The sequence below is a fragment of the Hemicordylus capensis genome, chromosome 1 (assembly GCF_027244095.1).
Source record: "Hemicordylus capensis ecotype Gifberg chromosome 1, rHemCap1.1.pri, whole genome shotgun sequence".
Lineage (NCBI taxonomy): Eukaryota > Metazoa > Chordata > Lepidosauria > Squamata > Cordylidae > Hemicordylus > Hemicordylus capensis.
In genome coordinates, this window is record NC_069657.1 from 232,700,849 (window position 1) to 232,844,458 (window position 143,610).

The 143,610-nt window shown below is 46.8% G+C and overlaps 2 protein-coding genes and 3 long non-coding RNA genes across 5 annotated transcripts; 2 read left to right on the plus strand and 3 right to left on the minus strand.

Moving 5' to 3' along the window:
- Positions 1 to 11,853: 11,853 nt before the first annotated feature.
- On the minus strand, positions 11,854 to 26,962 carry LOC128341303 (maestro heat-like repeat-containing protein family member 1). Its single transcript, XM_053287669.1, has 14 exons — positions 26,832 to 26,962; positions 26,438 to 26,599; positions 26,042 to 26,206; positions 25,699 to 25,826; positions 24,725 to 24,856; positions 24,204 to 24,283; positions 23,467 to 23,566; positions 22,778 to 22,873; positions 21,311 to 21,415; positions 17,959 to 18,094; positions 17,380 to 17,474; positions 16,729 to 16,881; positions 16,547 to 16,625; positions 11,854 to 14,795 (listed from the first exon to the last, which is right to left on the minus strand). The coding sequence occupies exons 2-14, from the start codon at positions 26,589 to 26,591 to the stop codon at positions 14,743 to 14,745; spliced, it is 1,476 nt and encodes a 491-aa protein (XP_053143644.1). The 5' UTR covers positions 26,592 to 26,599; positions 26,832 to 26,962; the 3' UTR covers positions 11,854 to 14,742.
- LOC128341304 (uncharacterized) lies at positions 18,348 to 20,542 on the plus strand. The gene is made up of 2 exons (XR_008314335.1): positions 18,348 to 18,705; positions 20,305 to 20,542. It is a non-coding gene; the product is annotated as an uncharacterized LOC128341304 (long non-coding RNA).
- A 23,049-nt stretch (positions 26,963 to 50,011) lies between the features above and the next one.
- Positions 50,012 to 69,394, plus strand: LOC128341248 (maestro heat-like repeat-containing protein family member 1). The gene is made up of 14 exons (XM_053287529.1): positions 50,012 to 50,142; positions 50,375 to 50,536; positions 50,768 to 50,932; positions 51,148 to 51,275; positions 52,118 to 52,249; positions 52,691 to 52,770; positions 53,408 to 53,507; positions 54,101 to 54,196; positions 55,559 to 55,663; positions 58,881 to 59,016; positions 59,501 to 59,595; positions 60,094 to 60,246; positions 60,350 to 60,428; positions 62,180 to 69,394. Exons 2-14 carry the CDS (start codon positions 50,383 to 50,385, stop codon positions 62,230 to 62,232), a joined length of 1,476 nt encoding a protein of 491 aa, XP_053143504.1. The 5' UTR covers positions 50,012 to 50,142; positions 50,375 to 50,382; the 3' UTR covers positions 62,233 to 69,394.
- LOC128341249 (uncharacterized) lies at positions 56,432 to 58,627 on the minus strand. The gene is made up of 2 exons (XR_008314286.1): positions 58,270 to 58,627; positions 56,432 to 56,669 (listed from the first exon to the last, which is right to left on the minus strand). It is a non-coding gene; the product is annotated as an uncharacterized LOC128341249 (long non-coding RNA).
- Positions 69,395 to 92,447: 23,053 nt separating the features above from the next.
- LOC128341226 (uncharacterized) lies at positions 92,448 to 95,808 on the minus strand. Its single transcript, XR_008314270.1, has 4 exons — positions 95,692 to 95,808; positions 94,961 to 95,071; positions 93,753 to 93,802; positions 92,448 to 93,213 (listed from the first exon to the last, which is right to left on the minus strand). It is a non-coding gene; the product is annotated as an uncharacterized LOC128341226 (long non-coding RNA).
- Between the last annotated feature and the right edge of the window lie 47,802 nt (positions 95,809 to 143,610).

The window sequence follows — 143,610 nt, forward strand, 5'->3', positions numbered from 1 at the left end:
CTTTTTGCCACTCGTAGGCAACCAAGGATTTGCCACCCCTCTCTGTCCGACTCTCAACACGAAAAAACTACTTTGTATATAGTATTCCGTGCATCACACGCAGAAATGAAATTCAGCAGAGCCAGCCCAGCGCTTCCTCAACCTCCTCCTCCTCCTCCTCCTCCTGAGTCTCCTTTGCATTGGTCCTCCAGCATGGCTGTTGGCTGGGACTGCCGAAGCAGCAGCAATAGGGAGCAAAACTCCACCCCCAGATAGATCTGCTTTCATTCCCAGGCTAAAAGTGAAGTCATAGGAGGCATATGCACTTCCTACCTCATGCCCAGGCCGTGGGGTGCTTTGGCTGCCACAGCCACCATTTCCATAGAACTGGGGGGAGGGGGGGAGTGGCCCCACAGTGGGAATTTCCCAAATGCACCATGCTACTCACACAGTGCATTGTGGGACTCTAGGAGGTCCAGCTCCCTTCCCCCTGCTCATGATGCCCGTATCATTGGCCACTTGCCACTTTGCCATCATCTGGGCATGCAAGTGGCAGAGCCTTGAGGAGCCACCATTCATGTGGGGAAGGCCAGGTGGGCTCCTGCCTTCTCCCCAGCCCCAGCTGACTTGGTCGTGTGAACGATCTTTTAGTGTAGAGGACAGGGGCGTAACAAGGCTGGAGTGGGCCCAGAGACAAAATTGTAAAATAGGCCCCTCGCTGATACACACACTTCACAATATATAGTCATGTGACTTGCCTCTGGGGGTCCCTCAAGGCATGGGGGGCCCCAGGCGGCCGCCTCCTCTTGCCTAATAGTAGTTAAGCTCCTTAGAGGATTTTTTGCTTCCTAGAACATTGGTCCATTCAACTGGAAGGATCTGGGTTTCCAACTCCTCATGTTGCTCAGCACATAGGAGCGATAAGTCAGACTTATCATGTGACGTATCCGCAGTATATGGATATGTTTGGTTTCGGCAGGTCAGCAGTGCAAATGATATCTTCTAAAACTTTAGGGACCTCAGAAGCACTTAGAGCAGAGTGCCCAAATCTGGAAGTTATAGTGTCATGTGTTTCAGCTGCAGGTATTGCTACTGAGCTGTCGGGCAGATCATCCTGTATGCACAAAAGGTAGGAAATTGTGATTGGTGTCTAATATCTGGTCAAGAGTTAGAAGATGATTTCTGGCCCCATTATTCTCCATAAACATAATACCAGATATTTTGACTGCAGGATTATATCAGAGAGTCATTTTGTCATGTAAGGATCAGAGTCATTATGTCAGCACAGAGCATAAACATGCTTCTCTCAAAGTCTTGATGGTAGGAGAACAGGTAGCTCCAGTCTGCTAAAATCTGGAGCCTGATTGATAGAGGCTATACAAGCGAACCTCAAGATTGGACCATGCTGAAGGGTTGGGAAGATCATATTTTAATTTAAAGATCCAACTAAGCCAATTTGTTCTATGATGTTGTAAGATAGCTGAGAAATTAACATCCCCTTCTAGGACTGGTAACTGTAAGCTATGAAGGGAAAATCTGAGATTGTATGTATGTATGTATGTATGCATTTAGTAAATTTGTATTCTACCCACTACCAAAGTCTCTAGGCGGTTTACTGCATAAAACATACCAAGAATAAAACAAACCAAGAATTTAACTGTTAAAACATAAAACCAGATTAAAATATCCATAAAATCATTATGCCATATAAAGTGGCAGAAAAGCTTGAGAAAGTGTCTGAAGGGTTTTCGGGGAATGAATAAGAGGAGACCCCTTAATACATAAATCAAATGGGGAAGAAGATTCATTTTAATTATGTTTATTGTACTCCAAATGCTGTTAGCTAAAGAGATCCATGTATCCACATCAAGTTTCATTTGAGTGAAAATTTATTTTGTTTACAAAAACATAAAGCAAAATAAAACAGACATTTTAAAAACGATTTAAAACCACAAGTCAAGTTAAAAGGCTTTGGTGAAAAAATGTTTCTTGAAAGGTTTCTTTAACGTTGTCAGAGATGGGGAGGCTCTTATTTCAGCAGAGAGCACATTCCAGAGTCTCGAGGCGACCACAGAGAAGGCCCGTCCCTGTGTAGCCACCACTTGGGCTAGTGGCAACCGCAGATGAACCTCTTCAGATGATTTCAATGGGTGATAGGGCTCATGATGAAGACGCCTAAAATGAGATGAAGATTCCTATTAATTAAGAAGCAACTACTGCAGGTGACAATAATTCTGAAGTATTTAATATCTGTTTGGCAAATTATTAAATTCCAATTTTGAAATAAGGAGAGAGGAGAACACGTTCTCAGATGCTTCAGTTCAGACTTGGGCCATTTAATGCAGTAGCCAGAGAGCTGACCACATTTCTGAATTAGGAGGGAAAGCAGGCATAGAAGAAACAGGACCCTTTAAAAGGGGGAGTATCATCAGCATAGAGGGCTATGTTATGCTCTAATTATTATGAATCATTATACCTTAAATGGTGAGATGTTGTCTGACTGTACAAGCCAGAAGACCTAATGCTAAATTAAAAAGGAGATAAAAAGGCAGCCTTGTCTGGTGGCTCAAGAAAGCCTGAAGGGCAATAACAAAACTCCGCTGGAAAACTTTTGAGACTGAGGCACAGAGTATCAAATGCCTATCCAGTGAATGAATTCAGGAGGAAAGCCAAATTTGAATAGAACATAATTCAAAAAAGACCAAGAAACTTTATCAAAGGCTTTCTTTGCAATGGTGCTTTCCAGATTAAACCCTACAACAGTGTCACTACCGATCTGCTAAGTGTGCTTTCATACTTCCTGTGTTGTGATACCACAGTCTCCGCACTGACATCAGGGTGCCGTTCACATTTCTGATGCCTTCCTTCAGATTTGATCTTTGTGTTATAGTGCTACAACATCACAAGTCCATTGCAGAAAAAGAGCTGCATTTTCCCATTGTAGGAGTTTGAGATTCTGGGGATCATTTCCAATACGGTCCTGACAAGCTCAAGCATTTTACCCCTGTTGTAGCATGTAATCTGGAAAGCGCCAAGAAGAGAGAGACAGCAGCAGGAATAGATTTGTCCTGGGATAGTGAGATCATTCAGTAAACTGACTGCGCCTTGTTGGCCATGAGTGTGCTGGGATATTGTTTGCACCTTGTTAACCATGAATGAAATCCACTTGATTGGGATGTACTATTGAAGATAAAATGGACTGCAGTCTATTGGCCAGAACGGAAGCCAGGATTTGCATGTCAACATTGATGAAAGACATAGGTCTGTAGTTACAATATTTCCTAACAGGGCAAGGGGGGAGCAGTAGGCTAGTAATAATACGTGAACAGTTAGTAGCCCCTTTCACATGTATTACATTAAAAACCATGTATTTTATGAAACGGAGGGTGTTATAATGAAGAACATATAAACACACACGTGCACACAGTATAAACCCAACTCGTAATCACAGATTACTGAGTCTGTTATAGGCTGGTAATTAGGCACTAATTTACCTGTAGCTGAAGCAGGATGGGTTCTTAGGTGGAGGCAGAGGCAGGCCTTCCATCTGTCCGGTCACCTCATCCTCTAGATGTAGGTAAGGAAGCAGGATGTGGGCTACAGGGATGGAGGTCAAATTTGGAGACTGCTCAGCTCCTTTAATAGTTCTGTCTCAACCCCCAGTTTCCCCCCTTCCTCTCAGACTTCTGTGGCTCCTCCTCTGGGACAAAAAGCATTATCCTGCTTCCTTTTAAAGGTACAATGTTTGGTAAGCTTGTGAAATGATGGGGGGGAGGGGGGTTGGTGAGATTCTGCCATATCCTTGCACTTCATCCGTAGACCTCTTTGCATGTTTGAAGTTCCTCAATTTCTGAAGTTCATTTGGAAATTTCACACAGTGGTAGAAGCTTCTTTGGGTTGAGAAAGTCGTCTTTGTCTGTAATCTTTAAAGTTTGTATGGCAACTGAAATATCCATATACTTCTCCCCAGATGGAGCTGCCATTTCACCTTTCTCTGTATCAACTGCACTGAAATACAGGTGAAACTCGGAAAATTAGAATATCGTGCAAAAGTCCATTAATTTCAGTAATGCAAATTAAAAGGTGAAACTCATATATGAGACAGAAGCATTACATGCAAAGCGAGATAAGTCAAGACTTAATTTGTTATAATTGTGATGATCATGGCGTACAGCTCATGAAAACCCCAAATCCACAATCCCAGAAAATTAGAATATTACATGGAACCAAGAAGACAAGGATTGCAGAATAGAACAATATCGGACCTCTGAAAAGTATAAGCATGCATATGTATTCAGTACTTGGTTTGGGCCCCTTTTGCAGCAATTACTGCCTCAATGCGGCGTGGCATGGATGCTATCAGCCTGTGGCACTGATGAGGTGTTATGGAAGACCAGGATGCTTCATTAGCGGCCTTCAGCTCTTCTGCATTGTTTGGTCTCATGTCTCTCATCCTTCTCTTGGCAATGCCCCATAGATTCTCTATGGGGTCAGGTCAGGCGGGTTTGCTGGCCAATCAAGCACAGTACACTGTTTACTTTTCGGAGGTCCGATATTGTTCTATTCTACAATCCTTGTCTTCTTGGTTCCATGTAATATTCTAATTTTCTGGGATTGTGGATTTGGGGTTTTCATGAGCTGTATGCCATGATCATCACAATTATAACAAATTAAGGCTTGACTTATCTCGCTTTGCATGTAATGCGTCTGTCTCATATATCAGTTTCACCTTTTAATTTGCATTACTGAAATTAATGGACTTTTGCACGATATTCTAATTTTCCGAGTTTCACCTGTATATTCTCCTAAAAGTTTGATAATCTGTAGGACAGTTCTCGATCACAGCACGGTCAGCATTGCTTTCATACATGTTTTGTAGGTGGAAGAGAGACTTACATAACCTCTTTGGCATTGGTCATTTCATTTGAATGATTTGGTTGGTGTTCTATAGTGTTCAGTTGAAAATCATTATTTTGAGTGTCATCATTTTGCAGTGTTGCAATTTCTTGTGAAACTGCCAGGATGACATCAAGGGCATGGGAAATAGAAATATCTATTGCAAACAACTCCAGAATAGCATTAGCTGGATGTATCAATTTTGACATTTGTGTGTGGGGTGGGCGGGCGGGCGGGGTGTTTGTGTGTGTCAAGAAGTGTGCCAGAAAATGGGTGGGTAATTTTTTAGAAGTTGTCCTTTGGCTTCAGTGCTGATGGTTGCATCACATTCAGGGTCACTATCAATGAATTTGAAAAGTTGTACTAGTAGCTATTCACTCCTAGGTCTCCATCACAGTTTTTAGAAAGCATGTTAAATCGTGGCTTTTTACCCAGGCTTTTATTTGATTCTCTCTGCTGCTGCTCCGTTTGCTCTGTATTGCTTTTATGCTTTCATTTTAAATTTTTAATCAGATTTGTTTTATATTTTTAGCTTAATATTTTAATAGTGTCCTTTTTATAATCTTGTTTTTAAATTTTGCTGTAAACTGCCTTGGGATTGCCTTTTTATAATCTTGTTTTTAAATTTTGCTGTAAACTGCCTTGGGATTGTTAATGAAAGGCTGTATATAAATTTAACAATAAATAAAATAGTTCCTTGTAACTTCAGACAATAGCTTCTATAGATGCCAAATGCCCTATCCAACATTCTTCCAAGAGATATTTCAGTTTAATGTCATTGTATTTCACTGAAATGGCTGGCTTATGAATGAAATTGTCAGAGGGAGGGTGGCGCAAGCCACAGACAGGATGGTGTGTTAGCTCAATCGCTCTCTCCATCTCAGCCCTTCTACCAGACCTAGCCTTGAGAGTTTGGCAGCTACATTTGTTAATTTGAAGTGATATTGGAGGGAAAATGTCCAAGAAAGTGTTGAAGTGGAAAGGGAAAGGAATTAGAGCCTTCCTGGATGATTTGAAGCCAGCTGGTATGTCCCCCCGCCCCCCCACACCCATAATGGATGTGTGGATGACGAAGAGATCCAGGAAGAAGCTCAACTGAGTTACAAAAACAAGAAAAGCCTTTGGATACCTCCGGACAAACCTTGGAATTACAATTAATTGAACATTTGATAATGTAGGTTAATAAAGAACTACAAGTGGAATGGAGTCACACGTTTACAACGGTCCGTCAAGATTTGGCAAGTATAACTGATCAAATTAATAAGCAATTTAAGGACTGCAAATCTCTGATATTGGACAAACAGCTAGTAATGTCTTTGATCTGGCGATTAAGAATACCCTAGAATTATCTGCTACTCAGAAAAAAGTGGAGGAAGTAAGAGAGACTATGGCGACTATCCAAGATCGCGATAGAAGAAATACTTTCAAAATTGGGGGCATTAGTGCGATGTTGCCAAATGTGGATTTAATGAGCTTATTGATGTTATCACTAAAATGAACGAGTTGTCTTCAGACTTGGAAACTGTAGAAAGAGATCTGGAACGAGTTCATAGGATATCATATAAGATTTCAACACAGAAACCGAGAGACGTCCTGGTGAGATTAGCTAATTTTGGCTTGAAGGACAGAGTGCTTTATAAAGACCATCAAAAAGGGGTAATCTGGAATAATGAGAAAGTAGTATTTTTTCAAGATATCAATACAGCAACATTGCAGTGGCGTGAAGAATTCGAGCCTTTAACTGAGATTCTCTTTTCAAAAGGGATTTGATACCAATGGGGGTTTCCCTTTAAAATAATTATCTTCAAACCTGAAGGGAAGCAAGTTATTACATCTCTGGAAGAAATGCAAAAAGAAGTAGCTGGGCTAAAACGTCTCACAGAGAACTATACAACTTAGCCTTGAGTTAACTGGGAAACAGAAGAATTTGTTTAAGATATGCATCTCTGCCAAGATTTTTTTTTTAAAAAACTCTCTCCTTTGAAACTAGGCCATTTGAACTTAGAACTGTGAAATATGGAACCTACGAGAAGCAGCTGGAAGATTTGATAAATTACTATAGTACGTGAATTTTAAAAGAGAAATGAGGAAGAAGGGAGGAGAATGCTAAGGTGGTTAGCTGGGCCGGGTGAATATAAGTAATTAGTTAAATAATCATTTGGTTATAAGGAATATTGGGCTGGAATGGAGAGAGGGTGAGCTGATGCTCCTCCCCCCCCCCCACAAAAAGTTAGAGAATTTAACTTCTCTGCAACAATGTTTGCTTTTGGTCTGAGTGCACCAGGGAGGGAAGGGAGGGGGGAAAGGGGTGACAGGGAGAGGAGGCAGTTGGAGGGGAGGGTTTTCAGGGAAGGGTTCCCCCTTAAATACATTATGTTGCATTCTATAGATGGATATACTAAGATAGAAATGGGTGATTTGAGAGGATTGGAACTATCTGGAATTTGGAAATTAAATCATTTCTAGCTGACACCACACAGAGCATCTGTGCGCTAGTTGGGCCCAGCCGTTCCCCCCCCCCGATGCTGTCACGGCTAGCTTTCTGGCTGGCCAGCCAGCCGACTGGCTGTTCCCCTCTCTGCCTGCTTCTGGTCCCCCTCCACTTTCTTCCCCCTCCTCCTGGCAGCCAGGCTAGGGCCCGCCGCTACCTCCTCCTGACCTCAGCAGCCGGGCCAGGCAAGGCGGGGCTAGCTGTTCGGCTGCTGCCTCCTCCTCAGGGCGGCCTTGGGCCGCCAGCCACCCTCCTCTTCAGGCTGGCAGGGCTTTGCCCACTGGTGGTCCTCCTCCCCACAGGCCACCCTCCTCTTCAGGCTGACGGGGCTTTGCCCACCGGTGGTCCTCCTCCCCACAGGCCACCCTCCTCTTCAGGCTGGCGGAGCTTTGCCCACCGGTGGTCCTCCTCCCCACAGGCCACCCTCCTCTTCAGGCTGGAACATTCCACCAGTTATCCCCATGCATCCCTACGCATCCCCATGCATTCTGGCTTAGAGAAATAATTCTATAGATTGTCAGCAAGAACTAAGAATTAAAAATGAGTGATTACTGTATGGTTTTTTTCCTTGAACGTGAGAGGTTTGGGGGATGCAATTAAAAGGGCCAGGATATCTATATTAAATCCTTTAACCCAGTTGTGGTCTTTTTACAAGAGACTTATAAGATAGATGATACTGCAGATAAATATTTTGGAAAACAGTTTTCCAAACAAAGCAAGAGGGGTTGGTATTTGATTTAAAGCTGACATTGATCTTGTTGTTGAAATTTTTTTGAAAGATAAGGATGGAAGATTTATTTTTATTAAGGAGAAGTTGCACAATAAGGATATTACTTGGGCCTCTATCTATGCTACAAATCAGAGACATCTTGACTTCCTTCAGAAAACAATGAGGAAAATGAAAAGGTTTGCTGGTACTAATATCGTGTTGCGGCCTGGGGGGACTTTAATATTGATGCCACTAAGTCATCTAACGAGAATAAATCAAGCTCTTTACACTATAAGAAACAAGCCTCACTATCGTTGAACTTTCAAAGATTGATGCATAAATATGAGCTTATAGATTCTTGGCAAATGCTTAATCCCTCTGCAAAAGTTTGACCTTTTTTCCAGGAAGACACCAATCTTATTCTAGGTTGGGTTATATATGGGCATCTAATACTTTGTTAACTCAATTTCATTTCATAAAATTTCATAAGGGAGAAATTGGACCCATTCTTGTTTCGGATCATGCCCCAGTGATCTTTAAATTCCATTTATTTGTTTATTTGATACATGTCTATACCTCCCAAAACGCAAGTTCTCTGGGCGGTTTACAAACAATAAAAGCAGCCAATAAAAGATTACAATATTTCAAAAATTAAAACAAAAAAGTTAAAATTATTAAAACATAATTAAAACACAATTAAAGCAGTATCTAATTAGAGGAGAAAATTTTATTCTCTCCAGTTTGGCGTTTTAAAGCTAGATTACTTGTGGACAAATGGCAAAGCAACAATTGGCCCAAACATTAAGAATTTTTTTTTTTTAAATGAAAATGATAAGGAGCAAACATCATTAGTAATGAAATGGGATGTGATGAAAGCTGTTATTAGAGGGGAGTGAATTAATCAGATGAGCAGGATTAAAAAAGAATCAACACAAATGAGTGATAAACTAGAGTTGGAGTTTAAACACTTATTGGCAATATTTCATAGAACAGGGTCTGTTAATACCTTTCAGCAAATATGGAAGAAAAGGAAGGAGCTAGTGGTTTTGGAAACAACAAAAATTTCTATTCAACCTGTTATGTAAAACAAAGTTATTATGAATATGGTGATAGAAATACAAGATCGTTAGCCAAGATCGTTATTAACAAGATCGTTATTAAAGAAAGTTAAGGAGAAGAGGCTTATAAAAGTAATAAAGGATGATAAAGGTCGAACCATCACTAACACTAAAGATATCAGTGATCAGTGTGTTACATTCTTTGAACAATTATATAATTCTCATAACCCAACACAGGGGAAAATTCTTAACTACTTAGATAAGATTAGTACCCCACAACTAACTCCAGAGGATATTAAGATTTTGGATGCACCATTTACTGAGGCAGAAATGTTTTTAAAACCATTCAGAATCACAAATCTCCAGGACCGGATGGTTTGACAGGGGAATTTTTTAGCCAATGTAAAGAAATTATTATACCAAAGTTTGTAATTTTAATGAATGCTCTGAGTCAGGGAGCATGTTTCCCACCCTCGTGGTATGACTCAAAAAATAACATTAATTCCTCAAATAGGTAGAGATTTACAGGAAGTCAGCTCTTATAGACCAATTTTGCTACTTAATGTTGATTATAAATTATACAGTATACTAAATTATTGGCAAATTGACTTAAATTAATTAGTTATAAAATTGTTCATATCGACCAATCTGGATTCATTCCTAGGAGAAATCTACTTAATTCTATAAGAAAGATATTTCTCCACTAACACCTTTATTAACATATCTGGATAGTGGGGAAGATCAATATGGATTGGCTTATTTGAAGATGTTGAAGGGAAAGAATTTTTATAGAATAAAAGACGTCCATAGAAATAAGAGGTTATTCAAGAAGGTTGAGATTGAACAAGAAACAGGATCTCAAATACCATGGCTAGTATGGTTTCAAATTAGATCTATATTGATGGATAGTAGCATCGATAGTTCAGCTACCCGATTTTAATACAAATAGAGACTGGAGATCCCCCAATAGGTTTGAGGAATGGACAGAGAAGCAAGATGGCATTCTTCTGGGAAGTACCTGACAATTTGGCTGCCAGGGCTTTCCGCTCCCGTTTGGTCTAATTATCTTTCATCGGCTACATAAAGATCAGAATGCGTGCAGGGCGCATCCCCTCCCCCCCCGGGGGGGGATCCGTGGAGATTCCAGGCTTGAAAAAGCCTGGAGGACCCTGGATGAACCCTCAGCAGAGACCTTTCTGCATTAAGCATCAGGCTGAACGGAGACAGGCTTAACAACATGCCTTCTGAAGAACGGCTTTTTTCTTTCCTATCAAATCTCTGAGATGACCATGGCTTTTGAGCTTGCAAGATCTTTGGCATTTCTTTTTACTTCTTCTTGCCTCCCCTTTTTTTGTCTTTATTACTTTTGAGCCTCCTACTGACTTTTCCAGAGGGAATTATGTAAACGGCCTTAAGAAGAGGGTTGGCTGGGTGAGGAATGAAGTCTTACATGACCAATGTGTGATTCTACTGCTTACTGTTCTGCACAGTAACCAGCATCTTATTTGAATCTGTTTTTAGTTTTACCTTGAAGAATTCCTGCGAGTGGTTTTGCAAAGCGTTTGATGCTCTAGTTACTCATTATCTCCCTGCTAACTTGGCAAAGAGGCACTTTTTACCATGGTGATTCTCTTTATTTAGCAGGGGGAGAGTAACTGGCCCTATCCAAACCCCAGCACGGTACTTGCAGTGACTATTGCTGGTGTGTGTCTTATGTTTCTTTTTGGAATGTGAGCCCTTTGGGGACAGGGAGCTATCTTATTTGTTTGTTGTTTCTCTTTGTAAAACGCCCTGAGCCATTTTTGGAAGTGCGGTGTAGAAATCGAATTAAGAATCATCGTCGTCGTCGTCGTCATCATCACAGCACTGGAATTCTGGCACTGATAAAAGTGTTTTATGGCTGGTAATTAAGTCCTTTGCTCTTTGTGTGGCACTCTCTGTTTCGAACGTTTAGAAGCGTTATTGAAGTTAGGATGGAACAGATACATGAATGAGGGTTTTTTACTTTTTAATGGTTTGAATACAGTATGTATATGGAAGTTTGAATACAGAAGCTCTCTTGTGGTACAATTATGTTTATGTCTCTTGCTTGCTGCCTGGAACTTTTAGCAACATTATTGAAGTTGGGACTGTAGAGACAAATGGAAAGGGGATTCTTATTTTCTGAGCTTTTGATGCCTCCTTTTCATTATAGTATGGATTATGGTGATGGAAAAACAGGGGAAAAGAAAAAACTTTGAACGTTTCGGCATCCTTAGGGACTTTGGGACTCTCTTTATTTTCTGCTGTTGACTAATTGGATGAATACCTTCTACCACCACTGATGGAGTAGAAATATTACCCAGCATTGTAAATCCTATTCAGAAGTCTGGCCTGAAAGTCAACATTTGAAATAGGAATGATCACAAATAGAAGACCTAAGGCTTTTTATATTTACTACACGTAACCTGATAACACATTTCCCCATGCACAAGCTTTCTTTCGTAAGGAGCTAGTTCCGGCAGTGTTTAGTCTCCCAGCAGAGTTTCCTCTTATCTTTCTACCTGGAATGTTTTTAAGACTTTCAAGTTAACCCCTTGAAGGACTAGGAAAGACTCTTAATAGTATCTACTTATTCGATCTGAATTCCTCTGGGACTCTTTACTATATTGCTTTGATGTGGGAAGTAAATGATACCTGAGAATTAAATAATATGTTTTTCTTTCCTCCCCCCCCCTTTAAATCCATTACTTTTATTATCCTTTTTTAATATTAATAAGATTTTAAATTCCTATTGCTTTATTTCAAGATAAAAATGTATACATTTAGGTTATCACAATTTATACTAATATGTTTAGTTTGTTATTTTAGCTATTATTATATGCTTATTTAATATGAACATATTCAGTTTATTCCCTCTGAAGAAATAGCAAATGTATGGTATTGGTGAATAGGGAAATCTGTGTTTAAAGGCATATAGGTGAATTTATCTGTTGAAGCTATTAGGTTGAACTTACTTATAAGAGATAGATTTTACTGAAAGCTGATTAATTTTTCCCCATTGGATTCCCTGTTATTGTAGTTTCCAAAAGTATTATAGAGACTAGGGGAAATTAGTTTATACATTTATACATTTCATCTATAATTATAATTACTGTTATATTTTTGTCCTGTACATGTAATTAGTCTTTTCCAATATGAAGAATTGGTTTTATGGATTCCCTGTTAATTTAACAGCTGTTATCAAAAATTCTTGTGAAGAGGAAAATCTTTATACTAAAGGGTATTGTTTTTTCTCTATTTTTTCAAATCATGGGTTAAAACTGAAGTTTGATTTGATGGTATTGCATGAGATTATGGCACTGAAGATGTATTTGGTTTTCAGAAGATTGAGAGTTCCAGATGCAGTTATTTTTTTGTTTGATTTTTCATTGAGGAATTTCATTTTAGTATTTCATAAGATCTCCTCTTCTCTTTAAATTAACTTTTCCCCCTTCTCTCAAATTCCTCCCTGTTGTTCATCTCGTTTTTATATAATAGGTTCTAGATGCCAGTCATGAACATTTGCCAAAACGTCTCGTATTTGGTGTGCATGGGTTGGGAATTTTGTCTTGGCTCTGGGTTTAAAATATCCATACTTCATGTCTTCGCATGGTCAGTTTCTTCCTCTCTAATAATTAACTTTCTTCTTTCCTAAGCCCTTGGATTATCTGGACAGTCGAATGGGAAGTTCAAAATCGTTTTTTAAAATCTTTTTCATTAGACTTTAGATCTATTTTTGTCGCTATCCCTTTTGTTTTTAATGACACTCCCACAATTGAGAATACCTTTTGAGCTTGTAAGTACTAACAGGATTCCTTGCATTTTTGTTCCTCAGTCTCTGTGTTTCCATCATTTTTGAACCTCCCATGGACTTTTTAGGAGGCTGTATTGTGTATTGAGAAGAGAGCCAGTAGGAAGTGATTAATGTGATCTGCTTAAGCTCTTGCTTCATAGTTTTGGCACAGAGTTCTGCATTTATGTTAATCAGCTTAAGTTCTGCTTGAGGGATCCTCCTGCTTTATTTGGTTTGCATTATGAAGGGTTTTATGACCAGATAACTACATTCTCACTTTAGAGCTTTCACTACCAGCATTGAACCTATGGAGACGAAATTTACAGCTTTCATTGGGGAAGTCTGCAGGCAGGAGCTTTTCTTTTTCTTGATCTTTTCTTATTAGAATTATGGTTCTGAAAAGACTTTGAATTTTTCTAACATTTTCTCAGATGTTTAGTCCCCCCACCCCCGTTTATTAGTTTAGCTCCACTAATGGAGAATTGATAATTTTTTTTAAAAAAAATCATCTCTTTCTGTTAGACTCAGGATTCTGAAAGCTTCTGAATAAATAAATCGGAGTGGGGAAATTTACATGTATTGATTTTATTGATCTTTTTTTATATGCGGATCATTAAGTGTTGGATTTCTTATGTGGATACTCTATGAAGGTTTTATTTCAGTGGGTTTGCGTATTTCTTTATTATGCAACATTTTAAAATGTATTTCTAATCAATTATTCTCTTCTTTCTTTCTGGGTGCTTGAATTACTTATATTGCCTATACCTGCAGTACTTCCTGGCAAAAAGACTCCTGTGTGGCTAGAACAAAGGCGAAATGATGCAGCAAGAGAAGCTGTAGGTGTGGATGTCCCATGGTGGCTTCCATTAGCGTTCGTCATGATGTGTGTGAGCACATACAGTTCATAAGATGGCAGTGAAGAATGCCATGTTAGCAGAGTCCAAGGGCAAGTGACAAGAAAAGAATGATGGCCAGATGTTGCAGTTGGATGAAAGGCGCTCTTAGATCTCCATATCATTGAGATGATGGTTGGCTGAGTTGAAGTATCTGCCCATAGGTTGTTCTTTGTTAAGATGGCAGATTTGTGCTTCCTGAAAGATGGCTTCAAGTCTGAGGATGTTTTGCCTACATAGCGCATATGGCAATATGGACATCTGCGCTCTTTAATATATATGACAGGTGGAAGTACAGATGAGTTTCCCCCAGATGTAATAGGTTTTCTTGGTAGTGGTACTGCTAAAAGTGATGGTATTCTTTAGAAAAGTGAAAGTAATGCAGCGGCTGGATTGACAGTGGTGTGATCCAGGATTGCTGATCAGTGATTTTAGGACAGCTCTCAGTAATCGTCTGTATAGATTAGGTGGTTGATGGAAAGCAACACATGGATGTTCTGACAGCTATTGCTGTAAGCAAATTCTGAACTTCTGGGAAAAGCTCTCAGGGTGGTGGCTGTCTTTTTATTGCCTGGTGATAGTTTGGTGAGGCAGGATGAAAGTCTACCAAAATGGGACCCTCTCTTCTTTTTGCATATTTGTTTTGCCTCTGTAGAGAATCTCTTGATATGGCTGATGTCCTATTGATGTTGTAATCGTTGAGGGTATCCACATTTTAAAAGGTGTTATTTCAGTTTCCTGATCCCTTTGAGGAATTTTGATCATGATTAATACATTTATGATAAGATACATATGATACATACATTTATGATAATACATAATACATTTAATTAAGATGTTATATGATTTTTCTCTTGATATGTTTATACTTGAGTGTTTTATATGGAAAGGAAGGAAAGGTGTCATGGGAGGGTAGTCGGCTTAGCGGCACTGCCAAGGTCCATCAGTAAGTCACCTGAATGGGAGAGAAGAGAAGGAAAAATATAATGATGCCAGCACCATTTGACTAAGGAAAGTGTTAGGGATGGGAATCACTGTAGAACTCGTAATGTACTAAGTGGAGGAGTTGTATGTGGAGCTGGTGTTAGCATTCAGGCTCTCAAAGCAAATAGTACCGTCTGCTTCCAAAGCAGTGGGTTCTTTCACAGAAAGAACCCTGTTGGACCTATGTCATGGCTGGTATTTTTTCGAGAATAATACTGTGGTAGTAATCATTTGAGGCCACGGCATATAAAAGATGCAGCTAGAAAGCAAGTCATAGCCGTAGCTTGTATTAAGTGCCATGGAAGTTAGGTGGGCCGCTCAAAACTGGCTCTGAAAAAAATCCCACGTTAGTGGATTCATTTTCTAGATAAGCATCCACATTCAGAAATTTCACCTGAATTAGGTCCACATTGAATTTCTGGGTCCTAGCAGGAGGAGCAGAGGGTGGCTGGGAGGGTGACATTCATAATAGGATTACTAGATTTAGATCTGAGGTCCCTGGATGTGGCCTTGAGCCTGTAGTCCTTGAAAAAGCGAGGAACTATAGGAATTTCTCTCCCAAAGGTTCCATCTTCCCAGGATGCACTGCACATGTGCATGTGGCCTGAAAAGGATTGACTTAATGCAAGGACTTCAATAAGTCCTTGTCAGAACCAGGGGCGTAACTATAATAGGGCAAGGGGAGACAGTTGTCTGGGAGCCCACTGCCATGGAGGCCCCCCCCCAGAGGCTAGTCACATGACTGACTCCCCCAGCCACACACCCACCCGGGCTTCCTTCAGTTGTATTCATCCTCCGAAATTGATGTGAGTGTTAAGACCTGGAGCTACCAGAACAGCATGTCTTTCTCTAGTACCATTAAAAGACTTGCATCATCCACAATTTACAAACCCTTTAAAAATAATTTAGAATGATGTTCTATTGTGACACATAGGATATATATTATATATATTCTACTTCAGTGAGGGAGGGCCCATTTTAAAATCTTGTCTCTGGGCCCACTCCAACCTTGCTATGCCCCTGGAAAGAACCCTGTTGGACCTATGTCATTGCTGGTATTTTTTCTAGAATAATACTGTGGTAGTAATCATTTGAGGCCACAGCATATAAAAGATGCAGCTAGAAAGCAAGTCATAGCCGTAGCTTGTATTAAGTGCCATGGAAGTTAGGTGGGCCGCTCAAAACTGGCTCTGGAAAAAATCCCACGTTAGTGGATTCATTTTCTAGATAAGCATCCACATTCATAAATTTCGCCCGAATTCTGCATTAGGTCCACATTGAATTTCTGGGTCCTGGCAGCAGGAGGAGAGGGTGGCTGGGAGGGTTACATTCATAATAGGACTACTAGATTTAGATTTGAGGTCCTTGGATGTTGCCTTGAGCCTGTAGCACCTGAAAAAGCAAGGAACTATAGGAATTTCTCTCCCAAAAGTTCCATCTTCCCAGGATGCACTGCACATGTGCATGTGGCCTGAAAAGGATTGACTTAATGCAAGAACTTGCATAAGGTTTCCTGACTAATCAAGACATGATCCCTTGGGAAGTCCGGGTCACACACATTACAGCAATATGTTTGGGACCTTTAACACCTGAGACCAGCTATGGTACAGGGGATGGCTTTGGGTGGGGGAAAGGACTTCTACCTGCACTGTGACTCCAGGGATGTGGTTTTACCTTCCCCAATTCCTTGGAAATAGAGATTACCTTGGTTTTTTAAGATACCTTCGATTTCTTCAGGCAGCCCTTTGCTTTCTTTGATTTGGCGGAGACGACGCCAGATTTTCCTCCGGATTTCCTCCTCCTGGGGAGATGGGGAAAATGCCCAACCCACCAGAATCAGAGGCCCTTTTTGATTACATGCCACCCCCCACCCCCACTGCCATGCAGCTTAACCAGTGGCTCACCTCATACCCCATCAGTGCATCGGCCTTGCCCAGGAGGGAGTACAGCAGGATCAGTCCAGCCTCCTTAACCCTGTGGAGGGGATGATTAATGGCCCAAATCGTGGTCCTCAGGAAGGATCTTTGCTGATCTTTATTAAAGATCTCCCTGAAAACCTAAAATCAAGAATCAGCCTCAATTAATTCCCCTGAAGCCCAAAGATGTGCAACTTGATTCACATGCATTCAGCTCATAAGCACTGCTTCTCCTATTTTCCCTCTTCATTCCTTCCTTCTATGATCTCCTCCACAGTCAGAACTGAGATGGCAAGGTGCTTGGGGAAGGACCTGCTCTTCTGCTCAGGCTACTCAGTAAAGGACCATGTGCATTGATAGATGTAGATATTCCAAACCAAAGCAATCATCATTATCTTATCAAGGTGTCATGCCACTACAGCAGGTTGAAAGTCGCATTTCCATGAACTAACATGCACTGCAGTTATTTAGCCCACTGTGTCTCTGGAGAGGTCTGTGTCAAGATGTCCTAATGCTGATTCTGGCGCTTCTTGAATGCAGAAAGTGATAAGGATGCCTCTGCCCATTCTCACACTCCCAAAGAGGGGGACAATGGGCCATTCTGGCCCCCAAGGGAGCCACACAGAGGGATCTTCTTACCTCCCCAACTCTGGCGGTGTTCAGATAGGCCAGAATTCTTTCCTCCTCCTGCCATCTCCGGCTCCACAGCTCCCCAGCTTCTCTGCTGCTCTGGCCTGAGAAGGAAACATCAGGGGATAAATATTTATACATCCTGATGACATAGGGGGTTTCTGACAGAATGGCTGGGAGTCTTTCCGGATTCCCCCCCAAGAGGAATTGCCTGAACCCCGCCATGGCTCACTGCAGCAGTGGTCCGAAGCCAGACTTCAGAAATAAGAGGTTCGAGTCTGTTTTATGAGAGGGCCTGTATACTCATTGTCTCCATGTTTGCTTATAGGATGGGGTCTAGTGGAGAAGGGGAGATGAGGAAATCCAGCTGAATCAGCTGCTGGTCACTCACTAGCAGAGTCATCTTTGTGGAGGACACACCCTTATTGAAGCACCTTTTGAGGGACTCGGCTGAAATCAGTGGATATAAATGGACCAAGACAAAAGACCAGGGACTATAATCTTATTTACTGGTATTTGAAACTAAGGCATTTGTTATAGAACACATAATAATCTAGAAAGCAGTGTTGGTCTCACCAGCTTCCTTACCTTTGTGGTGGAGAAGCACCTCCAGGAGCCGGTAGATTCCCTCCCTGGCGTTTCGGCTGACATCCTTCCTGCAATCCATTATGCAGATTCCAAGTTTCGCCACATGGTGGCCCAAACTGGGGAGTTCTGCAGAGTTCTAGCAGGAAGGAAAATGAGAGGGATCTCTGTCATCCACATTGCTTTGTCAGCCCTTCCCCTTCTTTCATGGGCAATGGATATTCCTGGGTTGGGTAGACCAGTCATCTCTTCCCTTCCTAACGTGAATAGACAAGCAGGCCCCTCCAAGAGGGTGCATTTTCCTCTCTGTCTTGGCAAGGGGTTCGTGACAGGATGAACTGGATACCTACAGCAGGGGCGTATCTACCATTAGGCAAGGGGAGGCGGTTGCCTGGGGGCCCAACCAGGGATACCTCACATGACTCCCCACTGCCCCCTGTCCCGCCCCAAGGCCCCTCAGCCAGTTGCCCTGTTTGCCTCTCTCCTGCTCGTCCTCCTGGCGGGCCATCTAAGCAGCAGGCCAGCTGCAAAGAGCTCCTTTTCTCCCTGGCGCCTCCCAGCTGATGGGCGGGTGGGCAGGACTTCCAGGGAGGCCTCCGTGTAGGCCTCAGTGAAGCCTGAACTGGAGTTGGCTTGCAGGGAGGCCCCAAGCAAGGAAGGAAGGAGGCAGGCAGGCAGGCAGGCAGGCAGGCAGAGTGGCCCCCACAGCTCTCTGCAGCAGACCCCTCTGCCCAGCCCAGCATTTGCCAGGTAGAATGTGAACTCCTTTTTGTGGTCACCCCCCCCCCGCCCATATATAGGGATCTGCTTGCCATGGGGCTTTGATGTGGACGGGGAGAGACTGAGACGTCTCTGAATATTTAATTTAGAACAGCTTGGAATATTTGCTGGCTTGTTTTGCAACCCAGAAGGTCTGAGTGAGAACTGTGAAGCATGTGTGGTGCTTTTATTTTATTTTTCTTATGTGTGAACTGCTCCCCAGTAACTCGCAGGGACTTCAGGGTCAATCTGGCCAACATGTGAATGCAGCACCTCCATTCCAGAGGAGAAGTGTGTAAAAGGGCTTTAAAAGCCTCCTGTGAAAAACCTCCTGCAATCAAACTTGACTGAATTTATTCAAAATTCTGAGAAAACATACATAGGCTCACACTGCATGGTTGAAAGTCTCCTTTGCTAATTTGCAGCGAGGGTCCCATTTTAATAATTAGTGTTTCTAGTGTGTTCTGGGCATTAAAAGTAGCACAAATATATAGTACTCAAAGTATATCACTATATATTGTGAAGTGTGTGTGTGTGTGTCTTCAGTGAAATATATTTCTAGGCAGCATACTTATTTTGAAATATCAGACTTAAATCCTTGGGGGCCTGGGGTGTGTGGAGGCCCTGGACTTTGAGGGGGGGGGGGCTTTTTAAAATCTCGTCTCTGGGCCCACTCCAACCTTGCTACGCCCTTGACCTACAGGTATGTTGCCAGAAGAGCAAACTCTGCCACACGACAGGCTGAAAGAAGCCCATTTAGCTCTGAGATGAAAGGATAAGAGGCCTGTGAGTAACGTTGCTGCCAAGAGTAACTTTGCTACCACCACTCAGACCTAATTAGAAAGGATCTGAGACCAACTCTCACTTTCCCCCCATCTTGTTTGTGTGATAGCATAGTCCTTCTGCTGGTGTTGAGGGAGAGGAAATAAAACATACCTAAGTAACAAGTTGTATTGGGGTTTTTTTTGGGGGGGGGGGAATCTAAGCGTGATGGTTACAACAAGGTTTCAGATATACATAAGCATAGTGGTTTCAGAATGATGTTAAAATTCTTATAACTTACAGCTTACAGAAATGTTCTGAGTTAAGTTTCTTTCTTACTTTTCCTCCTCTCCACATAGGGGTTAGGTGCCTAACCTGATCGCTTTCTTCCTGATGTGCCTCCCCTCTCAGGACGTTCAGATCTACCCTCCGCCTCTCTGGATTTATCCTCTGCCTCTCCTTAAGCCTCACTTCTCTCTTCTCCAGAAAAGTCCCTCCTGTTCACTACTCCTCCCTTGACCCAAGCCTCCAGCTTAGCTTCTCCCTCTTCATTGTCTGACCAATTGTCATCCAACTGATTTTTAACTATCACCTCTCTCTTACTCTGCCTGCCCCCTCCTGGAGCTTTTCCACATGGGGCTTGGGGTGCATTCCTATGAGGGTGGGCTTTAGACCAAATTCATTACTATGTCAGCAAGGTACTGTTCACCTAGCAAGCGGAATTATACAGGTTTTATCTTTACAAATGGAGCTTAATTCAGAGTATCTGCATCCAAAAAGAGTTGCACTTCCTAAAATGTTTTCCTGGGATACTCTGTCATTCTGCAGATACGATGCTGATGTGTGGAGAGACCCCACGGATAAAGTGGATCAAGATGAGATGGAGGGGTGGCTTTGCCGAGTCTTTGCTGACATGATAGCACTCTGGGCAGACTTGTTTCCTGTGCCCTGGAATCAACTTCCATTCATTCATTTCTATTTTTTCTTTAATTTTAAAAATTCTTCCTTCCTGAAATCCTTCCTTCCTTCCTTCATTTTTTAAAAATTAAAATTAATTTGTCATGGATCTTGGCCAAGCTGCGACATGTCTCTATTGCCAGCTACAAGGGTGTTTTTTGTTTTGTTTTCTAACATAGGAATCAATGGAAAATTATAAAAAAATTCTTAAGTTGGGGAGGGCTGGCCATGGAGCTCTTAAACCAAGCTCTGTTGTAGCACATGATAGCAGGATTCTGTGTATTAAATTTGAAGCCCTTGAGACAATGGTTTGATTTTTAATAATTTTTTAGACAGGGAGGGTGCTTTCCCTGTTGCTCTTGCACAAGGCTGCCACCTGGTGGCTGATTGCAGTCTTGTGCAAGATCAACGGGGAAATTAAAAAAGAAAAAAGTGAAATGCCCTCCCTGTCAGGAAAAAAAAAAATTAAAAATCAGCCAAGTGACTGATTAGCTTTGAATTTAGTACACAGAGTCCCGCTATCCTGAGCTAGAACTGTGCCTGGTTTCAGAGCTCCATGAAATGCATCTCTGGTCTTCGGAGACCAGAGGAAGGTGCAGACAAGGCCAATCTCACTTCCCCACTTTGATTCTTGGCTTTCCCTCTGTTGCCCTCAAATCGAAGGGACAAATGTGAGCTCAAAAGGAAACAGCTCCAGAGACTGGGACAAGTCTTCAGGCCACTTCGATGCAAGGAGTCCAGCCTTCAGACTCACTCCACAAAGCAAGAAGAGAATAAGGATTTCCACTTGCTTCTCTTGCTATGGTTGCCTCCCAAAACAAGGACTCTCTTGGCCTTCAAAACCAAGTTATGCCAACCTGTGTGTGGTAATACTCACATCACAATCAGGCATCATGACACTAAAGCGGAGCAAGCTGGCGCATTGTTTGCTGGCTCGTGCTCTCTCCTGGGCATTCCTGGAGAGGATCCAGATGTTGATGTGCTGAAAGAGAAACAGCACCGCAGAATCTCATTACATGCAGCTAACATTTATTTATTTACAGTATTTAACATGGCCCTATACCACCCCAGATGCAAGTCCCTATACAGTTCACAATCTTAAAAAAAACCCTGTTAAAATATTAACCCAATTAAAAGAGTTTAGAACACAGATTAAAAACTCTAAAACCTAAAACTTTAAAATGATAAACCAAAAGCCTGACTTTATTTAGCAACTGACCCTATCCACCCCCAGCACAGTACCTTCAGTGACTGTTGTTGGTGTCTCGCTTACATTTCTTTTTAGATTGTGAGCCCTTTGGGGACAGGGATCCATCTTATTTATTTATTATTTTTCTGTGTAAACCGCCCTGAGCCATTTTGGAAGGGCGGTATAGAAATTGAACAAACAAACAAACAAACAAACAAACAGGTATGTTTCGTATAAAAGGAATGCTTGGCTTCTCAGGGCTATTTCCAGGAAACAGGGAGTCATAGTCCTGTTTTTAAGTTCCTTTTGTCTCTGTCACGCCGTATGAACTCTTGACTATCCCCGTGCCTCATCACACAACTGCCTCCCGCATGGACTTAGTCAGGGACTCCAGTGAAGCCTCTGGTCTGGAAAGAAGGAGTCGGATTTCCTCCCATTCTCACCTCTCCTCCTCTGCCCTCTGTTTTTCTGTGGGAATCTGTCAACTGCTCATACTGAGGTGTCGGAAGCCTGTGTGATGCACCTGTGAGGTACCTATCTAGCTTTCTCATGCCTCTTTGCCTGGATTTGAAACTATTCCTCCAGCCACTCCTGTACACGTATAGCAGAATTTCTTCACAGAGTTGGTGTCAGTTCTTCCCCTATGCCCTTATATTGGCTAAGAGTCAAGTTGAGAATCCTTTTGGGGGGAGTCAGGGTCAAGGGCAGTACTGATTTGCCACAGGGAGCATTTAAGTATCTGCTCAGCCACCTGCTCCCTGAAGTGGTGCTTTCAAGGAGAAGCTTTACCTCTTGAATCTGTGCATGTATAGTCTAGCCCTTTGTGTCCAGGAGAGGAAGTGAGTGGCTTCCCAGAGATCTCTAGGATGGAACAGGTGAGTCTGCTCAGTTGTTTCTCTCCTGCGTCTCTTTGATTTGGGGATACTGTTCCTGATCAAGCTTTTATTCAGAGATGTGTAGAGCATATGTGATGCTGTTCAACAGCATGTTGTATGAGATTGCGCATGATGTTCCTGCCTTTTCCGTTGGGCTGCCAATCACAGAAGAGCCACAGTGGTGCATGGTGGGCATTCCCGCTGACTACATGTGGCCCAGGTGTCTATCTCTCCCTGCCGGGCTCTCCTCCCCACCTCACCACCTCTTCAATGTTCTTACCTCCAGGAGGGACAAGAGATGCTGTGTGGTTGGGGCCTCTGACAAAAAACCCCTCAGCATCAGCTCCAGATTGTCTGCTGCTAGTTTGTGCAGAGCCTGAAAGAAAAGAGAGAGCCAGTGTGTAATTGCGGCACTCCCCCCAGGCCCCGCCCTCCAGCATCTCAACAAAGAGGAGCTCAGGACAGTCAAGGCGAGAGCCTTCCATCAAAGCCATTCCATGGATTCCGGATGACAAAATAGACCAGTGACCTTCACTGGTTATGCGGCAGAGGCTGCCGGCACTCGCCTATTCTGCTGCCACTTCCACATCTCCTTCTGCCTTCTGCCACAGGCCTGTGATTGGTCCAGTGCCCCCACCCCAGCAGCATGTGACCCAGTGGCGAGCGGGGAGTGTGCACACTGAGGGGGCTCTCCAGGCACCTTCCTGTCTTTCCCGTCTCTCGCTGCTACTCAGAAGGCACAGCAGAAGGCATGGGGGAGCATGGGCCTCGTCAGCCGGGGGTGAGGACAGGAAAGTCGAGGCCACCAGCGGCCCACGAGCCATGCAATGAAGGAGGTGGAAAGAGACTGTGTCAGCACCCGTGAATCACCTCCTCTGCTTTGTTTGCCCACTGAAGATAGAAGGTATCTCAGGGAATTAACAATCATGGCTCCAGGAGGTGTGTTTGATGAATTCCATAAGAATGTACCTGTTTGTGGACATGTCCTGCTTGCACTGTTATGACCCCGCGAACAGCGAAGCGCAGGATCGCAGACTCTAGCTCTGGGTCAGTTGGAGGCTTGATTTTGCTGGCAGGGTAGAGGGGAAACATAAGTTATGCAGGGTGGGGGAGAGGCTGTCATCCTCAGGTGCAGCCCAAGGTATTTGGGAGCCTGAGGTGAGGCGCAAATTTCTGCCACACCTTGCTCCCCCCCAAGTCCTACCTGGAGCTTTTACACACATGGCTTTTAGTTCGAATCTCCTCCAGAATAGAGAGCGTGAGTCCACATATCAGCTGGATTTACCCCAAAGTCGTTGCAGGCTATCGGGCCAGTTCAGACACGACTCTGTTCCCTCCCGAATTATGGCTTCGCATTCTGGCTAAGCCCAAATTACTGTATGTCCAGCATTAAAAAATATTTTATTTTCAGCAGCTTCCAGAGGAATCAAAACTCCGCTGGGGCCATCACAGAGCCAATACATCCCCGTTCTTTTTCCAGCCACTTGTACTGATAGTGTTGTGGGCCAAAGGGAAGACCCCTTCTTTTTTATAGGCAATTTCCGTTTCCTTTTCTGCCCGTGTCTCTCCCCTTTATTTTAACTGCTCTGGGGCTTTTGAGCAGCTCTGAAGGTTTTCTCCCCTCACTCGCCCCTTTCACTGCACCCCTTTTGCCAGTCATCTTGGCTTATTGTGAAGAGAGATCCCCCTTCTCCCAGAAAAGATACCTGAGGCAGGAGACGGCAGCCATGGCATAAAGCAGGAGAATGGTAGGCCCAGACTCCACAGGGGACTTCTCCATCACCACCTGAGAAAGACCAAGGGCCAAAACAGAGCAGAGAAGCATCAATTCATGATGCTTCCTAGTAGGGGTTATTTCAGCCCACTCTTGAGCTTTCCTTCCAACCTCACCCAACCTTCCAACCTTCCTTCCAAAGCACTTGTCTATATCTTGATCGACCACTTAACTCCCTTGAGTGGGAATTATAAGTACTCCGCAGTCTTGTGGCTGTTTTTAAGTGGACTTAGTGGTCCTGTTCCAAAAGGCTGCATTGTCCTACTCTCTAGCAAATCCGCAAGCCTTTCTTTTACAGAACCTTCTCAAGATAAGCTTGTGAGCTGCCCTGGGAGCAGTTTGGTGTTAAAAGGCGGAATCTATATTGATTACACAAATGTGTTGACCTCCCAGTCCCACCCCTTATTTAACTTCCATCTTTTCACTCGATTTCTGGTCCTCTTTCTCACTCACCACGATTGCTTTTATCAGTTGTCCTTTGCTGTAGGGGAGATCCAGACTCTCCTGGCCGCTCTTATATGCAGCCTTGCAGCAAGCACAGAGGACCGCGAGGAAATGGACATCCTCATCCTGATTGCTGGCTCTCTGAAGTTGTAAGAGAGTCAAGCAGTTAGGTAAGAGAGGACATTCTGATAGAGTCCAGCACCCATCCTGCGGTGGCTCTGAATGAGAGAGGAATTGAGGACTTTCCCACCCTGCATAGCATTCTGCTAGTGCACAGAGAGATGGCAGAACTGAAAAGGGGATGGAATCAAAAGGGGTGGGATCCTGTAGGCTACTATGGAAACTGTTCTGGGCTCCGTGGCTGCTTCTGCTCCAGTCATTTCCCCCCAGAGGCACACATTTCCTCCATTCAGTGTTTTCAGGGGATCCAGATGACACGGAGGGCAGGGCAACCCAGCACTTTCCAGTAATTCCAATGATGCCCTCTTGTCTTTTTCCACACCCTCTTTGTGGTGCAATTTGGGAGTTAAAATGCAAGGGCAGAGCCAGAATATCCAGGCACGGCACTCTGGAGGCTTCCCAGGACTTCCGTCCCTTAAAGGAAATCCTTAAATAGGCTTCTGCCACTTGTCTCAGTTGTTTCCTCTTCACTTGTGTGCCCCTGAATCAGCCCAAGTTGCAGAAGCCACTTGGAAAGAAAGGAGTGAGGACTGAGGAGGCAGAAATGAAATAAAGGGGCAGGTGCTGAATGGGGCTTAATTCTGAGTATCATCATGCAGTAAGATCATGACGGTAGGGAGAGGCATTGCTGATTTTCACAGGGAATATCACCGTGACAGTCCTATATGACATGTCATGTGGAACCACCGTTCGTGCCCACCCCCCTCCCTTCCATCTGATGGCAGAAAAGCAATTGGAAAGGTAAAGGTCCAGAACATGGAAGCAACCTGTGGAGGAAGCACCTGGGATGTGGGGTTTTGTACCTCCTCTCTGTCCTCCATTTGCCTGTGGATTATTTCGATGAGATCCTCATCCACTTTGCAGTCCTCCACCTCAGAGTGGTAGGAGCTGGAGGAGAAAAGGGAGCAGTACATGCTGCTGACCACTGAATCTGGGGGAAAGAACAGGAAGAATGTGCAGACATATTAATGCACCCATCTGTGTCCTTCTTCCAAAAAGGACCCAGGTTCTTCTCACTGAAACCCTCTTTGTTTAGGAAGAGTATAGCTACCTTGGAACCTGCTCTGCCTCCCAGCCTCACCTATTGGCCTCAATTTCTAAGATTCTCAACCCCTAAATCCCCCCAATTCCTGAGCATCTCCTCACCTCCAGACTGGTTCCAAACTGCTCTGGAGCTTTGGCTGTCCGTGTAGCCCATGTTTTCCCATCTGGAGACCCGCTCTTTTGGGCTGCCCACGGTTAGCTCCTCATCCAGTTTAAGGTCCTCCAGCTGGGATTGGTCTGAGACGAGGGAGCAGTGCATACTGCTCACTGATGAATATGGGCGAAAGAACAGGAAGAATGTGGAGACATATTAATGCACCCATCTGTGTCCTTCTTCCAAAAAGGACCCAGTTTCTTCTCACTGGAACCCTCTTTGTTTAGGAAGAGTATAGCGAGCTGGGAACCTGCTTTGCCTCCCAGCCTCACCTATTGGCCTCAATTTCTAAGATTCTCCATTCTCAACCCCTAAATCCCCCCAAATCCTGAGCATCTCCTCACCTCCAGACTGGTTCCAATCTGCTCTGGAGCTTTGCCTCTCAGTATCACTTTGGTCTTCCCAGACCGTCTGTGTTGAGCGGTCCACCATGACCTCCTCAACCAGTTCTAGGTTCTCCAGCTGGGACTGGTCTGAGGAGTCGAGGGAGCAGTGCATACCGCTCACTGATGAATATGGGGGAAAGAACATGAAGAATGTGCAGACATATTAATGCACCCATCTGTGTCCTTCCTCCAAGAAGGACCCAGTTTCTTCTCACTGGATCCCTCTTTGTTTAGGAAGAGTATAGCGACCTGGGAACCTGCTTTGCATCCCAGCCTCACCTATTGGCCTCAGTTTCTAAGATTCTCAACCCCTAAATCCACCCTGCCCCCCCAATCCTGAGCATCTCCTTACCTCCAGACAGGTTTTCAAGTCCTCTGGATCTTTGCCTGTGTTTGTGTGCATCCCTCCCATTCTTGACAGCAACAGCCTCCCTCCTCCTGCAGAGATGATACCATTTTGTTCTGGGAGGGGCTGGTGGAGTGCTGATGCCAACCCCGCCCTGCTGCTCAGGTTCCTGTTGCTCTTTTGGTTTTCTGCAGCAGGCAATGAAGTGCCAGCTCTTGGGATGAGCAGCCATGGGAACTGTGGCACCCTCTTCTTTTCTCTTGCTGCTTCCTTCTGGTGGACCAGACTTGGGCCTCCGGTTATGCAGGAAGGTCCGCAGCCTTTGCAGCCTAGAACCGAGTGGAAAGAAGATGAGAGGTGGGGCTTGCAGGGTCCTCCTGCTCTTTGCCCCTAGACTGAGCTTGGGCCACCTGTTAGGAAATGTTGCTCTAATATGTCCAGCCAGTAGGTGGCACTAGCCTTTGCTTAAAAGGGTCAAATGAATGGTCCAGCACCTGGACTCATGAAGATACACACACAGGTGTATTGAAGCATTAGAGCATGTCCTGAGGACAACCTCTATTAAAAAGATGCTTGCCTTAGATAGAGAGGAGGAAGCCCCAAGGCTCTCCTGAAATCACAAAGAGAATGATAGAATCAGAAAGTAGAAACCTCTATGAAATCCTACTTACATCTTGCTCCCTTTGTGTTTCTCTGACTAACAGAAAGCTCAAGCACAAACACAGATGCACGTGTGCACGCTTTCTTTCTCTCTCTTTTTGTCAATATAGTGATCCAACACTATAACACGGCAGAGAAAAGCATATGCTTCTGCTCCCAGATAGCACCTCTGCTCATGTGACCGATGAGTGAGCAAAGGGGAGTTGTAACAAGTGAGGTCATGTCCCAATGGACCATTGTTCCTCCTGAGTTCCATTGTGACATTTCTCTGAGTGGCTTTTAATCTATGTTGAGCCTCTGAAATTACTTCTGATTTTCTAGATATGTTTTCAGTGGCTCTTGGACAACCGGCTCCATAATCAGAGGGGCACCTAGGGAATTTTGGAGCATGGACCTAAAGGTTTTTGAAGGCTCCTCTCTCACACACAAACACTATTTCACACACATTTTTAACGTGACCACACCACCCGGGACAGACTAAAAAGGATTTGGGGACCCCCAAGGGGACTGGATGCCCTGGACTTCAGCCCGGAAGTCCAGGGGTAAGAGCGCCTCTGTCCATAGCCATGATAACCAAATACTTTAGACTTATGACTAGAGAAAAAGAATGAGAAGGAATCAGAAAACCCTCTTTCTTTATTTTTGGAGGCAGCTTTGGTCTCCTGCCCAGATTGTCCAATTATTAAAAGTCACTCCTCAGTGCTAACTGCAGGGCCGGTGTTACCATCAGGCCAACTAGGGAGCTGCTTAGGGCGCAGAACTCAGAGGGGCGCAGAATGCAGACCTCAGAGGGGTCGCAAATAGTCTGGCACCGGCCCTGGCTAACTGGCCTACCCACAATTCTAAGTTGGCATTTCAAAGTAGTGCTAATGGACTGACAAGGCCACAACACCTGTTTGCATGGCATTGCTTTGTTTTGCCTTCCCTCTGGGTCATATGATTAGTGCTGCTTATAGCAGATTCAAGCTATATGCAGCATTGTGCAACCCTCTTTTGAATGTAACATGGTAATAGCTTTCCTTTTCCACAGAGAGTTGAGAATTAACTTGAGCACAAAAAAGTTTACATAGCAAAATAATTGAGAAAATGGCTCCCTGTCTACAATCTAAAAATAAACACAACTGAAACACCATCAACAGCAATGTGAGAAATGTTGCTTTCCAAGCCTTTACACCTCCAAGAAGGGTTTTCACTGCTACCACCGGCAGTTCCAGGCAGGCTGGATGCCTGAAATAAAAGTACTTGAGCCCCCAACTCACACAAGCAAGTTCAATTGTGCTGCTGCTGCTGCTACTACTTATATACCACTTTTCAACAAAAGTTCTCAAAGCGGTTTACACAGAATTTTTTTTTTTAAATTAAGATGGTTTCCTGTCCCCAAAGGGCTCATAATTTAAACAGGAAAATAAGGTAGACACCAGCATGCTAATATGGGTTGTGGGCAACCCCCTACATTCCAGAAACTTTCAGTAGCATGATCTAAAGTGGAGTGGCCCCTTCAGAATGCAGTTTGTTCAGTACTAAAGATGTTATTCACTTCACCCCTCAACTAATTTTTAATTAAGATATATGGCATAGAGTTTGTGTTGGAGGAAATGACCTACAATGAAATGAACCTATGTCTAGGTTCTGGCTACATGTTGGTCAGTGAGAGACCTATAGAAACATGGTGCTGAGCGAGCAAGCTAGAAGCATTCTGTGGAGAAGGAGGAAGTCACTCCCAGGAAGTTTCTGAGTACATTCAATCAACTGAGGGGCCATAGCGGCAGAGATCATCAGGAAAGAGTAGGAGACCCTGACTGACTATCTCTACTCCCAATGCCCTAGTTGACATTAGGGTTACTGGTGCAAAAGGTTGATGCCATGCGGAGCTGAATCTCCAACAGATTGCCAGTTATTGACAGGAGACTTATATGTTTATAATTTTAAGGATCTAGTTTAGAACCTTTTTAGCCTACTTTCCAGTAGGCTTATGACATCACCCGGCATTCTGTGTCTGTGTGTGTGTGTTTGTCCATCCGTGTGTTCCCCCCCTCCCATCAACTTCGCAACACCTGGACCAATATGAACCAGATTGGGTAGAGTTGTAAGGACACATAGGAACATCTCAACAGCATAGTCTGAGATGATGTCATCCCCCCAATCAAGGATGGAGGACACGTAAACCTTTAGGCACATTTGGGCTAACATGTGAACCGCCTAACCACTTTGAACCAAATTTGCTACAGCTGTTGAGACACAGGGATTTCCAAATGGCATCCAAATGGCATCCCCCTGCTAACTTGGCAGAGTCACATTTTAACGTGGTGATTCTCTTTATTTAGCAGGGGGAAAGTAACTGGCCCTATTCACCTCAGCACAGTACCTCCAGTGACTGTTGCTGGTGTCTATCTTGTGTTGCTTTTTAGATTGTGAGCCCTTTGGGGACAGGGTTCCATCTTATTTGTTTGTTATTTCTCCGTGCAAACCTCCCTGAGCCATTTTTGGAAGAAATCGGATGGATGAATGAATGAATGAAAGAATGAATGATGTCATCCACTCCAATTCGGGTTTGGTATTGGAGTCGCCTAGGCTTGTGGTGCTGGGCGACTTCAATGTTCATTTCGGGATCAATTTGGCCGGGGCGGCACAGGAGTTCATAGCGGCCATGACGACTATGGGCTTATCTCAGGTGGTCTCGAGACCGACACACATTGCAAGTCACACGCTTGATTTGGTCTTTCACTCTGATCAGGGTGGTGTTCTGTGGGTGGGGACTCCTGTAATTTCCCCATTGTCATTGATGGGCCACCATCTGGTTAAGGTTGGATTCACAGTCATACCCCACCTTCGCAAGGGCGAGGGACCTATTAGGATGGTCCGCCCAAGAAGGTTATTGGATCCCATAGGATTTCAAGAAGCCTTGGAGGGAATCAGTGTTGGCTCTGCCGGTGATCCTGTTGATGTCCTAGTGGAGAACTGGAACAGCAAACTCACCGGGGCAGTAGACATGATCGCTCCTAAGCATCCTCTCCGACCCGCTTCAAAACTGGCCCCTTGGTATACGAAAGAACTACAGGGGCTGAAGCAGCGATGTAGACAACTAGAGCGCAGGTGGAGAAAGACTCGGCTTGAATCTGACAGATTGCAACATAGAACTCATGTGATAGAACTGCTCAGGTGATATGTGCGGCAAGGAAGCGATTCATTTCTACCTGTATTGTATCCACAAGTTCACGTCCAGCGGAGTTGTTCATGGTTGTGAGAGGAATAGTATGTGCCGCTCCTCCCTTGAATCGGAATCTGAAACCATCGATTACCCGCTGTGATGTGTTTAATGAATTCTTAGTGGAAAGAATCTCTCGTATTCAGGCCGACTTGGATTTTGTCTCCACACTTACTTCAGTATCTGCTGTGGAGGTATCCAGCGACTCCTCTTACGTGGTTAGGTTGGATCAGTTCCAGTTTGTGACTCCTGAGGATGTGGACAAACTGACTGGAACGGTGCGGCCCACCACCTGTCCTGTTGACCCTTGCCCGACAAGGCTTATACTATCAGGCAGGGGGGTTGTTGTAGAAGACCTGGTAGAGATCATAAATGCATCTCTGAGGGAAGGTAAGATGCCTCCTAGTCTTAAGGAGGCAATTATTAGACCGCTTCTGAAGAAGCCTAGCTTGGATCCCTCAGAGCTGAGTAACTACAGGCCTGTCTCCAACCTTCCGTGGCTGGGCAAGGTGATTGAGAGGGTGCTGGCCTCCCAGCTCCAGATGGTCTTGGAGGAAACTGATTATCTAGACCCATTTCAAACTGGCTTCCAGGCTTGCTATGGGTTGGAGACTGCCTTGGTCGGCCTGATGGATGATCTCCAATTGGGAATGGACAGAGGAAGTGTGACTCTGTTGGTCCTTTTGGACCTCTCGGCGGCTTTCGATACTATTGACCATAGTATCCTTCTGGAGCGTCTGAGGGGGTTGGGGGTGGGAGGCACTGCTCTGCAGTGGTTCCATTCCTACCTCTCGGGCAGGTTCCAGATGGTATCTCTTGGAGACTGTTGTTTCTCAAAATCTGAACTTCGGTACGGTGTCCCTCAGGGCTCCGTATTGTCTCTGATGTTGTTTAACATCTACATGAAACCGCTGGGAGAGATCATCAGGAGATTTGGTGCAGGGTGCTATCAGTATGCTGATGACACCCAATTTTTTTCTCCATGTCGGCATCATCAGGAGAGGGCATAACCTCCCTAAATGCCTGCCTGGAGGCAGTAATGGGCTGGAGGAAGGATAACAAACTGAGACTGAATCCAGATAAGACGGAGGTACTCATTGTGCAGGGTCGGAACTCGAGAGACGATTTTGATCTGCCTGTTCTGGATGGGGTCACACTTCCCTAGAAGAAACAAGTACGCAGTCTAGGGGTGCTTCTGGATCCAAGTCTCTCCTCGGTGTCCCAGGTTGAGGCAGTGGCCAGAAGTGCCTTCTATCAGCTTTGGTTGATATGCCAGCTGCGTCCATTTCTGTGGACGCAGCTGGCATATTGAGATAGACAACCTCAAAACAGTAGTACATCTGCTGGTAACCTCCAGACTGGATTAGTGCAATGCGCTCTATGTGGGGCTGCCCTTGTACGTAATCCGGAAACTACAGTTGGTCCAGAATGTGGCAGCCAGGCTGGTCTCTGGGTCATCTAGGAGAGAACATATTACTCCCGTGTTGAACGAGTTACACTGCCTGCCGATATATTTCTGGGCAAAATTCAAGGTGTTGGTCATAACCTATAAATCCCTAAACAGCTTGGGCCCTGGGTAAGAGAACGTCTTCATCATGAACCCCACTGCCTGTTGAGATCATCAGGAGAGGTGCATCTGCATTTGCCACCGGCTCGTCTGGTGGCTACTCAGGGACGGGCCTTCTCCGTTGCTGCCCTGAGGCTTTGGAATACACTCCCTGGTGAAATAAGAGCCTCCCCATCTCTGACAACTTTTAAAAAGTCTTTAAAGATGCATCTCTTCACCAGACTTTTAACTGATATTGTTTTGATTGTTTTAATGTTTTTAGAATATTGTTTTAAAATTTTAAATTGTGTTTTAAATTTCTGGCTTTTAATTTTTGTTTTTAATTAATGTTTTACTTTTTAATCTTGCTGTAAACTGCCCAGAGATGTAGGTTTTGGGCAGTATAAAATATTCATCATTATCATCATCATCCCCCAGTGAGGCACTACCTTGGCGTGGTTGTGGGGCTTGTGTGCTCTGATGAAGGTGAGAGCTATGCCAGAGGTCCAAGCATACTGGACTGGTCTCACCAGAGGAGCCAAAGAGTGCCTCTCCCATCAACAATATGGTGATACATAACTTTAATAAATCTATACCGGATCGGTCGTCGCCTGGGTCAACAAGGACTGCGCCAGATGCTATAGTCCCTGGACATCTGGTGGCAAGTGGGCAACAGGACTCAGGATCTTCAGTTGAGCAACCAGGGCTGGAGACAGCAAAGTTACTGGAAGAAATGTCGCTTAACCGGAAAAAAAATAAAATACGAAAAATGCCAACAAGGAAATAATGATCTGCTATTACAAGTATAGTCCAACTAGAAGAGGTTATTTTAAAAGAATGTACCAAATTTGGAAAGAGAAGCATCCAGACACAGAAATAACAGAACAAAGGCTAGCAGACCAGAGAAGATTCATAATTAGAAATAAAGTATTCACAGGAGTTGAGCTGGAAGAACTGCAAAGAGCAACACAGGCTAAAGATATGGAAGAAGAATTATCACCAATTGAAAAAGTTGCTCAGGCGCAGGTGGAGGAGGTGTTGGAAATCGAGGATGCCACTGTTGCTGAACTGTTTCAAAATCAAAAACAGGAAACCTCCCCTTTGCCTTCACCTCAAAAATCCGAATGCCGTTTAACAGAAAAGCAACAAGAACTAAAGCAAAAAATAACTGAGCACATGAACCAAACAACCACCAGGGTTCGACTTCCAGCTCTAAAAACAGTTGCCAAAAAACAACTTGCTCAGGCATTAAAAGATGTCAATGCTGCACTTGCAGAAATAACAACCAAGAATTTGCAAGAAACAAACCAACTAATGTACAGTGCAGCAACAATAACAACACAAGAGCTCGGATATAAGATCAGTGGACCTGTCAAAAAAGAAAGCAGTAGATCACCTCAATGGAAGATTAGATTAGAAAATAAAATCACCAGGCTTAGATCAGATGCTAGTAAATTGAAAGATATGAAAGACAAGAAGCTGAAGAATGAAAACACCAAACAGTATCTGATCCAAAAATACCACCTAGATTCAAGGAAAATTAGAGAAGTCCTGGAAATAATGAAGCAGCAAATAACAGCAGTGTCAAAGAAGATTAGCAGATATGAAGCCAGAATTACACAACACAGGCAGAATCTCCAATTCCAGTTGAATCAGAGACGTTTCTACCAAAGCATAGAAGGAGAAACTGCAAGAAACCTAGAAACACCAAATAAAGAAGAAACAGTGCAATTCTGGCAGAAATTATGTGACAATCCAATAGATTATAATAAAAAAGCAGGCTGGATGAAAGAGGTCAAAAATGTAACCAACAAATGCAAGATCTAATAAAAACACCAGAATTAATATGTGAAAGAGCAAAGAAAATTAAAAATTGGACTGCGCCAGGAGACGATGAACTGCATGGCTTTTGGCTTAAAGAACTAACAAGCCTTCATAAACAACTATCAAAACAGTTCAATCACATTATGAAAGGCGGTGATATTGAACAATGACTAACAACTGTCAAAACTCATCTCATCATGAAAGACCCAGCAAAAGGTGCAGTTCCAAGTAATTATAGACCGATCACCTGCCTGCCAACCATGTTCAAATTATTAACTGGAATAATAGCAGATGAAGTGATGCAACACTTATTAACTAACAAACAGCTTCCAGTTGAACAGAAAGGAAATTGCCCGAACACCAGAGGCACAAAAGAACAGCTGCTGATTGACAAAATGATTTTAGAAAATTGCAAGAGAAGAAAAACCAATCTAAGTGTTGCATGGATTGACTACAAGAAAGCCTTCGATTCATTGCCTCACACATGGATACTAAAATGTTTAGAAACAACTGGTGTCAGCAAAAACATTCAGATCTTTATTTTAAAAAGCAATGAGCATGTGGAGTACACAGTTAACAATCAATGGCGAGGCACTTGGACAGGTTAGCATTAGAAGAGGCATTTTCCAAGGGGACTCACTATCCCCTCTATTGTTTGTAATCACCATGACCCCACTTTCACAAATACTCAACAAAACAGGCCTCGGATACCAAACATCTAAAACATCCAGTCAAATCAACCATCTGCTGTACATGGACAATCTGAAGTTGTATGGAAAGTCCCAGTCAGAAATTGAATCACTGCTAAATACTGTCCGTATAATCAGTAGCGATATAGCAATGGAGTTTGGACTAGACAAGTGTGTTGCATTAATAATGAACAGAGGGAAAATAACAAAAAAAGAAGGAATAAAACTGCCCAATGGAAGCAACATCAAGAACTTGGAAGAGAAAGAACCTTACAAATACTTGGGCATTCTCCAGGCTGATAACATTGCACACACTGAAGTTAAAAGAAAAATGGGAAGTGAATACATCAGGAGAGTTAGAAAAACCCTCAAGTCCAAACTCAATGGCGGGAACACCATACAAGCCATAAACACCTGGGCTATACCTGTTATCAGATACACTACAGGAATAATAGACTGGACCCAGGCAGAGCTAGAGACGCTAGATCGTAAGACCAGGAAAATCATGACCATCAATCATGCTCTGCACCCCGCAGTGATGTCGATAGGCTCTACCTCCCTCGCAGCTCAGGTGGAAGAGGAATGCTGCAAGTCCATCAAACAGTAGAGGAGGAGAAAAGAGGCCTATATCAAGGACAGTGAAGAAGATGCACTTAAAATGGTCAAGAACGATAAACTATTCAACACCAATGAAACAAAGCAGGCCTACAAGAAAGAACAAGTCAAGAACCGAGCAGAAAAATGTTGAAATAAGCCCCTGCATGGTCAATATTTGCACAATATAAGTGGAAAATCAGACATCACCAAGACCTGGCAATGGCTTAAGAATGGCAACTTGAAGAAAGAAACTGAGGGTTTAATACTGGCTGCACAAGAACAGGCACTAAGAACAAATGCAATAAGAGCAAAAGTCAAAAAATCCACAACAAACAGCAAGTGCCGCCTTTGTAAAGAAGCAGATGAAACAGTGGACCACCTGATCAGCTGTTGTAAGAAGATTGCACAGACTGACTACAAACAAAGGCATGACAAGGTAGCAGGGATGATACACTGGAACATCTGCAAAAAATACAAGCTACCTGTAGCCAAGAATTGGTGGGACCATAAAATTGAAAAAGTTGAAGAAAATGAAGATGTAAAAATATTATGGGACTTCCAACTACAAACAGACAAACATCTGCCACACAATACACCAGATATCACTGTAGTTGAGAAGAAAGAAAAACAAGTCAAAATAATCGACATAGCGATACCAGGCGATAGCAGAATAGAAGAAAAAGAAATAGAGAAAATCACCAAATACAAAGATCTACAAATTGAAATTGAAAGGCTGTGGCAGAAAAAGACCCAAATAATCCCAGTGGTAATTGGCGCCCTGGGTGCAGTTCCAAAAGACCTTGAAGAGCATCTCAACACCATAGGGGCCACAGAAATCACCATCAGCCAATTACAAAAAGCAGCTTTACTGGGAACAGCCTATATTCTGCGACGATATCTATAACAACAGCAACAACATTGACAATAAAATTCAGCCATCCTAGGTCCTTGGGAAAGACTCGATGTCTGGATAAAACAAACCAGTCAATAACAGCTGTCTGACTGTGTAAATAAATAATAATTATAATTATTATTAATAATAATAATAATTATTATTATTATTCAAGATGGCAGCCACATGAACATCTGAGGAGCAAGTGGTCTAATTTTTGAACTGTCTAACCAATTTAAACCAAATTAGGTACAGTTGCAGTGAGTGACGCATAAGAAAACCTCAAGGGCATTGTTTGTGATGATGTCATCCACGCTGATCCAAGATGGCGGACGGACTAACTTTTAGGCTCAAGTGGGCTAACTTGTGAACCACTTAACCGATTCGAACCAAATTTACTACAGCTGTAGCGACACATAAGCATGTCCTAATGGTGTGGTGTGTGTGATGTCATTCACTTTAATTCAGGATGGTGGCCACATGAACATCTGAGGCACAAGTGCGCTACTTTGTGGACTGCCTAACCTATTTGAACCAAATTGGGTATGTTTGCAGTGAGTGACACACACAGACACCTTGATGGCAAAGCTTGTGATGATGTCATCCAATCCGATTTAAGATGGCAGACGCATACACTTTTGAGGCCAAAGAGGGCTAACTTGTGGACTGCTTAACCGATTTGAACCAAATTTGCTGCAGCTGTAGGGACACATAGGGACACCTCAATGGCATAGTTTGTGATGATGTCATCTACCCCAATCCAATGATGGTGGACGCGTGAACATCTGAGGTTCAAGTGGGCTAACTTGTGTACTGTCTAACTGATCGGAACCAAATTACGTACAGTTGTAGTGAGTGATACATAGGGACACCTCAGTGGTGTAATTTGTGATGATGCTATCCACCCTGACCCAAGATGGTGGAAGCATAAAGCTTTGAGACTCAAGTGAGCTAACTTGTGAACCGCTTAACCAATTTGAACCAAATTTGCTACAGATGTAGAGACACATAGGGTTTTCCAAGTGGTATAGAAATCGAATAAATAAATAAATAATAAATGGTGTGGTGTGGTGTGTGATGATATCATCCACACCAATTCAAGATAGTGGCCACGTGAACTTAGGTGCAAGCGGGCTAATTTGTGGGCTGTCTAACCAAATTAAGCCAAATTAGGCACAGTTGCAGTGAGTGACACATAGAGACACCTCAACGGCTATCTGGTTGACTGGGTAGTTTGTCGTGATATCACCCAACCCAACCCAAGATGGCAGATGCATAAACTTTTGAGGCACAAGTGCACTAACTTGAGGACTGTCTAGCCAATTTGATCCAAATTTGGAACAGTTGTAGTGCGTGACACACAGGGACACCTCAATGGTGCAGTTTGTAGTGATGACATCCACTCCAATCCAAGATAGCAGACATATGAATATTTGAGGCACAAGAGATCGAACTTGTGGACCTTGATTTGCACCAGATTTAGTCCAGATGAAGAGACAGTGAAAGGAAAGTAGGCTGATTAGTTCTTGCTAGATCAACTTGTTTATAAAGTGTTTTAAGCCAGCTTTGGGGAATACAGCCAAAAATATCAATATGGGTGAACAATGAAGTGAGAGGTTTTACTCACCAGTGAACATTAGATTTGAACAATTCAGAAGGAATTGACCTGGAGCCTTCTCAGATTTTAACTGTGCTATAAAATTGAATATCTCCGGCTCTGAGACTGGTTTCTACTCAGGCAGCCCTTCAGTGGGGAACTCTGATTTAACATTCTGAATAGGGAACCGGCTGGACGGCACACTTTACCTTTAATTCTCTTGCAGAACCATTACAAGTGGGGGGAAATGTTCCCATGTGATTTCAGGAATCGTTTGCTATGTCATAACCAGTAAGTGTTGCTGTGATCATTTGCCAACACTTTACTGTTCTTATTTATTGTGGCCACTATCAATATTTGCCAGCCATTTTTTTCTGCTGTTTTCTTTCTTGGTTAAGAGATTCTTATAATTTTTCCTCAGCTGAACATGGGTATGTGGTAATACTTTGACACTAGAAGCTCTGTATTGCTAATATTGATCATGAACATTCCTCTTCAGTTTTATACAAAGCGGCAGCCCTCCCCTTAGCCCAGATTAGCGGAGCGAGCGCTCCGCTAACCCCGGAATTTTGGTCGTGTGTTGCCATGGCATGGCTCTGCACTGTGGCAAAACACAAGTAGACCCCTGGCAGAGAGCCTAATGCAGCCTCCCGGCTCAGGGGTCTCTCCAGCATGCTCTGCGCACTTGCGTGACACCGTGTGGCCCCTGATCCCTTGCCAGCTCTGTGACAGAGCCGTCAATTGGTTCGGCCGCCCAGGGCTACTTCCCTCATCCTCTGCGGGGAGAGCGGCTTAAGCCCGCTCTCCCCGCAGAACGCTATCTGGCGGGTCTCACTGATGGTGAGACCCGCCTCAATCTCTATCAAACTAACGATTTCCCCTTATTGAGTTGAAACATCCAATTGACTGGGTAATAGTCAAATGTTTATAGAGAACTACAATCACGGTGTCGTAAGCTACTAATGCTGAGACTAATGAATCACTTTCTATGGCTTTAATGATAAAAGATCAGGACATTTTAGTAGAGCATATTGTCAAGTTTAAATGACCACCTAAGTCTCCTTGAATTGATATTTCCAAGAGCTTTAAGATAGGCTCACAATACTTTTTGTGGAAAGGGAAGACTGGCACGTTCATTCTTAATTCCAGTGGTCTGCTGATGGTCACTAAAGACCTGGGTATTTATTGTTAAGCTACTGACAGTCATTTGACTTGGAGATTACTATCTCATCAATAGATCAACTTCCTGCTAGAGTGCTGTAAGTATATTTGCCAGTAAGGTCTCCACAAGTGGAGCCATGTAAGTGTCTCAAGCGACTCCTCAATTTAAACTGAAATCATGTAAAACCTGCAGCATTGATAATATTGTCTTTAGAGTTTCTCAGCTTTACTCCAAAGTCCTCATCATTTCCTCCTGCTTTATTAGACTTAGAGGAATAAAAGATATAATCCGTTCAAGCATTGAAATCTCCAGCCATGACCACGTAAGCTGATGGGTGTTGAATTCCTGACTTCAATAGACATTGTTCTTGATTAGTCCAGCAGGTCCCCTTACAATTTTTTGAATTCCCCCCCTGAGTTTGTCCACCACGGCTGCAAGCAGCTGCAGCAGGCACACGATCATGTAGCCCGGTGTTTGGGCACACTCGCGGCCAAAACCTGGGTGAAGTGGTGGGCTACCTAAGAGGCCAAAAAATTGTCTCTATGTGTCACTCACTGCAACTGTGCCTAATTTGGCTTAATTTGGTTAGACAGCCCACAAATTAGCCCGCTTGCACCTAAGTTCACGTGGCCACTATCTTGAATTGGTGTGGATGATATCATCACACACCACACCACACCATTTATTATTTATTTATTTATTCGATTTCTATACCACTTGGAAAACCCTATGTGTCTCTACATCTGTAGCAAATTTGGTTCAAATTGGTTAAGCGGTTCACAAGTTAGCTCACTTGAGTCTCAAAGCTTTATGCTTCCACCATCTTGGGTCAGGGTGGATAGCATCATCACAAATTACACCACTGAGGTGTCCCTATGTATCACTCACTACAACTGTACGTAATTTGGTTCCGATCAGTTAGACAGTACACAAGTTAGCCCACTTGAACCTCAGATGTTCACGCGTCCACCATCATTGGATTGGGGTAGATGACATCATCACAAACTATGCCATTGAGGTGTCCCTATGTGTCCCTACAGCTGCAGCAAATTTGGTTCAAATCGGTTAAGCAGTCCACAAGTTAGCCCTCTTTGGCCTCAAAAGTGTATGCGTCTGCCATCTTAAATCGGATTGGATGACATCATCACAAGCTTTGCCATCAAGGTGTCTGTGTGTGTCACTCACTGCAAACATACCCAATTTGGTTCAAATAGGTTAGGCAGTCCACAAAGTAGCGCACTTGTGCCTCAGATGTTCATGTGGCCACCATCCTGAATTAAAGTGAATGACATCACACACACCACACCATTAGGACATGCTTATGTGTCGCTACAGCTGTAGTAAATTTGGTTCGAATCGGTTAAGTGGTTCACAAGTTAGCCCACTTGAGCCTAAAAGTTAGTCCGTCCGCCATCTTGGATCAGCGTGGATGACATCATCACAAACAATGCCCTTGAGGTTTTCTTATGCGTCACTCACTGCAACTGTACCTAATTTGGTTTAAATTGGTTAGACAGTTCAAAAATTAGACCACTTGCTCCTCAGATGTTCATGTGGCTGCCATCTTGAATAATAATAATAATTATTATTATTATTATTAATAATTATAATTATTATTTATTTACACAGTCAGACAGCTGTTATTGACTGGTTTGTTTTATCCAGACATCGAGTCTTTCCCAAGGACCTAGGATGGCTGAATTTTATTGTCAATGTTGTTGCTGTTGTTATAGATATCGTCGCAGAATATAGGCTGTTCCCAGTAAAGCTGCTTTTTGTAATTGGCTGATGGTGATTTCTGTGGCCCCTATGGTGTTGAGATGCTCTTCAAGGTCTTTTGGAACTGCACCCAGGGCGCCAATTACCACTGGGATTATTTGGGTCTTTTTCTGCCACAGCCTTTCAATTTCAATTTGTAGATCTTTGTATTTGGTGATTTTCTCTATTTCTTTTTCTTCTATTCTGCTATCGCCTGGTATCGCTATGTCGATTATTTTGACTTGTTTTTCTTTCTTCTCAACTACAGTGATATCTGGTGTATTGTGTGGCAGATGTTTGTCTGTTTGTAGTTGGAAGTCCCATAATATTTTTACATCTTCATTTTCTTCAACTTTTTCAATTTTATGGTCCCACCAATTCTTGGCTACAGGTAGCTTGTATTTTTTGCAGATGTTCCAGTGTATCATCCCTGCTACCTTGTCATGCCTTTGTTTGTAGTCAGTCTGTGCAATCTTCTTACAACAGCTGATCAGGTGGTCCACTGTTTCATCTGCTTCTTTACAAAGGCGGCACTTGCTGTTTGTTGTGGATTTTTTGACTTTTGCTCTTATTGCATTTGTTCTTAGTGCCTGTTCTTGTGCAGCCAGTATTAAACCCTCAGTTTCTTTCTTCAAGTTGCCATTCTTAAGCCATTGCCAGGTCTTGGTGATGTCTGATTTTCCACTTATATTGTGCAAATATTGACCATGCAGGGGCTTATTTCAACATTTTTCTGCTCGGTTCTTGACTTGTTCTTTCTTGTAGGCCTGCTTTGTTTCATTGGTGTTGAATAGTTTATCGTTCTTGACCATTTTAAGTGCATCTTCTTCACTGTCCTTGATATAGGCCTCTTTTCTCCTCCTCTACTGTTTGATGGACTTGCAGCATTCCTCTTCCACCTGAGCTGCGAGGGAGGTAGAGCCTATCGACATCACTGCGGGGTGCAGAGCATGATTGATGGTCATGATTTTCCTGGTCTTACGATCTAGCGTCTCTAGCTCTGCCTGGGTCCAGTCTATTATTCCTGTAGTGTATCTGATAACAGGTATAGCCCAGGTGTTTATGGCTTGTATGGTGTTCCCGCCATTGAGTTTGGACTTGAGGGTTTTTCTAACTCTCCTGATGTATTCACTTCCCATTTTTCTTTTAACTTCAGTGTGTGCAATGTTATCAGCCTGGAGAATGCCCAAGTATTTGTAAGGTTCTTTCTCTTCCAAGTTCTTGATGTTGCTTCCATTGGGCAGTTTTATTCCTTCTTTTTTTGTTATTTTCCCTCTGTTCATTATTAATGCAACACACTTGTCTAGTCCAAACTCCATTGCTATATCGCTACTGATTATACGGACAGTATTTAGCAGTGATTCAATTTCTGACTGGGACTTTCCATACAACTTCAGATTGTCCATGTACAGCAGATGGTTGATTTGACTGGATGTTTTAGATGTTTGGTATCCGAGGCCTGTTTTGTTGAGTATTTGTGAAAGTGGGGTCATGGTGATTACAAACAATAGAGGGGATAGTGAGTCCCCTTGGAAAATGCCTCTTCTAATGCTAACCTGTCCAAGTGCCTCGCCATTGATTGTTAACTGTGTACTCCACATGCTCATTGCTTTTTAAAATAAAGATCTGAATGTTTTTGCTGACACCAGTTGTTTCTAAACATTTTAGTATCCATGTGTGAGGCAATGAATCGAAGGCTTTCTTGTAGTCAATCCATGCAACACTTAGATTGGTTTTTCTTCTCTTGCAATTTTCTAAAATCATTTTGTCAATCAGCAGCTGTTCTTTTGTGCCTCTGGTGTTCGGGCAATTTCCTTTCTGTTCAACTGGAAGCTGTTTGTTAGTTAATAAGTGTTGCATCACTTCATCTGCTATTATTCCAGTTAATAATTTGAACATGGTTGGCAGGCAGGTGATCGGTCTATAATTACTTGGAACTGCACCTTTTGCTGGGTCTTTCATGATGAGATGAGTTTTGACAGTTGTTAGTCATTGTTCAATATCACCGCCTTTCATAATGTGATTGAACTGTTTTGATAGTTGTTTATGAAGGCTTGTTAGTTCTTTAAGCCAAAAGCCATGCAGTTCATCGTCTCCTGGCGCAGTCCAATTTTTAATTTTCTTTGCTCTTTCACATATTAATTCTGGTGTTTTTATTAGATCTTGCATTTGTTGGTTACATTTTTGACCTCTTTCATCCAGCCTGCTTTTTTATTATAATCTATTGGATTGTCACATAATTTCTGCCAGAATTGCACTGTTTCTTCTTTATTTGGTGTTTCTAGGTTTCTTGCAGTTTCTCCTTCTATGCTTTGGTAGAAACGTCTCTGATTCAACTGGAATTGGAGATTCTGCCTGTGTTGTGTAATTCTGGCTTCATATCTGCTAATCTTCTTTGACACTGCTGTTATTTGCTGCTTCATTATTTCCAGGACTTCTCTAATTTTCCTTGAATCTAGGTGGTATTTTTGGATCAGATACTGTTTGGTGTTTTCATTCTTCAGCTTCTTGTCTTTCATATCTTTCAATTTACTAGCATCTGATCTAAGCCTGGTGATTTTATTTTCTAATCTAATCTTCCATTGAGGTGATCTACTGCTTTCTTTTTTGACAGGTCCACTGATCTTATATCCGAGCTCTTGTGTTGTTATTGTTGCTGCACTGTACATTAGTTGGTTTGTTTCTTGCAAATTCTTGGTTGTTATTTCTGCAAGTGCAGCATTGACATCTTTTAATGCCTGAGCAAGTTGTTTTTTGGCAACTGTTTTTAGAGCTGGAAGTCGAACCCTGGTGGTTGTTTGGTTCATGTGCTCAGTTATTTTTTGCTTTAGTTCTTGTTGCTTTTCTGTTAAACGGCATTCGGATTTTTGAGGTGAAGGCAAAGGGGAGGTTTCCTGTTTTTGATTTTGAAACAGTTCAGCAACAGTGGCATCCTCGATTTCCAACACCTCCTCCACCTGCGCCTGAGCAACTTTTTCAATTGGTGATAATTCTTCTTCCATATCTTTAGCCTGTGTTGCTCTTTGCAGTTCTTCCAGCTCAACTCCTGTGAATACTTTATTTCTAATTATGAATCTTCTCTGGTCTGCTAGCCTTTGTTCTGTTATTTCTGTGTCTGGATGCTTCTCTTTCCAAATTTGGTACATTCTTTTAAAATAACCTCTTCTAGTTGGACTATACTTGTAATAGCAGATCATTATTTCCTTGTTGGCATTTTTCGTATTTTATTTTTTTTCCGGTTAAGCGACATTTCTTCCAGTAACTTTGCTGTCTCCAGCCCTGGTTGCTCAACTGAAGATCCTGAGTCCTGTTGCCCACTTGCCACCAGATGTCCAGGGACTATAGCATCTGGCGCAGTCCTTGTTGACCCAGGCGACGACCGATCCGGTATAGATTTATTAAAGTTATGTATCACCATATTGTTGATGGGAGAGGCACTCTTTGGCTCCTCTGGTGAGACCAGTCCAGTATGCTTGGACCTCTGGCATAGCTCTCACCTTCATCAGAGCACACAAGCCCCACAACCACGCCAAGGTAGTGCCTCACTGGGGGATGATGATGATAATGATGAATATTTTATACTGCCCAAAACCTACATCTCTGGGCAGTTTACAGCAAGATTAAAAAGTAAAACATTAATTAAAAACAAAAATTAAAAGCCAGAAATTTAAAACACAATTTAAAATTTTAAAACAATATTCTAAAAACATTAAAACAATCAAAACAATATCAGTTAAAAGTCTGGTGAAGAGATGCATCTTTAAAGACTTTTTAAAAGTTGTCAGAGATGGGGAGGCTCTTATTTCACCAGGGAGTGTATTCCAAAGCCTCAGGGCAGCAACGGAGAAGGCCCGTCCCTGAGTAGCCACCAGACGAGCCGGTGGCAAATGCAGATGCACCTCTCCTGATGATCTCAACAGGCAGTGGGGTTCATGATGAAGACGTTCTCTTACCCAGGGCCCAAGCTGTTTAGGGATTTATAGGTTATGACCAACACCTTGAATTTTGCCCAGAAATATATCGGCAGGCAGTGTAACTCGTTCAACACGGGAGTAATATGTTCTCTCCTAGATGACCCAGAGACCAGCCTGGCTGCCACATTCTGGACCAACTGTAGTTTCCGGATTACGTACAAGGGCAGCCCCACATAGAGCGCATTGCACTAATCCAGTCTGGAGGTTACCAGCAGATGTACTACTGTTTTGAGGTTGTCTATCTCAATATGCCAGCTGCGTCCACAGAAATGGACGCAGCTGGCATATCAACCAAAGCTGATAGAAGGCACTTCTGGCCACTGCCTCAACCTGGGACACCGAGGAGAGACTTGGATCCAGAAGCACCCCTAGACTGCGTACTTGTTTCTTCTAGGGAAGTGTGACCCCATCCAGAACAGGCAGATCAAAATCGTCTCTCGAGTTCCGACCCTGCACAATGAGTACCTCCGTCTTATCTGGATTCAGTCTCAGTTTGTTATCCTTCCTCCAGCCCATTACTGCCTCCAGGCAGGCATTTAGGGAGGTTATGCCCTCTCCTGATGATGCCGACATGGAGAAAAAAATTGGGTGTCATCAGCATACTGATAGCACCCTGCACCAAATCTCCTGATGATCTCTCCCAGCGGTTTCATGTAGATGTTAAACAACATCAGAGACAATACGGAGCCCTGAGGGACACCGTACCGAAGTTCAGATTTTGAGAAACAACAGTCTCCAAGAGATACCATCTGGAACCTGCCCGAGAGGTAGGAATGGAACCACTGCAGAGCAGTGCCTCCCACCCCCAACCCCCTCAGACGCTCCAGAAGGATACTATGGTCAATAGTATCGAAAGCCGCCGAGAGGTCCAAAAGGACCAACAGAGTCACACTTCCTCTGTCCATTCCCAATTGGAGATCATCCATCAGGCCGACCAAGGCAGTCTCCAACCCATAGCAAGCCTGGAAGCCAGTTTGAAATGGGTCTAGATAATCAGTTTCCTCCAAGACCATCTGGAGCTGGGAGGCCAGCACCCTCTCAATCACCTTGCCCAGCCACGGAAGGTTGGAGACAGGCCTGTAGTTACTCAGCTCTGAGGGATCCAAGCTAGGCTTCTTCAGAAGCGGTCTAATAATTGCCTCCTTAAGACTAGGAGGCATCTTACCTTCCCTCAGAGATGCATTTATGATCTCTACCAGGTCTTCTACAACAACCCCCCTGCCTGATAGTATAAGCCTTGTCGGGCAAGGGTCAACAGGACAGGTGGTGGGCCGCACCGTTCCAGTCAGTTTGTCCACATCCTCAGGAGTCACAAACTGGAACTGATCCAACCTAACCACGTAAGAGGAGTCGCTGGATACCTCCACAGCAGATACTGAAGTAAGTGTGGAGACAAAATCCAAGTCGGCCTGAATACGAGAGATTCTTTCCACTAAGAATTCATTAAACACATCACAGCGGGTAATCGATGGTTTCAGATTCCGATTCAAGGGAGGAGCGGCACATACTATTCCTCTCACAACCATGAACAACTCCGCTGGACGTGAACTTGTGGATACAATACAGGTAGAAATGAATCGCTTCCTTGCCGCACATATCACCTGAGCAGTTCTATCACATGAGTTCTATGTTGCAATCTGTCAGATTCAAGCCGAGTCTTTCTCCACCTGCGCTCTAGTTGTCTACATCGCTGCTTCAGCCCCTGTAGTTCTTTCGTATACCAAGGGGCCAGTTTTGAAGCGGGTCGGAGAGGATGCTTAGGAGCGATCATGTCTACTGCCCCGGTGAGTTTGCTGTTCCAGTTCTCCACTAGGACATCAACAGGATCACCGGCAGAGCCAACACTGATTCCCTCCAAGGCTTCTTGAAATCCTATGGGATCCAATAACCTTCTTGGGCGGACCATCCTAATAGGTCCCTCGCCCTTGCGAAGGTGGGGTATGACTGTGAATCCAACCTTAACCAGATGGTGGCCCATCAATGACAATGGGGAAATTACAGGAGTCCCCACCCACAGAACACCACCCTGATCAGAGTGAAAGACCAAATCAAGCGTGTGACTTGCAATGTGTGTCGGTCTCGAGACCACCTGAGATAAGCCCATAGTCGTCATGGCCGCTATGAACTCCTGTGCCGCCCCGGCCAAATTGATCCCGAAATGAACATTGAAGTCGCCCAGCACCACAAGCCTAGGCGACTCCAATACCAAACCCGAATTGGAGTGGATGACATCATTCATTCTTTCATTCATTCATTCATCCATCCGATTTCTTCCAAAAATGGCTCAGGGAGGTTTGCACGGAGAAATAACAAACAAATAAGATGGAACCCTGTCCCCAAAGGGCTCACAATCTAAAAAGCAACACAAGATAGACACCAGCAACAGTCACTGGAGGTACTGTGCTGAGGTGAATAGGGCCAGTTACTTTCCCCCTGCTAAATAAAGAGAATCACCACGTTAAAATGTGACTCTGCCAAGTTAGCAGGGGGATGCCATTTGGATGCCATTTGGAAATCCCTGTGTCTCAACAGCTGTAGCAAATTTGGTTCAAAGTGGTTAGGCGGTTCACATGTTAGCCCAAATGTGCCTAAAGGTTTACGTGTCCTCCATCCTTGATTGGGGGGATGACATCATCTCAGACTATGCTGTTGAGATGTTCCTATGTGTCCCTACAACTCTACCCAATCTGGTTCATATTGGTCCAGGTGTTGCGAAGTTGATGGGAGGGGGGGAACACACGGATGGACAAACACACACACACAGACACAGAATGCCGGGTGATGTCATAAGCCTACTGGAAAGTAGGCTAAAAAGGTTCTAAACTAGATCCTTAAAATTATAAACATATAAGTCTCCTGTCAATAACTGGCAATCTGTTGGAGATTCAGCTCCGCATGGCATCAACCTTTTGCACCAGTAACCCTAATGTCAACTAGGGCATTGGGAGTAGAGATAGTCAGTCAGGGTCTCCTACTCTTTCCTGATGATCTCTGCCGCTATGGCCCCTCAGTTGATTGAATGTACTCAGAAACTTCCTGGGAGTGACTTCCTCCTTCTCCACAGAATGCTTCTAGCTTGCTCGCTCAGCACCATGTTTCTATAGGTCTCTCACTGACCAACATGTAGCCAGAACCTAGACATAGGTTCATTTCATTGTAGGTCATTTCCTCCAACACAAACTCTATGCCATATATCTTAATTAAAAATTAGTTGAGGGGTGAAGTGAATAACATCTTTAGTACTGAACAAACTGCATTCTGAAGGGGCCACTCCACTTTAGATCATGCTACTGAAAGTTTCTGGAATGTAGGGGGTTGCCCACAACCCATATTAGCATGCTGGTGTCTACCTTATTTTCCTGTTTAAATTATGAGCCCTTTGGGGACAGGAAACCATCTTAATTTAAAAAAAAAATTCTGTGTAAACCGCTTTGAGAACTTTTGTTGAAAAGTGGTATATAAGTAGTAGCAGCAGCAGCAGCACAATTGAACTTGCTTGTGTGAGTTGGGGGCTCAAGTACTTTTATTTCAGGCATCCAGCCTGCCTGGAACTGCCGGTGGTAGCAGTGAAAACCCTTCTTGGAGGTGTAAAGGCTTGGAAAGCAACATTTCTCACATTGCTGTTGATGGTGTTTCAGTTGTGTTTATTTTTAGATTGTAGACAGGGAGCCATTTTCTCAATTATTTTGCTATGTAAACTTTTTTGTGCTCAAGTTAATTCTCAACTCTCTGTGGAAAAGGAAAGCTATTACCATGTTACATTCAAAAGAGGGTTGCACAATGCTGCATATAGCTTGAATCTGCTATAAGCAGCACTAATCATATGACCCAGAGGGAAGGCAAAACAAAGCAATGCCATGCAAACAGGTGTTGTGGCCTTGTCAGTCCATTAGCACTACTTTGAAATGCCAACTTAGAATTGTGGGTAGGCCAGTTAGCCAGGGCCGGTGCCAGACTATTTGCGACCCCTCTGAGGTCTGCATTCTGCGCCCCTCTGAGTTCTGCGCCCTAAGCAGCTCCCTAGTTGGCCTGATGGTAACACCGGCCCTGCAGTTAGCACTGAGGAGTGACTTTTAATAATTGGACAATCTGGGCAGGAGACCAAAGCTGCCTCCAAAAATAAAGAAAGAGGGTTTTCTGATTCCTTCTCATTCTTTTTCTCTAGTCATAAGTCTAAAGTATTTGGTTATCATGGCTATGGACAGAGGCGCTCTTACCCCTGGACTTCCGGGCTGAAGTCCAGGGCATCCAGTCCCCTTGGGGGTCCCCAAATCCTTTTTAGTCTGTCCCGGGTGGTGTGGTCACGTTAAAAATGTGTGTGAAATAGTGTTTGTGTGTGAGAGAGGAGCCTTCAAAAACCTTTAGGTCCATGCTCCAAAATTCCCTAGGTGCCCCTCTGATTATGGAGCCGGTTGTCCAAGAGCCACTGAAAACATATCTAGAAAATCAGAAGTAATTTCAGAGGCTCAACATAGATTAAAAGCCACTCAGAGAAATGTCACAATGGAACTCAGGAGGAACAATGGTCCATTGGGACATGACCTCACTTGTTACAACTCCCCTTTGCTCACTCATCGGTCACATGAGCAGAGGTGCTATCTGGGAGCAGAAGCATATGCTTTTCTCTGCCGTGTTATAGTGTTGGATCACTATATTGACAAAAAGAGAGAGAAAGAAAGCGTGCACACGTGCATCTGTGTTTGTGCTTGAGCTTTCTGTTAGTCAGAGAAACACAAAGGGAGCAAGATGTAAGTAGGATTTCATAGAGGTTTCTACTTTCTGATTCTATCATTCTCTTTGTGATTTCAGGAGAGCCTTGGGGCTTCCTCCTCTCTATCTAAGGCAAGCATCTTTTTAATAGAGGTTGTCCTCAGGACATGCTCTAATGCTTCAATACACCTGTGTGTGTATCTTCATGAGTCCAGGTGCTGGACCATTCATTTGACCCTTTTAAGCAAAGGCTAGTGCCACCTACTGGCTGGACATATTAGAGCAACATTTCCTAACAGGTGGCCCAAGCTCAGTCTAGGGGCAAAGAGCAGGAGGACCCTGCAAGCCCCACCTCTCATCTTCTTTCCACTCGGTTCTAGGCTGCAAAGGCTGCGGACCTTCCTGCATAACCGGAGGCCCAAGTCTGGTCCACCAGAAGGAAGCAGCAAGAGAAAAGAAGAGGGTGCCACAGTTCCCATGGCTGCTCATCCCAAGAGCTGGCACTTCATTGCCTGCTGCAGAAAACCAAAAGAGCAACAGGAACCTGAGCAGCAGGGCGGGGTTGGCATCAGCACTCCACCAGCCCCTCCCAGAACAAAATGGTATCATCTCTGCAGGAGGAGGGAGGCTGTTGCTGTCAAGAATGGGAGGGATGCACACAAACACAGGCAAAGATCCAGAGGACTTGAAAACCTGTCTGGAGGTAAGGAGATGCTCAGGATTGGGGGGGCAGGGTGGATTTAGGGGTTGAGAATCTTAGAAACTGAGGCCAATAGGTGAGGCTGGGATGCAAAGCAGGTTCCCAGGTCGCTATACTCTTCCTAAACAAAGAGGGATCCAGTGAGAAGAAACTGGGTCCTTCTTGGAGGAAGGACACAGATGGGTGCATTAATATGTCTGCACATTCTTCATGTTCTTTCCCCCATATTCATCAGTGAGCGGTATGCACTGCTCCCTCGACTCCTCAGACCAGTCCCAGCTGGAGAACCTAGAACTGGTTGAGGAGGTCATGGTGGACCGCTCAACACAGACGGTCTGGGAAGACCAAAGTGATACTGAGAGGCAAAGCTCCAGAGCAGATTGGAACCAGTCTGGAGGTGAGGAGATGCTCAGGATTTGGGGGGATTTAGGGGTTGAGAATGGAGAATCTTAGAAATTGAGGCCAATAGGTGAGGCTGGGAGGCAAAGCAGGTTCCCAGCTCGCTATACTCTTCCTAAACAAAGAGGGTTCCAGTGAGAAGAAACTGGGTCCTTTTTGGAAGAAGGACACAGATGGGTGCATTAATATGTCTCCACATTCTTCCTGTTCTTTCGCCCATATTCATCAGTGAGCAGTATGCACTGCTCCCTCGTCTCAGACCAATCCCAGCTGGAGGACCTTAAACTGGATGAGGAGCTAACCGTGGGCAGCCCAAAAGAGCGGGTCTCCAGATGGGAAAACATGGGCTACACGGACAGCCAAAGCTCCAGAGCAGTTTGGAACCAGTCTGGAGGTGAGGAGATGCTCAGGAATTGGGGGGATTTAGGGGTTGAGAATCTTAGAAATTGAGGCCAATAGGTGAGGCTGGGAGGCAGAGCAGGTTCCAAGGTAGCTATACTCTTCCTAAACAAAGAGGGTTTCAGTGAGAAGAACCTGGGTCCTTTTTGGAAGAAGGACACAGATGGGTGCATTAATATGTCTGCACATTCTTCCTGTTCTTTCCCCCAGATTCAGTGGTCAGCAGCATGTACTGCTCCCTTTTCTCCTCCAGCTCCTACCACTCTGAGGTGGAGGACTGCAAAGTGGATGAGGATCTCATCGAAATAATCCACAGGCAAATGGAGGACAGAGAGGAGGTACAAAACCCCACATCCCAGGTGCTTCCTCCACAGGTTGCTTCCATGTTCTGGACCTTTACCTTTCCAATTGCTTTTCTGCCATCAGATGGAAGGGAGGGGGGTGGGCACGAACGGTGGTTCCACATGACATGTCATATAGGACTGTCACGGTGATATTCCCTGTGAAAATCAGCAATGCCTCTCCCTACCGTCATGATCTTACTGCATGATGATACTCAGAATTAAGCCCCATTCAGCACCTGCCCCTTTATTTCATTTCTGCCTCCTCAGTCCTCACTCCTTTCTTTCCAAGTGGCTTCTGCAACTTGGGCTGATTCAGGGGCACACAAGTGAAGAGGAAACAACTGAGACAAGTGGCAGAAGCCTATTTAAGGATTTCCTTTAAGGGACGGAAGTCCTGGGAAGCCTCCAGAGTGCCGTGCCTGGATATTCTGGCTCTGCCCTTGCATTTTAACTCCCAAATTGCACCACAAAGAGGGTGTGGAAAAAGACAAGAGGGCATCATTGGAATTACTGGAAAGTGCTGGGTTGCCCTGCCCTCCGTGTCATCTGGATCCCCTGAAAACACTGAATGGAGGAAATGTGTGCCTCTGGGGGGAAATGACTGGAGCAGAAGCAGCCACGGAGCCCAGAACAGTTTCCATAGTAGCCTACAGGATCCCACCCCTTTTGATTCCATCCCCTTTTCAGTTCTGCCATCTCTCTGTGCACTAGCAGAATGCTATGCAGGGTGGGAAAGTCCTCAATTCCTCTCTCATTCAGAGCCACCGCAGGATGGGTGCTGGACTCTATCAGAATGTCCTCTCTTACCTAACTGCTTGACTCTCTTGCAACTTCAGAGAGCCAGCAATCAGGATGAGGATGTCCATTTCCTCGCGGTCCTCTGTGCTTGCTGCAAGGCTGCATATAAGAGCGGCCAGGAGAGTCTGGATCTCCCCTACAGCAAAGGACAACTGATAAAAGCAATCGTGGTGAGTGAGAAAGAGGACCAGAAATCGAGTGAAAAGATGGAAGTTAAATAAGGGGTGGGACTGGGAGGTCAACACATTTGTGTAATCAATATAGATTCCGCCTTTTAACACCAAACTGCTCCCAGGGCAGCTCACAAGCTTATCTTGAGAAGGTTCTGTAAAAGAAAGGCTTGCGGATTTGCTAGAGAGTAGGACAATGCAGCCTTTTGGAACAGGACCACTAAGTCCACTTAAAAACAGCCACAAGACTGCGGAGTACTTATAATTCCCACTCAAGGGAGTTAAGTGGTCGATCAAGATATAGACAAGTGCTTTGGAAGGAAGGTTGGAAGGTTGGGTGAGGTTGGAAGGAAAGCTCAAGAGTGGGCTGAAATAACCCCTACTAGGAAGCATCATGAATTGATGCTTCTCTGCTCTGTTTTGGCCCTTGGTCTTTCTCAGGTGGTGATGGAGAAGTCCCCTGTGGAGTCTGGGCCTACCATTCTCCTGCTTTATGCCATGGCTGCCGTCTCCTGCCTCAGGTATCTTTTCTGGGAGAAGGGGGATCTCTCTTCACAATAAGCCAAGATGACTGGCAAAAGGGGTGCAGTGAAAGGGGCGAGTGAGGGGAGAAAACCTTCAGAGCTGCTCAAAAGCCCCAGAGCAGTTAAAATAAAGGGGAGAGACACGGGCAGAAAAGGAAACGGAAATTGCCTATAAAAAAGAAAGGGTCTTCCCTTTGGCCCACAACACTATCAGTACAAGTGGCTGGAAAAAGAACGGGGATGTATTGGCTCTGTGATGGCCCCAGCGGAGTTTTGATTCCTCTGGAAGCTGCTGAAAATAAAATATTTTTTAATGCTGGACATACAGTAATTTGGGCTTAGCCAGAATGCGAAGCCATAATTCGGGAGGGAACAGAGTCGTGTCTGAACTGGCCCGATAGCCTGCAACGACTTTGGGGTAAATCCAGCTGATATGTGGACTCACGCTCTCTATTCTGGAGGAGATTCGAACTAAAAGCCATGTGTGTAAAAGCTCCAGGTAGGACTTGGGGGGGAGCAAGGTGTGGCAGAAATTTGCGCCTCACCTCAGGCTCCCAAATACCTTGGGCTGCACCTGAGGATGACAGCCTCTCCCCCACCCTGCATAACTTATGTTTCCCCTCTACCCTGCCAGCAAAATCAAGCCTCCAACTGACCCAGAGCTAGAGTCTGCGATCCTGCGCTTCGCTGTTCGCGGGGTCATAACAGTGCAAGCAGGACATGTCCACAAACAGGTACATTCTTATGGAATTCATCAAACACACCTCCTGGAGCCATGATTGTTAATTCCCTGAGATACCTTCTATCTTCAGTGGGCAAACAAAGCAGAGGAGGTGATTCACGGGTGCTGACACAGTCTCTTTCCACCTCCTTCATTGCATGGCTCGTGGGCCGCTGGTGGCCTCGACTTTCCTGTCCTCACCCCCGGCTGACGAGGCCCATGCTCCCCCATGCCTTCTGCTGTGCCTTCTGAGTAGCAGCGAGAGACGGGAAAGACAGGAAGGTGCCTGGAGAGCCCCCTCAGTGTGCACACTCCCCGCTCGCCACTGGGTCACATGCTGCTGGGGTGGGGGCACTGGACCAATCACAGGCCTGTGGCAGAAGGCAGAAGGAGATGTGGAAGTGGCAGCAGAATAGGCGAGTGCCGGCAGCCTCTGCCGCATAACCAGTGAAGGTCACTGGTCTATTTTGTCATCCGGAATCCATGGAATGGCTTTGATGGAAGGCTCTCGCCTTGACTGTCCTGAGCTCCTCTTTGTTGAGATGCTGGAGGGCGGGGCCTGGGGGGAGTGCCGCAATTACACACTGGCTCTCTCTTTTCTTTCAGGCTCTGCACAAACTAGCAGCAGACAATCTGGAGCTGATGCTGAGGGGTTTTTTGTCAGAGGCCCCAACCACACAGCATCTCTTGTCCCTCCTGGAGGTAAGAACATTGAAGAGGTGGTGAGGTGGGGAGGAGAGCCCGGCAGGGAGAGATAGACACCTGGGCCACATGTAGTCAGCGGGAATGCCCACCATGCACCACTGTGGCTCTTCTGTGATTGGCAGCCCAACGGAAAAGGCAGGAACATCATGCGCAATCTCATACAACATGCTGTTGAACAGCATCACATATGCTCTACACATCTCTGAATAAAAGCTTGATCAGGAACAGTATCCCCAAATCAAAGAGACGCAGGAGAGAAACAACTGAGCAGACTCACCTGTTCCATCCTAGAGATCTCTGGGAAGCCACTCACTTCCTCTCCTGGACACAAAGGGCTAGACTATACATGCACAGATTCAAGAGGTAAAGCTTCTCCTTGAAAGCACCACTTCAGGGAGCAGGTGGCTGAGCAGATACTTAAATGCTCCCTGTGGCAAATCAGTACTGCCCTTGACCCTGACTCCCCCCAAAAGGATTCTCAACTTGACTCTTAGCCAATATAAGGGCATAGGGGAAGAACTGACACCAACTCTGTGAAGAAATTCTGCTATACGTGTACAGGAGTGGCTGGAGGAATAGTTTCAAATCCAGGCAAAGAGGCATGAGAAAGCTAGATAGGTACCTCACAGGTGCATCACACAGGCTTCCGACACCTCAGTATGAGCAGTTGACAGATTCCCACAGAAAAACAGAGGGCAGAGGAGGAGAGGTGAGAATGGGAGGAAATCCGACTCCTTCTTTCCAGACCAGAGGCTTCACTGGAGTCCCTGACTAAGTCCATGCGGGAGGCAGTTGTGTGATGAGGCACGGGGATAGTCAAGAGTTCATACGGCGTGACAGAGACAAAAGGAACTTAAAAACAGGACTATGACTCCCTGTTTCCTGGAAATAGCCCTGAGAAGCCAAGCATTCCTTTTATACGAAACATACCTGTTTGTTTGTTTGTTTGTTTGTTTGTTCAATTTCTATACCGCCCTTCCAAAATGGCTCAGGGCGGTTTACACAGAAAAATAATAAATAAATAAGATGGATCCCTGTCCCCAAAGGGCTCACAATCTAAAAAGAAATGTAAGCGAGACACCAACAACAGTCACTGAAGGTACTGTGCTGGGGGTGGATAGGGTCAGTTGCTAAATAAAGTCAGGCTTTTGGTTTATCATTTTAAAGTTTTAGGTTTTAGAGTTTTTAATCTGTGTTCTAAACTCTTTTAATTGGGTTAATATTTTAACAGGGTTTTTTTTAAGATTGTGAACTGTATAGGGACTTGCATCTGGGGTGGTATAGGGCCATGTTAAATACTGTAAATAAATAAATGTTAGCTGCATGTAATGAGATTCTGCGGTGCTGTTTCTCTTTCAGCACATCAACATCTGGATCCTCTCCAGGAATGCCCAGGAGAGAGCACGAGCCAGCAAACAATGCGCCAGCTTGCTCCGCTTTAGTGTCATGATGCCTGATTGTGATGTGAGTATTACCACACACAGGTTGGCATAACTTGGTTTTGAAGGCCAAGAGAGTCCTTGTTTTGGGAGGCAACCATAGCAAGAGAAGCAAGTGGAAATCCTTATTCTCTTCTTGCTTTGTGGAGTGAGTCTGAAGGCTGGACTCCTTGCATCGAAGTGGCCTGAAGACTTGTCCCAGTCTCTGGAGCTGTTTCCTTTTGAGCTCACATTTGTCCCTTCGATTTGAGGGCAACAGAGGGAAAGCCAAGAATCAAAGTGGGGAAGTGAGATTGGCCTTGTCTGCACCTTCCTCTGGTCTCCGAAGACCAGAGATGCATTTCATGGAGCTCTGAAACCAGGCACAGTTCTAGCTCAGGATAGCGGGACTCTGTGTACTAAATTCAAAGCTAATCAGTCACTTGGCTGATTTTTAATTTTTTTTTTTCCTGACAGGGAGGGCATTTCACTTTTTTCTTTTTTAATTTCCCCGTTGATCTTGCACAAGACTGCAATCAGCCACCAGGTGGCAGCCTTGTGCAAGAGCAACAGGGAAAGCACCCTCCCTGTCTAAAAAATTATTAAAAATCAAACCATTGTCTCAAGGGCTTCAAATTTAATACACAGAATCCTGCTATCATGTGCTACAACAGAGCTTGGTTTAAGAGCTCCATGGCCAGCCCTCCCCAACTTAAGAATTTTTTTATAATTTTCCATTGATTCCTATGTTAGAAAACAAAACAAAAAACACCCTTGTAGCTGGCAATAGAGACATGTCGCAGCTTGGCCAAGATCCATGACAAATTAATTTTAATTTTTAAAAAATGAAGGAAGGAAGGAAGGATTTCAGGAAGGAAGAATTTTTAAAATTAAAGAAAAAATAGAAATGAATGAATGGAAGTTGATTCCAGGGCACAGGAAACAAGTCTGCCCAGAGTGCTATCATGTCAGCAAAGACTCGGCAAAGCCACCCCTCCATCTCATCTTGATCCACTTTATCCGTGGGGTCTCTCCACACATCAGCATCGTATCTGCAGAATGACAGAGTATCCCAGGAAAACATTTTAGGAAGTGCAACTCTTTTTGGATGCAGATACTCTGAATTAAGCTCCATTTGTAAAGATAAAACCTGTATAATTCCGCTTGCTAGGTGAACAGTACCTTGCTGACATAGTAATGAATTTGGTCTAAAACCCACCCTCATAGGAATGCACCCCAAGCCCCATGTGGAAAAGCTCCAGGAGGGGGCAGGCAGAGTAAGAGAGAGGTGATAGTTAAAAATCAGTTGGATGACAATTGGTCAGACAATGAAGAGGGAGAAGCTAAGCTGGAGGCTTGGGTCAAGGGAGGAGTAGTGAACAGGAGGGACTTTTCTGGAGAAGAGAGAAGTGAGGCTTAAGGAGAGGCAGAGGATAAATCCAGAGAGGCGGAGGGTAGATCTGAACGTCCTGAGAGGGGAGGCACATCAGGAAGAAAGCGATCAGGTTAGGCACCTAACCCCTATGTGGAGAGGAGGAAAAGTAAGAAAGAAACTTAACTCAGAACATTTCTGTAAGCTGTAAGTTATAAGAATTTTAACATCATTCTGAAACCACTATGCTTATGTATATCTGAAACCTTGTTGTAACCATCACGCTTAGATTCCCCCCCCCCCAAAAAAAACCCCAATACAACTTGTTACTTAGGTATGTTTTATTTCCTCTCCCTCAACACCAGCAGAAGGACTATGCTATCACACAAACAAGATGGGGGGAAAGTGAGAGTTGGTCTCAGATCCTTTCTAATTAGGTCTGAGTGGTGGTAGCAAAGTTACTCTTGGCAGCAACGTTACTCACAGGCCTCTTATCCTTTCATCTCAGAGCTAAATGGGCTTCTTTCAGCCTGTCGTGTGGCAGAGTTTGCTCTTCTGGCAACATACCTGTAGGTCAAGGGCGTAGCAAGGTTGGAGTGGGCCCAGAGACGAGATTTTAAAAAGCCCCCCCCCCCCTCAAAGTCCAGGGCCTCCACACACCCCAGGCCCCCAAGGATTTAAGTCTGATATTTCAAAATAAGTATGCTGCCTAGAAATATATTTCACTGAAGACACACACACACACACTTCACAATATATAGTGATATACTTTGAGTACTATATATTTGTGCTACTTTTAATGCCCAGAACACACTAGAAACACTAATTATTAAAATGGGACCCTCGCTGCAAATTAGCAAAGGAGACTTTCAACCATGCAGTGTGAGCCTATGTATGTTTTCTCAGAATTTTGAATAAATTCAGTCAAGTTTGATTGCAGGAGGTTTTTCACAGGAGGCTTTTAAAGCCCTTTTACACACTTCTCCTCTGGAATGGAGGTGCTGCATTCACATGTTGGCCAGATTGACCCTGAAGTCCCTGCGAGTTACTGGGGAGCAGTTCACACATAAGAAAAATAAAATAAAAGCACCACACATGCTTCACAGTTCTCACTCAGACCTTCTGGGTTGCAAAACAAGCCAGCAAATATTCCAAGCTGTTCTAAATTAAATATTCAGAGACGTCTCAGTCTCTCCCCGTCCACATCAAAGCCCCATGGCAAGCAGATCCCTATATATGGGCGGGGGGGGGGTGACCACAAAAAGGAGTTCACATTCTACCTGGCAAATGCTGGGCTGGGCAGAGGGGTCTGCTGCAGAGAGCTGTGGGGGCCACTCTGCCTGCCTGCCTGCCTGCCTGCCTGCCTCCTTCCTTCCTTGCTTGGGGCCTCCCTGCAAGCCAACTCCAGTTCAGGCTTCACTGAGGCCTACACGGAGGCCTCCCTGGAAGTCCTGCCCACCCGCCCATCAGCTGGGAGGCGCCAGGGAGAAAAGGAGCTCTTTGCAGCTGGCCTGCTGCTTAGATGGCCCGCCAGGAGGACGAGCAGGAGAGAGGCAAACAGGGCAACTGGCTGAGGGGCCTTGGGGCGGGACAGGGGGCAGTGGGGAGTCATGTGAGGTATCCCTGGTTGGGCCCCCAGGCAACCGCCTCCCCTTGCCTAATGGTAGATACGCCCCTGCTGTAGGTATCCAGTTCATCCTGTCACGAACCCCTTGCCAAGACAGAGAGGAAAATGCACCCTCTTGGAGGGGCCTGCTTGTCTATTCACGTTAGGAAGGGAAGAGATGACTGGTCTACCCAACCCAGGAATATCCATTGCCCATGAAAGAAGGGGAAGGGCTGACAAAGCAATGTGGATGACAGAGATCCCTCTCATTTTCCTTCCTGCTAGAACTCTGCAGAACTCCCCAGTTTGGGCCACCATGTGGCGAAACTTGGAATCTGCATAATGGATTGCAGGAAGGATGTCAGCCGAAACGCCAGGGAGGGAATCTACCGGCTCCTGGAGGTGCTTCTCCACCACAAAGGTAAGGAAGCTGGTGAGACCAACACTGCTTTCTAGATTATTATGTGTTCTATAACAAATGCCTTAGTTTCAAATACCAGTAAATAAGATTATAGCCCCTGGTCTTTTGTCTTGGTCCATTTATATCCACTGATTTCAGCCGAGTCCCTCAAAAGGTGCTTCAATAAGGGTGTGTCCTCCACAAAGATGACTCTGCTAGTGAGTGACCAGCAGCTGATTCAGCTGGATTTCCTCATCTCCCCTTCTCCACTAGACCCCATCCTATAAGCAAACATGGAGACAATGAGTATACAGGCCCTCTCATAAAACAGACTCGAACCTCTTATTTCTGAAGTCTGGCTTCGGACCACTGCTGCAGTGAGCCATGGCGGGGTTCAGGCAATTCCTCTTGGGGGGGAATCCGGAAAGACTCCCAGCCATTCTGTCAGAAACCCCCTATGTCATCAGGATGTATAAATATTTATCCCCTGATGTTTCCTTCTCAGGCCAGAGCAGCAGAGAAGCTGGGGAGCTGTGGAGCCGGAGATGGCAGGAGGAGGAAAGAATTCTGGCCTATCTGAACACCGCCAGAGTTGGGGAGGTAAGAAGATCCCTCTGTGTGGCTCCCTTGGGGGCCAGAATGGCCCATTGTCCCCCTCTTTGGGAGTGTGAGAATGGGCAGAGGCGTCCTTATCACTTTCTGCATTCAAGAAGCGCCAGAATCAGCATTAGGACATCTTGACACAGACCTCTCCAGAGACACAGTGGGCTAAATAACTGCAGTGCATGTTAGTTCATGGAAATGCGACTTTCAACCTGCTGTAGTGGCATGACACCTTGATAAGATAATGATGATTGCTTTGGTTTGGAATATCTACATCTATCAATGCACATGGTCCTTTACTGAGTAGCCTGAGCAGAAGAGCAGGTCCTTCCCCAAGCACCTTGCCATCTCAGTTCTGACTGTGGAGGAGATCATAGAAGGAAGGAATGAAGAGGGAAAATAGGAGAAGCAGTGCTTATGAGCTGAATGCATGTGAATCAAGTTGCACATCTTTGGGCTTCAGGGGAATTAATTGAGGCTGATTCTTGATTTTAGGTTTTCAGGGAGATCTTTAATAAAGATCAGCAAAGATCCTTCCTGAGGACCACGATTTGGGCCATTAATCATCCCCTCCACAGGGTTAAGGAGGCTGGACTGATCCTGCTGTACTCCCTCCTGGGCAAGGCCGATGCACTGATGGGGTATGAGGTGAGCCACTGGTTAAGCTGCATGGCAGTGGGGGTGGGGGGTGGCATGTAATCAAAAAGGGCCTCTGATTCTGGTGGGTTGGGCATTTTCCCCATCTCCCCAGGAGGAGGAAATCCGGAGGAAAATCTGGCGTCGTCTCCGCCAAATCAAAGAAAGCAAAGGGCTGCCTGAAGAAATCGAAGGTATCTTAAAAAACCAAGGTAATCTCTATTTCCAAGGAATTGGGGAAGGTAAAACCACATCCCTGGAGTCACAGTGCAGGTAGAAGTCCTTTCCCCCACCCAAAGCCATCCCCTGTACCATAGCTGGTCTCAGGCGTTAAAGGTCCCAAACATATTGCTGTAATGTGTGTGACCCGGACTTCCCAAGGGATCATGTCTTGATTAGTCAGGAAACCTTATGCAAGTTCTTGCATTAAGTCAATCCTTTTCAGGCCACATGCACATGTGCAGTGCATCCTGGGAAGATGGAACTTTTGGGAGAGAAATTCCTATAGTTCCTTGCTTTTTCAGGTGCTACAGGCTCAAGGCAACATCCAAGGACCTCAAATCTAAATCTAGTAGTCCTATTATGAATGTAACCCTCCCAGCCACCCTCTCCTCCTGCTGCCAGGACCCAGAAATTCAATGTGGACCTAATGCAGAATTCGGGCGAAATTTATGAATGTGGATGCTTATCTAGAAAATGAATCCACTAACGTGGGATTTTTTCCAGAGCCAGTTTTGAGCGGCCCACCTAACTTCCATGGCACTTAATACAAGCTACGGCTATGACTTGCTTTCTAGCTGCATCTTTTATATGCTGTGGCCTCAAATGATTACTACCACAGTATTATTCTAGAAAAAATACCAGCAATGACATAGGTCCAACAGGGTTCTTTCCAGGGGCATAGCAAGGTTGGAGTGGGCCCAGAGACAAGATTTTAAAATGGGCCCTCCCTCACTGAAGTAGAATATATATAATATATATCCTATGTGTCACAATAGAACATCATTCTAAATTATTTTTAAAGGGTTTGTAAATTGTGGATGATGCAAGTCTTTTAATGGTACTAGAGAAAGACATGCTGTTCTGGTAGCTCCAGGTCTTAACACTCACATCAATTTCGGAGGATGAATACAACTGAAGGAAGCCCGGGTGGGTGTGTGGCTGGGGGAGTCAGTCATGTGACTAGCCTCTGGGGGGGGGCCTCCATGGCAGTGGGCTCCCAGACAACTGTCTCCCCTTGCCCTATTATAGTTACGCCCCTGGTTCTGACAAGGACTTATTGAAGTCCTTGCATTAAGTCAATCCTTTTCAGGCCACATGCACATGTGCAGTGCATCCTGGGAAGATGGAACCTTTGGGAGAGAAATTCCTATAGTTCCTCGCTTTTTCAAGGACTACAGGCTCAAGGCCACATCCAGGGACCTCAGATCTAAATCTAGTAATCCTATTATGAATGTCACCCTCCCAGCCACCCTCTGCTCCTCCTGCTAGGACCCAGAAATTCAATGTGGACCTAATTCAGGTGAAATTTCTGAATGTGGATGCTTATCTAGAAAATGAATCCACTAACGTGGGATTTTTTTCAGAGCCAGTTTTGAGCGGCCCACCTAACTTCCATGGCACTTAATACAAGCTACGGCTATGACTTGCTTTCTAGCTGCATCTTTTATATGCCGTGGCCTCAAATGATTACTACCACAGTATTATTCTCGAAAAAATACCAGCCATGACATAGGTCCAACAGGGTTCTTTCTGTGAAAGAACCCACTGCTTTGGAAGCAGACGGTACTATTTGCTTTGAGAGCCTGAATGCTAACACCAGCTCCACATACAACTCCTCCACTTAGTACATTACGAGTTCTACAGTGATTCCCATCCCTAACACTTTCCTTAGTCAAATGGTGCTGGCATCATTATATTTTTCCTTCTCTTCTCTCCCATTCAGGTGACTTACTGATGGACCTTGGCAGTGCCGCTAAGCCGACTACCCTCCCATGACACCTTTCCTTCCTTTCCATATAAAACACTCAAGTATAAACATATCAAGAGAAAAATCATATAACATCTTAATTAAATGTATTATGTATTATCATAAATGTATGTATCATATGTATCTTATCATAAATGTATTAATCATGATCAAAATTCCTCAAAGGGATCAGGAAACTGAAATAACACCTTTTAAAATGTGGATACCCTCAACGATTACAACATCAATAGGACATCAGCCATATCAAGAGATTCTCTACAGAGGCAAAACAAATATGCAAAAAGAAGAGAGGGTCCCATTTTGGTAGACTTTCATCCTGCCTCACCAAACTATCACCAGGCAATAAAAAGACAGCCACCACCCTGAGAGCTTTTCCCAGAAGTTCAGAATTTGCTTACAGCAATAGCTGTCAGAACATCCATGTGTTGCTTTCCATCAACCACCTAATCTATACAGACGATTACTGAGAGCTGTCCTAAAATCACTGATCAGCAATCCTGGATCACACCACTGTCAATCCAGCCGCTGCATTACTTTCACTTTTCTAAAGAATACCATCACTTTTAGCAGTACCACTACCAAGAAAACCTATTACATCTGGGGGAAACTCATCTGTACTTCCACCTGTCATATATATTAAAGAGCGCAGATGTCCATATTGCCATATGCGCTATGTAGGCAAAACATCCTCAGACTTGAAGCCATCTTTCAGGAAGCACAAATCTGCCATCTTAACAAAGAACAACCTATGGGCAGATACTTCAACTCAGCCAACCATCATCTCAATGATATGGAGATCTAAGAGCGCCTTTCATCCAACTGCAACATCTGGCCATCATTCTTTTCTTGTCACTTGCCCTTGGACTCTGCTAACATGGCATTCTTCACTGCCATCTTATGAACTGTATGTGCTCACACACATCATGACGAACGCTAATGGAAGCCACCATGGGACATCCACACCTACAGCTTCTCTTGCTGCATCATTTCGCCTTTGTTCTAGCCACACAGGAGTCTTTTTGCCAGGAAGTACTGCAGGTATAGGCAATATAAGTAATTCAAGCACCCAGAAAGAAAGAAGAGAATAATTGATTAGAAATACATTTTAAAATGTTGCATAATAAAGAAATACGCAAACCCACTGAAATAAAACCTTCATAGAGTATCCACATAAGAAATCCAACACTTAATGATCCGCATATAAAAAAAGATCAATAAAATCAATACATGTAAATTTCCCCACTCCGATTTATTTATTCAGAAGCTTTCAGAATCCTGAGTCTAACAGAAAGAGATGATTTTTTTTAAAAAAAATTATCAATTCTCCATTAGTGGAGCTAAACTAATAAACGGGGGTGGGGGGACTAAACATCTGAGAAAATGTTAGAAAAATTCAAAGTCTTTTCAGAACCATAATTCTAATAAGAAAAGATCAAGAAAAAGAAAAGCTCCTGCCTGCAGACTTCCCCAATGAAAGCTGTAAATTTCGTCTCCATAGGTTCAATGCTGGTAGTGAAAGCTCTAAAGTGAGAATGTAGTTATCTGGTCATAAAACCCTTCATAATGCAAACCAAATAAAGCAGGAGGATCCCTCAAGCAGAACTTAAGCTGATTAACATAAATGCAGAACTCTGTGCCAAAACTATGAAGCAAGAGCTTAAGCAGATCACATTAATCACTTCCTACTGGCTCTCTTCTCAATACACAATACAGCCTCCTAAAAAGTCCATGGGAGGTTCAAAAATGATGGAAACACAGAGACTGAGGAACAAAAATGCAAGGAATCCTGTTAGTACTTACAAGCTCAAAAGGTATTCTCAATTGTGGGAGTGTCATTAAAAACAAAAGGGATAGCGACAAAAATAGATCTAAAGTCTAATGAAAAAGATTTTAAAAAACGATTTTGAACTTCCCATTCGACTGTCCAGATAATCCAAGGGCTTAGGAAAGAAGAAAGTTAATTATTAGAGAGGAAGAAACTGACCATGCGAAGACATGAAGTATGGATATTTTAAACCCAGAGCCAAGACAAAATTCCCAACCCATGCACACCAAATACGAGACGTTTTGGCAAATGTTCATGACTGGCATCTAGAACCTATTATATAAAAACGAGATGAACAACAGGGAGGAATTTGAGAGAAGGGGGAAAAGTTAATTTAAAGAGAAGAGGAGATCTTATGAAATACTAAAATGAAATTCCTCAATGAAAAATCAAACAAAAAAATAACTGCATCTGGAACTCTCAATCTTCTGAAAACCAAATACATCTTCAGTGCCATAATCTCATGCAATACCATCAAATCAAACTTCAGTTTTAACCCATGATTTGAAAAAATAGAGAAAAAACAATACCCTTTAGTATAAAGATTTTCCTCTTCACAAGAATTTTTGATAACAGCTGTTAAATTAACAGGGAATCCATAAAACCAATTCTTCATATTGGAAAAGACTAATTACATGTACAGGACAAAAATATAACAGTAATTATAATTATAGATGAAATGTATAAATGTATAAACTAATTTCCCCTAGTCTCTATAATACTTTTGGAAACTACAATAACAGGGAATCCAATGGGGAAAAATTAATCAGCTTTCAGTAAAATCTATCTCTTATAAGTAAGTTCAACCTAATAGCTTCAACAGATAAATTCACCTATATGCCTTTAAACACAGATTTCCCTATTCACCAATACCATACATTTGCTATTTCTTCAGAGGGAATAAACTGAATATGTTCATATTAAATAAGCATATAATAATAGCTAAAATAACAAACTAAACATATTAGTATAAATTGTGATAACCTAAATGTATACATTTTTATCTTGAAATAAAGCAATAGGAATTTAAAATCTTATTAATATTAAAAAAGGATAATAAAAGTAATGGATTTAAAAGGGGGGGGGGAGGAAAGAAAAACATATTATTTAATTCTCAGGTATCATTTACTTCCCACATCAAAGCAATATAGTAAAGAGTCCCAGAGGAATTCAGATCGAATAAGTAGATACTATTAAGAGTCTTTCCTAGTCCTTCAAGGGGTTAACTTGAAAGTCTTAAAAACATTCCAGGTAGAAAGATAAGAGGAAACTCTGCTGGGAGACTAAACACTGCCGGAACTAGCTCCTTACGAAAGAAAGCTTGTGCATGGGGAAATGTGTTATCAGGTTACGTGTAGTAAATATAAAAAGCCTTAGGTCTTCTATTTGTGATCATTCCTATTTCAAATGTTGACTTTCAGGCCAGACTTCTGAATAGGATTTACAATGCTGGGTAATATTTCTACTCCATCAGTGGTGGTAGAAGGTATTCATCCAATTAGTCAACAGCAGAAAATAAAGAGAGTCCCAAAGTCCCTAAGGATGCCGAAACGTTCAAAGTTTTTTCTTTTCCCCTGTTTTTCCATCACCATAATCCATACTATAATGAAAAGGAGGCATCAAAAGCTCAGAAATTAAGAATCCCCTTTCCATTTGTCTCTACAGTCCCAACTTCAATAATGTTGCTAAAAGTTCCAGGCAGCAAGCAAGAGACATAAACATAATTGTACCACAAGAGAGCTTCTGTATTCAAACTTCCATATACATACTGTATTCAAACCATTAAAAAGTAAAAAACCCTCATTCATGTATCTGTTCCATCCTAACTTCAATAACGCTTCTAAACGTTCGAAACAGAGAGTGCCACACAAAGAGCAAAGGACTTAATTACCAGCCATAAAACACTTTTATCAGTGCCAGAATTCCAGTGCTGTGATGATGACGACGACGATGATTCTTAATTCGATTTCTACACCGCACTTCCAAAAATGGCTCAGGGCGTTTTACAAAGAGAAACAACAAACAAATAAGATAGCTCCCTGTCCCCAAAGGGCTCACATTCCAAAAAGAAACATAAGACACACACCAGCAATAGTCACTGCAAGTACCGTGCTGGGGTTTGGATAGGGCCAGTTACTCTCCCCCTGCTAAATAAAGAGAATCACCATGGTAAAAAGTGCCTCTTTGCCAAGTTAGCAGGGAGATAATGAGTAACTAGAGCATCAAACGCTTTGCAAAACCACTCGCAGGAATTCTTCAAGGTAAAACTAAAAACAGATTCAAATAAGATGCTGGGTTGTGCAGAACAGTAAGCAGTAGAATCACACATTGGTCATGTAAGACTTCATTCCTCACCCAGCCAACCCTCTTCTTAAGGCCGTTTACATAATTCCCTCTGGAAAAGTCAGTAGGAGGCTCAAAAGTAATAAAGACAAAAAAGGGGGAGGCAAGAAAAAGTAAAAAGAAATGCCAAAGATCTTGCAAGCTCAAAAGCCATGGTCATCTCAGAGATTTGATAGGAAAGAAAAAAGCCGTTCTTCAGAAGGCATGTTGTTAAGCCTGTCTCCGTTCAGCCTGATGCTTAATGCAGAAAGGTCTCTGCTGAGGGTTCATCCAGGGTCCTCCAGGCTTTTTCAAGCCTGGAATCTCCACGGATCCCCCCCCCGGGGGGGAGGGGATGCGCCCTGCACGCATTCTGATCTTTATGTAGCCGATGAAAGATAATTAGACCAAACGGGAGCGGAAAGCCCTGGCAGCCAAATTGTCAGGTACTTCCCAGAAGAATGCCATCTTGCTTCTCTGTCCATTCCTCAAACCTATTGGGGGATCTCCAGTCTCTATTTGTATTAAAATCGGGTAGCTGAACTATCGATGCTACTATCCATCAATATAGATCTAATTTGAAACCATACTAGCCATGGTATTTGAGATCCTGTTTCTTGTTCAATCTCAACCTTCTTGAATAACCTCTTATTTCTATGGACGTCTTTTATTCTATAAAAATTCTTTCCCTTCAACATCTTCAAATAAGCCAATCCATATTGATCTTCCCCACTATCCAGATATGTTAATAAAGGTGTTAGTGGAGAAATATCTTTCTTATAGAATTAAGTAGATTTCTCCTAGGAATGAATCCAGATTGGTCGATATGAACAATTTTATAACTAATTAATTTAAGTCAATTTGCCAATAATTTAGTATACTGTATAATTTATAATCAACATTAAGTAGCAAAATTGGTCTATAAGAGCTGACTTCCTGTAAATCTCTACCTATTTGAGGAATTAATGTTATTTTTTGAGTCATACCACGAGGGTGGGAAACATGCTCCCTGACTCAGAGCATTCATTAAAATTACAAACTTTGGTATAATAATTTCTTTACATTGGCTAAAAAATTCTCCTATCAAACCATCCGGTCCTGGAGATTTGTGATTCTGAATGGTTTTAAAAACCTCAAGCACTTCCGCCTCAGTAAATGGTGCATCCAAAATCTTAATATCCTCTGGAGTTAGTTGTGGGGTACTAATCTTATCTAAGTAGTTAAGAATTTTCCCCTGTGTTGGGTTATGAGAATTATATAATTGTTCAAAGAATGTAACACACTGATCACTGATATCTTTAGTGTTAGTGATGGTTCGACCTTTATCATCCTTTATTACTTTTATAAGCCTCTTCTCCTTAACTTTCTTTAATAACGATCTTGTTAATAACGATCTTGGCTAACGATCTTGTATTTCTGTCACCATATTCATAATAACTTTGTTTTACATAACAGGTTGAATAGAAATTTTTGTTGTTTCCAAAACCACTAGCTCCTTCCTTTTCTTCCATATTTGCTGAAAGGTATTAACAGACCCTGTTCTATGAAATATTGCCAATAAGTGTTTAAACTCCAACTCTAGTTTATCACTCATTTGTGTTGATTCTTTTTTAATCCTGCTCATCTGATTAATTCACTCCCCTCTAATAACAGCTTTCATCACATCCCATTTCATTACTAATGATGTTTGCTCCTTATCATTTTCATTAAAAAAAAAAAAAATTCTTAATGTTTGGGCCAATTGTTGCTTTGCCATTTGTCCACAAGTAATCTAGCTTTAAAACGCCAAACCGGAGAGAATAAAATTTTCTCCTCTAATTAGATACTGCTTTAATTGTGTTTTAATTATGTTTTAATAATTTTAACTTTTTTGTTTTAATTTTTGAAATATTGTAATCTTTTATTGGCTGCTTTTATTGTTTGTAAACCGCCCAGAGAACTTGCGTTTTGGGAGGTATAGACATGTATCAAATAAACAAATAAATGGAATTTAAAGATCACTGGGGCATGATCCGAAACAAGAATGGGTCCAATTTCTCCCTTATGAAATTTTATGAAATGAAATTGAGTTAACAAAGTATTAGATGCCCATATATAACCCAACCTAGAATAAGATTGGTGTCTTCCTGGAAAAAAGGTCAAACTTTTGCAGAGGGATTAAGCATTTGCCAAGAATCTATAAGCTCATATTTATGCATCAATCTTTGAAAGTTCAACGATAGTGAGGCTTGTTTCTTATAGTGTAAAGATCTTGATTTATTCTCGTTAGATGACTTAGTGGCATCAATATTAAAGTCCCCCCAGGCCGCAACACGATATTAGTACCAGCAAACCTTTTCATTTTCCTCATTGTTTTCTGAAGGAAGTCAAGATGTCTCTGATTTGTAGCATAGATAGAGGCCCAAGTAATATCCTTATTGTGCAACTTCTCCTTAATAAAAATAAATCTTCCATCCTTATCTTTCAAAAAAATTTCAACAACAAGATCAATGTCAGCTTTAAATCAAATACCAACCCCTCTTGCTTTGTTTGGAAAACTGTTTTCCAAAATATTTATCTGCAGTATCATCTATCTTATAAGTCTCTTGTAAAAAGACCACAACTGGGTTAAAGGATTTAATATAGATATCCTGGCCCTTTTAATTGCATCCCCCAAACCTCTCACGTTCAAGGAAAAAACCATACAGTAATCACTCATTTTTAATTCTTAGTTCTTGCTGACAATCTATAGAATTATTTCTCTAAGCCAGAATGCATGGGGATGCGTAGGGATGCATGGGGATACCTGGTGGAATGTTCCAGCCTGAAAAGGAGGGTGGCCTGTGGGGAGGAGGACCACCGGTGGGCAAAGCCCCGCCAGCCTGAAGAGGAGGGTGGCTGGCGGCCCAAGGCCACCATGAGGAGGAGGCAGCAGCCGAACAGCTAGCCCCGCCTTGCCTGGCCTGGCTGCTGAGGTCAGGAGGAGGTAGCGGCGGGCCCTAGCCTGGCTGCCAGGAGGAGGGGGGAGAAAGTGGAGGGGGACCAGAAGCAGGCAGAGAGGGAAACAGCCAGTCGGCTGGCTGGCCAGCCAAAAAGCTAGCCATGACAGCATCGGGGGGGGGGGAACAGCTGGGCCCAACTAGCGCACAGATGCTCTGTGTGGTGTCAGCTAGAAATGATTTAATTTCCAAATTCCAGATAGTTCCTATCCTCTCAAATCACCCATTTCTATCTTAGTATATCCATCTATAGAATGCAACATAATGTATTTAACTGTTCCTTTTTAAAATATGCTTCCCCCTTCCCTGAAAACCCTCCCCTCCAACTGCCTCCTCTCCCTGTCACCCCTTTCCCCCCTCCCTTCCCTCCCTGGTGCACTCAGACCAAAAGCAAACATTGTTGCAGAGAAGTTAAATTCTCTAACTTTTTTGGGGGGGGGAGGAGCATCAGCTCACCCTCTCTCCATTCCAGCCCAATATTCCTTATAACCAAATGATTATTTAACTAATTACTTATATTCACCCGGCCCAGCTAACCACCTTAGCATTCTCCTCCCTTCTTCCTCATTTCTCTTTTAAAATTCACGTACTATAGTAATTTATCAAATCTTCCAGCTGCTTCTCGTAGGTTCCATATTTCACAGTTCTAAGGTCAAATGGCCTAGTTTCAAAGGAGAGAGTTTTTTTTAAAAAAAATCTTGGCAGAGATGCATATCTTAAACAAATTCTTCTGTTTTCCAGTTAACTCAAGGCTAAGTTGCATAGTTCTCTGTGAGACGTTTTAGCCCAGCTACTTCTTTTTGCATTTCTTCCAGAGATGTAATAACTTGCTTCCCTTCAGGTTTGAAGATAATTATTTTAAAGGGAAACCCCCATTGGTATCAAATCCCTTTTGAAAAGAGAATCTCAGTTAAAGGCTCGAATTCTTCACGCCACTGCAATATTGCTGTATTGATATCTTGAAAAAATACTACTTTCTCATTATTCCAGATTACCCCTTTTTGATGGTCTTTATAAAGCACTCTGTCCTTCAAGCCAAAATTAACTAATCTCACCAGGACGTCTCTCGGTTTCTGTGTTGAAATCTTATATGATATCCTATGAACTCGTTCCAGATCTCTTTCTACAGTTTCCAAGTCTGAAGACAACTCGTTCATTTTAGTGATAACATCAATAAGCTCATTAAACCCACATTTGGCAACATCGCACTAATGCCCCCAATTTTTAAATTATTTCTTCTATCGCGATCTTGGATAGTCGCCATAGTCTCTCTTACTTCCTCCACTTTTTTCTGAGTAGCAGATAATTCTAGGGCATTCTTAATCGCCAGATCAAAGACATTACTAGCTGTTTGTCCAATATCAGAGATTTGCAGTCCTTAAATTGCTTATTAATTTGATCAGTTATACTTGCCAAATCTTGACGGACCGTTGTAAACGTGTGACTCCATTCCACTTGTAGTTCTTTATTAACCTACATTATCAAATGTTCAATTAATTGTAATTCCAAGGTTTGTCCGGAGGTATCCAAAGGCTTTTCTTGTTTTTGTAACTCAGTTGAGCGTCTTCCTGGATCTCTTCGTCATCCACACATCCATTATGGGTGTGTGTGTGTGTGGGGGGGGGGACATACCAGCTGGCTTCAAATCATCCAGGAAGGCTCTAATTCCTTTCCCTTTCCACTTCAACACTTTCTTGGACATTTTCCCTCCAATATCACTTCAAATTAACAAATGTAGCTGCCAAACTCTCAAGGCTAGGTCTGGTAGAAGGGCTGAGATGGAGAGAGCGATTGAGCTAACACACCATCCTGTCTGTGGCTTGCGCCACCCTCCCTCTGACAATTTCATTCATAAGCCAGCCATTTCAGTGAAATACAATGACATTAAACTGAAATATCTCTTGGAAGAATGTTGGATAGGGCATTTGGCATCTATAGAAGCTATTGTCTGAAGTTACAAGGAACTATTTTATTTATTGTTAAATTTATATACAGCCTTTCATTAACAATCCCAAGGCAGTTTACAGCAAAATTTAAAAACAAGATTATAAAAAGGCAATCCCAAGGCAGTTTACAGCAAAATTTAAAAACAAGATTATAAAAAGGACACTATTAAAATATTAAGCTAAAAATATAAAACAAATCTGATTAAAAATTTAAAATGAAAGCATAAAAGCAATACAGAGCAAACGGAGCAGCAGCAGAGAGAATCAAATAAAAGCCTGGGTAAAAAGCCACGATTTAACATGCTTTCTAAAAACTGTGATGGAGACCTAGGAGTGAATAGCTACTAGTACAACTTTTCAAATTCATTGATAGTGACCCTGAATGTGATGCAACCATCAGCACTGAAGCCAAAGGACTACTTCTAAAAAATTACCCACCCATTTTCTGGCACACTTCTTGACACACACACACACCCCGCCTGCCCGCCCACCCCACACACAAATATCAAAATTGATACATCCAGCTAATGCTATTCTGGAGTTGTTTGCAATAGATATTTCTATTTCCCATGCCCTTGATGTCATCCTGGCAGTTTCACAAGAAATTGCATCACTGCAAAATGATGACACTCAAAATAATGATTTTCAACTGAACACTATAGAACACCAACCAAATCATTCAAATGAAATGACCAATGCCAAAGAGGATATGTAAGTCTCTCTTCCACCTACAAAACATGTATGAAAGCAATGCTGACCGTGCTGTGATCGAGAACTGTCCTACAGATTATCAAACTTTTAGGAGAATATACAGGTGAAACTCGGAAAATTAGAATATCGTGCAAAAGTCCATTAATTTCAGTAATGCAAATTAAAAGGTGAAACTGATATATGAGACAGACGCATTACATGCAAAGCGAGATAAGTCAAGCCTTAATTTGTTATAATTGTGATGATCATGGCATACAGCTCATGAAAACCCCAAATCCACAATCCCAGAAAATTAGAATATTACATGGAACCAAGAAGACAAGGATTGTAGAATAGAACAATATCGGACCTCCGAAAAGTAAACAGTGTACTGTGCTTGATTGGCCAGCAAACCCGCCTGACCTGACCCCATAGAGAATCTATGGGGCATTGCCAAGAGAAGGATGAGAGACATGAGACCAAACAATGCAGAATTGCTGAAGTCCGCTAATGAAGCATCCTGGTCTTCCATAACACCTCATCAGTGCCACAGGCTGATAGCATCCATGCCACGCCGCATTGAGGCAGTAATTGCTGCAAAAGGGGCCCAAACCAAGAACTGAATACATATGCATGCTTATACTTTTCAGAGGTCCGATATTGTTCTATTCTACAATCCTTGTCTTCTTGGTTCCATGTAATATTCTAATTTTCTGGGATTGTGGATTTGGGGTTTTCATGAGCTGTACGCCATGATCATCACAATTATAACAAATTAAGGCTTGACTTATCTCGCTTTGCATGTAATGCGTCTGTCTCATATATCAGTTTCACCTTTTAATTTGCATTACTGAAATTAATGGACTTTTGCACGATATTCTAATTTTCCGAGTTTCACCTGTATTTCAGTGCAGTTGATACAGAGAAAGGTGAAATGGCAGCTCCATCTGGGGAGAAGTATATGGATATTTCAGTTGCCATACAAACTTTAAAGATTACAGACAAAGACGACTTTCTCAACCCAAAGAAGCTTCTACCACTGTGTGAAATTTCCAAATGAACTTCAGAAATTGAGGAACTTCAAACATGCAAAGAGGTCTACGGATGAAGTGCAAGGATATGGCAGAATCTCACCAACCCCCCTCCCCCCCATCATTTCACAAGCTTACCAAACATTGTACCTTTAAAAGGAAGCAGGATAATGCTTTTTGTCCCAGAGGAGGAGCCACAGAAGTCTGAGAGGAAGGGGGGAAACTGGGGATTGAGAAAGAACTATTAAAGGAGCTGAGCAGTCTCCAAATTTGACCTCCATCCCTGTAGCCCACATCCTGCTTCCTTACCTACATCTAGAGGATGAGGTGACCGGACAGATGGAAGGCCTGCCTCTGCCTCCACCTAAGAACCCATCCTGCTTCAGCTACAGGTAAATTAGTGCCTAATTACCAGCCTATAACAGACTCAGTAATCTGTGATTACGAGTTGGGTTTATACTGTGTGCACGTGTGTGTTTATATGTTCTTCATTATAACACCCTCCGTTTCATAAAATACATGGTTTTTAATGTAATACATGTGAAAGGGGCTACTAACTGTTCACGTATTATTACTAGCCTACTGCTCCCCCCTTGCCCTGTTAGGAAATATTGTAACTACAGACCTATGTCTTTCATCAATGTTGACATGCAAATCCTGGCTTCCGTTCTGGCCAATAGACTGCAGTCCATTTTATCTTCAATAGTACATCCCAATCAAGTGGATTTCATTCATGGTTAACAAGGCGCAAACAATATCCCAGCACACTCATGGCCAACAAGGCACAGTCAGTTTACTGAATGATCTCACTATCCCAGGACAAATCTATTCCTGCTGCTGTCTCTCTCTTCTTGGCGCTTTCCAGATTACATGCTACAACAGGGGTAAAATGCTTGAGCTTGTCAGGACCGTATTGGAAATGGTCCCCAGAATCTCAAACTCCTACAATGGGAAAATGCAGCTCTTTTTCTGCAATGGACTTGTGATGTTGTAGCACTATAACACAAAGATCAAATCTGAAGGAAGGCATCAGAAATGTGAACGGCACCCTGATGTCAGTGCGGAGACTGTGGTATCGCAACACAGGAAGTATGAAAGCACACTTAGCAGATCGGTAGTGACACTGTTGTAGGGTTTAATCTGGAAAGCACCATTGCAAAGAAAGCCTTTGATAAAGTTTCTTGGTCTTTTTTGAATTATGTTCTATTCAAATTTGGCTTTCCTCCTGAATTCATTCACTGGATAGGCATTTGATACTCTGTGCCTCAGTCTCAAAAGTTTTCCAGCGGAGTTTTGTTATTGCCCTTCAGGCTTTCTTGAGCCACCAGACAAGGCTGCCTTTTTATCTCCTTTTTAATTTAGCATTAGGTCTTCTGGCTTGTACAGTCAGACAACATCTCACCATTTAAGGTATAATGATTCATAATAATTAGAGCATAACATAGCCCTCTATGCTGATGATACTCCCCCTTTTAAAGGGTCCTGTTTCTTCTATGCCTGCTTTCCCTCCTAATTCAGAAATGTGGTCAGCTCTCTGGCTACTGCATTAACTGGCCCAAGTCTGAACTGAAGCATCTGAGAACGTGTTCTCCTCTCTCCTTATTTCAAAATTGGAATTTAATAATTTGCCAAACAGATATTAAATACTTCAGAATTATTGTCACCTGCAGTAGTTGCTTCTTAATTAATAGGAATCTTCATCTCATTTTAGGCGTCTTCATCATGAGCCCTATCACCCAATGAAATCATCTGAAGAGGTTCATCTGCGGTTGCCACTAGCCCAAGTGGTGGCTACACAGGGACGGGCCTTCTCTGTGGTCGCCTCGAGACTCTGGAATGTGCTCTCTGCTGAAATAAGAGCCTCCCCATCTCTGACAACGTTAAAGAAACCTTTCAAGAAACATTTTTTCACCAAAGCCTTTTAACTTGACTTGTGGTTTTAAATCATTTTTAAAATGTCTGTTTTATTTTGCTTTATGTTTTTGTAAACAAAATAAATTTTCACTCAAATGAAACTTGATGTGGATACATGGATCTCCTTAGCTAACAGCATTTGGAGTACAATAAACATAATTAAAATGAATCTTCTTCCCCATTTGATTTATGTATTAAGGGGTCTCCTCTTATTCATTCCCCGAAAACCCTTCAGACACTTTCTCAAGCTTTTCTGCCACTTTATATGGCATAATGATTTTATGGATATTTTAATCTGGTTTTATGTTTTAACAGTTACATTCTTGGTTTGTTTTATTCTTGGTATGTTTTATGCAGTAAACCGCCTAGAGACTTTGGTAGTGGGTAGAATACAAATTTACTAAATACATACATACATACATACATACATACATACATACATACAATCTCAGATTTTCCCTTCATAGCTTACAGTTACCAGTCCTAGAAGGGGATGTTAATTTCTCAGCTATCTTACAACATCATAGAACAAATTGGCTTAGTTGGATCTTTAAATTAAAATATGATCTTCCCAACCCTTCAGCATGGTCCACTCTTGAGGTTCGCTTGTATAGCCTCTATCAATCAGGCTTCAGATTTTAACAGACTGGAGCTACCTGTTCTCCTACCATCAAGACTTTGAGAGAAGCATGTTTATGCTCTGTGCTGACATAATGACTCTGATCCTTACATGACAAAATGACTCTCTGATATAATCCTGCAGTCAAAATATCTGGTATTATGTTTATGGAGAATAATGGGGCCAGAAATCATCTTCTAACTCTTGACCAGATATTAGACACCAATCACAATTTCCTACCTTTTGTACATACAGGATGATCTGCCCGACAGCTCAGTAGCAATACCTGCAGCTGAAACACATGACACTATAACTTCCAGATTTGGGCACTCTGCTCTAAGTGTTTCTGAGGTCCCTAAAGTTTTAGAAGATATCATTTGCACTGCTGACCTGCCGAAACCAAACATATCCATATACTGCGGATACGTCACATGATAAGTCTGACTTATCGCTCCTATGTGCTGAGCAACATGAGGAGTTGGAAACCGAGATCCTTCCAGTTGAATGGACCAATGTCCTAGGAAGCAAAAAATCCTCTACAGGAGCTTAACTACTATTAGGCAAGAGGAGGCGGCCGCCTGGGGCCCCCCATGCCTTGAGGGACCCCCAGAGGCAAGTCACATGACTATATATTGTGAAGTGTGTGTATCAGCGAGGGGCCTATTTTACAATTTTGTCTCTGGGCCCACTCCAGCCTTGTTACGCCCCTGTCCTCTACACTAAAAGATCGTTCACACGACCAAGTCAGCTGGGGCTGGGGAGAAGGCAGGAGCCCACCTGGCCTTCCCCACATGAATGGTGGCTCCTCAAGGCTCTGCCACTTGCATGCCCAGATGATGGCAAAGTGGCAAGTGGCCAATGATACGGGCATCATGAGCAGGGGGAAGGGAGCTGGACCTCCTAGAGTCCCACAATGCACTGTGTGAGTAGCATGGTGCATTTGGGAAATTCCCACTGTGGGGCCACTCCCCCCCTCCCCCCAGTTCTATGGAAATGGTCGCTGTGGCAGCCAAAGCACCCCACGGCCTGGGCATGAGGTAGGAAGTGCATATGCCTCCTATGACTTCACTTTTAGCCTGGGAATGAAAGCAGATCTATCTGGGGGTGGAGTGCTGGGATCGAGAGTGATCCTGGCACTGCGCACAACCCACCCTACCTGGCGTAGCCCTGTCCTGCTCCTGTTAGGCTTTTCGTATGAATGATCACTAATTCTTAAATTGAAGCGGAAGCAGCAGATATTCTCCACCTAGTGGATACCTGTATGTTTATTTCATAAACATATCACGGCTTCTCCCTTATATTGATGCTGTGTGATGTTGCTAAAGGTTCTCCAATTCATATGATGTGGTGTTGCAATCTAAAGCTCCCTTCTGGCAAGAAGTGATTGCTTGCATCAACCTAGCTTTGAATTCTGATTTTAGATTCTGTGACAACCTATTTATTTATTATTTCTCTGTGTAAACCGCCCTGAGCCATTTCTGGAAGGGTGGTATAGAAATAGAATTCATCATCATCATCATCATCATCATCATCATCTATAACTAATCCTTCTTCGTCATCTAATAAGCTTCTCTTATTCAATTCTCTTGTGAAACTTCTCTTGTGGTAGCAGATCATGTCTCTTCTTGTGCAGTATGTCAAGGCTTCAGTTTATCAGTAGATGCAGGGGTGGATGAATGGATAGGCAAAGTAGGCACTTGCCTATGGCGGCAAATCAGAGGGGCGGCAAATCAGCCCGACTCTACGACAATAAGGATCTTGTGTTGCCACTGCAAGGCAGGCAGCGTCGAGGTCCGGGGGTGGGGTGCAAAAGACGGGAGGTGCGTGGGAGGGAGGGACGCAAACCCAGAAGCCTGACAAGGAGGCTCCTCCTCCCGAGTCCCAGTGATACCTCTCGGCTGTGCTAGCATGAGGGGTGGCTGCTGGGGAGGGGCCAAAGGAGACAGGGAAAGAGCTTGAAGTCCTGGATGGGGCCAAGCACAAGCTCCCAGCGCTAGAGCAGGGCGGCAGTGGTGCTGTGCTGCCTGCTGCTACTGCTGCTTCCTGAAGGGACTGTCTGTTTGCCTCATGCTGCCGGAGATCGTAGCTGTTGCTGCTTAATCTGCAGTGCGCTACTCCCTTTGCAAGAAGGAGAAATAGGAGGAGAGAAGACCCCGAGTGGGGAGAAGTGGAAGGCTGAGAGACCACTCAGCAGCCCGTGCCCCACCACCTCGCACAGTTTGACTCCAGCTTTCCCTCCCTATTGCTGCTGCTTCGGCAGTCCCAGCCAACAGCCATGCTGGAGGACCAATGCAAAGGAGACTCAGGAGGAGGAGGAGGAGGAGGAGGTTGAGGAAGCGCTGGGCTGGCTCTGCTGAATTTCATTTCTGCGTGTGATGCACGGAATACTATATACAAAGTAGTTTTTTCATGTTGAGAGTCGGACAGAGAGGGGTGGCAAATCCTTGGTTGCCTACGAGTGGCAAAAAGATTAATTCGCACTGAGTGGATGGAAGATCTCTCTGACCTGGCTACATCTGAAGTCACAACTTACTGTTGTATGCTCAAAGGAGACTCTCATACCAAGATCTGGCAGGTGTATTTAGATTTGTGTAATTTCTTCCAGACTGATAATTATCTTTATCCCTTCATCCTCCATTCCCATTTCTTGTTTGTTTTGGTTTTTGTTTCATATCCCCACCTTGTTCTCTCTCTCTCTCTCTCTCTCTCTCTCTCTCTCTCTCTCTCTCTCTCTCTCTCTCACACACACACACACACACACACACATTTATAAACCGCCCCATCCAGAGGCTCTGGGCGGTAGACAACAACTTTTTAAAAAGACATAAACCCCACAATTCAAACACAATGCTAAAAACAATATTAAAACAACCCAAAAATGATTAAAACCATTTAAAACTAATTAAGATACTTTTAAATATTTTTTTTAACAAGCCTTGGAAGGCCAGGCAAAACAAATAGGATTTTAGGGCTCCTAAAGAAAAGGTTGTGCAGAGCAAGAAGCCTCTTCTCTGCCGCCATTCCCCTGCCTGCATAGGCCAGACACCTATTGGCTGCACTGCAACAATGCCATGTTTACTTTGGGCAAGCCTCCCCTGCACACAGCCATCCCATTGTCTTCAGTCAGCTGAGCAAGAGGTTTCTTGTTTGCTGGCATCACCTTTGAGGCCATAAATAACGGTGATGCCATAACTAGGGGTGTAGCCTCAAGACCCTTGTTTTGAGAGGCCTGGAGGCTTTCCCCAAAGCTAATTAGGAGAGAGCAGTATTGCAAAAGAGCTTTTCCTGAGTGTGGAAACCTGAAAAGTGCCCACCAAAGTTAGGTGATTAGTCAGCCTGAGGATGAATCCTATCCTAAAGGAGCTCCTAAAGAAGAAGGGTGCGGAGAGCAAGAAGCCTATTCCTCAGACTAGTCAAGGTTGGCCAGAGAGTCGGGAGGCCATCCAAAGCCCAAGCTTTCAAGCATCATCAAGTTCCCAAGATCCACCTGCCCAGAGATCATCCCCGTGCTTGCCGCTCTAGGTCAAACCTCTTGTGCCAGCATCTGCTGAGCCCAGGGAGCAGTCGCAGCCAGTAGCCCTCCCCGAACTGGTGCAGCCTCCACCCTCTGAGTCTGATCTAGGGGCTAATAGGAGAGACAAGAGGGAGCCACGTCGGGTTCTAGGCAAGCCTTCCAAGGAACAGGTCGTTTTGCCCAAGCTGCCGGCCGCTAAGCCAAAGCCGAGCACCAGACCAATACCGAAAAAGAAACTGCCAGAGGGTGGAGCACCTTTATCATCAGAACTCTCTGATGAGCATTTCTGATATCTGTGGGACAGCAAGAAGCTGCAGAAAGGGAAAACTGTCCTTTTAGCAGTGCAGATGATGGATGAGAGCCAAGTCCTAGATACCATCCTAGCAGCAGCCTCTCCAGCAGCCTCTCACCTCCAGCAGCCTCTCCAGCGGACTCCTGCTACAGACCCCAGGCAAGCTGCAAGAAGACATCTCTGCTACAAGCCAGAAAAAAGCAGGACCACAAAAGGGACCCAAAGCACATAGCCAAGAGAAGTCTTCCAATTATAAGTACTATGGCGTAAAACTGCGAGAATTGAAGCATAAAGAGTTGGTCTCCAAACTCCTGAATATGCTTCTGCGGTTAACAGGATGAGAAGGGGGCGGAGAGGGAATTGTAGAAGCAGTCAACCGGGTGGCTTTTTCCAATTTGCCTGAGAACATGGCGACAATTAAGGATTATAGGCACTTGATGCTTACAAGGCACTCTTTGCAGCGAGAGATGTCTGAGTGACAGAAACATGTCCTTGAGAGAAACATGTGTGCCACTCTCATTTTGTGCTACAATTTCGCAGGAGATGTTGCCACAAGCAGAAATCCATCAGAGATCTTCTCTCAGTACCACTGTGACGACAAGGATGACGCAATAAAGAGATGCTTCCTGAAGTCTTCCGGAAGGAAGATAGCTGTGTCCCCCATAAAACTGAACTGGTCAGATGTGTTATACAAATCATTGATGAAGAGCCGCTGGTGTCCTGCTTCATTAGAGTTCTGCACCAGGCCATCATCACCGCCTTGTGTCTGACCTCCTTGAAGCCCCCACTGAGCTCCGAACTCAGATCTGACCTCGTGTACAAAAGTGTCCAGAAGGTCTTCTCTCTGCCCTCCCTGAAGATGACAAAGCTGAAAGCTGGCAGCCCAACGCACCCCATCCAAACACAGGACTTGTATCAACAGACCGCCCATGTCTGCAACAGCATGCTCAGTGGCTTGCTGTCTGAAAACACCAATACTGGGTCATGACAGGATGTTTTGATTCAAAACATGGGTTGAATCCTCCAAAAAATATGAGCAGGAAAGGGCTGTTAGGTGCACCAACTACCTACTGAAGTTTGTCTGGGAACACCCAGATTTTGATTTGGGCCAGGAGTTTCCCTTGCTTGGACATCTGGTGGCACTACTGTCCCTTTGCATAGCTGACAGTGTGAAGGACATTGGCATGCAGGCCGCAGAGGCCCTGTACTATCTCCATTGTATTGTCATGGGCAAGTAGGCCAGGGAGATGGAGAAGAAACCCAAAAACAAAAAAGGGAACTTTGTGAAATGGTTCCAAGAAGATTTCTTGGTTCTTGGCCCCTCTGTCTTCTTCAACAATATTGCCAAAGTGGCAAAGGCTTTCGGAGAGCACCTGGACCCCAGCCAGATCTCGGAGCTTGTGCTCAAAGCAATAGACCATCTCAAGCATGAAGAGGCGGCCATCTCTCGGGGGGCAGGCGTGCTGCTCAGCTCCTTCTTGGAGGAATGTGGGATGGACATGGAGGACATGCCCATGACAGTCAAGGAAATTTACCAACATCTTCCTCACATCACCGACCCTGTCACCAAAGAGGAGACTCTGAAAGCTGTGTGTCACTTAGCTTCCAAACGCCTGAACCGAGTTTTAGACATCCTCCTTGAATGCTCGCTGGAATGTCATCACAGCGTAGCAGAGATCTGGAAGGCCCTGGCCTGCTAGCCACATCTGAACGAGAAGCTTATCAGGCCACTGCTCAGGAGGCTGCAGGATGAAGAGCCTCTTTCAGACGTCTATCAGAGGCGCCACAGTGACTCTCTCATGCCTATTGCAACTACAAAGGCTTTGTGTCTGATCCTGTCCGTACCTGAGTGTGCGGATGCAATCCAGGGCACGTTTGCCCACCAGCTCATTGCACTGGTCACTCAAATCTATTTTCTCATTGGGGCAGGAAGGAGAGGGTCCAAGAGGCTAAGTAATGGCGAGCTCCCCGTCACCCTGCTGGGCTCTGCCGTCCAAGCCCTGAAGAACCTGATTGTGTGTGCCGGCTACCTAAAGGAATATAACCTTCTGGATATGCAAGGCTGTTGGGACATGCTGGCCGCACCAGACAATTTCTTTGAAGGTGTTTTTTGCCTCATGAGTACTTTGATTGTATCTAACAAGATGCACCTGAAACATACTTTCAAACTAGCCAACGCCTACTTACGCCGTGCCGACATTAAGGAGAGAACGACTGGGATGGCCTGCTTCACTGAGCTTCTCTTTCATGCAGAGGTTGGTCTATTTATTTTGAAGCAAGGCATTCTGGATGTCCTCTGAGAATGGATGGGACAGGCCTGCCCGCTCATGCAGATCCTCAATATCGGAGGCCAGGGTACCTTCTGCAGCATTCCTCAAAGCATGAGGCTCTCGAGCCCTTCCTCTCTCCCCTGCTGACCTGTGCTTTAGATTCCGACAGGAACATTGCCAAAGAGTCCATTAAGACCCTCCGGGCTATGTTCCAGCACTTTGCCACGGAGGATTTTGTGCCCATGGTGAAGACCCTCATCTCTCACCTCCTGCAGTACATGGATGATGACGACAATGAATTGCGAGGTGCCTCCATTGGTCTCTTTGGGATGCTGCTGAGGGGGATTAAAGATGGCTCCAAACAGAGCCTGAAGGGAGAAGTTTCCAAAGCGTATGTTCCCCTCTTAATTCAGCTGACAGACCCTTTGACCAGAGAAGTCTCTAAGGGTGTGTTTGCCAACTGTATCAATTATATGAACTGGATAGATATGCCCAAAGAAGTGCTGGAAATGGACCCCAGTGTAAGCCTCTTCTATACATATGGAAACATCAGCAAGTACCTGTCAGGATATATCTCTGTTAGGTGTTGTAGTAACATGCCTTCAGGTGAAAACTGCAAGTCACTGTATTTACTGTGATTAGTGACTAGCAACATGTGAGGCCAATTACAAGCTGCTGAGTAATGATCTGCAGTGATTGGCCAAGGCCAGTATAAGAAGGAGGCTCAGAGAAGAGCAAAGTGTCCACAGTGGCAGATGCTGCTACACTGTGGTCCACCCGGTTGAACTATGTGAATGCTGTATCCATGTGCCTGATGTATATATATATTTACGTGTAATGGACTTACTGAGCTGCAATATCATGTGAGTGCCTTTTCTACAATATATTCTTCAGTTTAAACCCTTGCCTGTGTGTTGGAGTCTTCTTACTTTTCCACTGGGGTACTGGAACGTGACTCTGCGAGTAGGGTGCAACACCAACAGGTTCTGGGCCCAGCATGCTTCCGCTGCGCCCTGTGATGAAATGTGAAGCCCTGAAGGCGGATTGAGTACCCCTAGTAATGTAGAGAGTGAAGTGTGGACAAACACATAACATCCCGGTAAGCAAGTTAAACGGGACAAATTACTTGGCTTGGAGCCTGAAAATGCAGATGTATCTGCAGAAAGAAGGTTTGTGGGGAGCTGTGATAAACCCCCCTGATGAACCAGATGCTGAAGAACAAAGGCTGGATGAGAAGGCGTTGGCCAGCATAGTGTTATGTTTGGAAGATAACTTGCTGGTTCATGTGAGAGGCCTCGATACAGCTCTGGAATGTGTTAAGAGAGCTCTTTATGCGTAAGACTGCATGTTCCAAGGTCATGTTGACTAGGAAGCTATATCGCAAGCAATTAAGAGCCGGGGAATGCTTGGAAAAGCATCTGGACTATATGCTTGCAACATTTTCTGAACTGTCTGAGTGTGGGATGGACTTTACAGAGTGTCACAAAGCGTTTGTGATTCTGTCCTCCTTAAACGAATCTTGGGACACACTTGTTATGTCCCTGGAGGCTTTGGATGAGAAAGAGTTAACTGTAGACCTGCTATCTGCCCGGTTGCTGGAGGAGGAAAAGAGACGAAAAGCAAAAGCAGAGTATCGGAGGGACAGCTGGTAAGCTTCAAGTCATGAGGAGGCTGAGACCGTCCAGAATGTGAGGAGGTGCTTCAAATGTGGTTCCCGTAAACACTTACAAAGAGACTGTAAGCAGAGATTGCCTGCAGCGCAAAAAGGAACTCGGCAACAAAGAGGCAGTCGGCACGTGAACCTGACACGTGAGAGAGACAATGTGAGTAGCTCAGAGTGGATAATAGACAGTGGATGTTCTCAACACATATTCGTGGATCCTGAACTTTGTCCAGAACTGAGGCCAGCTACCGGCAAACATGTGAGCCTGGCTAATGGCAAGTGTTCGGACATTATGGGGGAAGGAACTGTATGTATTCCAGAGTTATGTGATGAAGCAAATGCTTTATGTGTACCAAGCATTAGGCAGAACCTAATCAGCGTTCCTCGTTTAGATATTGCTGGATACGAAGTGAATTTCAGCAATAAGGAATGCTTAATAACCAAAAGTGGCAAAGTGATAGCAAAAGGAAAAATGCATAATAACCTATATTATCTAGAGCAGAATGAAGCAGCCTCAGCTGTGCATGATAATATACCTTTTCATGACAGGTGTATTCATCTATTGCATAGAAGGCTAGGTCATGCATGTTTTTCCACAATCACTAAAATGCCTGAATTTGCAGAGGGCTGTGATACAAAGAAGTGTATTAAATACCTTGATTGCTCTATTTGTAAGCAAGCCAAAAGTAAGGTCTATTCAGTAAGTAAAAGAAGTAACAGAGTAACCAAAAGGCCATTTGAGTTGGAACATGCTGATCTGATAGGGCCACTAAGTCAAACTAAAGGAGGGGCCAAATATGCTATGGTTATTGTGGATGACTTTTCCAGATTTGGGTTCTGTTACCTATTAAAAGACAAAAAAGAGGTATTTGCCAGATTTAAAGAATGGCTTACCTATGTGGAAAGGAAATTTGGAACTTCTGTTGCTGAGATACAAACAGATAGAGGAACAGAGTTTCTCTCTCATCAGTTCCAATCTTGGTTGAAAGGTATTGGGGTATCGCACAGAAAAACTAATCCATACACCCCTGCTGAGAATGGGGTGGCTGAGAGGAGAAACGGGTTACTACAAGTCATGAAGGATGCCCTGCTCCTGGATGCTAACCTTGAAAGAGTGCTCTGCGGGGAGGCAATTCTAACAGCTAACTATATTGTGAACAGACTGTGGAGCTCAGCAATCCAGCAGACTCCCTATTACATGTTATATGGTAAGAAACCGTCTGTTAAACATCTGCGTGTTTTCGGGAGCTATGCTTATGTGCATATACCCAAGCAGTTAAGGAGAAAGAACCCGAACAAAACCAGGAAGCTGAGGTTTGTAGGATACGAACCAGCCACCAAAGGGTATAGATTCCTAGATAAGGATAGGATCATTATTTCCAGATCAGCCAAGTTTGCTGAACAAAGTAATTGGGAACATGTGCACGACAATACTGAGGTTTTTCTACCTATAAGTGAGCCAACAAACAGACCAGTGAAACCTGATACAGACAGAGATAAGGGAGTAGCTGACAGTAACGGTCTCCCTAAAACAGAGGCACACTCTGAATCAGAAGATGAGGAAGAGGTAGCGTCAGAGGAAGTACTGCCCAGAAGGTCTGAAAGGGACACAAAAGGAATACCCCCGGAGAGATTTAAAATAAACAAAATAGAACATGTGTTAGTGGAGCCCATGACATACCAGGAAGTTATGGAGCTGCCTGTAGGTGAGAAAAGAGAATGGGAGAAAGCTATGAAAAAAAATGCAGGCAATGGAAAAACTCCATGTATTTGCTCCTACAAAATTACCAAAAGGTGAAGTTGCTTTAGGATGCAAGTGGATATACAGGAAGAAAGTCACACAGAGTGGAGAAGTGATTTACAGAGCGAGGCTGGTAGCACAGGGCTTTACGCAGCGCATGTTCATACACTATGATGAAACTTATGCTCCTACTACTAGAGGGGAATCAGTGAGAATATGTTTGAGCTTGGCTAAGCAGAGAGGGTTTAAGTTATACCATTATGATATTGAAACTGCATACCTCAACGCTGAACCAGATGAAGTTTTGTACATGAAAGAAGCACCAGGCTACGAAAGCAAGGAGCCTAACGCGGTGTACAGACTCAAGAAAGCCATATATGGGCTGAAGCAGTCAGCTCATAACTGGAATCGCTGTCTAGATAAGGAACTAAAACATCTGGGTTATAAAAAGAGCATTGCAGACCCCTGTATGTATATTAGAGGATCAGGAACCAATAGAACAGTAATAGTGGTCTATGTTGATGACTTGTTAGTGCTCGTGCATGATGAAAGACAAAGGGAGAGAATTGAGGTGGAACTTGGCAAGGTATTCACCCTCAAAGGTTTAGGCTTGATCCAAACCTATATTGGCATGCATGTAGACCATACAGACGAGGGGTACATACTAATACAAGACAATAAAATTGCACCTATGTTAGCAGAATGCAACTTGGAGCAATGTAAAACAGTAGAAACACCAATGGTGACAGGTTTCTTAAACGAAGACAGTTGTACAAGTGAACCATTTGAAAATGTGGAACTATATCAATCTATAATTGGGAAATTATTGTACGTAGCCCAGTGGTCAAGGCCTGACATATTGACAGCTGTAAATATCTTAAGCAGATATTCGGCCAAACCCACGCAAAGACATTGGGTAGGTGTTAAAAGAGTCTTAAGATATCTAAAAGGTACAATGAGCAAGGGGTTGCACTTGGAACCGGATGAAAGCCTAAAAATTGAAGCCTATGTGGACAGTGACTGGGCTGGTGATGTACAAGATATCCTGTCCACCACAGGATATGTCATATTACTTGGTGGTAGTTTAATCGGATGGAAGACGCGAAAGCAGAATAGTATCGCGACGTCCACAGCAGAAGCAGAATATGCTTCATTGTCTGATCTGTGTACAGAATTGACGTGGTACAAACAGATATTAAATGAGTTGGATATACATGTGAATTATCCAACGAGGAACGCTGATTAGGTTCTGCCTAATGCTTGGTACACATAAAGCATTTACTTTATCACATAACTCTGGAATACATACAGTTCCTTCCCCCATAATGTCCGAACACTTGCCATTAGCCAGGCTCACGTGCTTGCCAGTAGCTGGCCTCAGTTCTGGACAGAGTTCAGGATCCACGAATATGTGTTGAGAACATCCACTGTCTATTATCCACTCTGAGCTACTCACATTGTCTCTCTCACGTATCAAGTTCACGTGCCGACCGCCTTTTTGTTGCTGAGTTCCTTTTTGCGCTGCAGGCAATCTCTGCTTACAGTCTCTTTGTAAGTGTTTACGGGAACCACATTTGAAGCACCTCCTCACATTCTGGACGGTCTCAGCCTCCTCATGACTTGAAGCTTTCCAGCTGTCCAGCCGACACTCTGCTTTTGCTTTTCGTCTCTTTTCCTCCTCCAGCAACCGGGCAGATAGCAGGTCTACAGTTAACTCTTTCTCGTCCAAAGCCTCCAGGGACATAACAAGTGTGTCCCAAGATTCGTTTAAGGAGGACAGAATCACAAACGCTTTGTGACTCTCTGTAAAGTCCATCCCACGCTCAGACAGTTCAGAAAATGATGCAAGCATATATTCCAGATGCTTTTCCAAGGATTCCCCGGCTCTTAGTTGCTTGCGATATAGCTTCCTAGTCAACATGACCTTGGAACATGCAGTCTTACGCATAAACAGCTCTCTTAACACATTCCAAAGCTGTATCGAGGCCTCTCACATGAACCAGCAAGTTATCTTCCAAACATAACACTATGCTGGCCAACGCCTTCTCATCCAGCCTTTGTTCTTCAGCATCTGGTTCATCAGGGGGGTTTATCACAGCTCCCCACAAACCTTCTTTCCGCAGATACATCTGCATTTTCAGGCTCCAAGCTAAGTAATTTGTCCCGTTTAACTTGCTTACCGGGATGTTATGTGTTTGTCCACATGCCGTAGTCCACACTTCACTCTTCACGTTACTAGGGGTACTCAATCCTCCTTCTTCAGGGCTTCACATTTCATCAATGAGCCCCTGGTGGCGCAGTGGTAAAACTGCCGCCCTGTAACCAGAAGGTTACAAGTTCGATCCTGACCAGGGGCTCAAGGTTGACTCAGCCTTCCATCCTTCCGAGGTCGGTAAAATGAGTACCCAGAATGTTGGGGGCAATGTGCTAAATCATTGTAAACCGCTTAGAGAGCTCCGGCTATAGAGCGGTATATAAATGTAAGTGCTACTGCTATCACAGGGTGCAGCGGAAGCGTGCTGGGCCCATAACCTGTTGGTGTTGCACCCTACTCGCAGAGTCACGTTCCAGTACCCCAGTGGAAAAGTAAGAAGACTCCAACACACAGGCAAGGGTTTAAACTGAAGAATATATTGTAGAAAAGGCACTCACATGATATTGCAGCTCAGTAAGTCCATTGCACGTAAATATATATATACATCAGGCACATGGATACAGCATTCACATAGTTCAGCTGGGTGGACCACAGTGTAGCAGCACCTGCCACTGTGGACTCTTTGCTCTTCTCTGAGCCTCCTTCTTATACAGGCCTTGGCCAATCACTGCAGATCATTACTCAGCAGCTTGTAATTGGCCTCACATGTTGCTAGTCACTAATCACAGTAAATACAGTGACTTGCAGTTTTCACCTGAAGGCATGTTACTACAACGCCTAACAGAGATATATCCTGACAAGGCGCCAGGGAGAAAAGCAGCTTGCCTGCTGCTTGGATTGCCGACCAGGAGAACGAGCAGGAGAGGGGGCAAACAGGGCAAGTGGCTGAAGGGTCTTGGGGCTGGGCAGGGGGCAATGGGGAGTCATGTGAGGTGTCTCTGGGGGGCCCCTCAAGGCAGTGGGGCCCCGAGACGACTGCCTCCCCCTGCCTAATGGTAGTTATGCCCCTGGGTCTCCCTCTTAGCCCCCCCATTGCAGAGGGCGGGGCTCTCAGGACGGGGTGTGTGTGTTCTGTGGGGGGTGTGGTTCCCCCTCCTTCAAGTCCTCTTTCTCGGGGGTCTTGTCTCCCACGCCCGTGAGGGGCCGCCTGACCGGACTGAGACGGGGGCGTGGCTTCCTTCCTCCTTGTGCGTTGATGTGCCCCGCCCCTTAAGCCCCGCCCCCTTCCCGCCCCCACCCAGCCTGGGCAACTGCCTGCGAAGAGGGAGGACGCTCTAACTCCTCCTCCCTGGGCCGAGTTCCCGCCCCGCTGGCTCCTCCCATTGTCCCGCCCACCCTAGCTTGGCCTCGGCTACAGCAGCCCCTCCCCTCCTCTTTCTCCTCTGCCTCCTCCTCGGGGGCGGGGCTTGCTGCCGCTGCCACTGTGGGAGAGCAGAACTGCTCCCCAAGTGGTGGTGCTTATTCTGCATGCAGGTGGCATCCCATCCCCTAAGGGGAAAGTCTTGCCCTGCTCACCTGGAATCTCCCATGCAAATGCAAACCAGGGTGCACCTTGCTTAGCAAAGGGGACCAGTCATGCTTACTACCCCAAGGCCTCCCATATGCCATGCGGTGCATCCGCCCCCCCCCGCCAAATTGAGATGTCTCACCCCTGGCTACAACTCCCCCAATCATCCACTGCCACAAAGGACATTGCGGCAGCAGAAGATAATGGGAGTTGTAGTCCAGCCACATCAGGGGACCCAATGCAGGGAACCCCGGCCGTTGTGTATGGGGTGAGACCTGGAAGAGAAGTTCCACTTCCAGGGAGGGAGGATGGAGACCCGCTGAGAACTGGAGCTCTCTCCTGGAGAACTGAAATGCATGTCCTGCTGCTTCCGTTTTCCGCCTTCAGTTTTCCCTGCTCTGGATGCTGATACTTCATGCAAGTGGAGACTTCCTGTGGTGGCCCTAAACCAAAAGCCAGACTGACTTGTATTCAAATATCCCCAAAGCTGTCTGTCCAAAAGCAAACTGAGAGCTTTGTGGGAAGTCCAAGCATCTGCTTAGCCTTCGATGAATTTAGACTTTGGAAGAGGCTGTTTTCCTCATGGCGGAAAAGGGGATGCCCTTTCAGGTGGGTCTCCTCCCCAGACCTTCTGCTGCTGCTGAGTAGAGCCCCTGCATGATCTCAGTCAGGGCCCCCCCACATCTCCTCCCCTCCAGCAGCACCCAGAGCAGGGAATGGATGGGAAGGTCCTTTTGGGTTTTGCAAGCAGATGGGCGAGTGGAGGGCTCAAGTTCTCAGGGAGCATCTTTCATCTGTGCAAGTGGAACAGGTTCACCAAATACTCCGTCTGGAATCGCCAGCTCTCTGTCTCCATCTGGGAATCTCCAAGATCCACATGATCGGGGCAGGCCAAGCAGCCCACCCTAGTTGGGAGCTGTGGTGGGTGCTCCCATTTGGTGATCCGGTCCTCTTGATGACCAGCAAGGTCGGAGGGGGAAGAGCTGCCTCTGGCGGCATTTCCTCCCACCTGGGTAAAGTGCTGGGCACCAGAGCAGGGTGGGACAGCACCATCCATGCCAGCGCCTCTCTCCCAAACCGACCTTGCTTGTCCCCTCGCACAGGCTCACCGAACGGGAGCACGCACAGCTCCTGAACAAGGCTGGGATGCTTAATCTCCCTGAATCGCCATCGTGCAATTGATTCTTCTCATTATTCCAAAGGGAGGGCTCGCCAGTTTGAAAAGAAACACTGCTATTTTTCAGTATGCAGAGCCAGAATTCTTTCTCTCTTGCCTTTTGTGAATGCATTTTTCAGAGGGGAAAGCAAGGAGATTTCTGGTCCTGCCATGGCCTCTTCCACCAGAAGGTCTTTGCAGAGCTCTTATGGCTGGGATTCTCCGTGTTGGCCATCTGGGAATGCGAGAACCCCAGATCTCCTGTGGCCATTGTGGCTGGGAATTATGGGAGTGATGGTCCAACAGTGTCTGGGGACCCACGTGGGAGAACCCCTGCTCTGTGGGGAAAGAACATAAGCACAGACCCCATTGGATCTAGGCCACATTTGGCTGGATATTCCAGCATCAGCCAGCAGGGGGTGCTGGACTGAAGAATTAATACAACTCTTTGAGGAGAATAATGCAGATCTGGTAGAGGTGATGCCATTGGCCAGATGAGGAGGGCAGATGAGAAAGTCTGTTTCTCTGGGTCAGCACCAACAACAGCTCCATGGCTGTACCAGGGAACCCATCCTTGATTTCACTCCTTCTCCCTTCTCGGCATCCAAGGTTTCTCCTGTCTGTCCTCTCACTCCTACGAAGCTGCCCTATCAGACCACCAGTCCATCCAGCTTTTCAGGAAGACGCTTTCCCAGCCTTCCTGGGGATGCTGCCGGGGATGGAAACTGGGACCTTCTGCCTGCAAGGCAGATGCACTTCCACTCAGCTACAGCCCTATGATCCCCCAATGCTTGGTCCATCTAGCTTGGGATGGTCTACACTGACAGGCAGCGGCTTTCCCAAGGTTTCCGGCTCTCTTCCCCAGCCTACCTGGAGAATACAGCAGGGATGGGATCTGGGACCTTTTGCATGCCCAGAGCCACCACTGAGCTACGACCTCATCCCTTCCAGCTCCCGGAGCAATCTTTTAGCAAACCCATCTCACACAGCAGCCATGTCTGGGCCCCGGCTCCTTGAAGCACGGCCTTCTGCCAAGTGAAGCTTCCCAGCACACAAGATCTGTTGGGAATACTTTGCTCTATGTGCCAAGCCCTGCTGAAGCTCAATTGTCGTGCACGCAGGACGGGGCCTTCTCTGTGCTGATTTTGGGGAAGGTCTGGGAAGGGTGGGGACGGGAAAACACATCCTTTGCCCACCAGACCTCCGGAAGTGTCCTTGTCACTCCAAACAAGGGTCCTGCCCCACGCGGGCTGCAGCCTTGGATGGCCTCGTTAGGGACTGGGGAGACCCTGTGGCAGCCTCTTCCTCCCCCAGATATGTGGTGCATTCCGTCATATGATGTGGTTTTGCAATTCATTCTAATTTCTACAGCTATTTTGAAGACACACATTTTTTCTTTTCTTGTAGGGTGCATGTGGCCATCCTCACCCCCCACACCACATACCTTTCTCCCCATTATCCACACAATTAGGGCAACCTTATTGTTTTATTCTGCTTTGGGGTTGGTTTGTTTTCTACACCAGCCATTTCTAACAGAAATGATTACGCTGCAGTTACCCGAAACTTGCATGTGCGCAATGAATGCAGGCCAGTGTTTAACCTAGACCCAAACCACAGACGCTTCTCCTGCGCAGAGATCTCAGGGAGGTTTCTCCTGCTGAATCTGGACAAAACAACCTGCCAGATGCCCTGAGCCTGACTCTCTGCCCAAGATTGGGTGCTTGAATTTCGGGTCTTTGTTTTGCCGGTCCAAAGAGAAGAGAGGAAGAAAAGCATCTGATGCCAGAGTGCTCCGGTGCGGGTGAACAAGGGGCAAAGTGCTAAAAACCTGTTTGGCATTTCCCAACGGCAGCCAGTGTGGAAGAAAGCTCCCCCCATTCTAACCCAGATGGGCTTCATCATGTCAGTCCTTACGGAGAATGTTTTTTATGGCCCTGTGCTTTACCTTGAGTGACATACCATACTATGAAGCCTCAAAAGATACTGGAGGAAAATGTTTTTAGTAACGGATTTTCTTCAAGAACAACAATACCTTATTAATACTAATAGTAATAATAAATAAATAATGGAATATATTGAGAGAAACAAGTATATAAAACCAGGGCACAAAGATGTCCTTAGAAATTAAGTAGGCTTCACCTCGATATTAGCATAGGAACCAATTCAGTTTCTTCACATTTGGCTTCATGCCCACAAAGACCACCTTCAAGGGCATTGATGAACCTGCTCAAACTGATCCTTTCTGTGCTAGTAAACCAGCTTTCTTTTTGAAAAGACTTATGCAGGTACTATAAAAAGTGTGGATGGTCAACAAGGATGAAGACATAGAAGCAAGTCCTTTGGAACTACTTGCTGCTTTAAATATGGTGAACCAATGGCAGCGGAAGGCGATTTCACAGTGGTCAGGTCAAGTGCAGTTCCAGTATAGCAACAGCATATCAATCCAAGTAGGAGTAGACGTAAATAAAGAAACAAATAGTAGGTTTTCCCCAGACCCCAGCCCAAGAAGACACGTAGACTTTTGATGGGTGAAAGGACCACAGCTTTATTAAAGAAACATCAGACATGGCGGACTGGAACGCCAGGTGATTACTCACCCTTAGAGAACAGTGCAGGCCCCTAGGCTCGGGCTAGGACTCTAACGTCCTACCCATCGCCTCACTGGGCGACACACCCTGGCTCAGGAAACAGGCAGGTACGCCCCGCCTAATTCCTTCAAAGCCAACCGCCCCCTTTAGCAGAGGGGATCTGGATACTTCAAGGTCTTCACCCACCCTGGACTGCACAGCCCAAAGGTTGGTGAAGTCCTGAAGCAGGTTTCATGGCAATCCATTCTCCCCGTGCTGCACAGGCCACAAAGGAGCAATTGACCAATCAACCTTTAAAGATCCAAGGGTGCTCACCAATATTCTAACCCTCAACTTACCCCTCAGCCCGCACTGTTACTGCCAACTCTAACTCTAACTAAACGCCTGAGTATAGAACGGAGTAGGCGAAAAAAACCCCAACAGTGGCCAATGTGTTGAGAGCAAAAAATTCCTACTCGGCCCCCGTGGGCGACCAGCCGCTAGACCCACTCTGCATCAGGGAAGGAAGGGAGGGAGGGGATTGCCAAAGCAAAACTGAAGAACTTGGGGCGTGGATCGGCCAGTTACGGCCCAGACCACGCCTCCAATTTCAAGGGAGCCAATCGGCCCGCTTCTTGGGCCTTGTGCGGGGCAGAGCTGGGACAAACTCCCTCCCCTCCACACGAGGCCAAGGGGAGGGGGATTTTTTACAAGTTGACTTGGATATATAATAACAAGAAGTATATGTAATAACATGAAATACAAACGTCACTAGGGCCAGATTCTCCTCCGTTTGATCCTGCAAAAGAGAGAGGAGGAAAGGAATCAGTCCCTGCGGCTGGCCAGGGTTTGCTCTGCAGGCTTCCGCCCGTTCAAATCCAGGAAAGCACCGATCCCAGCCCCATGGCTTTCAGGCCCGGCCTCAGACCTAGTTCCCACATCTCCATGGAGGTGACCAATCTGTACCCCTTCCCATGGCACAGGGTGGGCACTATTCAGGTTAACAAATGCTCCCCCATACAAGAACGTTTCCCCCTCGTGTACAAAAGGTGGATCAGGGAGAGGCCACACCAGAATCCCAGGCCAGAAAGGGAGACTCGTCCGGATGCCGGAGGGCATGAACCACCTTGATGCATCGCGGAAGACCCCACAAGAGATTTCTGCCCCGGGCCAAGTTATTTTTTCTGCCTGTGACCCTGCAGAGCTGCTGCTAGTCGTTGATGCCAGTCCTGGTCTGGGAGGACCAAAGCTCTGGCTGTGCTTCAGATCCCCCACCCCACCCAGGCCTTCCTTTCGAGGTGGAGATTTACACATCAGGAAAGCTTCAAACAAAGTTACCTTGGGCCTTCTCCTGGATCATATGGCCTTTTCCTCTTCCTGCTCTTCTTCTAAAGGTAGAAAAGAGAGAGAGATGAGGATGTCATCCCAGACAAAGGATTCATGAGTGAAGATGAGTTTTAATGGCTGCACAAGGAGGGGGTCTTCCCTGACCCTGCCCTTTTTCAGAGGAGATCCTTCAGGAAAGACATGCTATCCTGTCTTGCCTCATGTTTCCCACCCTGGCCATTTGCTGCCTCTGGGAACCCCCAGGCCAGAGGTGAAGGCCTGCCCCCTCCCCTGCCACGGCTCCCTGCAGCTGCTACTCAGGGGCATCCTGCCTCTGAGCCTGGAGGTGGCCTACAGCCATCCAGACTAGTGGCCATGGATAGGCCTGTCCTCTGTGAAATGGCCAGAGTCCCCTTTAAAGCCCTCCAAGCTGGTGGCCAGCACCGCATCCCGTGGCAGAGAATTCCCTAGATTCATGATACACTGTGTCCAAAAGGACTCCCTTCTACTGGTCCTGAATGACTTGGCAATCATTTTCATGAGATGGCCACTGGTTCCAGTCTAATGGGAGGGGAAGAAATTCTTCTCACTCTCCACATTCTAGACACCAGGCATCATTTGATAAACCTCGATCATGGCTCCCCTTCGTTGCCTTCTCCCCACAACTAAAAAGCCCCAGATGTGGAAACTGAGCCTCATAAGGGAGGTGCTCCAGCCCCCTGATCCTCTCGGTTTCCTCTTCTGTACCTTTCATACCTCCAGAATGTCCTCTGAGAGATATGGTGACCAGAACTGTACAGAGTATGACTCCAAATGTGGATGTCTCAAGGGGTGATGATATTAGCAGCTCTGTTCTCAGTCCCCTTCCTGGTGAACCTTTGGATGGAAATTGTCCTTTTCACAGCTGCTGCACACCGAGGCAACACTTCCCAAGAGGCACTTCCTCCACACCTACTCCCTGGTCTTCACCAAGGCATGCAGACTTTGAAAATGGAGTAATCTGCACTTGTGCTTGGAAGGAGCTGCTGTCCTCTTCCAAGGGGGCAAGATGTCCCCGAGGCGCCCACCAGACCAGCTCTCACCTCCTCCCCACTTTCCAGAGTACCAAGGCCCTACTGGGGCCTGCCTTAGACAACCCACACGCTTCCACAAAGAGGCAGAGCGCAGGGAAAAGCTTGTCCCAGAGAACTTGGTACTCCATTTACTTCTGATTTCCTCACCTCATTCATCTTATGGAAGCGTTTCAATGTCTCGAACCTCCCTTTCTTTTTTAAAAATGTTGTTGTGGTGTCGAGGCCACAGGTAAGGCAGACCTGTTGGTTTGGGGGAGCCTGGTGGAATAAAAGAGACATTCGTCAACCAAGACAGAGACTCGAAGTTTGGGCACTGTAAGATATTCCCCTCCGGGGAAGAGAATGCTGCTCTGGGAAGAGCATCTAGGTTCCAAGTGCCTTCCCTGGCATCTCCAAGGTAGGGCTGAGAAAGATTCCTGCCTGCAACCTTGGAGAAGTTGCTGAAAGTCTGTGTAGATAATTCTGAGCAAGATGGACCAATGGCCTGACTCCGTATATGGCAGCTTCCTATGTTCCTAGTCTTTTATATACATGAAATCAATCATCATCATAACTGCAGGAGCACTTGAAACCCAGAAACAGAAGCAATCAGAGATCCCCTGCATGTATGGAAACTGAAGAGGAAGGAAGAGGAAGTTTGAAGCTAAGCCAGATCTTGCAGTACAGAATGGGAAGATAGAGAGGCATTGAAAACGTTTGAGAGATAAATAAGTGTCTCCAATACTGGTTGAGAAATAGGGGGCTATACTTCAAACATGTGGGCAGATGAGGTATGTGGCATTTCTTTTGAGAAAGAGAGAGGGAGGGAGGGAGAGATGCCAAATTCTGCCCCAAAGAACTAGAGTGCCCAGGATTTCCTGGAAAGGGAGGTTGCTTACCACAAAGTAGGGTCGGGTTGGGTTGGTCCTGCTGGTGGACAGGGCTGGAGTTTCCAGTGGCGGCTTGTTTCAAGATTCACCAATCAAGAGCACAGTACAGAAGGAAATACAAAAACAAGGTGATATTCTCAGAGATTTGGCAGAATATGAAAGATTAATCACTCAAAGGCCGAGCACTTCTTGGGTCTCATATACAAACTGGAGATACGTTCTCCTGGATGGATTCAAGGGCAGGAAGAAAGGTGTGAAGAGGGTCTACTGGGATCTACCAGGGAGCCGTGAGCTTCCCAGGCCATGGTGGAACATGAGGATGGCCATGTTGGCTTGGAAAAGGAGAAGCTGCTAGTACTCTACCCAGTCTAGGCACACCCGTGCTGGAGGGGCAGTGCTTCCCACAGGGTGGAGGTGGTGCTTTTGTGCTGGGACTGGGAGAGTATGGAGGGGGGCCCCAATCTCCTCCTGCCCACACCCAGTTCCAACGGCACCCAGGCCAAGACCCCCTGAATTCTGCCTTAGCCAAGCCATACAATTCAGCAAAGGGGCTGAGCGCAGGGAAAAACTTGCCCCATTGCTCTTGGTTCTCAGTGGGGGTCTGTGTATTTCTGATTTCCTCACCTCAGCCAGCTTGCGGAAGCGCCTCAGGACTTTTTCTCGGCCCACCTGCTGTAAGTGCACTGCTCTCCGGTTAGGGCCACAGGACAGATTGGGGTGGTTAGGGTCTGTCTCCTGGGGGAAGAAAAGAGCCATTTGCCAGCCAAGTCAGAGTCAGGTTTACACATGTAATTCTTCATTGTTGTTCTCATCGTCATCATCATCTCCACCACCACCACTGCAACAACCCTTGAAACCCGGAAACTGAAGCAACTAGAGATCTCTACATGTATGGAAAGTGAAGAGGATGGCAAGATGAAGATGATCTTGCAGTACAGAATGAGAAGATAAAGAAGCATTGGAAACATGAGAGTGATAGATAAGTGTCCCCAATACTGCTGGAGAAATAGGGGGATAAGAGAGAGAGAGAGAGAGAGAGAGAGAGAGAGAGAGAAATGCCAAACTCCATCCCACAGGAGTAGAGAGCCCAGGATTCCCTGGAAAGGGAGGGTGCTTACCACAAAGTAGGGTCGGGTCCGTTCGGCCTTAGTGGTGGACAGGGCTGGAGTTTGCAGTGGAGGCTGGTTTCAAGATTCACCAATCAAGAGCATAGCACAGAAGGAAATACAAAAGCAAGGTGGTATTGTCAGAGATGTGGCAGAATTTGAGAGATTTATAACTCAAATGCCGAGCACTTCTTGGGTCTTACAGTGGGTATTGGAAAGAATCACCCCCTTTGATAGACCTTAAATTCTGGTTCTGGTTCTCTAAATTCTCTAAATTCTGGTTCCCTTAAATCCTGAAATGAAAACACAAAGAAAATTCCCTTCACCAGCTGTACTTATCCAATGCAACCTATAACATCCAACTGAAAAACATCACAATTACAGTCCCGAAAAAGTGTCAGAAACAAAAAACAAGAATTACCGAGATTGAAAAAGGATCACCCCCCCAATGTCAATATTTTGTTGAACCACCTTTTGCTTGTTTTTGCTCTTCCATCCAGTTTGGAGGGCCGACCGGATCCAGGGAGGATAGCAGTCCACCAACACCTACCATCCAATGTGACCGAACTTGAACAGTTCTGTATGGAGGAGTGGGCAAATATTGCTCCGTCTAGATGTGCAAGGTTGATAGAGAAGTATCCCAACAGACTCAAGGCTGTTATTAAAGCAAAAGGTGGTTCAACACAATATTGACATTGGGGGGGTGATCCTTTTTCAATCTCAGTAATTCTTGGTTTTTGTTTCTGACACTTTTTCTGGACTGTAATTGTGATGTTTTTCAGTTGGATGTTATAGGTTGCATTGGATAAGTACAGCTGGTGAAGGGAATTTTCTTTGTGTTTTCATTTCAGGATGTAAGGGAACCAGAATTTAAGGTCTATCAAAGGGGGTGATTCTTTCCAATACCCACTGCAGGTGTTGGCATGAGATGTTCAGATTCCTTAGGTGATGCTCACTCCCATGGCAAGATCTACCCAGTCTTGGGGCAAGCTGAGGCTCTTGGATCTGAGGCAGAAAGGTTCAGCACAGGCTCAGTACCCCGAGGACCAAAAATGCATTTCCGCAGATGGTGGCTGGCATCCAGAACCGCAGAGTGCTACTAGAATGATGCTGAACAATCAACTTTGGAGAAGCCGCTGCCACTCTGTGTAGACAATACTGAGCTAGATGGACCAACGGTATACTGCCACTCAGTATATGGCAAAACTGTTGTGCTAGCCAGCCAGAGATCGAAGCCTGCAGTGGACTTGTCAACACTGCTGAAGCAAGGTCTACCCTGATCCCGTTTTCCCCTCCAGTGCACCTGTCCCTGCCCAGAGCTATCTAAGTTCCTGATCTGCCTGCTAGAATCTTGCTCAGCTGCCTTTTCTTCAGTGGCACTCCCCATCACCCCAATGTGTCAGTCTAGCTCCAACCCTAGCAAATTGTTTCTTGGGCCTGTGTGCAGCTTTGGCTGTGATGCACAGCAGTGTGAAGCCCCCCAGGGTGAAAAGGAGAGGTGGGATTCTTTTCTGATTAACTGCCCTGTCCCATAAAAAGTACCCATATTTAGACCCCGATAGCCCCACTTTACCGGTCCCCCTGGCACCAGTGGAATGGGTGGCAGATTTAGCACTCCCACCCTATCCTGAGGATGCGGGCCATCCCATGGGTTGTTACTCCCATTCCTCTTCCGTAGGGAATGCATAATACGTAACAGCATAGGTCTCATCGTGCCACAGAGAAATTCTTGCAGCCAGCGCTCATGCTCTGGGAGAAATCCACCCAGTCCTATAGTGAGCCAAAGATCTTGGACCTGAAACAGAAGGGTTCAGCACAGGCTCAGTTCCCGGAGGGATGAAGATGCATGATCTCAGACTGTGGCTGCTATCCGGAGCAGCAGCAGAGCGCTGCTGGAAAGATGCTGCACAAACGCAAAACTGTTATGCTAGACAGCCACCCTAACTAGCCAGCAAGTCATCTAAGCCTGCCGTGGGCTTGTCCACATTGCTGAGGCAACCTCTACCCTGCTCTGGTCTCTCCGTCTGGTTCAATGGTCCCTGCCTGGAGCAACCCAAGGTCCTGATCTTCCTGCCATAATTTGCCCCCCCTCAGAGCTTCCTGAGGCAGTCAGGAAGCATCTTTTGTGTACGGCCCCATTGACCCCCATGTGCTTGTCTAGCCCTGACCCACCAGGGGGTGTTTGTGTGTGCTCTCTTAAGGGAGAAGGAATCCCCTTGAGCCCCTGTGCCATCTTGACTTGTCTCAACTTCTAAAAGAAATCAAGAAAAGGACACAGACCCACTTCTGAAATCTCAGCTAAGTCACAGGAATGATCATGGGACTACTGCACTGACCGTCCCTAGATCTGCCCTAAGGCAGAAGATCACCTCAGCCTGACAAGGCTTCCAGGGTGGGAGGACATGCTAACCAACTGATGCTAGACGGACAGTGCCAGATGCAGCCCCCCTCCCTCGGGTTCTGGCCCCCATCCCTCTTCTGTAAGGAAGATAAGATTTCATAGAACGTACGCTGAGAGGTCTCCTCATGTGGTGGGCAGGTTTTTCTTTTCGCCATTGTCTACATTTAAAGTAGCAGTCACCCTGTGACAGACACTCCGTAAGCCAAGGCTGTTCCACCTGCAAGAGAAAGGTTGGGCACAGGCTGGGTACCCGGAGGGCTAGAACTGCATTTCCTCAGATGGTGGCTGACATTCCGAGCAGCAGGAGAGCACTGGTGGAACGACGCGGCACGAGGGCCCTAGACCCATATGTGTGTTTGACCATACCCACTGTGCAGTGCTGCCATCTGCACAGGCCAGAGTGTTTATATGTGTGTGTGTGCTCCCCCAAGGAAAAAGGCACCCCCTTGAGCCCCTGTTCCATGTTGGCAGGCATGCTGGAACTTCAGCCTTCCCAGAGAGTTCTTCCGAGAGGGCTCCTTCTCTCTGAAAGGGCCCTCCCAGCACTGAGAAAAGAGCAGGGCCATGCCAAGGTCAGCACAGTGGGGAATGGCTCTCAGGCTGAAGGGTTTCTGCCCCAATGGCCCCTGCTTGGAACAGAGTCAAGGCCACTGCTCTGAGGTCTGGATTCCTCCTGATACTCTGAAGGCATTTCCTCCAACTTTGCTCCTCCTATGCTCCGGGAAAGTACTGGGTAGGATGACACTGTCAGAGTCTGCACACGCCTCCCATGCATTCCTTTCCCTCTTCTCTGATGAGGTTTTTGACTGGTATGTGATTGGCGCTTGGGAGGGTGCAGAGCTCCTGAAAGAGTCTGGGAGCTTGTCCCACCAACTAATAGCCATGAGGACAGCTCTGTGGTGTGTTATCCATTGAAACTTCACAAGGTGCACACAAGTGTTGGCTTCTTGAATAGGGCCCTTAACACAGGCCTGCAGCAGCATCTGGGGGCTGAGCTATACTTCAAGGTGCACCCTTTACTCACGGTGCCTGCATACACTACCCCACCAGCCGACCCATTTGATCACGATTTGGAAAGACTGCCCTGAAAGGATCACAAGTGCCGACTTAGAAAAGAATACTGACCAATGCATTGATTAGAGCTGAAGAGAACATTCTGGAGAATTATCTTATCCCATCTATTAAATGCATGGGTGAATATTCGATCAACCTATCCGTCATGTTCTTTCCCAAGCTATTTCTGTAATGTCTTGAAAAGAGAGACCTGTCTTACTCAGAGTGTATGAATTGCTCCATGACCTGCAGTGGCAATGCTTACACAACCAAACAAAAATTTTGCTCGGGAGTGGGGGCGGGGTAGGAGGGCCGTGAAGATTGATCCAACCGAAGTCTGTGGGGTAAACAAGCTCTTATCACAAGCCTTACACCAGAGTCTGCAAGTAGGCCTGGGATGAGCCCAAGGAGCAGAGACATGCTCTGCACGGATGGACCCCATCGCTGGCCTAAGACTGAGGAGTACTTCATCCTGGAAAGTCTTCCACTGAGGGGGTCTCTTCGGACCAACTGATGCAAGATGGACAGTGCCAGATGTGTCAATGGCTCTCTCCACAGCATCCTTCTTTTGCTTTCCCTACTGTGCCCTGGCACAGCTGTGATGCCCACAAGTGGGGGGAGGAGGCATAGCTTCCATCCTCCTATCCCTGACTCAGTGTTAGGAAGTCCCCAAACCTCAGTAACTGACAGCCCCACTTCAGTGGGACCCCTTGCACAAGGGGAATGGGAGAAAGATCTTCCATCCCTCCATGGCCCAAGGATGCGGCCCACCCCCCATGGGTTCTGACCCCCATTCTTCTGCTGGAGGGAATGTGACGCTTGCATAAAACTTACGTAAACAGGTCCTGGCATCTGATGTTCAGTTTTTTTAGAGGGCCGCTTAGGTAAACGCCGATTGTCCACCCGGACACGCCGCTTCTTTCGTACCTGAGACAGAAAGGTTCAGAACAGGCTCAGAACACATCGGACGCAACATGCATTTCCTCAGATGGTGGCTGCCATGCAGAGCAGCAGCAAAGCCTTCCTGGAAGGATGCTGCACAACCACCCTAACTAGCTGGCAAGAGATCAAAGCCTGCAGTGGGCTTGTCAACATGGCTGGAGCAACACCACTCCAGCTCTGGTGTCCCCTCCTGTTCAACTGTCCCTGCCTGGAGATCTCCAAGGTCCTGACCTGCCTGAGGCCGTGTTCTTCAGGTCCTCGCTGGATGCCATGCCCTCCCCACTACTGTATCAGAAGGCAGAGACAGATAGGCCCCCACCGCCAAGAGGGGATGCCCCTGCGACACGAGTCAGGTGAGAACCAGGGAGCCCGTCCTCCTCTTCGAGCCCTTCTAGAGAGACTGCAGGAGGGTGGAGTGGGCTGGGGAAAGAAGAGAAAGGCAACTCCACCTTCTTCTCCCTGTCTTTGCCTCATCAGAACTTGCAGGACACATGTAACGTTGTGTAGCAGATGAACAGGAGAGACAAGTACAAGAACCAAGGCTTTCCTTTCAAAGGGACATTGTGACAAAGACATCCATGCAGCCCTTAGTAAGGTTTCCGTCTTGACCGCGGATTGGGGAGTCCCCAGTTCCAATCCCCATTCAGCCATGAAACTTACTGGGTGCTTCGGGGCCACTACCTTGGCTCTCAGCCCACCCTACCTCACAGGGTGGTTGTGAGGATAACCATAAGCATGTAGACCACACCAGACCCCGCAGAGGAGGAGTGGGATAGACATGTCCAAATGCTTGACTAAAACGATCCAATTGCATGCAGAATGGCATGGGACTACAATCTGCAGCTATGGCTAAATGCAGGCTTGTCAAACAAAGCAGTCCCAAAGAGAACACAAGGAATGGCTAGGCACTTTGGTTTTTAAAACAGAAAGAGGGGGATCCAAAGCAAAAGCTAAAACAAAAGGTGAACCAAGAAGCCTCAAGAACAGTTCATTGTCTCTCTTTTAAAAAAAAAGAAATGTTATTTACAAAGACAGAGGCAAGCAATATATTCTGACACTAGTTTCACTATTTAAAGACTTCTGAGGAAACTGGTTGAGAAAACCTTTGTTATCCATATGTCAGATGATAGTTTAGAGAGAGTGTATCAAAAAAGAGAGGACACTGGAAAAATGTTCTAGAGTAAAGCTTCAGAAGCACAAATGGTACCACAAAAAAGAGGTGTGCGCTTCTTTCTAGTGATGGAAACCCTCCAGGAGGCAGGGGACATTAATTAGAATGCAGCAACATAAAAAGCCCGAAACCCCTGCAGAAATGGATACAAATTCTTTGATTTGCCATTGGCTGATGTCCAGCACAAAATGATTTTAGGAAAAGAACAAGTGAACAAAAAATTAGGAGAAACCTCTTTTGACCCACCACCCAGGGTTCACTTGGCAAAACGCGACCCTTCTTACCTGTCTCCTCCGCCTTGAACCGCCTTTTTTCCAGTAGATATAGACCAAGACAATGAGGCTTGTAATGGCCAAAGCCAAAACCCAGACGAAGAAGGCCATCTCGCTTCAGGTCAGCAAGCAGGCAGTTGGCCAACTGTCTTCTGGAGCATCTTTTGCGTTTCTCCATCTCCATGGATGCCGGAACTCTCAGCTCAGTTCTATGGGGGGATGGGAGCTGGCCAGGCAGAGAGAGCTGGGAGGGGAGAGATGCTGACTGCTGGCAGCAGAGGCTGTGGACTGGGGTGCTGGAAGTGGGGTAGGAAAGCTACTCTTGGAGCCTTGGTGTCTCCTAAGAAGAGGCATCATGGGAAAGAAAGAGTGACCACTCCAACATCTCTCATGGGGGGGGGCGTTTGCATTTGATACAGTTGTGGAGCCCGAGGGTTAGGCCCCATCCTGTTTCACTTTTCTGCAACCTTGTAGAAACCCAGAGGACCCACAGGCCTACCAGCTGCCCTCAGGGCACACCACTGCCATTCAGGGTGGCTTTTCTTAGCCATGCCCTGTGTCTTTAAGAGCAGCCCCAACAGACACACCAGAAATTCAGGATGGTGATGCTTTCCCAGGATAGGGGACAGGCCCTCTCTGATAAGAAGAGAGATCCGCACACTGAGCAACCGCTTCCTCTATGCAGAAGCCACAGATTGCTTCGGTCTGATTCCATTCCTCTCCTTGGACTGCTTTTCCGAAAAGAGAAGCTGGCGCATTCCCCGGGTCCGGTATTCTCTGGCCATCAGAGCACATGCAAGTCAGACCTGCGAGAATCTGCCTCTGCACCTGGGAAGAAGCTGCAAGGTGGCCTTGGTGAGCAGGGCACCTTCTGGCTGTGTTCATTTCCGCCTCACCACGGCCAGCTCTCCTGAGGCCACTTGGCAGAACCAAGCACTGCCCTTTTGCCCCCTTTCCCCATGCCGGGCAAGCACGGAGGAAGTTTCTCTTTGGCCCTGAATGAATAGCCGTAAACACCACTTGGCATAAGCATCTGCGTGACCCCTTGCGCGCAGAGGCGTAACTATAGGGGGGCAGGGGGGGCACATGCCACTGGCGCCAGCTTTTCTGGTCACGTGGGGGGCGCCGCCATGACAATTTTTTTTTAAATTTTTAAATTTTTTTTGTTAATACAAATGTTTCCTGCTCAGTGCAGCAGTGCTGCAGCAGTCAAGGGAGCGCATCGGCGCCCCTCCCCCACGAGCCATCCCTTCCGCGCCGCCCGTGCCCCCCCCCCATTGCTTTGCTGGCGCCTGGCGGCCAGTCAGTGGCCTGGCTTGGTGGCGGCGGGCGCTTCTGAGGAAAAACCTAAGTATAATGTAGTATGTGGGGGGGGCGCCATTTCAGTGCTTGCCCCGGGCGCCGTTTTCCCTAGTTACGCCTCTGCTTGCGCGGAACTCCTGGCCCCAGACATGAAGTGTACAAGCAGCACACTCTCGAGGGCAGACAAGAAACCAGCCAGTTTCCGAGCAGAGTTCAGGCCATCTCGTTTGGGCTCAAGCTCTACAAAGGCGGGAAATGGGAACCGGAGGCTGACGCTTTGACAGAACTGCCGCCACCACCTGATCAGTTGTGATGTTGTGCAACGTCAGCAATTGTGCTGCCCTGCAACTTGCCCTCCGTGCACCCACACTGCTCTTTGGTCTTGGAGGCCCAGGTGAAGATGAGGGAGATGCTAGCCCCAGCCACGATGCCCCATGGTGTCCATGTGGGTGCATCCAGGCAAGAATCCACGAGGCGAGGGGTTCCCAACCTGTGGGACTCCAGAATGCAACTGTAGACTGCAAGTGAACTGCAACTCCCATCATCCCCAGCCACAAACAATTGAAGCTGGGGATGATGGGAGTTGTAGTCCAGCAACATCTGGAGTTTTACAGGTTGGGAACCCCTGCACTAGGCATTTGGTGGGTCAGCCTTCAAGCTTCATTGCAGGACAAAGGATCCCCAACTCTCTCTTTCTCAAGGGACTTAATAAACTGGGAAAGAAAGTTTACTCAGAATACTGAGTCCCATTAGCTCTGCCCAGCTGGTTGCCTGTAAACTGCTCTTGGAGTCCATGAACATTCCGCTCCATGGAGTTCCATTGGGCAGTTTGGGGTGAATTGCCCCCTTTGGATTCTTTTCCTTCACAGGTTTGTGAAACCAATGTATCTACTGGTAATTCTGAGTCCACCTTGCCCACAGGTGTTCCGGTTCTGCCTCCATAAGAGATTCCATCTCTTTCAGAAATAGATCTGAGATGCTGTTCCTGAAACTCTATTTCTGTGCCCCACAGGGCTCATCGAAGCTTGAGGGGCAATTTTAGATCAAGAAAAGGGAACTCGGGAAAAGATCCAAGAGTCATTGCTTGAGGAAAGGGAAACTGCTGCCAGCCAGAGCTGGGCGGTGCTGGGTGAGACGGAATGTTGGCGTGTCTGCCACTCTGCTGTCTAGTTTGAAATCCCAATTGGGGGAAATAGATATCTTTGGCCTGATTGCAAATAGGTGACTTTTCCTTCTGTTTTGGCATGCACAGCACATGTAATGCTTCCATTGGCTAATACTCAACATAAATAAGCATATGGCATGTGTACAGATGTGTATTTTCTTAGGCCCCTGATATCCTGCCCTTCCTTCAGGATGGTGTACACAGTTCTGCCTCCCCACATTTATTCTGACAACAGTCTTGTAAGGAGGGTGAGGATGAGGATGAGAGAGAGAGAGTTTGTACTGGCCGAAGGTCACCCAGTGAGCGTTAGGGCTGCATAGAGAAAGATTTGCACACAGGTCTCATCCAGCCCTCTAACTACCCTCCCCCCCCCCACGGACTCTCAGTTGTGCGGGGAATTGGCTGCAGGAAAACAAGGAGATGGAATTCCCTCATTTTAGCAGGGAAACAGGGTAGTGTGTTGGCTACATGTTGTTAAGATTGGCTGGCATACACTTTTAAGCAGTTGAATCTTGCTTCATCTTAGGAGCTCCTGGAAACTGGTCTTGCTTGGGGCCGAACAAAAGCTAGAGAAGAAGGTCCCACATGTTCCAATTGGTGCACAGCCCCACATCCCCCCGGGATGGCCCTGCTGCAAGCTCTGCACTGCTTTTCTGGGCTTCTCAATGTCACCATTGGGAACCTTTCTGAAGATAATGCATCTGAGCATTACTCTGCCAATGATTGGGCGCTTGGATTTGGAGGTCATGATTCAACAGCCACCAGGTGTGGATCACTTCAGTGTGGACGAAAGCTCACCCCAGCCCCAAACCTGATGGGCTACATCTTGTAGGTCCATCAGGAGAATGTTTTGTATGGCCCTAATGATGTACAGTAGTATAACACCTCAAAGGAGAGAGATACTGTAGGAAAATGAGGTTTGAAAATCTGTCTATAAGGCTAAGGACGGATGTGGCAAGCCCCTCCCACACAGTGCTTTGCCAATCGGAAAAGAGAAGTTGGCTCATTCCCCGGGTCCTGTATTCTCTGGCCATCAGAGCACATGCAAGACCTGCAAGAACCTGCCTCTGCACATGGGAAGAAGCTGCAAGGTGGGGTTGGTGAGCAGGGCACCTTCTGGCTGTGTTCATTTCTGCCTTACCACGGCGCTCATCCCCTTTGCTGAAGCCTGTGGGCTGTCTCCTGCATGCCCAGGGGGTCTTGGCCTGGGTGCTGTTGGAATTGAGGGTGGGCAGGCGGACATTGGTGTCCTACCCTCTACGGCTGCGTGGCCACCCCCATCTCCGACCGGTGCCAGGAAAGCCCACGGCTCGGTCGTGGATGGTGTGCCTTCTCTACAGAAAGGGCCAGGTTCCCTCCCTGGCGGCATCTCCAAGATTGGGCTGAGGGAGCTTCCTGCCTGCAACCTTGGAGTAGTCCCTGCCAGTCTGTGAAGACAATACTGAGCTAGATAGAGCAAAGGTCTGACTCAGGATATGGAAGCTCCATGTGCTCCTAAGCAGGCAAAACCTAGTTCTAAATGACTCCTTAAGGGGAGGTCAATATCCACTTCACTGCAGTTGCCAGAGCACCCACAAGCAGCTCCCAGAGCTTGGCCCCGAGAGCGAGTCCAGGCATGCCGAGGGCAGGAGATGTGCACCCAGCACCTGGACATGGCCGCATGCTTCCCACTCGCCCATCTCTCCCCACAGTGGCGCTCTGAAGCTCTCCTCCCGTCCCTCACAAAACCAGGCCTCCGCGGCCGACCTCTCTCCAGTCCAGCTCTTCCGACCCGGCGGCAGCTCCACAGTTCAGCCCCAAGCGGCGTAGCTCATGGTGCCGTTCTTGGATGGGCGGTTGGGCTTGGGCTGCTTTTGAGGGAAGGGGATTCGGGGAGGCTACGTGATTCTGGGTCCGTGCACACAATGGACTCCCTCTGCATTTCACATCCTACCCCCAAATGTCAGAGCTTGTGCCAATTTCCAGCTCAAAGGCTTCTCCTGGATGTCATAGAGCATTTTTAGTGGAGTGAGTCGGTTGTCCCAGAACTGGGTCCTTGCCTGGTGTGTGTTGAGCCAATAAAACACAGCCAGGGTGGAGATCTCAAAATCAGCTTTTATTCTGCAGAATAAATGGTTCTCAAGGGAATCATTTCCAAAGCAAAAAGCACACCCAGCACATTCAGCATCAGCGTTATATAGGAAAAGCCACACATCACACTCCGCTAGTCCTCCTCCCTTTCTGCTAGTCAGGCAAACATGCTTGAACATCCAGGATCCCTCTGCCCTTTTAGCCTAATCTGCTTTGCATTGATCTCTGGCAGTTACAGAACCAAGAACCAGGAAGAAAGAACCATTTTCTTCCTTCTTTCGCAGGGGAAACAGAGGTGATTCATACAGGGAGTCATGGTGAATTTGTTGCAAGCAGAAGGCTAAGCTAAGCTGGCAGTTAAAGCCCTCAGATGACTTAGTGGCCTTACATCCAGGGGAGGGCCAAAATGGCTGCATCCTGGCTCATCCAATCCATTTGCTTGCATTTGGTTGTGCTTCGCCCACCAGCCCGCCTGTTGGAAGAATCAGTTTTTAAAAAGATGATATACTTTTCCCCGGCAGAGTCCAAACGCTCACCCATGGGCTGAGGGGATTTCCATGAGGGGAGAGGCCTGGCTGAGTGGTGTGGACTTGCTTTGCCATGAGGGCTGGGAAGGGGTTTGGAAAAGGACACGCAGGAAACCTGCCCTCTGGACCTCTCTGCAGGACTGATCCCAAGTTTCTATGCTGGCCCAGAAAGTCACGTTGCAAGGGAGAGGAGGGGAGAGAAGAAGACCACGAGGTCCTTGTAGCTGGAGCTGGATCTAGGACTCAAGATAAACTCTCCCAGCCCCAAAATGTTGCCCTCCTACATGGTGTGCCAGCATGAGGTGGGGATATTTTTCATTTTTCTCCCTCGTGCGGAAATGGAAGTGTGGCTGTGAGAAGAAAGGGAGAGAGCGGGAGGCTGTTTCTTGCTTCTTCCTCTTCTTTTCAATAGTCTTTCCCTTCAGAAACCGCTGGGAAGAATTTCTGACGGGGCTGGAGAGATCTGCCCCACCCGCCCCCAGGGATGGAGAAAGCTCTTGGCCAGAGAAGGGCGGCCATTCTGGTGCTGGAGTGATGATGTCCCTCACGTCTCTGAGGTGACGAGAGAGACTGGCTCACTCCCAGAGGCCTGGGCTCCATGGCCTCCTCCCTCGTCCCTCCCAGCGGGCAGTGGCCTCTCCCTTCATTTTACCTCAGCACTGCCAGGCCTCACTGCTCCTAGTGGGCGAAAGGAAGTCTCTTCTTAACAGTGCAGGGGTTCCCAGCCATGTTACTCCAGGTGTTGCTGAATGACAAATCCCATCATCCTCAACCATGAATTGTAGCATGGGGGTGATGGGAATCGTAGTTCAACAACATCTGGTTGAGCACTGGCTGGGGACCCCCATCTGAACCGGTTCCCCAAAAGATGGGCGGCTTATTTCAGCCCAGCGTATCGGGACTGATGCTCTGCTTTTCTGTTTCTTTTTCCCAGAGTGGGGAGCTTCCTGTACAGAGCTCCAGAGGAGCAGCTGACGGACATTTCCTCTGAGGTTACACCTGTCCTCAGTTTCTGGTGAGAGACATCCCTCTTACGACTTTGGAAAGGTATCCTCCATCTTCCTGCTCCTTGTTCAGACCAATCCCATGCCCCTCAATCCTCTAGTCATTCCTTGTCCTTCTTTAGGCCGATTCAGACATTATGCTGTACAACTTGTACACATGTTGGTGTGAATTACTGTACCGGGGTTCATTACAAAATTGAACCTCGTTACAGGACCTTCAAATGCATTGTACAGATCGGAATTACACTGTACCTGTGTTCAACATAACATGGGAATGACTGTACCTGTGCACAGAATTGTACCTGTGTGTATACTCATTGTATGAGTGTTGAACATCATGTGTGAATGGGCCTAATGTCTTTGCACTTGGAGAGAAACACCCAGACACCCACAAGGGCTTGACTGTGTATGTGAGTGCTGTATATTCACCACCTGCAGAATAGGATCAGGCCTGTTCTCTCTCATCCCCATATACTGCTGATACAAAAAATTCACAGAAGATAATTAGGAGTTATGATTAACATTCATGGTGATGATGATATCTTTGACCTGTGTTCTTTTGGAAAATAAACTGGTTAAAGAAAAATAAAACACAATCCAGTTTCAATGGAAAAAATCAGATTTTTTTTTAATTAATTAAAAAACAAACAAACATGGGTTTCTATCAACTCTGGATGCAGCCTGAATTCTATGCAACATGTCGTTTATGTGATTTGAAAATTAAGCCATATAGATCACAGACCTGACCAAATCATGCATGCGGAAGATCTCAATACAACAACAACAACAAGATATTTATATACTGCTTTTCAACCAATGTTTCCAAAGCAGTTTACATGCAGAAATAATCAATAAAAAAGATGGGTTCCTGTCTCCAAAGGGCTCACAATCTAAAAAGAAACATAAGACAGACACCAGCAACAGTCACTGGAAGTACTGTGCTGGGGGTGGATAGGGCCAGTTACTCTCCCCCCGCTCAATAAAGAGAATCACCATGTTAAGAAGGTACCTCTTTGCCCAGTTAGCAGGGGCAAAGGATTAATTCCTCTTTAAGAACCTGGGTTTTCCACTGTTAATGAAACACAGAGAGAGAGAGAGCTATTTAGAAATCTTTGTCCTACACATCAGTGAGCATCAACGAGAGCAAAACAAACTCACTTTTTGACTGAGAATGTACGTAGCATATTTGTCTGTCATCTTATCATGATCTTCCCCGTCCCCTTAGGTTGTAAGTAAGTGTGATACCGCAACAGGGTTTGGGTGGGTATACCTGCTCCTGATGACAAGCTGGTGAAGCAGGTCAAGTCACAAAGGGGGAAAGAAAATGATATCATCAAATATGAGAAGAGAAAGAAGAGGAACCTGCTCCGTTCCACACACACTCGCACTGACACACAGCATCAGAGTGGGGCAGACAAGACAACGGAAACCATGTGGCCCTTCCGCACAGGAAGAATTCCTCTTCCTCCTTCCTGAAACTCCAGGAAGCAGCAGCCGGCCTCTGTAAGTAGAATGCCATGACCACATGGTGCCTGGGGGACTGTGTAGAGTATTCCGCTTTGTCCGAAGCTGCACACAGGCCCAATGAAAAAACTGTCACAGTCAGGACTGGACAGCCACTTAGGCTAAATGGGCCTGCCGCCAAAGAACACTACTCTGAGGGGGAGCAAGATTCTGGCAGGAGGTTCAGGACCTTGGATAGCTCCAGACAGGGACCCTTGAGCCGGTGGGGGAGATTAGAGCAGTGTAGACGTTGCTTCAGCAATGTTGACAAGCCCAGTGCAGGATTGGATCTTTGGCTGGCTAGTGCCACAGTTTTGGACTTCTGCAACTTCCTTCCACCATCCCTCTGCTGCTGCTCTGGATGGAAGCCACCAGCCTCTGAGCAAACGTGTTTCTGGCCCTCCTGGTACTGAGCCTGTGCTGCTCCTTTTTGTTGCAGTTCAGAAAACCGTGCTTCATACGAGCACCTGTGACGTTTCACATTGAATGTGAGATGCGGACCAAGCAGCCAGGACCTGTCCATGTAAGTTTAATGCAAGCCTTATGTTCCCTATGGACTAAGAATGGGGGCTGGAACCTGAGGTGGGGGCTCCATCCTTGGGCCATGGAGGGAGCGCTAGATTTTTCTCCCATCCCACTTGTGTAAAGGGCTCCAGTGAAGTGGAGCCGTCTCCGTCTGAGCATGGGGACTTCATAAGTCAGGGATAGGACAGTGACTTGGAAGAGATCTTTCCTTCTCTTCCTCCCCCCACCCCTGCTTGTCATCACGACTGTTCCAGGGAGCAGAAGGAAAAGCAAGAGAGGGATGCTTCAAGGTGAATCACTGCCGCATCTGGTACTCTCCATCTAGCATGACTTGGTCCAAATATCCCCCCTCCGTAGAAGCCTTTTCAGGCTGAGGGATGCCTCAGCCTTAGGCCAGCTAGGAGAACCGTCAGTGCAGAGCATGACTCTCTTTCTTTGGCTCATCCCATGCCCACTTGCATATGCCTGAATAAGGCTTGCTATTGGAGCTTGTCTACCCCACAGACTTCAATGGGTTGAATCTCCCGCCATCCGCCGGAGCAAACTTTGATTGTGTTTTCTTTGCATTGCCACTGCAGGTCAAGGAGCAATTCATACAATGTAAAGAAGACAGATCTCTCCTTTCACAACATTACAGAAATAGCTTGGAAAAGAACATTATTTTCAGGTCTGGGAAGAATATTCGCCAATGCATTGGATAGAATAGAAAAATGAATTCTCTTGAGAGAATAGAGAGCCAGCGTGGTGTAGTGGTTAGAGTCCTGGACTAGGACCGGAGAGAACCGAGTTCAAATCCCCATTCAGCCATGAAACTAGCTGGGTGACTCTGGGCCAGTCACGTCTCTCTCAGCCTAACCTACTTCACAGGGTTGTTGTGAGGAGAAACTCAAGTATGTAGTACACCACTCAGGGCTCCTTGGAGGAGGAGCGGGATATAAATGTAGTAGTAGTAGTAGTAGTAATAATAATAACAACAACAACAACAACAACAATAATAATAATTCTCCGAAATATTCTCTTCATTTCTAATCAATGCATTGATGAATATTCTTTTCCAAGTTGGGGGCTGTTACACTTGAAGGGCATACTTTCAAACTCTCTCTTCAAGAGAAAATGGATAGGCTAATGTGCTGGTGTATGCAGGCACAGTCAGTTAATTGTGAAGCCTGAAGTATTGCACAGCCTCCAGATTTTTCCTCCCCTCTCTTTCCTCGGGGAGCAGGAGAAATCCTGCTGCAGGCCTGTGTTAAGACCCCTATTCAAAAAGCAACACTTTTGTTGTGTCCCTTATGAAGATTCAATAGACAACACACTACAGAGCTCTTCTCATGGCCATTCGCTTGGTTGGACAAGCTCCCAAGCCTGTCTCAGGAGCTGTGCGCCTTCCCAAGATTGAGTCATGTATGAATCAAAAACTAGATCAGAGAAGAGTGAAATGAAGCCGTGAGAGGTGGGAGGTGGACACAGACTCTGACAGTCTCATCCTACCCAGTCTATTACCCAAGGGGGAGGAAATGACTTTCAAGTCTCAGGAGCAATCCAGAACTCAGAGCAGTGATCTTGACTCTTTTCCAAGTAGGGTCCATTTGGGCAGAGACCTTTCTCCGTGAGAGCCATTTCCCTGCACAGCCATTTCCCTGCACAGTCCTGTGCTTGTCTCAGTCCGTGGAGGGCCGTTGCAGAGAGAGGAAGCCCTCTCTGAAGAGCTGTCCGGGAAGGGCTGCCCTTCCCAGCCCTCTCTGCAGGCCTTCCCAGACAGTGCAGGGGCTCAAGTGGAATCTGTTCTCCTTAAGGGAGCCTCCACCTTCGGGCCTGCACAGATGGCAGCACTATCCTGCGGGGATGGTCGTTCCAGGGTTTTCAGCTTTCGCTGAATCTGCACACAAGCCCAATCAACACTTGTGCAAGGGGATCTGGTGAAGTGGGGCCATCTGAGCTGAGGGGACTTCCTAGCTCTGAGTCAGGGAAAAGACAGTTCCTGGGAAGAGAGCTTTGCTCCCCCTCTCCCTCTTCCTCCTCCCACTGCTGGGCATCATGACTCTTCCAGGGCACGGAAAGAAGAGCAGCAGAAGGATGCGACAGAGAGAGTCACTGCTGCATCTGGCAGTGTCCCTCTAGCTTCAGGTGGTCCAAACATTCCCCCTCCACGGAAGTCTGTTCAGGCTGAGGTACTCCTCAATCTTCGCCCAGCCCTAGGGACCATCAGGGCAGTATTCCTGGGATGTAGCTGAGATTTCAGAGTTGGGTCTGTGTTGTTTTCTGGATTCCTTTTAGAAGTGGAGACAGTTTGTGGCCACGGAGGGTTTAAGGGAGCTCCGCAGTTCGGCCTGTAGGATCCTGCAAGCGCTGGAACCCACACAGGTAATGTTGAATCAAAAACTTCATCAATAAAGAGGGAAAGGAATCTGTGGGAGGCGGGTGCAGATTCTGACAGACTGAGACCCTGAGCCTTTACAGGCTGATTTACTCTTCAGTCTGAGGTCATCATACCCAGCATGTGGTCTACCCAGCAAATAACCAAAGTAGAAGAAAATACCTTCAAGTCCCCGGAGGAGTCCAGACCTCAGAGCAGTCATCTTGACTCTTTTCCAAGCGGGGGCATTTGGGCAAAGACCCTTCAGAGTGAGAGCCATTTCCCTCTGTGCTGACCTCTGCACCGTCCTGCACTTTTCTCAGTGTGGGGAGGGCCCTTTCGGAGAGATGGAGCCAAGGGATGTGCACTGAACCATGGAGGCGGCGTTAGGGCTTTCAAGGCACATCGGATTGATGGGGCCTGCCGTGGAAGAACACCATCAGCTGCGTAGGACAAGCTCCCAGCCAGTCTCAGGAGCTGTGTGCCCTCCCAAGCCCCAGTCATGTATGAATCAACAACTACATCAGAGAAGAGGAAGAGGAACCTGTGGGAGGTGGGGGCAGACTCAGCCAGGGTCATCCTACCCACCACTTTCACCCAGCTTATCACCCAGCTTATTATTAAGTAGGAGGAAATGCCTTCAGAGTCCCAGGAGGAATCCAGACCTCAAACCAGTGACCCCCCCCTTTTTTTTTAAAGAGATTATTATTTAAAAACACCAGACACCATTACAATACATTTATAAAAACTATCATTAAAGAGAAAAGCAAGAAGAGGCCCAAGCCGATGACTACAAAACATTCAACATATAATACTCTACAATGTCGTTCTTGGGTTGTCCGCTCCTTACGATAATGTTTCTAGTTCAAAAATAATCATAGATTCTGCTTGGTCCTAATAAAAGACTGGGATGGAATTACACCTTTTTGAATCTTTAAAGAAAGTTAAAAGTTGGAAATGGTAAGGAGGAAAACAAAGTTGGCCTGCATGGCCTAGGAAACAGAAATGAAACAGGAGAATGACTTCTTAGTTTCTGCCAAGCCAATGATCTCTTCATTGTTAACACATTCTTCAAACAACCAAAGCACGCCTATACAAATGGACTTGACCAGATGGAATACGCAGAAATCAAACTGATTATGTTCTTGGTGCAAGGAGGTGGAAGAGCTCAGTTATAACAGCAAAAACCTGGCCGGGGGCCGATTGAGGAAGAGATCACTAACTGCTCATGTGCAAGCTCCAAGTCAAGCTAAAGCGGAAAAACCAAAGCTATCCGGCTTCCACGATATGACCTTGGGAACGTAGCCACCATTTTCAAGGAGAACATCAGGAACCACTTTGAAGTTCTGAACCTCATTGATAGGGAACCAGAGGAACTGTGGAATGAAAAAAGAAGTTGCTAAGGACGAATGTGAAAAGAGACTGCCAAAGACCAAGAAACAGAAGAAAGCAAAATTGCCCAGAAGAGGAGAGAAGCCAAAGTCAAGAAAGAGAAAGACCTCAGGAAGGAACTTAATAGGGAATTTCAGAAAGCTGTTAGAAGAGATAAGGAACAGTACTACTATGACATCTGTCAAGACCTTGAGGATGGAAATAGACACGGAAAAATGAGGAAGATTTTCCAAAAGATCTCTGAACTCAGAAGCTGGTTCCAACCTTGAATTTGTATGTTCAGGGATGCCAAAGGACAGACAGTCACTGATTCAGAGAAGATCCAACAGAGATGGAAGGAGTATACTGAAAATCTGTACAGTAGGGATGACAACGATACTCGAGAAGATATTCCCTACTTGCCAGAAGCTCTAGTATGGGAAGATGAAGTTAGATCAGCATTCTAAGAACATAAGAACAGCCCTGCTGGGTCAGGCACAAGGCCTATCTAGTCCAGCATCCTGTTTCACACAGTGGCCCACCAGATGCCGCTAGAAGCCTACAGGCAGGAATTGAGGACACGCCCTCTCTCCTGCGCTTACTCCCCTGCAACTGGAACTCAGAGGGATCCTGCCGTTGAGGCTGGATGTGGCCTATCGGCCTCCAACTACCGTAGTAGCCATTGATAGATCTCTCCTCCATGAAGTGATCCAAACCCCTCTTCAAGCCATCCAGGTTGTTGGCTGTCACCACATCTCACGGCAGAGAATTCCACAAGTTGATTATGCGTTGTGTGAAAAAATACTTCCATTTTTTGGTCCTAAATTTCCTGTCAATCAATTTCATGGGATGACCCCTGGTTCTAGTGTTATGAAGAATTCCTCTCCATCCACGTTCTCCACACCATGCATGACTTTATAGACCTCTACCATGTCTCCCCACAGTTGTCTTTTTTTCTAAACTAAATAGCACTCTGGACATTACCAAATCAGAAGGCTACAGGAATTGTTAGAATAGCTACAGAAATATGGCAAGAAACAGAAGAAGAATCAGTCAAGGCTCTAACCAAACTATGCCAGCAAATTTGGAGAACAACACAATGGCCAACAGATTGGAAGAGGTCAGTCTACATACCCATACCGAAGAAAGAAGACTGAAGAGATTGCGCAAACCATCACACAATATCCTTAATTTCACATGCTAGCAAAATAATGCTCAGGATCATCCAATGCAGATTAGAGCCCTACGTGGAAAGAGAAATGCCGGATGTTCAAACTGGTTTCAGAAAAGGCCGAGGAACAAGAGACATCATTGCTGACGCACGCTAGATAATTGAGAAAGCCAAAGAATACCCAAAAGAAGTCAATGTGTGCTTTATTGACTACAGAAAAGCCTTCGATTGTGTCGACCCTGTCAAGTTGTGGAATATCCTTAGGGAAATGGGTGTCTCAGAACATCTCATTGCTCTCAAGAGAAACCTATACACAGGACAGGAAGCCACAGTCCAGACAGAACATGGTGAAACAGACTGCTTCCAGATCAGCCAAGGAGTAAGACAAGGCTGTATACTTTCTCCTTCTTGATTCAGCTTACATGCTGAACCTATAGTGAGAGAAGCTGGATTGGAAGAAGATGAGTGTGGTTTTAAAGTTGGGGGAAGAAACATCAATAATCTGTGCTATGCTGATGACACCACTCTGATAGCTGAGAATGTGGATGATCTTTTCCTCAAGTAGGGAAAGTCAAGGAGCACAGTGAAAAAATGGGACTACGACTAACTGTAAAGAAGACTAAACTAATGACAACGGGTACAGCAACCAGACTCAGAATTGACAATGAAGACGTTGAAGTGGTGGATAGCTTCTGCCTTTTAGGATCTACCATCAGCAGTCAAGATCCAGCAGTCAAGAAATATGCCACAGAGTAGCACTTGGTAGGATTGCCATGAAGGCCTTAGAAAGGATAACTAGATGCCGTGACGTGTCTATACCTACAAAGATTAGAATTGTTCGGACAGTGGTTTTTCCTGTGACACTCTATGGATGCAAAAGCTGGGCTTTGAAGCAGCAAGACAGGAAAAGTATGGACACTTTTGAACTCTGGTGTTGGAGAAAACTTTTGAGGATACCATGAACAGCCAGGAAAACAAATAAATCATAGAAGAAATCAATCCAGAATTTTCACTCGAGGCACAAATGACCAGGCTGGGAGTTGATCTTGTATAGCTTCAACATTATTGGATGTTTCAAAAGTTTCCAAGGTACTCACAGCCTCCTCAGAGTTGAGATTTTTTGGGGCATCTTAGCTTGTTTCCCCCCGCAGAGTTCTCAGGGCTATTTCTCTGTTTCCTTTCTTGTTTGCCCCCATCCTTCACGCAAGGTCTCACAAATGGGAAAACAATAATCAAAAAACTGCCAGAGAATTCCAAACAAAATCCCAACAAACTGTCATTTTGAGACATATAAGACATAAAAACCAAAAGCAAGGTAAGACATTCTCAGAAGAGGACGTGATACAGACTTCCACTCTGATGCCATCTTAAAATGCCATCTGATTTTACCCAACTGATGGGTAAAAGTGCCGGGTAAAATGACACTGAGAGTCTGTGCCCGCCTCCCACGGATTCCTTTCCCTCTTCTCTGATCTAGTTTTGGATTCATATGTGACTGGGGATTGGGCGGGGGGTGGGGTGGGGTGGGTACGCGGACATATCGCACAGCTCTTGAGACAGGTTGGGAGTGTCATGCCCTCGATCTCAGATAGCGAGGAGGAAGGGGAAGCTGTCAGCTTTCTATTCACCGCTGGAAGACAACGTTTGTCAACCTTCGTGTCGACAGCTTTCAGCCCAAGCCAGATAGAAAGAACTATTCTGAGCCGTGTCTTGTTTCTGCAGCCCAGTTTGTATTGCGGACTTCCCTGCTGGGTGGCCAGACTGCGGCCAGGGAGCATGTCCTACCCAGTTGATGGCCATGAGAACAGCTCTTTAGTGTGTTGTCTATTGACCCTTTACATGCTCCGCACAATTCAGCACTCCACAGAGGCTGCGAGTGCTGAACTGGGATCTAAACACAGGCCTGCAGCAGAATTTCTCCTGCTCCCTGAGGGAAGAGAGAGGAGGGGAGGGAGGAGAGGGGAAATCTGGAAGCTTGAGCTCTACTTAAGGCTACACCGTTAAGTCACTGTGCCTGCATATACCTCCCCATCACTTGACTCCCTTCCTTTTATTGACTTAAACTATTTCCATACCGCCCAAAACCTGCGTCTCTGGGCGGTTTAAAATTAAAATCATTTAAAACATCAAATCAATTTTCAATTGAAATCATTTAAAAGATTTAAAACATTTGAAACCCAGTATTAAAATTTCAAAACTATCAATCTAATTCAAAGCCTGGGTGAATAAATGTGTCTTCAGTGCCTTTGAAAAGGTGTCAGAGATGGGGAGGCTCTTATTTCAACAAGGAGTGCATTCCAAAGTCCAGGGGCAGCAACCGAGAAGGCCCGTTCCCGAGTAGCCACCAAACGAGGTGGTGGCAGCCGCAGACGAACCTCTCCAGATGATCTTAACAGGCTGTGGGGCTCATGGTGAAGAAGACATTCTCTTCAATACCCAGGAACTAATACGTTCTCTTCAATACTCAGGGTTTATGGCTTTAATGGTAATAACCAACACCTTGTATTTTTCCCGGAAACGTATCAGCAGCCAGTGCAGTTCTTTCAAAAAAGGAGTAATATGGTCTCTGCGAGATGTCCCAGAGACCAACCTGGCTGCCGCATACTGGACCAACTGCAGTTTCTGGACTAGGTACACAGGGAGCCCCACATAGAGCGCATTGTAGTAATCTAGTCCAGAGATGATCAGCAGTTGTACTACTGTTCTGAGCTCTTTCATCTCAAGAAACGGACGCAGCTGGCGTATCAGCCGAAGCCGGGGGAAAGGGCCATTAGCCTATCCATTTGATCTTTAAGACAGGTTTTGCAAGTCTGCCACCAACTTGGAAAAAAATATTCACCAATGCATTGACTACCATTGAGGAGACTATTTCAGAGAATTCTTTTATCCCTAACTTTTATCCCTAACTATTATCCCTAACTTTTATCCCTAACTATTCTGAGTACCCAGAAATGTTGGGGGCAATATGTTAAATCATTGTAAACCGCTTAGAGAGCTCCGGCTATAGAGCGGTATATAAATGTAAGTGCTATTGCTATTGCTAAGTGCTATTGCTAAAGAAGGTAACTGCAACCCGCCTGGGAACCAGGGAAGCGCCACGGAAGCCCGAGTCCCTCTCCCGGCGGCATCATCGCTCCCGCCTTCTCATCGGCCTCACCGGCTGGCCAGGAAACCACCTGCCCCATCCAGAGGGCTTGATCGGGGCCACAGAGGCTGCGATGCAGTGAGGAGTTGCTGCGAGAGAAACGCGAAGGGGCCTCCACAGCTGCCTCCATCTGGCTGTAGAGGCCAAGAACGGTTCCAAATCAGAGCGGGCACATCGGATGGCACGGGGGCGGGGCCTCGAAGCCCTTCTTTGGAGGGTGTGTCACACCCAGACAGGAAAGGGCCAAACAGACCAGCCGCGGTGGAGCCCCTGGTACCAGTTGACCTTCATGGGGATGCCCCCTCCACCCCGCCTTCAGGTGTGCTTTAAACAGAACCACCCACATGGCAGACCTGGTTTCAAGATTGGCAGGATAAGTCTCTCCAACCGTCCAGGTCATCCAAGGGCCAAGGTGTCCAAGACCCAGGAGGGACCCATCATCATCTTCTTCTTCTTCTTCCTCCTCAGGAAGCCAGACTCCCAGAAAATCTAAAAAGAAAAGCATGGCAAAGAGTATAAGGCATATGCCAGATGCAGGGGGAGAGCAACAGGCCCTGTCTATCCCAACAGCACAGCATCCCCCCAGTGGCAGTTGCTGGGGTCTGTCTTATGTTTCTTTTTGAGACTGTGAGCCCTTTGGGGACAGGGGGCCATTTTATTTATATCTATGTAAACCGCCTGCAGAAGTTCTTGTTGAAAAGCGGTCAATAAATATTCATCGAATTCTTATTCGTAAGTCGTGCCTCACCTTCCGGAGGGCCAGGATGCAGCAGGCAACCTCCTCACGCCTTTCTTCCTGTCCTGGAATCCAGGGGACTCAGCTGCCCACCAGACCCGGGCCAGGAACACCACCGCAGCCCCTTCCTCCAGCGCCAACTCCAGTCCCGCCCAGCACTGCAGGCTCCCCCAAGAGCACCGGAGAGGAGGTAAGCAAGCACTGCCCCTCCCGCACGGCCGAGCCCAGACGGGAAGGAGCGCCCCATCTTCCAAGCAAATGTGGCCGGCCAGAGGTCCTCCCCCCCCGCCAGGCCAGGAAAGCCCATCGCTCAGTGGTAGACTGGGTGCCTTCTCTGCAGCAGCTCCCAGCTTCCATCCCTGGCAAAGAGCAGAATCCTGTCCAGTCTCTCCCAGGGACCCATGAAGGCGAATGTGCCGTTTGGAGGGCAAGGCAGAGTTGCAGGCCAGGGTGGGAGACAGAAGAGGAGCAGGGAGCTCCCCATCCAAAGATGAGGGCAGAGGCACCTCTTCCGGCCTTGCCTAGCGAGTGATTCGGGCTCACGGGCAGTGGGCATAGATATCGTTGATATCTATGTAGATCACCTGCAGAAATTCTTGTTGACAAGTGGTCAATAAATATTCACCAAATTCTTATTCGTAAGTCGCGCCTCAAGGCTGGGTGTATTCCACGTCTCTCACGTGCTCACTGCATACAGCCTGGGAATCTAGCATGCATTGGGCTTTCTGCATCTCAGCAGAAAGAATGAAACATGAAGGTCCAAAGCTACCTTTGTCGCTTGAGACCCTTAAGCAGTTCAAGCTGATTTTCTAATTCCTGTCCCAAAACTGGACCCGGATGGTAATTAAGAGCCACTTACGGTTCCTTTCCCAGATGAGGTTCCTGGACCATCCAAATCTGCATATCCTGTCAACCTGAAGAAAAGTGTCATTAGTACATTTTGCTTATTTTAAATAAAATTTATCTTTATTTCGTTCATTAACTTAATTTATACCTATGTCAACCGCTTTGAGAACTTGTGTTGAGAAGCAGTATATAAAGATTCATCAGCTTTGTAGAATTACCACACGCAAAATAGAAATTTAAAAATATATGGAAGGGGGAGAAATAGAAGAGAGCTGGAAAATGGCCCATTATGGCTAGGAAGAGACCGTTTTCTCTACCTATGGAGTCTGGCAAGATCTTACAGTCAGAACCAATATCACCCCAAAGAATCACTGTAGTTTTGGAAACTCTCTACATGACTTTCTTTGAGGACCTCCAACTGGGTCCCCGTATGCTGTTGGAGTACAACTCCCATCATCAGCCCGAAGGCCACTGTGGCAGGGGATGATGGGAGTTGAATTCAAATGACCTGTTGTGACCCAGGCTGGAGAACTCCTGCTCTAAGACAAGCAAAGCCAACCGGATTCCCACGCTGAAGCTCCCTAGGCTGATAGGTTCTGCAGGAGACCAGCATGGACAGAGCTGGATGTGCTAAGCCTTGTTTTAATTGGTTTCATGTTTTGAGGCTTCAAATGCGTTTTAGTCTAAATAGAAGGTTTGAACTAATGGCCAAAGAAGAGTTCCCTTGGAACCTTCAGACTTGCAGGAGGGAGCAACCAGGGTTTCCTGACAGCATAGAAGGTCTCTGCATTGCTGACCGACAACAAGATGGGCGAGATCAACTCTTTGGTACCCAAGCTGTCACTCTTCTAGAGTGTCAACCCATCATTTTCCAGGCAAGGACACACACAGTTCTAGACTGGATGGCAGAGCAGCAGATAGGCCACATCATGCCAAAACAATCAAGTCTGCAGCGAGGTTGCAAAGCTGGCAACCAGAAAAGACTAAAAAGACATGTGTCTCGATGGGATGGGTGGGAAAGTGCAGCGCCCCCTTTCCCTGCAGCGCCCCCATGTCCTGGGATCCTGAAATAGACAGGTGGCCAGTATCCCCAAGTCAGTCCATGAACCCCACCCCCAGAGCTTACTGTGCAGGTAGGGAGAGAAACATCACCCCCCATTTATGCTCATGGGTTTCAGACACTCCGGACTCATTCCAGTTACTGAATGCCATGACCAAGTTGCAGGAAAAACCCAGCAGGGGCAAGATGTACTCTGAGTCTGCCGAGGATCTTGCCTCACATACTCAGCAGTCTCTCTTTTCAAGGGATTGCAGCTGCGAGGGGTGTGCAGTGGGCTGTGCTTAGGTTCAGCTTGTCAAATCCCTGCAAAACCCAAAGCAAGCAAAAATCAACACAACCACCACGACACCGACCCGTTAGACAAGGACTCCAAAAACAACCAGCCAATAATCAAATCCAAAAGTGCTCCTGCGCTTGGTTGTAGGACTGGGCCAATTGCTTGGGGCCAGAACTACCACAGACCTCTCATCCCAGATCTCCCTCTCTCTCGGCAAGGTTTTGTTTCATGAAAGCTTGACAGATCAAGCCTTTTAAAACGATGCACGAGTTACAAGCGGCTCGGTCCCTTTTGAGAGCTGGCAATTTCTGTTCTCAGCCAACGCCATTCAATATCTCCCAGGGAGAAGAGAAGAGCAGCCTTGCTAGATCAGACCCAAGACCTCTCAAACCCAGCCTCCCATTCCCCACAGTAGCGCAGCAGTGTAGCCCTCTGGGAAGCTCACCACCAGGAGATGACAGCATGCCTCCTCTCCTGCTGTTGCTCCCCTGGAGCTGGTATTCACAGGGGCCCTGCCTCTGAGCCTGGAGGTAGCCTCCAGCCAACAGGACTAGCTGCCACCGAGAGCCCCGCATGGATTGATGTCACTCTCTTTATATCCAAGGAGCCCAGTGTAGTGAACAGGGTTCTGCTTCCCCCCACAACCACCCTGTGAGGCAGGTTAGGCTGAGAGAGAAGTGACTGGCCCAGAGTCACCCAGTGAGGCTCAGGGCTGAACGGAGATCCCATCTCCCTGCTCCTCGCCCAGCACTCTAACCACTACACCACGCTGGCTCTCAAAAGGACCCTTTTACCCCAGAAGGAACAAGTTTCAAAGTTGTTTATCGCCAGCACAATTAAATGCCTACATCAAAGATCATTTCAATGGAACTCTGAGAACTAGTTTTAATTGGAAGATTTGGGTTTCTTTTTGTAAAATGGGGGGGCAGCTAGAATGCAGTACATTTCATCGTGACCATTCCTAGAAAGAGATGAGTTGCCCTTCTCTGCCGCTTGAGAAGCAGAGGCCACTGCCATGTGTCCAGCTGAGCCCCTCTGGATTTGGGCTTGAGAAGGAATTCTTCAAAGTCCTACAATGTCCTGGGGGAAATGGAAAAGATGGAGGATTCATGAGGATTGGCTGGAGAAAGCACGCCAGCAGCTGCTCTTGCAGGAATCCACTTGGCTCAGAACAAGCTGCCTCTCCCAAGCAAAACTGCCTGACCAATTCTTCACGGATGCTTTCCAGCACCGTTCTGGGGACCATCGTTCTGAGCCAATTCAGGGGTTCTGCAGCAGCCCACCAAGTGAAACAGCACACGATGCTCCTTCTTTCCCTTCACTGGAGGCTTCCCCAACTTGGGTCTCCCAAGTTGTCATGGACTCCCATCATACAAATCCTGGGCTGCCCCGGCTGGGAATCCCCACTCAGCTCATCAGGAAAACGGGCAGTCACAGCATGCTGTCCTGCAGGGGTCCAAGGACTGGGAGGGCTCCCAGGGGGTCCTCTTGCCCTGAGGTTGCCCCTCCCCAGGCTGCAGCCAGCTGGGTGCTGAAGCTCTGCATCCCCTTCTTCTCCTTCTCCCCAGCCTCGCACCCAGCACTCCCCTTGACATGGACCAGACAAGACTTGCATGAGACGGCTTCTTGGCAACTTGGGAGGGGACAGAAATAGCCACGAGCCAGTGACTGGAGTCGCCCCCCCCCCACCCCCTGTTGTGTTTTTAGGAGAGCACACACACACTCTTAGAAGGTGACAGTTGTGAGATGGGCTCCTCCAATCCCTGACTTGCATCCAGATTCAGTTCCTCCTCCTCCTCCTCCTCATCGACTCATTATAATGGGACATGTAAACCTGTCCCATTAATTTTAGTGAGTGTACTCATGAGTAGTGTCTGGATATCAGTCAGTGACTTGCGTCTCCTGTCTCATAACGGCCGCATTTATGATTTACACACACACACACTCAGTTGCTGCTCTGGGGTACCTGAGCTGAAGGTTTGCCATGGGACGGGTACACTTCTTGTACAGGGTTGGGACCCCTGCTTGATAGAACTGTACAGAACATCATTCGGCTGCATGCCACTGCATGCTCCCTCTTCAGGTTCTGTTTGGGCAGGAGGAAGGGAAGTGGGGTCTGTCTATCGCAATTAGAATTGCCTTGAGATCATTCGCCTCTCTGAGGGCAATTTGTTCAGTGCTGCGTTGTGCCTCCAGTGCCTCCTCCTTATGGTTAGGATCTGGTTTCATCTCAATTGCTGCCGCTCCTGCTTGGCTGCATCTCTGGAGTTCTTGGCTGAAGCTGATCTTTCCCCCAATTGGTTTGGCAGCAGAAACACTGACTGGGAGGCTCATTCCAAACTGGCTGGAGGAGGGCCCTGCCGGAAAAATGATCCATCTCTGGGTCTCCCTCTCAATACTCCCTCTTAGCCCCCACCATTGCAGGGGGCGGGGCTTCCTCCTCCCCCCTCCTCCTCGGAGGTCTCCGCTCCCCACTCCCCAGAGGGGCCGCCTGACAGGACTGAGGAGGGGGCGAAGCTTTCTGCTCCTCACGCGGGGATGTGCCCCGCCCCTCGCATCCCCCCAGCCAGGGCAGCGGCCTGCGAAGGAGGAGGGCGCTTTTATTTCCTCCACCCTCCGCGGCCGAGTTCCCACCCCTCTGGCTCCGCCCATCTCCCCGCCCACCCGGCTTGGCTTGGGCTGCAGCAGCCCCTCCCCTCCTCTTTCTCGTCCTCCTCCTCCTCGGGAGCGGGGCCTGCTGCTGCTGTTGCTGCCCGTCTGAGCAGAGCCGGGAGGGTCTCAAGTGAGTGGTGGCGCTTTCTGCATGCAGGTGGCGGCCCTACCCTAAGGGGATAGCCTTAGCTTGCTCTCACAGTCTCCCATGCAAATGCAAACCAGGGTGGACCCTGCTGATCAAAGGGTACTCGCCATGCTTGCTACCACAAGACTTCCCATTTGCTCCCCCCAACCACCGAAATTGAGATGTCTCACCCCTGGCTACAACTCCCCCAATCATCCCTTGCCACGAGGGACATTGTGGCAGCGGGAGATGTTGGGAGTTGTAGTCCAGCCACGTCAGGGGACCCAATGCAGGGAACCCCGGCCATTGTGTATGGTGGGGTGAGAACGAGGGGCGTAGAAAGGTTGGAGTGGGCTCAGAGATGAGATTTTAAAATGCCCCCCCCCCACTCAAAGTCCAGGGCCTCCACACATCCCAGGCCCCCAAGGATTTATGTCTGATATTCCAAAATAGGTATGCTGCCTGGAAATACATTTCACTGAATACACACACGCACACGTCACAATATATAGTGATATACATTGAGTACTATACATTTGTTTTACTTTTAATGCCTAGAACACACTAGAAAGATGAATGATTAAAATGGCCCCCTCACTGCAGATTAGCAAAGGAGACTTTCAACCATGCAGGGTGAGCCTATGTTTGTTTTCTCAGAATTCTGAACATATTCAGTAAAGTTTGATTGCAGGAGGTTTTTCACACGAGGCTTTTAAAGCCTTTTAACACACATCTCCTCTGGAATGGAGGTGCTGCATTCACATGTTGGCCAGATTTACCCTGAAGTCCCTGCAAGTTATTGGGGAGCAGTTCACACACAAGAAAAATAAAATAAAATAAAAGCACAAGACATGCTTCACAGTTCTCACTCAGACCTTCTGGGTTGCAAAACAACTTGAACATAAGTGCATTTATAAATGAATGAATGAATGAATAAAATAAATATAATACTGTTTCTTCCAGAAGTTTTTGTAATTTTCTGCCATGAAACAAGCCACTTATAGGACTTCTTAGATAGTTTTTTTTTAGCCAGCAAATTTTCCAAGCTGTTTAAAAATAAATATTCAGAGACTTCTCAGTCCCTCCCCCCCCCATATCAAAGCCCTATGGCAAGCAGATGCCTATCTATCTGGGGGGGGGGGAGGTAAGCACAAAAAGGAGTTCACACTCTACCTGGCAAGTGCTGGGTTCGGCAGGGCAGCAAGGGCTCTTCTGCTGCAGAGAACAGTGGTGGCCACTCTGGGTGCCTCCTCCTTCCTGGCTGGCTTGGGCCCTACTGGAGTTCAGGCTTCACAGAGGCCTACACCAGACCTCCGTAGAAGCCCCGCCCACCCGCCGATCAGCTGAGAGGCGGGAGAAAAGGAGCTCTTTGCAGCTTTTCTGCTGCTCGATTGCCGGCCAGGAGAACAAGCTGGAGAGATGGCGAACAGGGCAAGTGGCTGAGGGGCCTTGGGGCTGGGCAGGGGGCAATGGGGAGTCACGTGAGGTGCCTCTGGGGGGGCCCTCCAGGCAGTGGGGCCCCTAGACAACTGTCTCCCCTTGCCCGATCGTTGTTACGTGCCTGGTGAGAACTGGGAGAGGAGTTCCACTTCCAGGGAGGGAGCCCCGCTGAGAACTGGAGCTCTCCCCTGGAGAACTGAAATGCGTGTCCTGCTGCTTCCGTTTTCCGCCTTCAGCTTTCCCTGCTCTGGATGCTGATACTTCATGCAAGTGGAGACTTCCTGCGGTGGCCCTAAACCAAAAGCCAGACTGACTTGTATTCAAATATCCCCAAAGCTGGCTGCCCAAAAGCAAACTGAGAGCTTGTGTGAAGTCCAAGCATCTGCTTAGCCTTCGATGAATTCAGACTTTGGAAGAGGCTGTTTTCCTTTTAGTAACTGCTTTTATTCAAGAACAACACTACATTATTAAGAATAGTAGTAATAATAAAAAATGATGAAAATAGATAATTAATAATCAAATAGGTAAAGTAATATAGTGAGATAAACAAGTATATAAAATCAGGGCACAAGGATATCTTGAGAAATTAAGTAGGCTTCACAATGACACAAGAAAATGAACCAATTCAGTTTCTCCACATTTGGCTTCATGCCCACAAAGACCACCTTCAGGGTCACTGATGAACCTGCTCAAACTGACCCTTCCTGTGCTAGTAAACTAGGTTTCTTTTTGAGAAGACTCATGCAGGTTCTGTAATACGTGTGGATGGTCAACAAGGATGAAGACATAGAAGCAGGTCCTCTGGACCGACTTGCTGCTTTAAATATGCCGAACCAATGGAAGCGGAAGGCAATTTCACAGCAGTCAGGTCACATCCAGTTGCATCGTAGCATGAGCATATACATAGAAATCCCCACCACTACAAATAAGCCCCACACATCTAGGTTGGCACAATTTAAGGCAATGGTATGTACAGTATAATAATAAATATATATATATAATAATAAAATGAGGGATGGAAGGATTTAAAACCAGGGCATGAACATGTCTAGAGAAATTAAGTAGGCTTCACATCAGTCCTAGAACAGGGACCAATTCCTTATCCCACCACCATTTGGTTTCGCACCCACACAGCGCAGCTTGGAGGGTACTGATCCATCTCAAACTGCTCCTTTCTGTCTAAGTTCACCAGGTTTCTTTCTAAAAAGCCCTGTGCACTTGACCAGGCTCAAGGTATTGAAATGCTGCCCAGGAAGCCCGTTGCTAGAGGCAGGCATACAGGCAAGACATCATGAGGGCAACCACCAACGTTTCAACATCGAATGATATATATTATTTCTATGCAATCATAAACAATGCCAGTAATACTAAATAAATAATCTATCTAATAAAAATAACCATGTAGCGTGCAAATGGCAAAAGTTGTTACTGCGGCCAGCTTCTCCTCAACTGGATGCTGCAAAAGAGAGAGGAGGGAAGGAATCAGGCCCTGCGGCTGGCCCGGGTTTGCTCCTCAGGCTTCCGCCCACCTAAGCTGAACAGTGACTAACTCCCGTTCAGATCCAGGAAAGAACCAATCCCGGCCCCATGGCTTTCAGGCCCGGCCTCAGGCCCAGTTCTCAGATCTGAACATTCCCCAAGTTCCTGGCTAGTGGCCTCTGTGGCTAGGGAGTATGGGAGTTGTAGTTCGAAATCAGCTGGGGCGTGGGGGGAAGCTATGCGAAGCAGGCCTGACTTCAAAGCAAGTTACCTTGGGAGCCCTCCTGCATAACCTGGCCTTTCCCTGGTCCTGTTCTTGTCCTAAAGGCAGAAAGAGAGAGCGAGCGATGAGGATGTCACCCTAGACAAAGGTCTCCTGAGTGGTGATGAGTTCTATGGGCTGCACAATAAGTGGTCTTCCTTGGCTCTGCCCTTCTCAAGGGATGTCCTTAATGAAAGACCTGCTGACATTGGGTGGGTGCAAAGGTCAGCCCTGCTGGATCAGGCTCCAGGCCTGTCTGGACCAGCCTCTTGTTTCCCACCCTGGCCATCCGGGAAGCCCCCAGGCCAGAGGTCAAGGCCTGCCCCCTCGCCTGCCGCTGCTCCCCTGCAACTGCTACTCCGGGGCATCCTGCCTCTGAGCCTGGAGGTGGCCCATAGCCCACCAGACTAGTGGCCATGGAGAGGCCTTCTCCCCACCCTCCGTGCAGACCTTCCATCAGGAGAGGACGGAGGCTGGCGGCCACCTTCTCTCCTCCCCTCCCTCGGGGCCACTTCCCGAGCCTGCCAAGGACCCTTGGAAAGGGGGCTGCACCACCAGGGCTGTGGCTTGTCCTCAGGCACCTCTGGATCTCCGGCTGCCCTCTTACCACGTCCCGGCTGCTGAGGTGGTTCCTCCTGCAGGAGGCTGCCGTGCCGGGCAGGGCTGGAGCTGGAGGCAGGGGCTTCAGCGGGGGGATTGCTGCTGGCCCGGGAATGGGTGGAAGCGGCCGGACGGTAGCTGCCACTGGAGGCAGGGGCTTCCGTGGGGGTGGGGGTGCGGGTCCTGGGAGGGGTGGCAGCTGCTGACCTGGCGTCCGCTGCAAACCCTGGGTTGAAGAAGAGGAAGAGAGGCGTGAGGAGGGCTCCTCTTGTGCTCCGGAAGGTGAAAGGCAGACGGGGGGCCCCAACCCCTGCCCCACTGGTCTACCTGCTGACCCCAATAGGTAGATCAGCTCTCCCTGGGACGCTCCCACCACACCTCCTCCCCGATCCTCACCAAGGGGCCCACACTTTGCCCCCAGGGATCCCAGCATCTGCACTCATGTGTGGGAGAAGGAGCTGCTGTCCTCTTCCAAGGGGGCAAGATGCTCCCGAGACGGCCACCTGAGCAGCTCTTGGAGCCCCCTCAGAGCCTTGCGCACCTTGCCAGCAGCCCTTAGGAGGCTGATGGCAACCTCCTTTCCTCCCCGCCCTCGGGGCCACTTCCCAAGCCTCCCAAGGTCCCTCTGGAAAGGGGGCTGCCCCACCAGGATTGTGGGGCAAGGCAGCCTCTGGCCCTTTCCCTCCGGCACCACCTCAAGGCCTCCGGTCCCCCCTCTTTGGACAAGGCAGGAAGTAGAGAAAAGCTTCTCAGCCATGCTTGGCACCAATGTGGGGCTCTGCCCTTTCTGAAGTGCAGGCCTCTCTGTGGGGGTATTGAGCTCTCCTCACCTTGTACAGCAGAGGGCCTTTGACCGCATACCACCCCCTCCTTTGGGGCCTTCCTCTTTCCATCTGCGGAGAACAACACAAGGCCGAATTACTCACAAGGCGACCCCTTTATGGCCAGAAGAGGTGCCTCTGCCCTCATCTTTGGATGGGGAGCCCCCGCCGCTCCTCTTCGGACTCCCACCCTTGCAACACTTCCCGTCTGGGCAAGGCCGTGCGGGAGGGGCAGTGCTTGCTTACCTCCTCTCCGGTGCTCTCGGGGGAGCCTGCAGTGCTGGGCGGGACTGGAGTTGGCTCTGCAGGAAGGGGCTGCAGTGGTGTTCCTGGCCCAGGTCTGGTGGGCAGCGGCAGACCTGGCCTCGGCTGAGACTCCTGGATGCAAGAAGAGGAAGTGAGGCGTGCGGAGGGTGCCTGCTGCATCCTGGCCCTCCAAAAGGCGAGGCGCGACTTACGAATAAGAATCCGGTGAATATTTATTGACCACTTGTCAACAAGAATTTCTGCAGGCGATCTACATAGATATCAACGATATCTATGCCCACTGCCCGTGAGCCCGAATCACTCGCTAGGCAAGGCGACCCCTTTACGGCCGGAAGAGGTGCCTCTGCCCTCATCTTTGGATGGGGAGCTCCCTGCTCCTCTTCTGTCTCCCACCCTGGCCTGCAACTCTGCCTTGCCCTCGAAACGGCACATTCGCCTTCATGGGTCCCTGGGAGAGACTGGACAGGATTCTGCTCTTTGCCAGGGATGGAAGCTGGGAGCTGCTGCAGAGAAGGCACCCAGTCTACCACTGAGCGATGGGCTTTCCTGGCCTGGCGGGGGGGGGGGACCTCTGGCCGGCCACGTTTGCTTGGAAGATGGGGCGCTCCTTCCCGTCTGGGCTAGGCCGTGCGGGAGGGGCAGTGCTTGCTTACCTCCTCTCCGATGCTCTTGGGGGAGCCTGCAGTGCTGGGCGGGACTGGAGTTGGCGCTGGAGGAAGGGGCTGCGGTGGTGTTCCTGGCCCGGGTCTGGTGGGCAGCTGAGTCCCCTGGATTCCAGGACAGGAAGAAAGGCGTGAGGAGGTTGCCTGCTGCATCCTGGCCCTCCGGAAGGTGAGGCACGACTTACGAATAAGAATTCGATGAATATTTATTGACCGCTTTTCAACAAAAGGTTTCTCAGGCGGTCTACATAGATAGAAATAAAACGGCCCCCTGTCCCCAAAGGGCCCACAGTCTCAAAAAGAAAGATAAGACAGACCCCAGCAACTGCCACTGGAGGGATGCTGTGCTGGGGATGGACAGGGCCAGTTGCTCTCCCCCTGCATCTGGCATATGATGTGACTAAGAGAGTGGGCGGAAGAAAACGCTCCGCAGCACCCTCCCGTTTCTGCCTGAAGTCCAGCTGATCCCAGGGCATGGCCACGTTGGCTTGGGGAAGGAGAAGCTGCTTGCAGGCTACCCAGTCTTGGCTCACCAGTGTTGGAGGGGCAGAGCTTCCCACTGGACTGGGGGGGGGGCTCCAATCTCCACCTGCCCCCTCGCAACTGAAGCAGCACTGAGGCCAAGACCCTCCTCCTCTCTGCCCGAGACAACCCACAAGGGGCTGAGCGCAGGGGGAAGCGTGTCCCAGAGAACTGGGTTCTCCGTGTGGGGCCCACGTGCTTCCGATTTCCTCACCTCATCCAGCTTCCGGAGGGACCTTAATCTCTGGAAGCGGCCCTCCTTCCTGTATTTGTCCAGGATGCTTTGTTGCTGCAAAGCCTTTTCCTTTGGACCCTGGTGGGGAAAAAGAGCCATTCACCAGCCAAGGCCGAATGAGGTATCTGCATGAAATTCATCATAATCAACATCATCCCCAACATGTTCCCAATATTGCTTCTCCAAAAGGAGCTAAACAGCACCCTCCGTTTTCAGTGTGATATCCATCTGACCCCTCCACCTGCCAGACGTGTGTTCTCCGGACCCTGGTGGAACAAACTGCAATTCTCCAGCTAAGGCACGAAAGATTGGCTACTTGCTGTGAAGGATTCGTCCTGCTGCTAGATATGATGTGATGATTGAGGACAGAAAGAATGACCAACCTTGAATCCACTCTCATTCCGACCAGAGAATCTACTCTCAGAAGAACAGCTCTGATACAACAAACCCCCGTGCCCCATGGGTTTTGGGTTAAGGGGTGGTTGGAACCCTATGTGCACTACACCACCACTCGCTCGGAGCAACCCTGGTGCCCCCCAAAGTGGAGTTATGGGGCTGCTGAAATTCCCTATCATTCCCGATGGGGGGGAAGCTTAAAGATGCACAAACTTCAGAAATTCTTTTAAAAATCACCCCTTTCACCAATTTCTTTGAAATCTGGGTGGTAGCAGGCACCCATTGGGACACTACCACCTGACCCACTCTTCTGCCCCCTCTGACACTGTCAAGAGTCAGCGCCCACTTCCCACGGGTTCCTCCCCATCTCCTCTGATCTAGTTTCTGATTCATCCATGACTGGGGCTTGGGAGGGCACACAGCTCTGGAGACTGGCTGGGAACGTGTCTGCCCCCCCCCCCCGCCCTAATCTGTTAGGAATTTTTCCCATACATTACCTGCACGGCTTCCATGGCTTGGAGGATTCTTGTTGGGAAGCTCCTGAGCCCGCACCATCCTTCAGGCTAGTTGTTTTCAGTGCCCTGTAGTGAGAAGGTTGACCACAGGGCAATGAGTGCCCCATTCAAACCTGCATTACATCATTTTGTAACAACTTCTACAAGAAATCCAAGGTCCTGATCTTCTTGCCAGAATCTTGCTCCGCTGCATGAGGCAGTGTCCTTCCGCGGCAGGCCCCAACCATTCTAGGTGCCTTTGAAGCCCTAGCCCCGTGTGCAGCTTCAGCCCAAGCCAAATCCCCGGCACTGTCCAGCAGGTGCCATGTGGGGATGACCATTCCCAAGGTGCAGTGCTGCCATCTGGGCAGGCCCGGGGGCGGGAGTGTCTTAAGGTCAACGGAGCACTCTTGAGCCCTGCATCATCACCTTGGAAGGCCTGCCGAGAGTGCTGGGCAGTGCAACCCTTCCCAGAGAGCTCTCCAGAGAGGGCTCCATTTCTCTGAAAGGGCCGTCCCGGCATTGAGGAGAGCGCAGGACTGTGCAGAGGTCGGCACAGTGGGGAATGGCTCTCGCGCTGAAGGGTTACTGTCAAAAGGGCCCCCGCTTGGGAAAGTGTCAAGATCACTGCTCTGAGGTCTCGATCCCTTCTCGGACTCTGGAGGCATTTCCTCTGACTTGGGTCATATGCTGTGCTGGGTGGCCGGACCCTGTCAGTGTCTGTCCCCACCTCCCACAGGTTCCTTTCCCTCTTCTCTGATCTAGTTTCTGATCCATACATGACTGGGGCTTGGGAGGGCGCACAGATCCAGAGAGGGACTGGGAGCTTGTCCCACCCAGCTGATGGCCAAGAGAGCAGCTAGCGTGCCCTCGGTTGAAGCTCTGCTGGTCCTTCCCCCTCTTCTGTAAGGAGTAGGAGGTTACCCAAACAATACCTGAATGTCTTCTGTGACTGGCAGCGACCCAGGATCACAGTTGCGATCAGATGTCCCCAGTCCCTTCATGCTCCAAGGCTCTTGGTTTGGCTACAGAAAGATTCAGCACAGGCTTGGTATCCAGAGGGCTGGGAATACATTTTCTCTGGTGGTGGCTGACATCCAGAGCAGCAGCAGAGCGCTGCTGGAAGGATGCAGCACATGTGTGAAAATATGGCACTAGCCAGAAACCCTAACTAGCCAGCCAGAGACCTAAGGCTGCAGAGGTCTTGTCAACATTGCTTAAGCAACAACTAACCTGCTCTGGTGTCCCCTCCCAGTTCAACTGTCCCTGTCCGGGGCTATCCAAGATCCTGATCTTCTTGTCAAAATTTTCTTCCCCCTTAGAGCTGCCTGCGACAGTGTTCTTCAGTGCCCCATCAACCCTATGCACCTTTAAAGCCCTAAGCCTGTCAAATTGTGGATTGGTCCTGTGTGCAGCTTCAGCCAAAGCCAAATACCTTGCACAGTCCCCCTTGCACCATGTGGGGATGACTATTCCGAAGGTGCAGTGCTGCCATCTGTGCACCCTGAGGGTGGGGGCTCCCTTCAGGGAGAAGGAGCCCTCCTGAGCCAAAGCACCACCTTGGAAGGCCTGCAGAGAGTGCTGGGAAGTGCAATCCCTCCCAGAGAGCTCTCCAGAGAGGGCTCCATCCCTCTGAAAGGGCCCTCCCAGCACTGAGAAAAGAGTAAAACTATGCAGAGGTCAGCACAGTTGGAAACGGCTCTCATGCCATTTCGGCCCAATAGGCCCCCACTTGGAAAAGAATCAAGATTACGGCTCCTCTGAGGTCTGGATCCCTTCTGGAACCTGGAAGTCTTTCCCTCCTACTTGGGTAATCTGCTGGGTAGGAGGACACGGTCTGAGTTGGCATGCGCCTCCCATGGGTTCCTCTCCCTCTTCTCTGATCTAGTTTTTTATTTATTCAGGACTGGGGCTTGGGAGGGCACACCGCGCCGGAGACTGGCTGGCAGCTTGTCAATGGCCATGAGAACAGCTCTTTAGTGTGCTGTCTGGTGAAGCTCTGCTGGTCCTCCCTATCTTCTGTTCATAATTACTAGCATTTTCCAGACATCACCTGCATGGCTTCCATCACCTTCATGGTTTCCATAATTCTCTTATGGAAGTTTCCTGGCCCATAGAATCTCGCCGTAGGGTTTTTTGCAAGGAATTCCTATGGCAAGAAGGTTAACAACGTGCCAATTAGTGGCCCACTCAAACCTTCATTTCCTACCTTCATGTCCACTTCTAAAAGCAAGCCAGAAAAGAACACAGACCCACTTCTCCTACTTGGGTTATTTGCTGGGTAGACCATATGCTGGGTAGGATGAGCTCAGACTGAGGAGTAGCTTGAAATGTCTAAAGGCTCAGCCTGAAATGTCTAAAGGTCTCTATCTGTCAGGGTCTGCACCTGCCTCCCACACAGGGGCGTGACTACCATTAGGCAAGGGGGGACAGTCTTCTCAGGGCCCCACTGCCATTGAGGGGACCCCAAGAGGCATGTCACATGACCCCCCGCCCGCCCGTGTTGCAGCCCCTATGAATTAGGTTGATTCTCTTGGATATCGGCAGTAGCAGAGAGTAAAAAAATCTAGATTCAATGTGAACTAGATCTTCACCGTATTCATAATGGGGATGTGAGTGTGAGTGCACTATAACTTGTGAAGTGTGTTTGTGTGTGTATATAAGCAAGGGACCCATTTTGAAATCTTGTCTCTGGGCCCACTCCAACCTTGCTATGCCCCTGCTCCCACGGATTCCTTTCCCTCTGCATTGATGGAGTTTTTGATCCAACATTACCTGTGTGGCTTCCAGCGCTTCCAGGATGCTACAGGCTGAACTGCGGAGCTCCCTTAGACCCTCCGTGGCCACACTCTGTCTCCACTTCTAAAAGGAATCCATAAAACAACACAGACCCAACTTTGAAATCTCAGCTACATCAAGAGTGAGGAGTACCTCAGCCTGAACAGGCTTCCGCAGAGGAGGAATATCTGGACCACCTGAAGCTAGAGGGACCCTGCCAGATGCAGCAGTGACTCTCTCTGTAGCATCCTTCTGCTGCTATTCTTTCTGTTTCCTGGAAGAGTCGTGATGCCCAGCAGTGGGAGGAGGAAGAGGGGCAGGGGGAGTGGAGATCACTACCCAGTAACTGTCTGACTCCCAGCTAGGAAGTCCCCTCAGCTCAGGCGGCCCCACTTCGCCTGAACCCCTTGCACAAGTGGATCCAGCACTCCCTCCATGGCCCAAGGATGCAGCACACTCCTTGGGCTCCTACCTGCCATTTCTCTTCCATAGGGAACCTTATACTTGCAGCAAACGTACCTGGACAGATTCTGGCTGATACTTCCAATCTTGGCGAGGTTCTGGGGTGCGCCGAGGCTCTTGAACCTGCAACAGAAAAGTTCAGGTCAGGTTGGGTACCCAGAGGGCTGAAGATGCATTTCCTCAGAGGGCAGCAGACATCCAGAGCAGCAGCAGAACACTGTTGGAAGGATTCTGCATCCACGCAAAACTGTTGCACTAGCCAGCCACTCTAATTGGTCAGCAAATGCTCCAAGCCTGCAGTGGGCTTATCAACATTGCTGAGGCAATGTCCGGTCTCTCCCTCCGCTTCAATTGTCCCTGCCTGGGGCTGTCCATGGTCCTGATCAACCTGCAAGAATCTTGCTCACCCTCCAAGCTGCCTGAAGCAATGTCCTCACAGCTTAGACCCAGATAGCCCCACTTGACTGAAACCCCTGGCACAAGTGGAATGGGTGGCAGATCTCGCACTCCCTCCTTAGCCCGAGGATGCAGGCCCTCCCTGGGGTTCCAACCCCCCCTTCCTTTTACGTAGGGAACGTACGGGAATGAATTGCATCATACATACAGGTTTTGGTCTCAGCCTGTGATGGGGAGGTTTTCGAATAAAACCTCCCATTCCTTGATGAAGCTGAGGCTCTGGGACCTGCAACTGAAAGGTTGAGCAAAGGGTCAGTACCTGAAGGTCCCAAAATTCATTTCTTTAGATGGTGGCTGAAATCCAGAGTGGCAGGAGAGCGCTGCTGGGAGGAGGCTGCCCAAGTGCAAAACCGTTGCTCTAGCCAGCCACCCTAACCGGCCAGACAAAGATCGAACCCTTCAGCGGGCTTGTCGACATTGCTGACTCTCTCTGTAACATCCTTCTGCTGCTCTTCTTTCCGTGCCCTGGAAGAGTCATGATGCCCAGCAGTGGGAGGAGGAGGAGGGAGAGGGGGAGCAAAGCTCACTTCCCAGGAATTGTCTTTTCCCTGACTCAGAGCTAGGAAGTCCCCTCAGCTCAGATGGCCCCACTTCACCAGATCCCCTTGCACAAGTGCATCCAGCACTCCCTCCATGGCCCAAGCATTCAGCACACCCCTTGGGCTCCTACCCCCCATTTCTCTTCCATAGGGAACGTAAGGCTTGCATCAAAGGTACATGGACAGATTCTGCCGTGTGATATGTAGGTTCTTTCTGCCAGTGCTGATATTCACAGCAAAATCCAACTAGCCATTGGGCACGCCGAGGCTCTGGAAGCTGTAGCAGAAAGGTTCAGGTCAGGTTTGGTACCCAGAAGGCTGAAAATGCATTTCTTCAGATGCTGGCTGACATCCAGAGTGGCAGGAGAGCACTGCTGGGAGGAGGCTGCCCAAGTGCAAAACCGTTGCACTAGCCAGCCACCCTAACTGGCCAGCCAAAGATTGAATCCTTCAGCAGGCTTGTCAACATTGCTGAAAGAACCTCTACCCTGTCCCTCTCCAGTTCAACTGTCCCTGCCCGCAGATAACCAAGTTCCGGGTCTTCTTGACAGAATCTTTCTCCCGTCAGAGCTGATCCTCAGTGGCAGGCTCCTTGAACTCTTTGTGCCTGTCTAGCCCTAAGTCTGACCAATTGTTGATTGGGCTTGTGTGCCGATTCAGCGAAAGCTGAAAACCCTGGAACGATCATCCCCGCAGGATAGTGCTGCCATCTGTGCAGGCCCGAAGGTGGAGGCTCCCTTAAGGAGAACAGATCCCTCTTTAGCCCCTGCACCGCCTGGGAAGGCCTGCAGAGAGGGCTGGGAAGGTCAGCCCTTCCCGGAGAGCTCTTCAGAGAGGGCTTCCTCTCTCTGCAACGGCCCTCCATGGACTGAGACAAGCACAGGACTGTGCATGGAAATGGCTCTCATGGAGAAAGGTCTCTGCCCAAATGGACCCTACTTGGAAAAGAGTCAAGATCACTGCTCCGAGTTCGGGATTGCTCCTGGGACTTGAAAGTCATTTCCTCCCCCTTGGGTAATAGACTGGGTAGGATGAGACTGTCAGAGTCTGTGTCCACCTCCCACGGCTTCATTTCCCTCTTCTCTGATCTAGTTTTTGATTCATACATAACTCAATCTTGGGAAGGCACACAGCTCCTGAGACAGGCTTGGGAGCTTGTCCAACCAAGCGAATGGCCATGAGAAGAGCTCTGTAGTGTGTTGTCTATTGAACCTTCATAAGGGACACAACAAAAGTGTTGCTTTTTGAATAGGGGTCTTAGCACAGGCCTGCAGCAGGATTTCTCCTGCTCCCCGAGGAAAGAGAGGGGAGGAAAAATCTGGAGGCTGTGCAATACTTCAGGCTTCATGATTAACTGACTGTGCCTGCATACACCAGCACATTAGCCTATCCATTTTCTCTTGAAGAGAGAGTTTGAAAGTATGCCCTTCAAGTGTAACAGCCCCCAACTTGGAAAAGAATATTCATCAATGCATTGATTAGAAATGAAGAGAATATTTCAGAGAATTATTATTATTATTATTATTACTACTACTACTACTACATTTATGCACTCTTCCTCCAAGGAGCCCAGAGCAGTGTACTACATACTTGAGTTTCTCCTCATAAGAACCCTGTGAAGTAGGTTAGGCTGAGAGAGAAGTGACTGGCCCAGAGTCACCCAGCTAGTTTCATGGCTGAATGGGGATTTGAACTCAGCTCTCCCTGGTCCTAGTCCAGCACTCTAACCACTACACCACGCTGGCTCTCTATTCTTTCAAGAGAATTTTTTTCTCTATTCTATCCAATGCATTGGTGAATATTCTTCCCAGACCTGTAAATAATGTTCTTTTCCAAGCTATTTCTGTAATGTTGTGAAAGGAGAGATCTGTCTTCTTTACATTGTATGAATTGCTCCTTGAACTGCAGTGGCAATGCAAAGAAAACACAATCAAAGTTTGCTCCGGGGGATGGCGGGAGATTCAACCCATTGAAGTCTGTGGGGTAGACAAGCTCCAATAGCAAGCCTTACGCAGGCATATGCAAGCGGGCATGGGATGAGCAAAAGAAAGAGAGTCATGCATGCTCTGCACTGACGGTTCTCATAGCTGGCCTAAGGCTGAGGCATCCCTCAGCCTGAAAAGGCTTCTACGGAGGGGGAATATTTGGACCAAGTCATGCTAGATGGAGAGTACCAGATGCGGCAGTGATTCACCTTGAAGCATCCCTCTGCTGCTTTTCTTTCTGCTCCCTGGAACAGTCGTGATAACAAGCAGGGGTGGGGGGAGGAAGAGAAGGAAAGATCTCTTCCAAGTCACTGTCCCATCCCTGACTTATGAAGTCCCCATGCTCAGACGGAGATGGCTCCACTTTACTGGAACCCTTTGCACAAGTGGGATGGTTGAAAAATCTAGCGACCCCTCCATGGCCCAAGGATGGAGCCCCCACCTCGGGTTCAAGCCCCCATTCTTAGTCCATAGGGAACATAAGGCTTGCATTAAACTTACGTGGACAGGTCCTGGCTGCTCTCTCTGAATCTCACATTCAATGTGAAACGTCACAGGTGCTCGTATGAAGCACGGTTTTCTGAACTGCAACAAAAAGGATCAGCACAGGCTCAGTACCAGGAGGGCCAGAAACACATTTGCTCAGAGGCTGCTGGCTTCCATCCAGAGCAGCAGTAGAGGGATTGTGGAAGGAAGTTGCAGAAGTCCAAAACTGTGGCACTAGCCAGCCACCCTAACTAGCCAGCCAAAGATCCAATCCTGCACTGGGCTTGTCAACATTGCTGAAGCAACGTCTACACTGCTCTAATCTCCCCCACCGGCTCAAGGGTCCCTGTCTGGAGCTATCCAAGGTCCTGAATTTCCTGCCAGAATCTTGCTGCCCCTCGGAGTTGTGTTCTTTAGCGGCAGGCCCATTTAGCCTAAGTGACTGTCCAGTCCTGACTGTGACAAATTGTTCATTGGGCCTGTGTGCAGCTTCGGACAAAGCGGAATACTCTACACAGTCCTCCTGGCTGCATCTGGGGATGAACTTTCCCACAGTACAGTGCTGGCGTCTGGACCGGGCTGGGGTTGGGTGGGGATGCTCCCTGAAGGGAAAAAGGACCCCTTTGTTCCCTGCACCATCTTGTTAGGCCTGCAGAGAGTACTGGGAAGTGCAGCCCTCCGCAGAGAGCTCTTCAGAGAGGGCTCCATCTCTCGGAAAGGGCCCTCCCAACACTGAGGAAAGAGTAAAACTGTGCAGAGGTCAGCACCATGGGAAATGGCGCTCAGGCTGAAGGGTTTCTGCCCAAATGCCCCCAACTTGGAAATGTGTCGAGGTCACTGGTCTGAGGTCTGGATTCCTCCTTGCACTCTTGCCTGCACCCGGACCCCTGAGACTGCTGCAACTCCACCCTGGCCAACGACCCAGCAGGGAAGAGGATCCTCTTGGAGCCTTTACCCCACCCCCTTGCTTTAACTATGCCAGTGGCCTCCCCATTGGCCACAACTGCCTTTTCCAAAATTGCACCAGCAATACAACTCAAATGCAGTTGCTTTCTGCTAATGCATGAATGAGACCAAGCCGACGAGTATTCCGTGTTGTGTCTTGACCAAACCCCACGGAAAAGGGTGCTCAAAGAAGGGCAACCTTGTTTTCCAAATCCCTTGCTTAAGGGGTTGGGTGGTCTTCCACTCTAGGCTGGACGATGCCATACAAGATGCTCCTCACCTGCTTCTGAGCAAGCTCCCCCAGATGCTCCAGCTGCCACAGGGGGTCTGGCTTCATACGCTCCTATGGACCAAGGAAAGAAAGACAGCTCTTATTTCCTGGCACCTCAGCCTCGACCATCCCAGTTCCCCTTGGGCCCCTACTCCGTGGGAGAAGCACTGCTGAGCGTGCAGAAGGCCCCAGGTTCCTATGAGCTCTCTTGCACCAATCCCCACCAGTAGCATCCCCACAGGCTTGACTGACAGCAGCACTTCTCTCCGGTCGAGAGCTGTAGACCTGCTGCCAGCCCACCACTCTGCTCAAGCCTCACTTCCAGCCCTTGGAATCAGATGGAAAGGAAAGCGAGAGCTGGGGACACTGCGACATAGCCAGCTGCCTTCTACCGAGTCTGACCAGTGGTCCATCTAGCTCCGTATCACCGACACAGTCTGGCAGTGGCCGCTCTCCAAGCTTCTTTCCCAGCCATAGCCGGAGATGACAAGGATGGAACCTGGGAGCTTATGCATGCAAAGTAGATGCCCCAGCACTGAACTATGGCCCCATCCCCTGGGGGTCCTCAGCATGGTGATGGCATCACAGCCAGATCCCTGGATGGCAGCCAGAGGCCACACCTCAGCATCCTGTGCACAGCTTGAACACCCTGGGAAATATCCTATGGAAAGCTGCCTGCTGAGTGGACAGAGAGAAATCTCTCTCCCTCTCTCCCAGGACTAGAACCAGAGGTTCTCCCATGAAACGGACTGCCAGGAAATTTAGGACCGACCCAAGGAAGGACTTTTTCACACAGTGCCTCACAGTGGACTGGATGGGCCTTGGGCCTGATCCAGCAAGGTTCTTGGATCCCCTAACCCCATCTCAGCCTCCCTCTCACACTGTCTCTTGGAGCAAAGCCAGTAGACCGGCTTCTTTTCCCTTGGACCTGGCCCATTTAGCATTAGCCCCTTCCACTCTTTGCCCATACTCCTTTTCCAAGACCCTGAGGACTTCTCTTTGAGATCAATCCACTTGGCATCCAAAGGAGGAAATGCTGTCCTCATGGCTGACTCTCTTCCCCCTCACTAGGTAGATGCATGTCTGGGTCATCAGGATGACCATCCCTATGAAACCCCCCATTCTTAAAAATCTGTCACTGTTTGGGAAACAGGATGCTGGGCTTGCTAGACCTTGCTAGAAAGAGAGGCAGAAGTCACACAGCTCCTCCCTGGGGGCAGCCAGAAAGATGAGGAGAGAGCCTGCAAGCAAGATGGAGAGGAGGGGTGAGGCTGCTAAAACACACTCCCTGACTGTCCTTTAGCTCCCGCCCTCCCTTCATCCCCAGGGCCCACTTGGCACCAGGTGACCCTTCCTACCTTCCTCAGCAGGGAACCCCAAATAGGTTTGCAGACATAGGCCACAACCAAGAAGATGGGCCTTTGAATGGCCACAGCCAGTGCCTTGAGGCAGAAGGCCATCTCAGCGTCTGGTCAGTAAGGCTGAAGTTGGCCAACTGTCCTCTGCAGCATCTTTTGCCATGGACGCCGGAACTCCCAGCTCTGTTCTATGGGGGGATGGGCACCGGCCAGGCAGAGACAGCTGGGAGGGGGGAGACGCTGACTGCTGGAGCAGAGACTGTGGACTGGGGTGCTGGAACTGGGGTAGGAGAGCTACTCTGGGAGCATTGGGGTGCCTGAAGAAGAGGCATCGTGAGGAAGAAAGAGAGACCACTCCATCTCTTATGGGTGTGTGTGTGTGTGTGTGTGTGTGTGTGTGTGTGTTTGCATCTGAAACCATTGTGGAGCCTGAGGACTGAGCCTCATCCTTTTTCACCTTTCAGCAACCTGTCACAGTTTTCAGGCACTTCATATGCTTTCACTGAAATCAGACTAAAGAAATGCATGGCATGGACGGGCTTTGTGTGATCTATATGGGTGCAGAATCCAACCTGTCTTGGCACCGAATTAACAAAGAGTGCCCCACATTTGGGGAAGCCCAGAGGACCCACAGGCCTACCTCCTGCCCTCCGGGCACACCACTGCCAGTCAGGGTGGCCAACTGCTTTTCTTAGCCACACTCCTGTGTCTTTAAGAGCAGCCCTGACACACCATAAATTCAGAATGGTGATGCTTTCCCAGGTTAGGGGACAGGCTGAGGCCACCACCAAGGAGGTTTCTGCTAAAAAGTCTCGAGAGCTAATGATGACCAGACACACACAAAACACCCCAGTTGGTGCAATTTAATGAGGAGCTGGAAATGGAAAACTGACCCTCTCTGATAAGAAGAGAGATCCGCACACTGAGCCACCACTTCCTCTATGCAGAAGCGATAGATTGCTTCGCTCTGATTCCATTCCTCTCCTTGGCCTGCTTTTCCGAAAAGAGAAGCTGGCTCTTTCCCTGGGTCCGGTATTCTCTGGCCATCAGAGCACATGCAAGTCAGACCTGCGAGAATCTGCCTCTGCACCTGGGAAGAAGCTGCAAGGTGGCCTTGGTGAACAGGGCACCTTCGGGCTGTGTTCATTTCCGCCTCACCACGGCCAGCTCTCCTGAGGCTACTGGGCAGAACTGCCCATGCCAGGAAAGCACGGAGGACGTTTCCCTTTGACTCTGAATTAATAGCCGCAAACACCACTTGGCAGAAGCATCTGCTCGCCAGCATGCCACACATCGGAACCACACATTTCGCTCAACTACAGGCCGCCCTGAGTCGTGACCTGTGCCAGCAGCACACTCTCCGAGACAGACAAGCAAGGGGCCGGTTCCAGAGCAGAGTTCAGGCCATCTCGTTTGGGCTCAAGCAGGGCCTGGGCCAAATTCCGATGAGATGACTTCAGGGTTTTTCTTTAAAATGGGTGTCCTTCAAGCAGCCCTCCACCCTTGGGCCAATGGACCTCCTCCTTTCCCTGGCAGAAGTCGCGTGCACTTTTCCTCTCAGCATTCGGGGTTGGGGGGTGGGGGGCAGTGAGAGAAGCAGCCTGAGGTCCTTCGAAGGAGGGAGAGGGAGAGAGTGGCTCTCTGCCTGGCAGGGGAGGGAGGAGAGGGAGGGGAAGCAAAGACGAAGGCAGTCCTGGGCAGGCTTCCTGGGAAGCAAGCCCCCCCCCCACCTCTCCCCCTCCCACTTGGCTCATGACCCCACCTGGCGGACCCCACCTCTCCTGCCCAGGTCTCCCCCTCCTCCCTCAGGCTTCACCTTCCATGACTCCCAGAGCAGGATTTGGGCTGACATGAGATTCCGGGAGGCCAAGGTTTTGAAGCCTGCAGGACTCCCGAAGTTGCCAAACGTCTGCACTAGGCCCCTGGTGGGTCAGCCTTCGAGTTCCATTGCAGGATGGTGGAGAGCTGGTCTTGTGGTAGGAAGCATGACTTGTCCCCATAGCTAAGCAGGGTCTGCCCTGGTTGCATCTGAATGGGAGACTTGATGTGTGAGCACTGTAAGATCTTCCCCTCAGGGGATGGAGCCGCTCTGGGAAGAGCAGAAGGTTTCAAGTTCGCTCCCTGGCAGCAGCTCCAAGATAGGGCTGAGAGAGACTCCTGCCTGCAGCCTTGGAGAAGCCGCTGCCAGTCTGTGAAGACAATACTAAGCTAGATAGACCAATGGCCTGACTCAGTATATGGCAGTTTCCTATGTCCCCACCTCTCTCTTTCTCAACGGACTTGATAAACTGGGAGAGAAAGATCCCCACCATCAGTCAGGCCAACGCTCAGCATTCCAGATCCCCATCGCAAGGGGGGCCATGTCAAGCAAGGGCTCCGTCAGGCTTCCTGGGCTTTGGAGAGCCAGATCACAAACACCTGTCTTGCTCTTTTGCCCTGACATTGTGCCGGGGAGGGGAAATCTGGCCCTCCAGCTCTTGCTGAGCGACCATACTGATGTGGATGGGGCTCGTTCCTGGGTCAACGTAACCAGTCAGTCAGACACAAGGATTGGGAATGATTCATTGAGGCTTTATTGCTTCTGCAGATAGCAATAGGTAAGCAGTAGGCTCATGCTCTCAAACTGATTACAGTTTGGTTACAAGTGCACCTACATTTATACAGACAATCTAAATGGTGCTGACGCCCTAG

What these genes read in the sequence shown, in the direction of transcription:
- LOC128341248 (XM_053287529.1), top strand. Translation starts at nt 50,383, where the DNA reads ATGCACTGCTCCCTCGACTCCTCAGACCAGTCCCAGCTGGAGAACCTA. An exon ending in AGTTTGGAACCAGTCTGGAG is followed by an intron (nt 50,933 to 51,147) that starts GTGAGGAGATGC and finishes TCTTTCCCCCAG; the next exon opens with ATTCAGTGGTCAGCAGCATG. An exon ending in ACACCGCCAGAGTTGGGGAG is followed by an intron (nt 59,596 to 60,093) that starts GTAAGAAGATCC and finishes TCTTGATTTTAG; the next exon opens with GTTTTCAGGGAGATCTTTAA.
- LOC128341303 (XM_053287669.1), bottom strand. Translation starts at nt 26,591, where the DNA reads ATGCACTGCTCCCTCGACTCCTCAGACCAGTCCCAGCTGGAGAACCTA. An exon ending in AGTTTGGAACCAGTCTGGAG is followed by an intron (nt 25,827 to 26,041) that starts GTGAGGAGATGC and finishes TCTTTCCCCCAG; the next exon opens with ATTCAGTGGTCAGCAGCATG. An exon ending in GCTGCCTGAAGAAATCGAAG is followed by an intron (nt 14,796 to 16,546) that starts GTATCTTAAAAA and finishes TCTCCCATTCAG; the next exon opens with GTGACTTACTGATGGACCTT.